This window comes from Poecilia reticulata, chromosome 16 (genome assembly GCF_904066995.2).
Source record: "Poecilia reticulata chromosome 16, P_reticulata-male-v2, whole genome shotgun sequence".
NCBI classification, from domain to species: Eukaryota; Metazoa; Chordata; class Actinopteri; order Cyprinodontiformes; family Poeciliidae; genus Poecilia; species Poecilia reticulata.
Window position 1 is genome coordinate 6,139,453 of NC_088845.1, and position 112,667 is coordinate 6,252,119.

At 37.8% G+C, this 112,667-nt stretch overlaps 2 protein-coding genes and 1 long non-coding RNA gene across 10 annotated transcripts; 1 reads left to right on the top strand and 2 right to left on the bottom strand.

Annotated features, from left to right (window-relative positions):
• Window positions 1–2,091: 2,091 nt before the first annotated feature.
• etv1 (ETS variant transcription factor 1) lies at window positions 2,092–34,302 on the bottom strand. Of its 4 annotated transcripts, none has more exons than XM_008430943.3 (13): window positions 33,927–34,302; window positions 33,669–33,743; window positions 32,873–32,963; window positions 32,561–32,608; window positions 28,929–28,982; window positions 16,420–16,549; window positions 15,672–15,848; window positions 14,448–14,695; window positions 7,508–7,576; window positions 7,339–7,407; window positions 7,093–7,262; window positions 4,397–4,498; window positions 2,092–3,691 (listed from the first exon to the last, which is right to left on the bottom strand). In XM_008430943.3, the coding sequence occupies exons 1-13, from the start codon at window positions 34,071–34,073 to the stop codon at window positions 3,470–3,472; spliced, it is 1,602 nt and encodes a 533-aa protein (XP_008429165.1). In that variant the 5' UTR covers window positions 34,074–34,302; the 3' UTR covers window positions 2,092–3,469. The 4 variants fall into 4 exon arrangements, with proteins under 4 accessions (XP_008429165.1, XP_008429164.1, XP_017165185.1 ...); XM_008430942.3 differs by having other exon boundaries at window positions 7,508–7,579; XM_017309696.2 differs by lacking the exon at window positions 28,929–28,982 and having other exon boundaries at window positions 7,508–7,579.
• LOC145555283 (uncharacterized) lies at window positions 34,080–34,611 on the top strand. Its single transcript, XR_014091395.1, has 2 exons — window positions 34,080–34,186; window positions 34,296–34,611. It is a non-coding gene; the product is annotated as an uncharacterized LOC145555283 (long non-coding RNA).
• A 2,395-nt stretch (window positions 34,612–37,006) lies between these two features.
• dgkb (diacylglycerol kinase, beta) lies at window positions 37,007–111,818 on the bottom strand. 5 transcript variants are annotated; one of them, XM_008430939.3, is made up of 25 exons: window positions 111,438–111,804; window positions 109,361–109,540; window positions 103,056–103,132; window positions 102,727–102,747; window positions 98,837–98,984; window positions 95,673–95,810; window positions 91,111–91,160; window positions 89,055–89,129; window positions 87,813–87,932; window positions 85,811–85,928; window positions 83,880–83,968; window positions 83,475–83,591; window positions 83,104–83,202; window positions 81,612–81,713; window positions 79,930–80,003; window positions 79,327–79,401; window positions 76,866–76,951; window positions 75,374–75,463; window positions 73,430–73,590; window positions 65,355–65,419; window positions 51,494–51,584; window positions 49,629–49,824; window positions 43,578–43,698; window positions 42,419–42,479; window positions 37,007–39,018 (listed from the first exon to the last, which is right to left on the bottom strand). In XM_008430939.3, the coding sequence occupies exons 2-25, from the start codon at window positions 109,428–109,430 to the stop codon at window positions 38,911–38,913; spliced, it is 2,352 nt and encodes a 783-aa protein (XP_008429161.1). In that variant the 5' UTR covers window positions 109,431–109,540; window positions 111,438–111,804; the 3' UTR covers window positions 37,007–38,910. The 5 variants fall into 5 exon arrangements, with proteins under 5 accessions (XP_008429161.1, XP_008429162.1, XP_008429163.1 ...); XM_008430940.3 differs by lacking the exon at window positions 111,438–111,804 and adding an exon at window positions 110,100–110,122; XM_008430941.3 differs by lacking the exon at window positions 102,727–102,747 and having other exon boundaries at window positions 111,438–111,805.
• Window positions 111,819–112,667: the final 849 nt, after the last annotated feature.

Sequence of the window (112,667 nt, forward strand, 5' to 3'; positions counted from 1 at the left end):
GTTAGATGGATGTTTAAATGCGTAATTTTATGTTGCAGTTTAGGTTTTAAAACATATTTTAGTTCAGAAGTCACTAAAATATTCTCCCTCTAAATATTTTACAATTCCTTATCGCAGCAAAAAGTCCAGAAAAAGAAATCCCATGTTTTGAAATATAGCACCTATGCAATGATTATTTTTTTACTCAATATAGTCTAATTTAAAATAAAAACTTATCAGTTGGAGGGTTTTTTATTGTATTTTAATCAATGAAAATATTCATTTTGTGGGTAGATTCACAGAGGTAATGTAAAACTAAAATAAATGTGTGATTTAATTTAATGCATCTTGAAAAATGTGCAAAAGAATTTACACTGCATTGTTAATTCTTAATGTCATCTGTCAAATAATCAGTTACTATAAAATTCTACTTTTTGTTTTTGTGTAACACATATATGCTGTTATTTTTCATATTACAGTTTTTTTCAAGCTATTGTTGTAATTTTTAAGGGGAAAAAATCACATTGATCATATTAAAAGCTGCTCAGTTGTTTTCTTGTGTATATGTCAGATTAGATGTTGTTAAATATCCTGAGGGAAGCAATCAGGTGTTTAAGTTAAGGCCAATTCCCAACACTACAGACAATCAATAAATAAGTCCAAGAGAAGAGACTGTAATGGGGTTGGCTTGTAACCTGCTCTGACAAATTAAGGCAAGTAGGTTTTTTTCATTACTTACACATCCGTTTTCATTTTTCCCATCAGTGGAAGCAATTAAACAATGCTCCCTTAAATTAGTCATTGATTTTTAGCAATAGTGACACTTTCAAGAAGGAAATAATAACTTTAAGGTAGTGTTTTTGTGTGTGTGAGAAACAAGACAGAAACAATTCACCTACATGAAAAAGTGGTGTCTTAAATTAGGCATTGATTTTCTTCAGGTGTCATTTTGGTTAAATGCTTTGTGCTTTTGTTCTCCCAGACTAAATTAGAAATTAGGAAAGAAGCCGTGATCTGCTAGTCGTCACATTTTAGTTTCCTTCAGAATGAAACTCAGAAACCCAAACTTTATTTTCTAAATCAGTTAATAATTGTGAGAGATAAAATGTCTTCACAAACCTTAACTTTATCTGGTATATATATATATATATATATATATATATATATATATATATATATATATATATATATATATAATCCTTGTTTTTAATCTCTGTGAAACATTTTGTGTTACTCCATGTTATCTAATATGATTTAATTAAATATTAAATACAAAACATTTAACATTCAAGTAAGAACAAGTTTGTGTTTTCAGCAATTCCCATGTGTAAAGCTTACATGTAAATAAAAAGTTAGTTGCTACTAACTTTAAAGCACGGGAGCTAATGCTAAAGCGCTAACTTCAATTCAAATTATGCCCTTGAAAGACTACATGAATTTATTTTAACATAACCTTTTCTACCGTGTTAATGTTTATATATTGCTCTATTGTGCATGTTTTATTTTGTTCTTGTATTTTTATTGTTTGAAATAAAGTTGTTAGGGAAAAAGAAACGGAGAGAACGTGAGGGGAGGAAACGGAACTCGTGTGTAAATCGCCACTTCAAAATAAGAGCATGAACATAGACGTCTAACTACATAACAACCGAAACTTCAACAGATGCCGAACTTTATTTGACTAAATGTTTACAAAACAGCCAAGTAAATTATTACTTTAAATACTTTTAGTTTTTCCAGAAAAACTTTGAAGTTATTTAAGGGAAAGTAACTGCACTAAGTTTTCAAGGTTAGCAAAAAAAACCGTTATCGCATTAGCTAATTAGCATTTGCTAATATTTGTTTTCAGAAGACCTTGTCCTCATCTAAAAGTGGATTTAAAGCAATAATTTATCCACTTTCCCCCCTCAACTGATTTTTGACGTAGGGAGGGTAGGCAGGTACATTTCCTTGATTTGGTCAGTAAAGTTTTGTAGGAAATTCAAACCACAGAAAAGTGTGATGGAAAAATGTAGTTAATTTTAAATCATACCCTTTAAAACTGTGACATATTTTAAAACCAGAAACCAAATGATCCCTTTGTCAAACAAAGCACAAAAATCTTTTGACAAAACCTTTCATGTGATTGTTTAATTATGTAAGCATTAACAAGTGGACATAATTTTGTTGTTTTTTTTTGTTACTATTTTATTACAGAACGTTCCTATTGCCAATCTCATCCCACACATGTAAACCTCCAAAAACAGACAGACCAGACGGTTTTTTTTCTGGATGCATGGATAAAAAATAAAAATAAAAAAAATAAAAAGCAACAAAATTAACAGAAATCCAGAGCAGCAGGCCAAAGTTGCTAAACGCTTTCAGTTTTTTGATTTCCTTTTATCTTGACTAGAAAATACACTTACAATTTGAAGCAGCAACAAAATGTGCAAATACCTGATTATACAACATTATAATATAACACGACTTCCTTTATTTCACCACATTATAAACTTCTAAATAGCTCTTTTTGTTTTACCAAAAAGCAAACTAATGATGGCAAAGCAACTTTTATTTTTTTATTTTTCCAGAAACAAAGACATTGTGTTCACCTGGAACTGAACTGAAAAAATGTGAAGAAAAATATTTAATGTTTTTTTCTTTTGCTGATTAAATCCACTTACTGAAATTTGGGGATGCAATAGGTATTCTGAGTTAATTTTAACTGTACATAGAAGTCACCTGTTTTTCACTGAAAAACTGAACATCTGAATGAAAAATGAATACAAATCAGTTTTTTTTTTTACACAGCGACTGAGTTATTTCTCTGATGATTATCCTAAAAGATTCCAGTGCATCCTCGTAGCTGTGACCCACAAGGTTTTTTTTTTTTAGTTGATGAGGAAATGATGTTGTTACAGCAAAAACATCTACATGATGAAGATCTACAGTTTGGTTGGAGTCATGGCAGAGAGCTGGGTCAGCCTGGAGGCGAGGAAGTTCCCACCTAACCGGCTAAAAATGTCCTTTTTGTCACCATCGCGTCAGTCTTTCAAAGAACAATCTCGTCACCGTGGAAGCATTGTTAGATTTCCAGTAGAAGATGTTTGCATTAGGACAAAACAACAAGAGTTTTTCCTTCTTCTATGTGCTTCACGTGTGCAGAGACGAGTTCCTTTTGCAGGAAACCAAAGTTCCAGCCTCATGCTCAAAATGATAATAAAAAATAAAGATAAACAGAATGCGTTCAGCTGTAATGTACAAACATAAACGGGTAAAACGCCAAACACACAGACTCTGGTGCTGTTCCTGTCCATAAAGTGCACTCTCTGGACGCCAGAAAGACAAGAGCAAAGATGAGTGAGTGTGTTGATGTTGGGCAGATTGAGGGAAGTGCCACTCTGTGTGTGTGTGTGTGTGTGTTCAGTCCTTTTCCCGGAGCGACTGTGAATCAGAGGACATGACGGTCTCAGGTGTACGGAGGACGCACGGCGGAGTGAAGGTGTGTGTGTCGCTAGTAAACGTAGCCTTCGCTGTAGGGGTGCGGCTGGCAGTAGGGCCCCTCCTGAACGTACGCCATGTTCTCGTCAAAGTGCGACAGCGGCACAGTGTCCTCCTCGTTGATCTGGCGCTCCATGTCTGTCTTCAGCACCGGCCGCTGGTTGTCGGGGAACGCCATCGAGAACAGGGCCTCCGGGTCGCACACGAACTTGTAGACGTATCTCTCCCCAGCAACCTGGTCGATAAAAAACACGAGTTTTTTTTTCCCTGTTTGATGTCGAGACAAATGCTAGTGTTACACGGCAAAAACACGAAATCCTACCAATTATTTTTGTCTCGTTCTTAGAGCTGATATTTTAGTGCCCTTGAAATAAGACAAAAACTAACTTAAATGTAACTTACTCAGCATGATATAGCAGCTTGTTTTAAATCAATAAATCCTCAACATTGATTTAAAAAGTCTCGGTTATTATTGGTGATTATTTCACTTATGGGACAAATATTTTGTTATAAGAGAAATAATGTGTTGCTGACAAGTTACTTGCAGGTAATATAAGTTTTATTATTACAAAATAATCAAAGATATGTCCATTTCTGCCACCATAACAAACGTAAACACGGGGAGTCGACTAAAATCTGCTTTGGTCAGCTTACGATTTTACAATAAATAATTGTAACTGAGACATTATTTTCATTTTCTTTAATACTCACTCTCCCAATTCTCTTCAAAATGGGAATAACTTGAGTACATGCCAACTTAGTGTTGATTTCAGGAAAAGGTTACAAAAAAATGTAAAAATAACAATAGTGGAATTTACACATAATCAGTTGGGTATCAATGAGTTTGATAGGTAAATTAAAGGTAAAACATTCTGCAGATTATCATTTAAAAAAATAAAAAATAAATATATATTCTTTGCATATGAAGACTTTCTTTTACCTTTTGCATGATTCCCTTTTCGTAGTAATAGCGAAGCGACCGGCTGAGTTTGTCATAATTCATCGCTGGCCGGTTCTTCTGGATCCCCCACCGACGCGCCACCTTCACCAGGCAAAAAGCAAAAACAAACAAAGTGAAAACAATCCCAGACATTCAGAGGTGGTTTCCCTCTCATGCAGCAGCAGCTGAAATGCTAAACAAACTTATTAATCCTAACAACGGTAATCATTCTGCGTCCAGCCTGAGCAGACCTGACCAGGGATGTGTTCATTAGCAGCCTGTCAACATGGCCAGCTGAGGCGGCAGCAGATGTTACAGCACCTGTCTAGCAGACCACCCACCATCCGGCGCCGCGTCCAAACTCACAACACCACTCGCGCCATCTTCTCTCACTCCAGCTTCATTGCTCCCTCTCAAAATATTACCAACTAGTTTTGGTCCAGTTTCTAGTGGAAATGTCTTAATACACGTAAAATAAAACAAAACTGACTGATAAGTAACTTCTCAGCAAGACGTAGCAGCCTGTTCAGAGCCAATAATTCCTTTATTATTGATGAAAAACTAATAGTTCCATTTACTTCATAAGCAACGCGCATTGCGCCGTTTACCTAGCAACCCCAGCCAAGCCCAACCCGTTACCTAGTAACCCCAGGCAAGCCCAACCCGTTACCTAGCAACCCAGTATTAGTTCCACTGGCAGATTATAACTTGGTAAAAAAAAAATTTACATTTATGAAATAAATATTAAGGAATTACTGAGTTTGAAGAAGCTCATAGTTCTCACTGGAGAGTTACTTAGGAATTTATTTTATTTTATTTAAACTGTACTAAGAATTCACACTAGAAACTAGACCAATAGTACTTGATAAGATTTTTTGTTTTGAACAAAAATCATAAAAATCTTACCAAGTATTATTGGTTCTTTCTACCAATAACACCATACCAAGTACCAAGTATTAAGTACCACAAGTATCTTGGTAATCTTGGTACTTGATAATCTTTATATCACAAAGATTTTATTTTACAAAGACATGGTTGCAGTTTTCGTCTGTAACTATGTGAAAGATAAAAGTTTACAGGGCGTGATTACTTTAGTAACGGTATAATGAAGTCTAGGCAAATTTTACTACACTGCAAAACATAAAATATTACAAGTATTACACTAGTTGTAGATATCACCTAATTAATAAATAACTTATAAGTGACTTTCCATAAATACATAGGCGCTTGACTAAAGTAAATAATTCCTTAATATTGATGAAAAAGTTCTAGTTTTATTTTACTTTTAACATGGGAAAAATGTCTTGTTAAGGAATTATTGACTTTTCTTGCTGAAAAGTTACTCGATTAGTCAGTTTTGTCTAACGAGACAAAACTATTTGATTTAGAAACTACACCAAAAATCCTTGGCAGGGTTTCTGCGGTGCTCCATGTATCTGTTTATATCCTACACCTGTAAAGCCAGGTGCCGTTAGCTGCGTCTGTCTGCTGCGTCACCTGATGGTATGAATGGACCCCCTGGTGGCTGCGGCTGGCCCGCACCTCCTCACTCCGCCGGGCTCCATGGACCGCTGCCACCTGCTCATCTGCCTCCTGCTTCCTACCCCCCCCCCCGCTGACCAGCCCCCCACAGCAGTAACTGAGGCCCACTGTGGGGGGAGTGGGCATGCACAGATCCAGACTTAACCGCTTTTAGGAAAACGTATTTTGACTGATTTATAATTTGTCTGATTTTGCTTTTAAATTCTCATTTTGACCTCATGATATTACAAAAACAACCCACCTTAGGGAGCTTTTATTCTATTCCTCTTCCTTTTGTTACACAAAAGAAGAGAAACCTATAGGTCTGTCACGATAACAAATTTTCCTAGATGATAAATTGTCCCAAAAGTTATTGTGATAAATGATAATGTTGCTGTTTTGAGACAATTTTCAGGTAAAAATAATGGCAATAACGGGATAATAATGTAAGAACAAAGATCAATAAGCTTTAAATTCTAATGAACATTTAACACTGGAATTGGAAGACATTTTAAATATCCAAAAACAAATAAACAAACCAACAGAAACAACAAATAAAATTAATTATGAAGTCTCTGTAAACAGAACTGGCCTAGTTGAGACCAAAATACTGAAGACTTTTAACCTCCAGTTTTTGGAAAAAAGAGAAAAACAATAAATCATGCAAATGGAAATTAGAGTAAAGAGGTTTACATAAACGTCGACAGACTTTATTGTCTATGTTTAGACATAGACATTTAAAAACCTGCATATCGAGTGAGATTTAACTTAAACTGCCATGAATTCCTGTCACTTTAAATCAAAATAAGCTGCTTCTGGTCAGGCCCCCAACTCAATGTTTACACTCGCATATGAAAATGGCTGCATTTTACATCACTGAAAAGCAGAAGTGGAGCCTCCTGCACAACCAACAAGAACACAGCAAGTGGTTTCTGAACGGTAAGTCTACAACAAAACACTTGTCTTTTCCAGCAGCCATTGTACAACACATACTGTAATCATTTCAGCCCTAAGCCAGAGCAAAGTGTGCTTCCTGCCACAAGGTGTAAATAAATATTAGTGGCAAAAATCTCAGTTTTCAACCTTAATGTTAAGTAAAAACTACTAAAAACTGTATAAAGAAACAATTTCCTGTCAAATATGACATAAACATTTGGTATTTCTGAGGTTTTTACCTCTTCTGGCTCGATGAGTTTGAACTCCATGCCACGGCCGGTCCAGGCGATGAAGTGTGAGTTGGACGGATCGTCCAGAAGAGCCACCAGGAACTGCCAGAGCTGCAGCGAGCCTCTGCGCTGATAGGACGGGCCCTCGCGGTACAGGGCCGCCTCCTGCTTGATGTCACCTACAGAAAACAGAATAAATTCATCATTTTACACTAAAAACAGATCACATGTGCTCAGAAATGTCCGCTGACTCACCTTCGACTTTTTCAGGAACGACGCAGGTGTCGTCGTAGAAGTGCCTCGCCACTTTGTCAAACATACAACCTTAAACAAAAACAGATGTTAGATCAATTTAATGTCACATTGAGAGAGGAAACGTCACATGAAGCAGCATTACGACATCAGCAGGCGTCTTCATTAGTACCTTCGGTCCTGTTAGTGTGAGCCAGATAGCCGTCTTGCCGTAAGTAGACAGAATGGCAGCTAGGCACTTCTGCTGAAAGCCAGGCAAGAACGAGAGTGGGTGTTAAAGGCCCAAAGGCGGCATTAAGAACACGATCTCAGCCACAGCCTGTTCAATCAATGCACCAGCGGCGCTGATTAAAGAAAATGCCCTCCAGCAGCAGCAGCATTGTAACGCCTTGTAGCCACAGGCGAGCGAACTGTATCTCACTGGCCCTGGGCCTCTCCACTGGTTCGTCACACAATACCCAAACACGTGTTGATGTGATGTAAGGTTTTCATAACGCAGTGGCGTACATAAAATGCAGCTGCAGTTTTATTTTATTTTGATTTGGAACAAACTTGCTGGTGCTAGCGTCGGTTTTTTACAAAAAGGAACATGTGCAACGGCGGAAATTAACCGAAGAAAATGGTTTAAGAAAAGCCACTTCATATCTTAAGCTGACATTGTTTCCACCTTTTACTTTATAACCACTTATCAGGACTGCAGGTGTTTCTTTCTTTAACAAAAATTGTACCATGTAAGCTAAAGCTAATATGATATTTGTTGGTCACATACCTTCTGAAAATCATTTCAAATTGATATAAATTGTTTTATATCAATGTAATTCCCTCTCACAAACACCTTCTACCCATAAAAAAAATAAAAGTAAGATGACCTGCTGGTGATAAGGTCGTACTTTACAAAACTTATCTGCTACCATGGTAGCAGATAAGCTAAAGTTTGAGCTAATGGCTAACTCACCAGACCAGGAGTGGCCATTTCAAAATATTTGAAAATTAGATATAATTAATATTTTTTTCTAATGTTGTTTCTAACCAGTTTAATCAAATTTGATTGGTAGAAGATAGTTTATTTATTTTACAGAAAATTATTTTAGCACTTTGCTAAAGCTAACAGAGTGACACTTTTTAGGCTAAATAAAAAATGAAATGTGTGAAATTACTAATTAATTTATTATTAATGCCATTCCACAGTTTTATTTGGACAAAATAAGCTATCAGACCACAGGGTATTATTTTATGTCATTTCCTGATGCAGCATGTTAGCTAAAGCTGAATGTAGCTAAATCTGCCATTACACAACCTGGATAATTACATTTTTATTTATCCAGTTTAACACATTTATTATTCTACAGTTCTATTGAGAAGATGTTCTAAAACTGGTCCAAGTTACGATTGCACTGTTGCAATCATTTTCTAGTTATTTCACATCAAACCCAGACATGATCTTGAAGCAGATTAGCTTTTAATTTTCTTGACTATTGTACCGAAAGTTTTAAAGAAGCATTTTTTTAATTAAAATCTTGAATTCTAAATGTAAAAGTTAAAGCCTTTTTTTTTTTTTTTATTAAACTAATCAGACCAGCAGAGGTTTGGCATGTATTTAAGGTTTTGATAGCACCCTAGCAGAAGCTAATGTTAAAGAATGTTTCCAGATAAATGACAGAAATTACTTATAATTATATATATATATATATATATATATATATATATATATATATATATATATATATATATATATATATATATAACCACAAAATTAAACCAGTATTTTCATTTAAACTGGCCAAATCTTAGATTATTGTTTCTTTTTCTTAACGGTAGTGATGTATTTGACATCTAAAGCAAATAAAACAATTAATTTATCTATTGTGATGTGTTGTATCTCTATTTAGTAGAGATCATAGTAAAGAAATCTTCTTTTATCCATCCACACAAGATAATGAAGTAGATTTGCTAACAAATGTGAACATTTTAACATTTACATTTGTTTAAGACTTCTGTTTTCATAACAAACTTTGTAAAATGTTTAAAAAATATCTATGACCCCTTTAGTTTCCAAACCAAACCCACGTTTTTAGTGTATTTTAGTGATTTGAAATAAATGCCAAAAGGCTAAATAGTGAATAATGTTAGCAGAAGCTGTAAACTATGGCTCCTCTGATCTGCATTAATAATAAAAATTAACCTAATCAATAACTTTAATACTCCTCCTGATTTGAACACCAGAAGGAAAATATAACAGAAATTACGCAAACATTCAGATGCAATTACTGGGTCATAACACAATACATCTTTCTATTTAATATTTAGTATGTTTAGTAGTATTTTGTCTAGTTTCTTGTATAAGACAAAACTAACTTATGAGTAACTTTTCAGAAATAAATCTGAGCTTATTTTTAAGTCAATAATTCCTTAATATTGATAAAAAATGCAGGAAAACGTTATAAATGAAATCATCTGTCAGTGGAAATAGTAAGTTTTCATCAGTATTACAAAACTATTTACTTTCTTTCTTCCTGAAAAGTTACTTGTAAATTAATTTTGCCTTATTTCAAGGAAAAGATGTTTGCAGCAGAAAATAGACCAAAAACATTTGGTAAAATTTTGTGTTTCTGCAGTGAAGCTGTTGTTTAAGTTTCAAACACACTTTTAATACGTAGTAAAATGAAAGCAGAGCATGAAAAAAAAATCTGAAATTTTATATTTGATATCAACAAAAAACACAAATATTCCAAACAACAACAATGTAATCACATAATTTTTCTACATCAAACACTTTGAACATGTTTTATCCATTTCCTGACAAAGTGTGAAGTTGCAGCCGAACGAACGCAACAGAGCGAATGTTCACTAAACACGCTGAGGCCCATAAACATTTCTCTGAGCTTCATCAAAGTAATGGGCCTGTAGAGGAAATTGCTGCTAATGAAATTAGGATTCCCCTCCCATCCTCTCCGACAGGCCTGCTCCTGTCGACATGCAGCTAATAAACACCCTCATCCTCCATCCTGCGTCTGCTCTGCAGCTGGACTCACTTTCAAACCAAAATGTGCTTTAAATGGTTTAGTTTTATTCATAATGTCATGTTTGATGCTGTTTGACTGGACTAGTACAAGCTTTTGATTGTTTTTACCATCTATAACGTAAAGGAAATGTAGAAAGTTGATGGAAAAAAATTACAATTTGTAGTCCTGGGACTTGATGCTCAAAAATCAAGTTTAAAATATGTTTAAGTTTGTTTTGCTGCTTCTATTTGCCATTATAATGCATATCGCGTCATGCGTCCAATCACCCAGGGTGTGTATTTTTAAACATTTAAAAAAAAATGTAATATAATTTATATGTTGGCTTTTTAGCCCAGGGTATTGAACAGGCACATTAATATTATAACAAGGTTTGAATTACAAAGTTTTGATAATTATTGAGTCAGTAAGTTATATATTTAATTAAACTGAGATAAGGAGTAGGATTAAATAAGTTTTCACTTCTTTCTGCTCCTTTTCAAACAGAAAAGTGGTGGTAAATAATTATGCATGCACATGTTTTCTCTGTTCTGATTGATTTTTGTCTTGTTTTTAAAAACTTGTTTGAATTTTTTAAAAATATTTTCTTAATTTAAGAAAAAGGCAGGCGGCTAAACTAACTTAATACTAATAAATTTATTTTATTTTATGCACAACCTGTTTTTCTTTAAATATAGTTTCTTTTCCTTTTTAAATCTAAACAGAATCTGTAAACTGCTAGAATGGAAAAATTGGTTTCTGATTGGAAAACATTTTCTGAATCAAGAATTGAATCGTGAGCCTAAAATCAGTTTTAGATAATGAAGGAGCCACTTTTTAAATTTCTGATACCGATACAGATGTCTGAGGTTTAGTATCGGCCAGAACTGATCCGATACAGGAAAACATTGATGAATTGATTTAAAATGTTTCCTTTTTTTAAAAACAGTCATAAATATTCTGAATTTGTTAACTCTGCAACAGTTCACCTCACTTAAACTCACCAATAGCTTCACAAACCTGGTGAAACCTGTAAAAACAACTTTAATTTGTTCAATAAAGAAGGTGAAACTCGCATAAACAATTGGTCAAACGTCTAAAAATAAACCTTCTTTCAAATCGTTCAGAGTCTAATTAGAAATCCTAAATATAATGTAAAATAAATAATAAAGAATGACGTTACTCAGAGCTGAAAGCGTAGAACTAGACTGTATAGATCAATATCAGGACCGATACAGATATCAATATCAGATCGGTTCATCTCTGATTATAATTAAATGTTTTTGTTTGTTTTTTAAGTTTTCATATGTGATCCAGACTTGTTTGATTATGTTGTTAAATTTTAGTAGAGCGTGTCTGAGACGTCTGAGCAGAGCAGCCATGTGTTTCTTCTGGCATTATCCAGTGGTGTTAATTGGTATTTAGAAGCCACACAGTTGTGAAACCTGGTGAGCGCATCTATGGTGAGCGAGAAAACACCAAAAATTCACAGTTGTCTGGTTTTTCAATAAGAAATAAACAGCTACTGCGGCTGGTTGGCTGGTTGAGTTTCTTTTCCTGAACTCATCGATGTTTTCTCTCCTGACTGGACGCAGCTCTGGCTCTGCTTGTGAATGAAGGCAACGGTCCGGCGGATGTTCATTCATGCTGCGGCGCCGCCTCGGGCCTCCTGATTAGCTCCCTTTACTGTCCAACCAGAGGGAGCTAACATGAGTGGGAGGACTGAAACCAGTTCTTCTTCTTCTCCTTTCCTTTTCTCCATTAAAGCTCCACAGGAAGTGGCGAACAACGCAGACGCCCGACCAGAACCCCGGCTCAATTCACAGGCAAACTCAATAAACGACGCCCCCTCTCATAATGTCTCCTCCCAGCAGGGTTAAGACAGCTTTTTCATTAAAGGTTGGTTTTATTTGTCTAATTCAGTCAGTTTTTAAATGTTAAATGTTTAGTTTCAGTTTAGTTTTTAGTAGTTACAGTAGTGGTTTTAGTTTTTAGTAGTTACAGTTAGTGGTTTTAGTTTTTAGTAGTTGGTTAGTGGTTTTAGTTTTTAGTAGTTACAGTAGTGGTTTTAATTTTTAGTAATTACAGTTAGTGGTTTTAGTTTTTAGTAGTTACAGTTAGTGGTTTTAGTTTGTAGTAGTTACAGTAGTGGTTTTAGTTTTTAGTAGTTACAGTTAGTGGTTTTAGTGTTTAGTAGTTACAGTTAGTGGTTTTAGTTTTTAGTAGTTGGTTAGTGGTTTTAGTTTTTAGTAGTTACAGTAGTGGTTTTAATTTTTAGTAATTACAGTTAGTGGTTTTAGTTTTTAGTAGTTACAGTTAGTGGTTTTAGTTTGTAGTAGTTACAGTAGTGGTTTTAGTTTTTAGTAGTTACAGTTAGTGGTTTTAGTTTTTAGTAGTTACAGTTAGTGGTTTTAGTTTTTAGTAGTTACAGTTAGTGGTTTTAGTTTGTAGTAGCTACAGTTAGTGGTTTTAGTTTTTAGTAGTTACAGTTAGTAATTTTAGTTTTTAGTAGTTACAGTTAGTGGTTTTAGTTTTTAGTAGTTACAGTAGTGGTTTTAGTTTTTAGTAGTTACAGTTAGTGGTTTTAGTTTGTAGTAGTTACAGTAGTTACAGTAGTGGTTTTAGTTTTTAGTAGTTACAGTTAGTGGTTTTAGTTTTTAGTAGTTACAGTTAGTGGTTTTAGTTTGTAGTAGCTACAGTTAGTGGTTTTAGTTTTTAGTAGTTACAGTTAGTAATTTTAGTTTTTAGTAGTTACAGTTAGTGGTTTTAGTTTTTAGTAGTTACAGTTAGTGGTTTTAGTTTTTAGTAGTTACAGTTAGTGGTTTTAGTTTTTAGTAGTTACAGTAGTGGTTTTAGTTTTTAGTAGTTACAGTTAGTGGTTTTAGTTTTTAGTAGTTACAGTTAGTGGTTTTAGTTTTTCATACTTCGGTTGATTTATAGGTGTTCAAAAAGGTCAAAGTATTGGATTTAGGTAATAAATCAATTAATCTCATGATAAATTGAAATGATCTCATTCAGTTATTTCTCTGGTGTTTTATCACAACGTTCGCTGTCACCGTTTTACAGATTAGCGTTAGCGCCATAATTTGCCATAAACTGCTTATGACGGGAAGAAAAAAAATATTTTTCACATCAGTTTGAAATTCTAATAAATAGATTCATAAACAAAAACAAAGGATAATATGTCAATAATTTCTACATGTCGGGAGGGTTGCTGGTGCCTCTCCAGCTAACGTTCCAGGCGAGAGGTGGGGTCACCCTGGACAGGTCGCCAGTCTGTCGCAGGGCAACACAGAGACACACAACCATGCACACACACACTCACACCTAGGGGCAATTTGGAGAGGCCAATTAACCTGACAGTCATGTGTTTGGACTGTGGGAGGAAACCGGAGTACCTGGAGAAAACCCACCATGCACAGGGAGAACATGCAAACTCCATGCAGAAAGACCAGGGCCGGGAATCGAACCCAGAACCTTCGTGCTGCAAGGCAACAGCTCTACCAACTGCGCCACTGTGCATGAGAGGGACAAGGGTGAAAGAAAATGGATGGATGGATGAATTTCTACATGTTAGTTAGATATAATTCCAGTTAGCTATAGTTTCCCCTCATTAATTATTTATTACTAATTCATTTATTTCAACGAAAATGTTTTCTCAATTTCAGCTTTTGTCTTTTCTTCAGTTTTAGTCAACAATAATAACCTTCACTCTCACTACGCCTGTCACGATAATACATTTTTCTGGACGATAAATTGTCCCAAAAGTTATGGCGATAAACGACAACATTGTTTGTTTTAAACCATTTTCAAGTATTATAAAGGTGATGACATAATAATGTCTAAATAAAATAGTTTAAACCTTTTTGAAATCTTTAAATCAAGCTAGGTGTGAAAAACTTAAACTACCACTATAACTGCTACAAACTAAACTTAAACTAAACATTTAAAAACTAGCAAACCCACTCTAAGAGCCAATTAAAGCTACCTGAATTAGACAAACAATGAGAAAAGCAAATTAACTGATTAATTGATTTATTGCTTATTACCTCTCGCCGATTTAATGAATCTTCTGCGGGTGAAAAAAGTGAAATCAAGCCGTCAGCCTCTCACCTGAGTCATAGGTGAAGTCCCTGGGCTCCTGCTTGATCATCATGCTGGCTGGGTAGGCGTGGGGCAGCGGTGCGCCCATCATGGCCGGGTGCTCGAACAGGGGGTCCGGGTACTCCTGCTTGAAGCCCTGAGGGGGGAAGGGGATGCTGGGCTCCGACAGCTGCCGGTGGTAGATGGGCCGGCTGTCCCGGGCCATCGTTGGCGGGGAGGGAAACGAGTGGCACGGCTCAGAGAGCTGACGTCGAAATCTGGGAAAACAGTCATCAGACACACAATAACAGAATAAAAAAAATAAGACAAATTAAAAAAAAGATAGAAAAATAACACTTTTTCTATAAGCAATTTAGGTGTTTTTCAACACTGTTAAGTTGAGGGGTAAGAAAGTCATTTGAGATGATAAAGTGCTCAAATTCAAAGATACTAAACTCAAATTAACTCAAATTCTCAGTTATAGTGATGGCTGTTGACAAGAGAGATCTCCTGTAGCTTCCTGTATTGCAGCGAATTTGAAGAAGCCTCTGACTGAAGACACTGTTGGAAGTTTGTTCAACAAAAAGCAAATTTTTCCCCTCAGAAAGGCAGGAATGGAAGTTTGTAAAAGAAAAAATCTCAAAGAAAGTACAGAGCAACTCCAAAATGCTGCTGGAAAAATACAAAAAAGGTAAATAATCTTATTTTTAAGGGCTTCTTTTTTTCATAGCTTTTAAAGTATATTTTTACACTTTTACACTTCAAAAACACAAAATCTTAAGTATTTTTGGTCTAGTTATAGTGCTAAAATAGTACATTTTAAATAAGATAAAATTAACTTACAAAACAAGACAATTTCGCCAAGTTGTAAGTGAAATAATCTGCCAATATACTCAATACTGGGTTGCTAGGTAACGGCCTGGGCTTGGCTGGGGTTGCTAGGTAACGGCGCAATAAACGGAGCTGGTATTTTTTCATAAAAACCAAGGAATTATTTCCGTAAAACAAGGTTCTATATTTTTCTGATAAGTTACTTTTACGTTAGTTTCGTCTTACTTCAGGTGTAAAAAGATATTTGCAGTAGAAGCTAGAAACAAATACTCAGATTGTGTGTTTTGCTGTTAACTAGTGCTAATAGTACAATAATGTTCTGCCAAAGTTGTTTTCCCCTCTGGCCAGTTAATAAACACTGTGGCACCATTACAGCCCGTTGTCAGGGCAACCAGCGGGTTAATGGTGACGTTGCGGGTTTACCTGTGGTCCAGGGAGTAGGCGCTGTCCGGGACAGGCTGCGAGGGCGGGATGTGGGCATAAGTCCGGTCCGGTTTGGGCGTGGGCGAGCCATGGTGCAGGGGGGACACCGGGGTGCTGCAGGGGGGCGTCACTGGGCTGGAGGGCTTCATTCCTGTGCGGTGCTTCTGCTCATAGGCACTGCGGCAACAAAACGACCCAGATGTCAGGGAACTGTGGCGTTCTGGTACCGAGTCCAGAACATTCTGGTACCGAGTCCAGAACGACACAGATTAGTTGAAATAAGTTACTGCAGCCAAGCTGGACATGTTACAACAATGCAAGTTTTGGTGACACTTTATTTGAAAAGATGTGCAAAAGACATAAAACCTGTTATAAACAGGTTTATAACAGGTTTATTTGGTACATTTACCAAATAAAGTGCATTTATTTGGTACATTTTCCAAATAAAGTGCATTTATTTGGTAAACCTACCAAATAAAGTGCATTTATTTGGTACATTTACCAAATAAAGTGCATTTATTTGGTAAACCTACCAAATAAAGTGCATTTATTTGGTACATTTACCAAATAAAGCTGTGTTATTTGGTTTGTTTACCAAATAACTCTTGATAAACATTCATAACAGCAGTCATAGACGTTCATGAACACTCCTTCATGTTAGTAACAGGTTTCATCTGAGCGTCTTGTGCACAGCCCTTCAGATGAAGCGTCAGCCATGTTTGAACTGGTGAAGTGCGCGGCGGGCCACCTGATGCTGTACGGACACTTCTCCCCATACTGGAGCTTGAAGGGCCGCTCCTGACTGCAGTTGGAGCTCAGCTCTGAGCACGGGCTGTGCAGCTCCCGCTTGATCTTCAGCTGCAGTCCGTGGAAAGCCACTGCAGCGCGAGACAAGGAGACAAACACACCTGAATCACCCCGGCGTCACATCAAGTTTAATATTAAAAGTACATTTCTAAAGGAGCTCAGGAGGAAAAATAAACTCATACACTGCAAAAACACAAGATCTTGCCAAGTAATTTTGGTCTAGCTTCTAGTGAAAATGTCTTACTACACTTAAAATAAGACAAATTAACTTAAAAATAACTTTTCAGCAAGATATAGAAGCTTGTTTTAACTCAATATTTTTTTAATATTGATGAGTTTGTTCTATTGGAACAAACTAGCTAAAGAACTTAAAACATGGAAAAAATGTCTTGTTGCCAATAAAACTAGAACTTTTTCATCAATATTAAGGAATTATTTACCTAAACAAGCTTCTACATCTTATAAAAAAGCTACTTGTATGTTAGTTTTCTCTTATTGGCACAAAAACTAGACTTAAATTACTTGGTAAGATTTTGTGTTTTTGCAGTGTAATTTACACCCCAAAACAACAAAAACAAACAATCATTATGGGGTTTTTTTCTAGTGCAAACATCTGATTAAGACAAAACTAACGTAAAAATAAGATGAGATCAGGAAGATGTAAGAGCTTGTTTTACGTAAATAATTCCTTTATGTTGGTGAAAAAGTTCTGGTTCCACTGGTTGATTATTTCACTTATAAAATATGGTAAATATCTGGTTATAAATACATTTATCTGCCAATGGAACCAGAACTTTTTGATCAGTATTAAATAATTATTGACCTAAAACAAGCTCCTTGGACAAGGACAACCAATTATTGATTAAAGTCTTAATTCTGATTTTAAATAAATGTTTTAGCTCTGCTTGGTTAAGAACATAAACTCCCAGTTTTATGGACTGGAGAGACAGAACTAAATAAAGTTTTACGTTTTGGAAAAAACAACTTAAATTTAACTCTAAATGGAAACCAGTAACTAGATCCATGTTGAAACACCTCTATATATATTTTAAATTTATTTTGTACTATTGTTATTTATGTTACTTTAGTTTTAATCTTTCTGCTGTTGTTATTCTCACTCTAATTATCGTGGATTTAAACGTTTATGGACATATTTGATTAATATTACACTGTAAAAAAAATCTGTAAAATTTACGGTAAAGTACTGACAGTCGTGACAGCTGCCAGTGTTTTACTGTAAATTTTACAGACTTTTTTTTATAGTGTAGCCTTTCTTAATGGGTTTACTTTTTTCTGAGAGGAATGTATTTCTGTTTTCTTTTTCCTTCATCGGAAAAGTAAACATCTACTCACCAATTTACGGTAATTTACTATTGCTAGCGTTTTTGTGTAGCACTTTGGCGCAGTTTAAACCTGTTTTTGAAATGATATGTAAATAAATGTGACATCGGTCGTCTCCAGATTTAAACAACATCTACACTTATCGTAGGGCTGTAGTGATACAATAATCTCACAATATGATACAATGCACGATATTCTGCTCACGATACGATATATATTGCGATATTCAGCAAACGATACAATTCAATACACTTTTGCGATTTTATGAAAGCTTTTAGAGGGACAGAGTGATTTTGGTGACATTTTGTGACTGTTATAGAGTTGGGTTGAATTAATTTAACTGAAAACTGATTAAAAACACCAACTACCTGGCTCTGGTTGGACACAGACTTAAAGTTGACAGCTGGACAAAATTAATCAAAGAAGTGGTGAGAAAACATGTTTCTTTTAATTGAAACAGTACAAACTGTAGCTTACATGCATTTGTAAAGTAAATAAAGTCCACCAAGTACCTGCTCTGGATAGTTTGATAACTTTTTAACCCTTAACATCTGAAGGAATCACTCTAAGCCTGATGACCTAATCACTCTCCTGGTGAAGCAAGCAGTGAGTGAGCAAGGTGACAGTTGGATGTTACGATACTTGCAGATGAATATCGTTTTTTTTCTAGGAAAGAAAATATCGATACATATATCGCAAAATCGATATTAACACACAGCCCTAGCTTATCGTAGTTTAAATAAAGGTTTTTGTGAATGAGATGTTAAACTGGGACAAAGTTGGACTTGTGTTTACAGTGTGTAAGACACTTACTGGAAAATACATAAAAATATACTCCTGAGTTAGTTTTGTCTTATTTGCTGTGTAGTAAGGTAAGATTTAGTGTTTCTGCAGTGAAACACAGACTCCACCTGTCCTCCGTTTTGAGGACGTCACCGACACAAACAGCTCACTTCAAATCTCGTTTGTTTCTCCTGGCGGTTCTCTGCTGGTGAAATATGACAATCGGGCTCCTATAAATACTTTATCTGCTTTCAGCAGGCTGTCAATACGTTCCAGACGACAACAACGGGCGCATTGATCCGCCGGGCCGCAGGGCCCCCGCCGTGAGCCGGGTCCATCTGAGAGGCTGTTAAGTGCCTGATCAGTCCTGATTAACATCCCATCATCTCGAGTCATGATCAACGCTAATCTAATCGACTGCGTCTCTGAAGGAAAGCCCAGTCAGTCGGTCAGAATGAAGCCGGGCTCGGGTTGCCTGGCCGCGTCTCGCTGACAGCGGATCGGTTCTGGGAGCAACGGCAACACGCTTCAAAAAATAACACAAATCATACCAAGCATTCTGGTATTTTGAGATTAAAGTCAGAATTATAAGGAAAAGGTCAGAATTCTGAGATTAAACTCAGAGTAAAAGAGTAAAGAGATCTAAGATTAAACATAATTCAAGAAAATAATCTGAGATTAAACCTCAGAATTCTCAGAAAATAGTCAAAATTCTGAGATTAAACTGAGAATTATGAGAAAGGGGGTCGGTTCTGACACTTGAGTTGAAGCGATCCCACACTTAATAAAAAGACACAAAATCATACCAAGTATTTTTAGATTAAAGTTGAAATTATGGGAAAAATGTCAGAATTCTAAGATTAAGATCAGAATTCTGAGAAACAAAATCGGAGATTAAAGTCAATATTCTCTGAAAGTAATCGTATTTCTGATATTAAAGTCAGAACTCAGAGAAAATAATCTGAGATTAAACCTCAGAGTTCTCTGAAAAAAGTCAAAATTCTGAGATTAAACTGAGAATTATGAGAAAAGGAATCGGTTCTGACTCGAGTTGGAAGCAAACACAACACGCATTAAACACACACTCTGTCATGCTAAGTATTTTTTAGTGTTTTGAGATTAAATTCAGAATCCTAACGTGTTTTGGTATTTCGGTCTTCATCAGTGGTCCAAACGTTTTGCATGGGGTCAAAAATGTCAAGTTGAAAGAACCACAAAATGTTAACAGCAAACTATTTTATTTTTTTATTCTTACCTGTTAAATAAACTAAACACACAACAAAGCAGTCAGATTTATGTAAATTGTATATTTAAAACATAAAACATAAAATGTCCTGCAGGTTTGCAGCAAACCATGCACTAAACTCTATTTTAATTAATCTTTATTATTATAAGAAATTAAATTCAAAGCAAAAACCTGGATGGATGTTTTGTGTTTTCAGTGAAAACTTCCCTGTTGTTTATAAATCAACAGTCTGATCCAGGGCAGCACAGAATTGTTCCGAGGGCCGCAAATGGCCCTCGAGCCACACTTTGGCCACCCCTGCTCTACTTTTTAGTATAAATATCTTTATATACCTGAAATAAAGCAAAACTAACTGAGAGAAAGTTTTAATATAGATTTTTTTTAAAAGTGCTAATTACATTAGCAGATTATTTTATTTATTACAAAATATTTTTCCAATTATTCCCAGTAATCCAGGTATTCCAGGTTACCTGCCTCAATCCGTTCAGGCTCCTCCCATCTGGATGAAGATATTTCATCCAAAAACGTAAAAATAACCAGAATTATAAGAGTCGCTCCAGTTGCCATAAGCTTCCAATTTAGCAAAGTATTTTATTTTATATATATTTTTAAAATGTCCTAGTAAGGATGCCGTATTTAAAGATCCAAGTGTTGGAAACCGGGTCATTTTGAATCACGGTTTATTTATATTTATTGTTTCGATCTAAAGTTTCCTGCCTGAAAACAAAGCTGACACTGCAACCAAATCTACGCAACATTATTAATACAGTTGATTGATTGATTCCTATGTAATAACAAGCACTTAATTATCAATATTAAGAAATTATTGGATTTATAATCTTGTATTTCTAGGAGAAAAGTTGCTTGTAAGTTTGTTTTGCCTTATTTCAAGTGCACTTGGATATTTTACAAACTAGACAGAAAATACTTTGTGTTGGTGCGTTTTGTGTTTTTTGTGTTTTTGCAGCATTAATTAATTAACATTTTGTTTGATTACTGAGAACATTCTGGAAGGTTCAGCTGGAAAAGAGAAAACTGGCTGAGATTTTGCGTTTTTGCAGTGTTATATTGGCACAAAGGCGGAGTTTATTAACTAATTAAGTGGCTTGAAAAGCAATTTGGTTTCAGTGGATTTTAAATTGGGATTATAGGAAAAAAAAACATTTAAACCAGACTAAAGTACTTGGTGATATTTTTGCAGTGCAGGATGCATGAGCAGAAAGAGAGATGGAAACTTGACAAAGTGTCAGTGAAGCTGCAGAACAAACACTGAGATCCAGCAGCTGTTTTGGGTTTTTCTCTCCTCTGCCTGACATCTGCTGCGTGTGCAGGGGTCTGTCCGCCGAGCGCCTGGGGGCCGGGCCGCACGGCCCCGCACGCCGGGCCCCAGGGGTCGTTCGCAGCCCTCGCTGGGGGCCTGACCTTTCCAGGTCATCGATCGGAGGTCAAAGAGACACTTCCTGAGGGGAGACCTTTCGACGGGGCTCGTTTAGACGGTACAGAGTCAGAACGACGTCTGAGCGTCACGATTAAAACCGTCATCATCGGTTTGATTGTCAACCGATACGGAACAAGATTACAACCACTTAAAAACACAGAGAGAGATCTAACTCTGATAAAGAGTCTGGTATAAAATCTGAGATTAAAGCCACAAATAGTATTTTTTTCAGTCGCCAAATGGTTTAAAAAAAACAAAAACATTTAATTTGGTCTTAATTCTCACACAATGACTGTATGGTTGTTTTTTGAAACCCAAAGTATTTCTCAGCTGCTGAATTTGTCTTTCTTAGAAAAAGTAACAGGCTCCTTCCAGCCAGCTGACCAGCAATGTGCAGCAACAGGTGGGGGAGGGGAGGGACGGGACACAATTTTAAACTACAAACATTCAGGTAAATGTGTTGCACATGTCTGTAATCTCATTAAAATGATTTTAATCTGTATATTTGCTGATTTGGTGGAAAATACATGTTGTGAGTTGAACTGGAGTAAATACTCTTAGTTTAATTTACATAAAGATAAAAAAACTAATGAATCTGTTTACAGGTCATGACAGAAAAGCTAAATGACATCAATGCTAGTTGCTACACAGAAGATAAACTTTAAAGCTCTAAAACTGATGAAGAACAAAATGTGTCAAACAAAATGTATAAGGTAATTTCTAATACTATAAAACAAACAACTGAGAAAATAAATACCTTGTAAGTATAATGTAGTTCAGACACAACAGCAAAAATATGAACACTGCAAACACACAAACTATTTCTTTTTTTTTAACCCAGTATTTCTAATATTCTAGTATTTTAGATCTAGCTTAGAGCAAATATCTTAGCTCACTTAAAATAAGATAAAATTAACTTACAAGTAGCTTTTCAGCAGGAGTTTGTTTTAAGTGAAAAATCCTTAATATTAATGAAAATGTACTATTGACAGATTATTTCACTTATAACAAAACATTTTCACCATGTTACAAATAACATGATATATCTAATACTGGGTTGCTAGGTAACGGGCTGGGCTTGGCTGAGGTTGCTAGGTAACGGGCTGGGCTTGGCTGGGGTTGCTAGGTAACAGGCTGGGCTTGGCTGGGGTTGCTAGGTAACGGGCTGGGCTTGGCTGGGGTTGCTAGGTAACGGGCTGGGCTTGGCTGGGGTTGCTAGGTAACGGCACAACGCCCGTTGATTATGAAATAAATGGAACAAGAACTTTTTCATCAATATTAAGAATTTATTGACTCTAAACAAGCTGCTATGTCTTACTGAAAAGTTAATAAGTCAGTTTTTTTTATTTTTTTATAAGTGAACTGAGATATTTCCACCAAAAATACTTGGTAAGATTTTGTGTTTTTGCAGTGTATGTACTGAAATTTAAAAAGTAACAGAAAACGACGTAAATTTAATAGGGTCTTATATTTCTTGAGATCTAAAATCTTTTGATATGATCGTTTACCTCGTGTGTCATCGTATTTGAAAAAGAAACGCAAACATTTGCCTATTTTATGCTTTCATTGTATCAAACTCCCCAGAAGTTGAAACCACGAGTGGATTTTCCCCAAAAATAGAAACAAACACAAAAACATAAACAACTTAGCAATTTCCAACCCAGCAGATGCCAAAACTCTAGTTTTAATTTCTTAATTTAATTAAAGTGAAGAGGTGAAAGTTCCTCGGTGAGAATCCGTCAGAAAGACTCGGCTGAGCGTCGCAACAGCGCAGCAGCACAGGGTCTTAAATTAGAAATGGAAATGTCACAATAGATTTCGTCAGCAGGGTGCCAAGGTACACAAATCAATAGCGAGGGCATCGCCTCTGACTGAAGCAGAGACTTCCTATCCAGTCCAGAATGTCATGCCCATCATGGCTTGATTGCTCTCATTATCTACATATTGATTAATCAAGATGGAGAGGAGAGCAGTAGTTAGAGCAATTATCAGGCCTATTTTTAATGCAAATGTTTTGTGCCGTTCTCTTAAACATTTATTAGTTTTCTCAGGCTGTGAGGAGAGTAAAAAATATTTATTGTCAAAAAGCTTTAAGCCTCTTCAATCCAGTATTTTGTACCGATTAGTAGATGTAATTTTATTATCATAAGAAGCATTCATTTGTGTTTTGCTTTTGAATATTTGGTAATAATAGTAAAGTATATTGGTAGTAACGTACACATTATTACCGAATAAACTTGACGTATGAGTTACAAAATCCCATTTTTACAGCTTTTATCACTTTTATTATTTTTCACAGCTTTCTACATTTCTAGATCTGGATTTTGCTTTTCTATAGAGAACGTTTAAATAAAAACACAAAACCAAATTTTACTGGACGATAAATTGTCCCAGAAATTTCTGCAATAAATTATAATATTGTTGTTTTGAGACCATTTTCAAGTAATACAATGACATAAATAATAAACTTTAAATTCTGACAAACGTTTGACAGAAAACATCCAAAATAAATAAACAAAACAACAGAAACAACAAAGAAAATGAGTGAAAAAGGGACCAAAACACCAAACTGGAGATCAGTTTTGGTTGAAAGAAAAACTCTAATTGATCCAAATAGAAATTATTGAGCTTGTTTTAATTGAACTGATTGATTTATCGTTTATTTGTCTTTTCTGTGGAGAATGTTCACATTAAAACACAAGTAACCCGCCACATAGAGGAAAAACGACAGACAGAAGCTACTGAGCTCGTTTTAGTCAACCACCTCTTGGTGACGGATCTGTTGGCCCAAACTGCTGTGAACTCTTAGGAGCAAATTGTGAATTTTGGCAGAACCGGAGCCGACGTTTGGCAGATATTTCTCCGGTCCATTCATAAAAAAGTTCAGGTCTTTTGGCAGCGGTGAAAAACCTCCCATTCCATTTTCACCTGCTGCAGGCGCTCGGCTCTGCTGCTAAATGATGGCGGCTCGGATGTGCCGGCAACGTGTGGCCTCATTTTACACCTCCGCTCCTCCTTCGTTCCCTGCTAAGTTATGCTAATGGTAAGCATCTGTGTTGGAGTTTGAGACAAAGAAATTTCTCCCGATTCTCCTTCAGCTTTGTGACACTTTTGCTTCGCATGCTGGTTGGACGGCGGAGAGCAGAAAGTTGACATTGAGGACGGCTGTCCTGCTTGCTCAACATGAAAAGGTCATGAAATTTAAAGTGGAAAAAACACAAAACGAGCCAAAAGTTTACTGGATCATTTAGTTCATTTTTACAGTTTACACCAATGCAAACTGGATTTCATTCTTTTACTCTCTGTTTTGATGGGAAATGAAATAAATTATGTTGCAATTCAGTCGATCACAGAGATAAATTAAATGAAGCTCAGTAATTATATTTATATTTTGACTTATAGTTTTTCCTCTTTTCTTTCTCTCTTTCTACCAAAGCTGATCTTCAATCTTTTGTTTTGGTCTCAACTATCCCTTTTTTTGAAGGACAGTTTTGTTTATAATTCTTTTTTTTGTTGTTTCTGTTGTTTTGTTTGTTTATTTTGGATATTTAGTGTTAAATGTTCATTAGAAAATAACGTTTATTGATATTTGAGAATGTATTCTTTCATTATTTACGCCATTACCTTTACATTACTTGAAAATGGTCTCAAGACAATATTATCGTTTATCGCAATATCTTCTGGAACAATTTATCGTCCAGCAAAATTTGTTTATATAACTGGTTTATTTGTATTTTTATTTATTTTTCCCTACAGAAAAGCGAAATTCAGAGAAAGAAATCTAGATAGTTGTGAAAAATAACAAAAGTTGTAAATTCTGTTTAAATGTGATTTTTTTTTTTACTCAGATTTTTGATCGTCTAACTGCAAAAGGCTGATGTGTAAAATATGATACAAACACAAACAACAGAAAGCCAGGTGATATTTGACATGCACAGGAATAAAAAAAAACAGTTTAATTTTGAAATAATATGATTTTTTTTTCTTTATCAGTTGAATCAAAAATCACAGATTGTCAAAATTATCATATGATGAAAAAGAGGCCAATAAACTGCAATAGACTGGAGTTTTACCATTGTGTAAAATTATATCGACTAGTCTATACAAAATACTTTTATAAACTCATCTGTTCTTTGCTAATCCTAACTGGTTTGTATGTGCAAATATGAAGCTAGCCATGTAGCATGCTAGCTTAATTCATCTTATATTTTCAGACAAACTAAACGCTAATTTATTTATTTTATGCATCGATCTATAATACACAGATTTTGCTAATGTTAATGTTTCATACTAGCAAAAAATGATTAGCATTAGCTTCTAGTTTGACACGTACCAAGCTAGCAAAAGAAATGTTTAGCAATCCCGTCACAATCTAAATTCAGACAAAATTAATGAGTAGATCATATTTTTATAACATAAAACAAATTTTCCCCTTAGAAATGCTAACAATTTTTAGCAATAAGCTAGAAAAGTAGCTAGCTAGCTAATTAAGTATTTATCCAAATCTGAATATTTTCAGAATAAATGTGTCGCTGTCATTTGGATTTATGGAATCTGATATATTTATTCGTACTTTAAACCAAAACCATGTTTTGAGTAGAAATGTTCTGTCATAAAGGACAGATTGTCAATACGGCAAATAAACTGTCGCTAATGGTCTTCAGATTCATGACACATGAAACTTTAGCTTCGTGTTTTTACTAAATGTGGCCAAATTTCAGCCAGGCCTGCACCATTAATTTTAAAAGACGAACGTTTAATATACATTCAGCCCATAAAAAGCTACTTTAAAACACTGGACGCCTTTCTTTATAAACTGACCCAAGTAAACAGTTACTATTGAGTTTTAACTGAGTCAAAACATTTAAAGGCTTTTTATGGACGACTAAACCACATCAACAGAGGGAAAAGTTATCTTTAATATGTATTTTAGAATATATTTTCTCACAGTTCTTTCATTGTGAATGTTGGATTATTGAAAAAATAAATAAAAATTTGATTTTACTGCAGAAACACAAAATCTTACCAAGTATTTTTGGTCCAGTTTCTAGTGCAAATTTCTTGTTACACTTAAAATAAGACAAATGAACTTAAACCTAACTTTTCAGCAAGATATAGGATATTGACAATAAAGAACTTGCTCAATTGGTAGATAAATTAACTTATAATATAGGAAAAATGTTATAAGTAAAATAATCTGCCAAAGGAACTGGAACCTTCTCGTCAATATTAAGGAGTTATTTACGTAAAACAAGCTCCTGTGTCTCGCAGAAAAGTTACTTTTAAGTTAATTTGACTTATTTCAAGTGAACTAAGACAAAAAACTAGACCAAAAATACTTGGTAAAAGTTTGTGTTTTTGCAGTGGAATAAAAAAATCTGCACTATTCAGTCCCACTGAGTGTTTCTGGACGCCCAACAAAAACATCTACTGGGTATTTTCATAAACAAAATGGCCGCTTTTCCTCCAGTTCATTCTGCTCAGTGTTTCCACCTCCACCTCGGCGGCCGCGCCTCCGTCTCTCGGCCCGGTGAAACCCATATGGGATCGCTGCCGGCTGGGATGCCTGCTCCAGCGCCCAGCCCCGCGCGGCGCAGCGCGGCGCCCTCACCCCCCCGCCATCTGTTAGCGCCCCTCCAGTCTGCGGCAGGTTTGCCAACAGGACAATTCAGATGGTCAGCAGCCTCCTGCCATCATGGCCGCCCACCCCGGCTACCTCTGAAGGACAACGGGACAGTCTTGGTGACCTCTGCTTCTGAACTCATCACTTCAATTTTTCACTTCCAATTTTTTTCAATGCAAAAGCACAAAATCAAAAAAAGATTCTAGTGGAAATATTTTAGTTCACTTAAAATACGACTAAAATAACTCAAAAGCAACTTTTCAGTGAGATAAGCAGCTTGTTTAGGCTCAATAATTCCTTGAATATTGATGAAAAACTTCTAGTTCCTTTTACTTCACAATCATCGGGTCTTGAGCCGTTACCTAGCAACCCCAGCCAAGCCCAGCCCGTTACCTAGCAACGCAGTATTGGATACATTGTGCAGATTATTTCACTTATAACATGGGAAAAACGTCTTATTGTAAGTGAAATAATCTGCCAGTAGAGGTAGTACATTTTTATTCATATTAAAGAATAAAAAATAAACAATAAATCAATTAATCACTTGATAAATTAGAACGAGCTCAATAATTTCTAGTTATTATTTTTCCAGTTTTATTGTTTATTTGTGCAGCACATTTCAGCCACAAGGCATTTCACATCATAGAAACACAAAAATACAAAGTCATAGAGCAACAATTGAAACATTAAATTTACCAAAAACTGGACGATGAAAATCTTTAGTCTCAACTGGAGAATTTGGTTTACAGACACTTTATAAATTATTTTATTTGTTGTTTCTCTTTATTTTGGAAATTTAAAATCCAGTGTTAGACGTTCATTAGAATTTGAAGTTTACTGATCTTTGACAGTTTCCTTTTAACAACATTATTGCGATATTACTTGAAAAGTGTCTCAAATCAACAATATTATCATTCATCGCGATAACTTCTGGCCCAATTTATCGTCCAGGATCATTTGTTATTGTGACAGGTCTAATTATTTAATTATTTACGTAAAAAAAAGCTCTTATTTCTCGCTGAAAAGTTACTTGAAAGTTTGTTTTGTGAAATTAGACATTTACACTAAAAACTAGTCTAAAATTACTTGGTAACATTTTGTGTTTTTGCAGTGCAGCTGCTCACACTAGTCGCAAATTAGGTGAGAGGAATGATTTTCTATGCAACTCATCATACAAAATAAGATATTTATGATCAAAAGTGATGATAAAATGTCCGACTCCACCATATTTAAAACCTTTAGACCTCCAGTCATTGTTCAGCTGTTGCTCTGGGGCCTAAAGGGTGATGGAAATTGTGGCGTGGGCGCACACTTTTGTGCTTTTTCTCACAGTTTCATGCGTATGTTGGCTCATCTGAAAGACATGTGCTCGATCCGAGTCCCACTGCGCTCCACTCTCTCAATTTCTGTCCCCACCTTGGCTTCACTTCCTCCAGAGACGGAGCGTGCCAAGCCTCCATGTGCCGCCAACGTTCACAACCAGGTGATGTTTGTGCGCTCTCCTTATCGCTGAGTGCACGAAATCAGACATCAGCAACACTTCTGCAAGTATTATTAGAAACTTAATTTTATATTCAATGGGATAAATTGTGTAAAAAAAAAAAAGGGAGTTACAGCTGTTTTTATTCTGCAAGACGAGCCGACCCTCCAGTAAAAAAGATAAATGTAGTCACTAATTTTACCGAGCCTTATTTAGAAAACGTAACCACACTGGATGGTTTATGCAAGAGCCCTTTGAGAAAAGGTTACCGTGGGAGATTTAAAAAAAGAAAACGTCACTTAAAAGGCGTTGGGAGATAAAAATATCAGCTTAAAAAAAGTCTGCCTCAAGATTTTGATGTTTTCCTTATGCAAATAAACCACCAAGAGATAAACTCTAGTTTCCGTACGTCTATCTGCTGCAGATAGAAAGCAAAGAAGAACGAACCGAGAGACACACACAATATTTAAAATAAATTTAAAAGAGGAGGAGGATTCTCACAGTAACTACGAGACGGAGCGGCGATGTTTCTTACTCACAGTTTTCTGTCTGGAAGTCTGGAACAAACTGCTCGTCATTGTCGGGAACTTGAGCTAAAGACACAAAGAGAAGAGAAAAAACGAAGCAGAGGATTTTTCTCTCACGCTCAGACCGATCTCTGCAGAACCGAGTCGCTTTGTCTTCTTCTTCCTCAAATTCATGAAGAAAATCTCAGAAATATGTTTTAATCCTCATCCGTAGGCATTTTTTAAAAAATGTAACAACCATTAAACCAATTTATGTGAAATCTGCATATAAAAATGTTAGCATATAATTGAACTGCAGTGTTTTTAGTCTTAAATTTACATTTTTCAACCTAAACTTGTTTTATGTTATTGATGCTGAAATGTGACATCGTCATGTGTCTGTTTTTTCTAAATCTCAATTGCAGTTTATTGGCAAAAAAAATTGTAAAATGGAGGCGATGATTTTAAACAACAAAAAAAAGAATTACTTTTTTATGTTTTTCGCATTTTTAATTTTTAAATGATAGTTTGGTTGCATTTATCATCAAACCTGAATTGTTTTTACAGAAATCTGCTTGATGATTATTGAATCAAATCTAAATTTATGCATACATGCAGCTCTGGATAAAATTAAAAGGCCACTTTAAACGACCAGATTCTCCGATTTTACTGTCTATAGGAATCATTTTGAGCAAAATGAACATAGTTCTTTTATTCTACTGACAACATGTCTCTGAAATTCAAAGCAAAAATTGAGTATTTATTTGCAGAGAAATGGTCAGAATAAGGAAAAAGATGCAGCGTTTTCAAACCTCAAATAAGGAAAAGAAAACAAGTTTATGTTCATTTAGAAACAACAGTGTTAATGTTTTAACTCAGAAGAGTTCAGAGTCAGTATTTGGTGAAACAACCAGGAGGTTTTCAGTGGAGTAACTCTTCATTTTTACCATAGTTGTGTATAAAATGATGTTTGATTAAAATTAAGATATAAATCGACCCTGGCTGACTTGCAGGGACTCGCTTGCTGCAGATTTTCCCTTTTTTTTCCGCCTGGCTCCCTTTCCGCCTCCCAGATCCACTTCCGGAGAACGCCCCGTCCATTGACTGCGCCGCATCCTCGGCTTTCCCCCGTTTGCCAGCAGCCAATCACCCATTGTTACCAGTATCTAATTGGCTTCCTCCCCACTGGTGGGTCCACCTGTACCTGCCGAGTCAGGTCTGTTCCGACCCAAACCCAGCGAACGCCTCACCTGCACCCGGCTAATGCTAAAATAATGAAGCCTGCTCCGCTCCAGCTCCAATTAGGCATGAACATATTTATCTCCAGAGTGTTTACACTCGCTGACAGCTTCCCCGCATCCCTCAAGTTTGACTCTCTGCAGCAAAAAGACATATTAAATGTGTCATTAGCACTTCTATTTATACCCACAAAGAGGTGAATCCTCATTATCACACGACCCGTAGCGTGTCTCGACGTGTGTGGAGGTCTTCAAAATGAAAAAAACCCAGAGGTTTTTCCACTTTTATCACTCTTGATGTGGTCAGGGGTCTGTTATTCCCTCTCATCAGGAGTGTGAACAGAGGAGAGTAAACAATTAACAGATAGAGAGGAGAAAACGCACATGCAAAAAAATCCTAAAAACCAAGTAAAACTAAGCAAAGCATTAAAAAGTTGGACTGCAGCATGAAAAAGGGCAGCAGCATGTGGTGGAGTGAGCGGGTTTGGGAGGAAGTAGAGGATGGGTGAGTCAGTCTGTGAATGGGCCAACAAACTCCCGGGGAGAACGGCAGAGCTGGAAACCATTCACAAAAACAGGCTGCAAAACTAAACCCACAAACCATTTAAAGGGATTTTAAAACGGGCGAGGATTTACTAAAGCTAAACACGAGTATGAAAGAGGAGGGAAAAGTTGAAAAAACTACAAAAATGTATACTTTTTTTAAAAATAAAGAGTTGAGTTAGAGAGGAAGTAGAGGGCAGGTGGCGGAGGGGGTCAGACGTTTACCCGTCATTTGACAAACCTTCAACTTCTCCGTCTTTGGAGTCGGAAATTTAACCCGTCCCTCATAATTCCTCGTCTTCTTCCAATTACCTGAACCGATAAATCTTAGAAATGGGAAGGTATTCCTTTTCATCTTAATGGACAGGAAGTCATTCATTAAGTCCACAATCCTGAACCGTACATCATCACATCGACCCACGACAGGCAGAACCGTGATCCTGAAACACCTTTTTTCTCCAGCCGCCGTTTCGTTCCATCACTTTGGTTATTAAATATTAAAAACACGTCTTTTACTGCTAATTCTGCCTCACAGTCGTTTAAACATCCCAGGATCCGTAACAAAGAATACTTTCCATTTTTTAAAAGATTCGGGTTGAAGAATAAATGGGAGTCTATAAATGATTGAGTCCATTTTGTCGGGAGAGTTTATTTTTCTACGACTCCATCGGATTTTAAGAAAGACTTGGAGTAAAGACTTGGAGCAGGTCGCAACTGGAGTGAAATCTACGCAACTTAGAAAATATTGGAGCAGAAATCTCAAACTTTTAGGTTTTTAACCAAAAATGTGATAAATATATAACCGTATTCTATTTTATACTCTTAATTAAAACACTTTAATAATTCATTTGAACCTTAAATACACTTTTAAACAATATTTAAATAAAATAAACAAGGCATTGCACAGTTCGCCGTAATCTTTCAAATATTTGTGCTTTTTTATGTTATTTTATGGCAGAAATGCCGTTTAGAAATGTGGCATTTTTACACTAAATTTATATATTTTTAAAAATACATTTAGTTTAGTTTTGGAGTAAATCTGAAACTACAGCAACTCTTATTTTGCAAAACATTTTCCATAATTCAACTTTTTCTCAAACTACGACAAAAACTGAGATAAAATTATCAGGTTTCATCTTAAAGTCCAACATGCAAAATAGAAATAAATCTTTTACCAAAAGTTCGGTGCTGCAGACACGACGGAAAGAGGACGCTCGCGCTTAAATCCTGAAGCATCCCGTCTCAGTTAGACCACCATGAGCAAGGCTTGCCATTAGAAAAAAAATAAAAATATGCAAAAAGACGATAAAAAACAAAACAAAAAAAACTTATGGCCTCTCTGAGAGACGGGTTTGTTTGGGAAGTTTGAGAGAAAAAAAAATTATAGATCCATTTTTTTCTTTTTCTATGCCACCAAGACGTGAAATTCAAGAAGACAAGGTGATAGTAAAGTACAGCTGTAGAAGATAAAGAGACGAGTGCTGAGAGGAAGCGACGGGGAGAGAAAAAGAGAGAGAGAGAGAGGAAGAGAGAGAGAGAGAGAGAGGGAGAGCTGGTGGGCTGCAGCGGCGGCGGCGGCTGGCGCGCAGCGTGTTGGCTGCTGCCAAAAGCAGGAGAGACAGTGAGCGTCTCCTTCTCCTGGTAATCTGTGATGACACTCTGGGTAGAGCCTCCTCGGTCTCCCTCCAGACCCCTCGCTCGCTCGCTCACAGTCTCTAATGTATGCATGACACACAAGGTGCCTCTTCCACACAGGCTTTTAATTGGACTGCGACGCAAGGCATGCAACTCCAGCCTGATTCCTTCCTTCCTTTCTCTTCACTGCATCACCACCACAACCTCTCAACCTCTCCTGCCTCCCTGCCTGAGGGCTGAAGCTCTCACCTTCTGCCAGCCATGCCTCCTGCAGCTGACGGAGGTCCTGGAAAAGCTCTGAGGGCACAAAAAGCAGAAAAAGACAAAAAGTGTCAGAAACAACCGAGTTCATTGTGGCTGGCTGCAGCTCAGAGTGTGCAGCTAATAACGAGTCAATTTGTGAGTCTGACCGCTGACAGAGGCTTGTGAGGATCATCACAGGCCGCTGTGCTGTAATTGAGATTCTGTAGTTAGCGGCGGCGCAGGTGGCCGCCAGCCAATTGAATTTTGCTAAATGTTTAGAAGCCGTGAAATTAACTTCTCCCTCCGTCCTGCACCCACCTTCAGTGTCCAGAGCCAGGTCGGACTTAATGAATTTTCTCTTTCTGTCGTCTGCTGGACTCTCATGGCAAGATGTCTTCTTCTGCAGCGTCTGGTGGGAAAAAGAGATTTTTATTTATTTTTTGAGTAAAAGCAGCTGAACTGGTCCTTCACTGAAGCCTCACTGCTGCTCAACAGGGAGAAATCTTTTGATTATTGATTTAAAAACAATTATATTACTGGAAATTCTCAACTCTCAAGTAATTTTCTGGACAACTTTTCCACCTAAAATTGTCTCAGCAATAAATAAATTGGTTAAACATCGCTTATGTACAAAATGTCTCTGAAATTTAAATGAAAATTCAACAAATAGCGTCACATCAAGCAGACTTAAACAAAGCTGCAGCGACCAACACAGTCTCTCTGTCGCAAAAGCTTTGAGTTTGTTTTGGAAAACACTCATTTGTAAGAGAATACCCAAACATTTGGAAATAAATTCAACAAAATTCCAGGTTTAGATTAACAGATTGCAGAAGTCGAACAAAGAAAGAGGCAAACAATAATGTGAATAATAGTTTTTTTTTATATACAGCTGAAATTAAAACAAAAATACACATTTAATTACTTGCACAACCGCAGTTAGATGCATAATTTATAATTTCTTAAGAGTGAAAAGTTTGAAAAGAAACAAAAATCATAAATCTAATTTGAAAGCTGCTGAAATCAAGATAAAGCTGCATTTCCTACCAGAGCAGTTTGGGCCAGCTGGAACAGAAGAGCTGGTTTTAAATGAACTTTTTGAGTTCTGGTTACTCACCGCAGAGTTACAGTGAGGCACTTGCTGGTCGTGATTTCCATCCATTCTCCACGATCTCCGGTCTGCAAAGCGTCGCTGGAAATAAAAGAGGCAGAAAGACAGAAGTGAATTGCATTCCTGCTTCAGTCTCTGTCTAAAACGCAGCTTCTCTAAAGAATAATCGAATATTCGGTGTTAATAGAAAGTAAAGTTATCGATCAGGGAGCAGGAAAAGGGAGCGCCAAAAAGCAGGAGGAGACGGAGGGGAGATCTGCTCACCTTTCCCCTTCGCGTCGTGTTCATCCGCGCACAGAAAGCCACGCAGCGGCCGGCAGGATCGGCTCCAGCCCCGGCTACTGTCTGCGCCTCTCCCCGCGCACTGGGCTTCTTCCTGGCGGCTTGGCATCGCCTCCCGGGGCCTCCCATGGAAACGAGCCGCGCTCCTCCGCCTCCTATTGGCTGTCAAAGCCTTTCAGTGGATCAGATCGCTGCTGGCAGGCAAACGGCGCGTACGCGGCTCCGGTATCAGCAGTAAGTAAGTAAGTAAGTTTGGCCTTTTTTCAGTTTATCTGGAATAACTTCGCTCCAGAGTTGGATAATATTTCAAAACCAAGACATCCTGCACCTCTCCTCTCGTCTCACTCACAGTTTCCATCCCTCCTGGGCTCCATTCACATACAGTGCGTACACGCAAACACGCCACTCACTGCTCTACCGGGTCCAGTTCGTGGCCATGGTAACGGTGTTTTGAAGAGCCTCCAGAGGGACTCGCCGTAGCGCCAGCGCTTCCCTCTCCTGTAAAGGGATACATTGTGGAGAGCGCCGCAGACTCAGGAGGCGCTGACCTGGAAGTGATGCTCAGGTCACCGGGAAAAGCTGCTCCAGGAACTCAGCGGGACCATTTTATTCCCATTTATTGTTTCAGTAATAATGTTGTGCAGGAATAAAAGTACGGTTTTTAACATTTAATCTGTTTTTAGTCTAATCCACGACGGCGTGGATTACAGTACCTCAGAAAGTCAGAAGTTTTCTAGAAAAAACAAACAAAAAAATGTGAAACGTCGAAAATTTCCAAGAAAAATGGCTGAATTTGCTAAGATTTTACCCATATCTCTCCTGTTAACTTTCTGGGGAAATACTAGAAAGTCTGAGGTTAATGTCAGAAATGTTCCTGAAAAAAGTCAAATTTCTGGCGCCCGGAACCAAGTTTGCGTTTTTGATCGTCGCCCTCGATGAGACAAACAAAATGCAAAAAATATCAGCGGATTTTCTATCTTCCTATTTATGCTAGCTGTGCTGGATTTTTAACATATTGGTACATCAACACATTTTATGTTTATATTTTATTTATATACATTTTCCTGTAAAAATGCTACAGTTAATTCAGTGTTTTAAAAACAAAAGGAAAAATTTACTGTAGTTTTTCCATAAGGGCTTTTTTTTTCTGTTGGTAAATATATTTAATTTCTATTTTTATGCTTATTTGAACTGACTTAAGAAATGTGTTGCTTGGTTTCCACTACGAACTAAAACAAATTATTAATATTTAATATATAACTGCCTTACCTCCCAACATTCAAAGATCAGACGTTGAAAACAATCTAACAGAAACATTTTATTTCAGTTCATTTTGCCTGTAAACTTCCAGTTGAACCACCAGAATAGTTTGAGGCTGAAATCCCTGAAAGTAAACTTTACCACTGAGGGAAACTCTTGACTGAAAGACGGACGTGTCGGCAGCGGACACGCCGCTGCCATCTTGGATCCATTACCAGGCAGGTGAAGCTGATGTGAAGTGAAGCGCGGTGCCACTCCTGCTGAACTCCACCGACCACGGAGAGACGCAGGTCAAGTGCTGCTGCCCACCCGGCTGGTCAGAAGCGGCTCATGTCTCTGAGAAAACGCGGCCGGGATGTTGCGGATTACAGCAAAAGTGACCAGAAACACAACAATAAAGTCTGTGACACCTGGGAATGACTGATGGGTTTTACAAACAAGACGCAATGATCAAAATCCAAGCTGCGTTTTATCGCCTGAAGGGAAATCCTGCAGCCCAGATCAAACCAGATTTCAAAGGTCAGCAGCTGTTACATTTTTTAGTTTTTAAATGTAAGTTTCATCACCAGTTTTCAGTATTTTTGATATTCTCCTCTTTAATTTAATGCCAACTAACCAGAAATAATAATGGTTAATATTAATAAAAATTAAACACTATGCTGTGCTGCTGCTTTTCTATCTTCCTGTTGATGCTAGCTGTGCTGCATTTTGACATATTTCGACACATTTTATTATATATTTAGTTGAATATGGCCTCCTATAAAAGTTAAAGGTGCAGTTTGTAACTTTTATCTTAAAAGTGATGTTGACAGTAAAATACGAGATAATTTGAAAACATTCATCTCCTCTGCCTCTTTTCACACCAATTATTGCCGTCAGAAGAAATACGCCACTCCCGACCGAAGACAACCAATCAGAGCCAGGAGGAGGGTCTTAGCGCTGTCAATCATCCTCATGTTCTCGCTGCTAAATGCACTAATGACAGAAAATCAACTTATGGTTAAAGGAAAACTATTTATGACCTCATGCTAACTAGCCTGAACAATGATAACAGGCTGTACAGAGTAGCAGAGGGGGAAGCACCACACAGAGGGTGATTGACAGCACCAAGACCCACCTCCTGGCTCTTATTGGTTGTTTCTACTTAGCACTGGGAGAAGGCAGGTTTTTTTCACATGATCAGTCTCGTACCATATTGTGATGACATAGTGCCAGTTTCAATAAATATGTAAATAAATTTATTCGTATCAAAGTTAAACGCTGCAGCTTTAAGAACTCTTTGTTTTATGGCGTATGGACAGCCACCAAGGAACATCTAAAATCTATAAGACTCCCTCGGAAAAAGCCTGTGACTGGCTAATCTAACAGTTCAAACACCAAATGTATCTTAATATGCATTAAAATGTCCAGTGGAAACCATTTGGCACCAGAACAGCCAATCAGTGCATTAAAATGAACGGTGCGCCTGGATTGGCTGCTGTGCAAACGCCAGTCAGTAGTGTGCTACGTAGCATTGCACTGACTAGATATTTCTTTAGAATATTTTAGGTATTTGCTAAAATATTCCATAAAATGTGCAAAAATTCAACTTTTCTATGAGTAATTTGTTAGATCCATTGAACTCTGAACCAGTTCCACTGCCTTCCTCCTGAATGAAACAATTTTTATCTCAAGAGCTCCAAAAGGTTTTACAAAATAAAAATGTAAACTATCAACAATCGAATTGCCATATTGTTTTGCAGAACATAAAGGAGTAGAAATTGTACTTTTACTGCAAAATACAAGACAAACAGAAGACTGTATCAAACAGCTAAAGCCTTTAATTGTTTCTATCGCTTTTCTCGGTCAGTGCTAGCAGACGTAAGTTGTTTGTGGGCAACAACAACAGAGCGAGAAAGCCAGAGTGAAGCAGGAAGCGGAAAAATAAATCATACTGTGTACAAAAATACAACCTCACTGTACAAATGCTGCACTTTACAGAGCACAAGAAAGTAGCGAGACTCCGGATCTCGGTCTCCACATCACGGATGGCACTTTTAGAGGAACAGCCAGTCCAACGGTCATTCTCAGAAAAACATGCATTTTTAGAAAACACTGCTCTTACAGGAAATCAGCAAAACATCCACAACAGTTTATGCTTCAGGTGCGAGTGAAGGCAATACGCAGAAATGAACAACTACCAGTGCCAACAAGAGTGCTTTTAAGGGTTAAACGGCCCAAACACGGCAGAAACACAAAATCATGCCAAGTATTTTTGGTTTAGTTTCCAGTGCAAATATTTTTACTAAACTTAAAATAAGACAAAACTAACTTATAAGTAACTTTTCAGAAAGATATAGCAGATTGTTTAGAGTAAATAATTTCTTTAACATTGATGAAAAAGGTCTACTACCGTTTACCTCATAATCAACGGGCATTGCACCGTTACCTAGCAACCCCAGCCAAGCCCAGGCAGCTACCTAGCAACCCCAGCCAAGCCCAGGCCGCTACCTAGCAACCCCAGCCCGTTACCTAGCAACCCCAGCCAAGCCCAGGCCGTTACCTAGCAACCCAGTTTTACATACACTGGCAGAATATTTCACTTATAACTTGGTGAAAATGTCATATTGTAAGTGAAATAATCTGCCAGTGGAATATTTATAAAAGAAATATTAAGGAATCACTGACTTAAAAGAATTATGAGTTAATTTGGTCGTATTTAAACTGTACTAAGTATTCGTATTAGAAACTAGAGCAATAATACTTGGTAGGATTTTGTGTTTTTGCATGAAAGACAATAAAAAGCCTGTGGAGAACTGTAAATGTTGTATGTACGAACGTATCGCACTATAAACACAGTAAATGATCTTATTTTGAGACCTTGGTGTTTAATTCATGCTTCCAAGAAAACCAAACATGTTGTTGCGATTTTACACACTTGGCTTCTGTGTTTGCTCTATAATTTATGGCACTTTTCTACCAAAATTCATCCATTTCAGTGATAAAACTAAAGATGAGTGCTTCAAAGCCTAGATTTAAAAATGTCCACTATATTTTCAACCCTGTAGCTTTTTCTCATGCAACAGCGAATGTACACAGAATTGGTGAAACTTCTCAGAAATCTCCCAGCATATAGCAAAAAGGAGCATGCATGTTTTATGAATAACCAATAAGTGCTTCAAAGAGCAGCATAAAAACTGGACAAGTCATAAGGAAAATAATGCAAATTAATCTGAAGCATTCATGAGTGAAGTACAGATTTTACATCTTACAATCATCTGAAACAGCAGCAACCTTTTCTACTTTCCATCGTGCATCAGGTGAATCCAGAAATACATACAAAATAAGCATAAATAACAAAAAATATTAAATTAGTAAATGCATAATTTATTCTTTTGGTTGTTCAAATTGGCACAGAGGACAACAGCAAAAAAATAAAATCAATTTTTACAGAAAATAGAGCAAGAACAGAGGTGGACTTCCAGAAATAACTGGGGTATTTTTGGAGCTCACTGAAGATCAAACTCTGTTCCGATCACAGCTTATTTTGGATTCAATCTCAGAGACATCTTCATGCTGCAGGCAACACAAACCGAAGCTACAGCGCGCCACCGGCCGCTGGGCTATCAAACAGGCGTCCCTTCCTCAGCTGGACCACTGGGTCTTCATGAAACTTTCCCACAGCTGCTTCTGGAGGAGCTCGAAACGACTCGGATCCGACGACGGTTTAGTCTTTGCTTTCGGAGCGCGTTCGTCTGAGGATTGAAGAGAGGAAGCTGCGGCCTTGCGGCGCTCCCATCAGCATGTGAGCCTGGTTCTTATGGACGATCTGAATCTGGAAGAAGAGGAAAACGGAGAGGAAGATTGTTTGGGGAGCCTCTAAAACACAGAAATTAATTTTAAATCTACGTTCACGCAGCAGGTCTGGATGCTCAATCTGATTTTTTTTCAGATTTCAGTGTCAGCGATTTACGACACCAAAGCGACTGCAGAAGAAGAACGCAGACGTCACATAGCAGCGCAAAAACTGTGCAGTCTGGCTTAAACTGGAGAGAATGTGTGCTGGGATTTAAATAAAACGGTTTTTACAGGACTTGAGCAAAGTTTCCCTCCACACCACCTTCTTCAAATTAAACGAAACTGGTGTCAACGTTTGTGCAGAAACAATTTTTTGCTGGTGCTGCAAACATTTCAAAGATATTACTAAATATTCCAGCAGGTCAAAGGTCAACCAGCAAGTCCAAGTTTACAAAATCAAACTAAATGAGGTGTCAATCAAATGTGCTGTTTGTGCAGCACATTCTTTTGTTTGTGCTGCAATCATTTCAGACATTAAAAAATGTTTCACAGTCCACATTTACAAAATGAAACTAAATATAGTGTCACACTGTGCTACATTTGTGCAGCAAAAGTTACACTTTGTGCCGCTATCATTTTAAGATTGAAAAAATAAATACATAAATAAAAAACCGAATTCAACCTGCCGCCTGCTCCACATTAACAAAACAAATTGTCAACAAAGCATCCATCCATCCATCCATCCATCCATCCATCCATCCATCCATCCATCCATCCATCCATCCATCGGGTCGCGGGGGCAGCAGCTTCAGAAGGGAGGCCCAGACTTCCCTCTCCCCAGCCACTTCTTCCAGCTCCTCCAGGAATCCCAAGGCGTTCCCAGGCCAGCCGAGAGACATAATCCCTACAGTGTGTCCTGGGTCTTCCCCGAGGCCTCCTCCCGGTGGGACGTGCCCGGAACACCTCACCAGGGAGGCGTCCAGGAGGCATCCTGACCAGATGCCCGAGCCTCAACTGGCTCCTGGTGGAGGAGCAGCGGCTCTACTCTGAGTCCCTCCCGGATGACCGAGCTTCTCACCCTATCTCTAAGGGAGAGCCAAGCCACCCTGCGGAGGAAACCCATTTTGGCTGCTTGGACCCGTGATCTCGTTCTTTCGGTCATGACCCAAAGCTCATGACCATAGATGAGGGTGGGAACGTAGATCGACCGGTAAATCGAGAGCTTCGCTTTTTGGCTCAGCTCTCTCTTCACCACGACGGACCGGTACAGCGCCCGCTTCACGGCAGACGCTGCCCCAATCCGCCTGTCGATCTCCCGCTCCCTTCTTCCCTCATTCGTGAACAAGATCCCCAGACACTTAAACTCCTCCACTTGAGGCAGGACGACCCCCCTGACCCGGAGAAGGCGCTCTACCCTTTTCTGGCTCAAGACCATGGCCTCGGATTTGGAGGCACTGAGCCTCATCTCGGCCGCTTCACATCATCCGCAAAAAGCAGAGATGCAATCCTAAGGCCACCAAAACGGATCCCCTCAACACCTCGGCTGCAGAATGACCAAATTTGTTTTGTTTTCTAAATGTGTGGAGATCTGGTTGACCTTTGATGACCTCTGAAGGCACCTTTAAAATGATGGCAGCACAAACAATTATTTCTACTGCACAAATGTTTGACACCAGTTTTGTTTAATTTGGATTATTAAACAAAACTGGGGGTTGTAAGTTGTAAGTATAATTTTGGTTGGCAGTGTAAGCAGAGATTTGTTGCAGCAGAAAAACACAAACCTCCTGATATATACCGGATTTTACCCAAATATAGTTCAGCAGACAAACTTTCACTCTTCTGCACAGGAAAAGAATCTGCAGCCTAAAATGCCACATTCCCATTTTTCCCCACAGTCTGACTCAGAAGTTTAAAACCTTTACTGGCAACAAAAGTCTCAAATATTTTAATATCAATATTCACACCAGTTTGCAGAAGATCTTCCAATGTTTTCGAAGCAGAGAAATAATACTTCAGAGTGAATTTCTACTTTTCTTTTAAACGTATCACTTATCTTGATATATAACAACCTATGCTTCATTTCATACACTGTCATCTACATGCAGATTTGAATTCAGCAATGCATCACCGACAGAAGCAATCTCCCATATGGGTTCTTGTCAAATGGTTTATAAATGCACATCTATGAGCTTTAATACGACAGTTTGAGAATCGCTCGGATGCATGACTCTGACATCAAATGGTAACATATGTGCATCATGATTTATAATAAAATTTTGGCTTCACAGACCAACAAAGTCTAAATTAGCAATGATGCTACATGATCTTGGCTGCACAGTGGCGCAGTTGGTAGAGCTGTTGCCTTGCAGCAAGAAGGTTCTGGGTTTGATTCCCGGCCCCGGTCTTTCTGCATGGAGTTTGCATGTTCTCCCTGTGCATGGGTGGGTTTTCTCCAGGTACTCCGGTTTCCTCCCACAGTCCAAAAACATGACTGTCAGGTTAATTGGCCTCTCCAAATTGTCCTAGGTGTGAGTGTGTGTGTGCATGGTTGTGTTTCTCTGTGTTGCCCTGCGACAGACTGGCGACCTGTCCAGGGTGAACCCGCCTCTCGCCCGAAACGTTAGCTGGAGAGGCACCAGCAACCCTCCCGACCCCACTGAGGGACAAGGGTGTAAGAAAATGGATGGATGGGATGGATGCTACATGATCTTATGAAATTTGTGATGGAGCAACTCGCGTCAACCATCCAGGGTTGTGGGCATCATTAGAGTCTCAATGCGAAGCTTCCATCTGCATTTAAAGGGGCGCGTCACCTTCAAAGGGAAGCTGCCATTTATTAGAGTTGAACTCTGACTTTGTGGCCGTTGCCGGCTTTTATAGACTCACTTTCATCGTTAAACAAGAACTCAGCGCTTCTGATTTTCCTTACGATGCACAAGGTAACCTTTTGATGCAAGACACTGGCCACAAAAGGAAGGGAGGATCAGAAGGAAGAGCTCAAATAAAGTCATTTTGAATTAAAGATGCAACGTTGAAGTTTTAAAAATATCACAGCATTGATAGAAATGACTGGAATCAAAACTCCCACCAGAAACAAACACCGGAAATAAAGCAGCAATTTACATTTATGACGGTTATTTCAGAGCTAGTTGTCAGTGATACATGTTGTATGTGGCGTCAAAATGCAAATGAACCGATGGTGTAAATATATCATGCAGAGGAACTGAGGTGTGTTTGCATACATGCTGTTGTTGTTAATAATTAGTGAGATTCCATCTAAACTGAGATGTTTTTAAAAGTATTTCACAGGTGGAAGGGTTGAAGTCGCCTCCGACAGGATGGAAAAGCTGCTGTTTATTTGGGAAGCACCACTAATTTAGGTGGAACGCAGAGAAACCCTTGTGCTTTAGAAACAGTGAATGCATGTCATGACTTACAGTGCAGGGAGTCTGCATCCACGGTTCACCATCAATCTGCATCGGTAGGGACTTGGTGGTTCTGCAGGTTACAAACACAACACTGTAAAAAAGTCCCGTTGCACCAGAGAGGCTCTTAAATCAACACATAATTTATGTAGTAAATCTGACAGAGGTGGGTAGAGTATCCAAAAGCTCCAGAGTATCACTACTTCAACATCCAGGAAAATACTCAAGTAACAGTGAAAAACAACAATAACAAGTCTACTTTTTACACCACAAAGTAAAATAATATGAAAAGTAATTACATTATAACCACCTTAGTGTTTCTTTCACAGTTTTAAATAAGGAAGAGGATTAGGGGCACTGAAAAAGAAGAAGCTGAATTTCAGTTTAGAATTCAGAGTTCAAAGTAAAAAAAAAGAGGTTAATCTCAAAATTTTGAATTTTTCTCAGAATTCTGGCTTTAAATTTTAGAATTTTGAGTATTTTCTCAGAATTACGCATTTAAAGTAAAAATTAAAAAAAATCTGAATTTAATCTCAAAATACTGACTTCAGAATTTTGAATCAAAAAATATTTGGCTTTTTCTCAGAATTCTGAGATCTTCTGAATTCTGAGAATTTTCCCAAAATTCTGAGAAAAACAATTCTGAAACTAGTGTAGAAAAACAAACAACAAAAAACATTTTGTTTTCTTAAATTATTAGCTTGAACCAAAATTCAAAAGCAATTTCAGATTTTTATTGTTCAATTTTAAGTAAATTTTTATTATTACTATTGACAGTTTTAAGTTATTTCAGTGGCCATTGTGGGTTTTTGGTCAACATGAGGCGTGCCAACAATTTTCCATGTGTCAACAGATATATTCCACTCGAAAGTAAACCAGAAAGTCAGCAACTGCTTTACTTTCTCTACTGTAACTGGGAATATAAACACATCGCTCACAGGACTCTGAATGTTATTCTCCAATTCCTGTCAAAGTGGTTCTTTCATGTAGTCTTGCTCGGAGTTACTGCTGACAAAAACAAAACATTTTTCTGGAGCCCAGAGTTTCCACTGGTGAACTGGCTTTGGTTTGATTGAAAAACTGCGATTGGATCACTTTAATAACAAATAAAAGTTGTTCATTTTAGGCTTTTTACAAGGTTTCTAGCAAGTGGAGTGTGTGAAATACTGACCTGATGGTTACAGAGGAGCACTGGGCCAGCCGTCTACCGGCGCTCTTCAGGCCCGTGTAGATCTGACCCATTTCCATGGCTCCTTCAAGCCCCACCACCTCCAGAAGCTGGTCAGACAGGTCTGACACAGAAAAAGGAAGAGCTCAAAAAGGTCATAGGAATATCCTGCAAACTGTTTTCTACAAATAAACACAGAGCAGAGAATGTAGCAATGAAGACGAGAGAGGAAGCAGGTGAATAAAAGAGACGTCGTTGTTCCTCACTTCAGGTTTGTGCTTCCGAAACGCGCAACATTCACAGTTTCCCATGAAAAAAGAAGAAAAAAGGAAAACGAGGCAACAAGCTACAAACAAAACAGCAATTAATTAGATTGCACCGGCAATGCAGAGCAATCTTGTGATAATATAATTATTAATTTCTGTGCTGTTTTTCAGTTATGAGCATTGATTTTGACCCTGCTGGAAGCTCAGCGTCACGCAGGGCCCATCTGTTCCAGGGGCCCGCTCCGTCGACTCGTCCCTCCACAGATTAGGAAGCCGCTGCAACGCTGCTGGGAGGATCCAGATACTAATTGAAACAAAGAGCCGTTTGCAGTTTGCGCGTGAGAGCGTCAGCTCGCTGTCACGCCGCGGAGCTCGGCGGCTGTCGCGTTCGTGGGAGTCGGGTTGGTTTCCTGGAGGAGTGTCGCAGCCGATGTTGCTGCTCGGGGTGAGATGTTGATGCCGCTGCCGAGCTCCGGTGTCCAGCTGTCACCATGGTGATGGACAGGCGTCTGCCCTGATCCGAGTGTGCAGCGGTGAATCCGGAGCTTTCTAGGGTCAGAGTGGAAGAGTTTGTGTACACACAGTCCACGGCAGGTTGACCTCCTGGCTCTGGGCTTTACGGCCGATCCTCAAACTCAAAGCGGAGGATGGAAAGCATCACCATACGTTCACAAAACACGCACATTTGACCCAAATCTGCTTTTCCTTCCTCCCAAATGTTATCTGCTTTTTCGTGGCAGTCTGAACGGCCCAGTTCTGATCTTTTCCCCAATAAGCTCCCAAAGTCTCAGACTGATAGATGTCAAACATCGCAAAGACTTTTCTTTTCATCTGTTCTTAAATTTCTGTTAGATCAGTGCATGACTTGTGTTTTTAAATGTTTTAGCTTCTTTTACTTCATGTTGTCAGACAGGTTTGCACCTCTCCACTCAGCTCCTTCAGACTAGCCAGCAGCAATTAGCAAACACCTGGTGGAGCTGTGCATCTGCTGAGCTCATTATAGGAGCCACTTCTCAGTGGAACGCTGGTGAAAACACTGTTAGAGGGTTAATATAGGAGGCATGTTACGATAACTTCATGCCTGAATGTGGACCTTCAGAAAGTTTTTAAAGAGACACAGACCTAACTTCAAGGTGTTAAATTACAAAGTAAATTTTCTTTTAAGCCACATTTGTGACATAAAGCACTTTATAACATCTGAAGGTAACATAGCTACTTGATTGTGCTATAAAATGGCATTATGTGCCTGGGAAACACAGAGTACTGCCCCTTTAAGATGTCTCTCGACTCCACAGGTCAGGCAGTAATCAGGCCAAATTAAATAGATCCAAAACAACGTGGACTACGACATGATAAAAACTCCAATTACTTTTTCACGTAGAACCTTGTTAGATTCACTGCCAAAATACAACATCTTACCAAGTATGTTTGGTCTGGTTTCTAGTGCAAATATCTTTTTATTTACGCTTAAAATAAGACAAAAATAACTTAAAAGTAAATTTTTAGCAAGATATTTATGAAAAAGTACTTGTTTCATTGGCAGAAAAAAAATAGCTTATAACATGGGAAATGCTTTGCTATACGAGAAATAATCTGCCAGTGGAACTAGAACTGGGTTGCTAGGCAACGGACTGGGCTTGGCTGGCGTTGCTAGGTAACGATTGTGAAATAAGGAAAATAATCTGCCAGTACTTTTTAACCAATATTAAGGAATTACTAACTTGAAACAAGTACCTACATCTTGCTTAGAAGTTATTTGTAGTTATTTGTCTTATTTTAAGTGAACTAAGATATTTGTACCAGATTATTTTGTGCTTTTGCAGTGTTGTTTTGCCTTTTTCCCTTTTAATAAATAAGAAATGTTTTTTTGTTGTTCTTCTTTTTTGTTTTTTTAACATTTGCTGAATACAAATGTGATCAGATCTTACATTATATGCTTCATTCAATTCCTGAATGTCTTCATGGGCAAAAGTAAAACAGAGTTGGTGAGAGTAGAGACGGCGTTCTTGTCGGTGGCGGGCGGCTCCGACACATGCGGAGCGACGGGCTGGGGGCAGCGGCGGAGCGGCGCTGGACCAGATCAGCTGAACGTAAAACTAAAGAGGAGTGGCGGGATGGGGAGGGAGGGGGGCGATCCTCCGACGAAAGCTTCGTGAGGGTTGTCAGGGGGGATCAGTCCTCGACGTCAACCCCCTTCCACCCACACATGAGCCCTCCCTCCCTTTTCGCGAAACCTCAGTCCCATTCTAAATAATTCACTCTGCAGCCATTCCCTTCCACCTGAGGGGCTTGTCTCCTGGCGTCACCAGCGGGACGATTTAACAGCACACGAAAGGTCACGTTTTATTTATTTATTTATTTATTTTTAGCCACCCACCAGTCGCCAATCCACACACACACACTCGCGCGCACACACACACACACACACACGGTTTCACCAGATAAAATCCCTCCCTACAGTTTGATCTGTGGATGGCGCTCGGCGGGGCCCCCGTGGGCCGAGCCGCTCCTTTGTTTACCTATAAATATGGCGTTCTCTTGATCTGACAAGTTAGGCCGCTCTCCTTGAGGGCACCTTCCACAAGGGCATCCATTCTCACATATGAAGCACAAGTGTATAAACACACACATCAATAGACTCAGACAGGGCGAAGCAAACGCAGCTTTGAACAAATACACACACTCCTCGCTCACGCTAAGAGCCTTCCCAGGTTCGGACTCCTCCAACGCTGCAACGATTGATTTTTATTCAAGATTTAATGGAGTGTTCATTGTTGCAGGTTTGGCCTTGAACTGATCAAACTTACAGAAAAAAAAACAAACAAACATATTAAATAAAGAAGAAGCAGCCTAACACTTTGTCTGCTAATGCATGGAAGCTAATGCTAACGCGCTAACTCCAGGTCAAATTATATCTGCGTTTTAGAGTCTACAAACATTGAGCACAAATTTAATTTATACATTAATAACCTACATGTTTGATGAATCCTTGATGCACAAATTATACATGAAACGATGACAATGTGAGATTTAAGTGTCATAAAATGTGGAAATAATTACAGTTTATCTGGAGATTTAAATGTTTGTGGGTTGATGAATCTGAGAAGGGCAGAAAAAAAATCATAAGATCGTGTTTCTTCTTCTCGAACACGATGTAAAATGACATGTCAACTGGGTATTTTTTCATGTTTTTAATTTTTATCTGTTCGAATTTAACTGAAAGTTTACAAAACAGCCGAGTTAATACGTGCTTTTGAATTTTTGTGATGAAGCCAAGTGTGCCAAGTGTTTCCAAAGTTAGCATTAGCGCTAGATGAAAAATTAGCCCTACTACTCACGAATTACAGGTAGAGTGCCTTGAAAAACTGATCAAACGCCTAAATGTTTGTCATATTTTGTCTTTAATGTATTTTAATTGGGATTTAGAGGTTAAACAATTGAAAGAATATTTAATTTTCAGACTTTTAGCCGTTTGCCACAAAACATGAGAGAAAACATCTGGAAGAAGGTCAGATTAGACTAAAACAGAAGCTTTACATCACAGGCGTCAAACTCCAGTCCTCACGCGCCGCTGTCCTGCAACTAGATGTGCCTCTGCTGCACCACACCTGAATAATTAGGTCGTTAGCAAGGCGCTGGAGAACTTATCTACGCAAGAAGGAGGTGATTAAGCCATTTCATTCCAGTGTTTTGTACCTGTGGCACATCTAAAATCTGCAGGACAGCGGCCCTGGAGGACAGGAGTTTGACACCCCTGCTTTAAATTGTTACATTTACCTGAAAAAACAGATGATCTACATGTGCAAAACTGTGTAGAAACCTAGCCAAAAACTAGCAGCTATAATTGTAGCTAAAGTTGATTTAAAGAGAAGTTTTGATCCTGGTGTATTCCAAACACAAGCCACACTTTTCAGATTTTTACTTGTAAAGGATTTAGAGCTGAAACGGCTCCAAATTCCCAACTTGTGTTGATATATCATTTAAAATCTCATTAAAATACATTTTTTGGCACAAAAAGTGGAAAAACTCCAAGGTTATAAATAGCCCTCTACATTGTTTCCTGCTTCATCAGTTTCTGCGATGATTTAGAGCATTTTATATTTTTCTGTAAGCTGCTTGTTGCCATTTGCTGAAATGCACACATTTTATCGAGCTCTGAAGGCACAATATCACCAGAGAAATAAAAGACAATAATCCAAAAACTCAACAGAAAACAAACCAAAGCATGAGAGTAAAGGTTCGTAGGCGTCTTCACAGAGATCAGTTTCTCTACCAATCATGTTCGGACCGGTGAAGTCTCACTGGGGATCACCTGCAGCCATGTTTGCAGAGCCACGGCGGCTCGTCAGCGCTGATTTTAACATCCACAACCAGACACACCCAGCACAGCAGGGAGCCTTCGCAACACACTGCACATCACTTTCACACAGCAGTCAGACATGAACACAAGACAAACAACCTGTTTGTTAAACTGTGTTAAACTGGTAAATTAAAAAGAAAAACCTCCAGAAATGATGAGTGGTGGAAAAATGAATCAAATGTATGAACTCTGGGATTATATGCAGGATTTGTTCCACTGATAAAGCACTAGAATAAACAGTTCATCCCTATCTTTTTAGTATTAAGCACTTTTTAATCTCCTCCTCTCTGCTTGACCATAAATTTAAATTTTATGATCAGTATGTTCAGTAACTGCCCATCAAATATGATTTACACAGTAATAAAACTCACATTTAAACCAAAGAGTAAAAGAAGGAAAATGTTAAAATGGTTGTAATAAGAGATAAGAAGTAAGAGATCAATTTGTTACCTGTTCCAGAAGCCAGGACATAATTTAAGTCAAAATCCTGCTGAGAAATCAGTCAAACTTCATTTTTTTTAATTTTGAAACTAGAGTTGGATATCATCATTCTCTCCTTGTATTGGACAGGATGGGAAAATGTCCACACATAATCCAAAGGTGGAAAAGTTAAAATTCTGGGTTAGGCACCCAGAATACGGATGAGGACAGACGTAGGAATGAGCTTTTAGAAGGAAATATGTTGAAGTTTAAAGTTTATAATGAGCTTTAAAGTCACCATGCGCAAATGTTTGACTTCACTTTTGAATTTAAATGAACTGAATTCAAATCTTGCTTGAATTGAGGCATTTTCCATGAGATCACAGCTCTAGAAACCAGACCACAAATACTTGGTAAGATTTTGTGTTTTTGCAATAAAATACATAAATTCCTACTCATCTCTTCCCCAATAACTCCCTTTGGCGACTGCAGCCATTTCTCCGTCGACCACGGAGTGGCTGACTCATTCTGTTTTGTTCATTCATATGTTATGGTTGATGGGTTTCCTTTTGACGTAAATGGATTCAAGGGTTTGCCCAACACCTTACTCAGTCCGCTCCCATTAGCTGCGCCTGTCCACTGCCGCCTACACAGGCCATTAATACCCAAGTGACAGTTCCACACAGTGACATGATTGTACCTTTTCTTTGCAAACAAAACCTGCTGGCTGTGATTCAACTTGTCATGGGTGAAATATTAATGCACAATGGAAAAGTTTAGCTAAAAGTTTAGTCTTTGATCTATTGGAAAGGAGCAAGGACACAAACTGACCGAGTCTGAAGGAGGATTCTGGGAAAAGACGAGCAGCTCCTCTACCACAAAAATAAGTGGCAGAGACTTTTATTTTTCCAGATTAGCGTGTGATTTTGTGCCACAGTGAGCTTTTTATTTGCAGAATTTAACTTAGAAACCTCTGAGACAAATAAATGTATGATGTTGAAAAGCTACCTTGGACAGCAAACATGAGCTCTTTGGGGTCGACCACTGGTGTCCGTTTTTCTTGACTCTTCTTCCCGGCCTTGCGCTGACCTCGCCTCTTCTTGCTCTCGCCCCAAAGATTGGAGCCGCCATGCATGCTGGGAATGTTGAGGACAGCAATGCCTTCTAAGGAGATACTGCTGAGGTCCAGGGTGACGCCATCACACTGTTACAGACGAGAAGGAAAACGGAGGGGAAGATGAGGGGAACTTCTTATCAATAGAGCAATAAGGAAAATGTTTCTTACTGGTGTAAATGTTTTTTCCACTTGTGAAAAGTGGCAGATATAGATAAAGTTTGATCTAACATGACATATTGTAAATTAGATACAGTATATTTATTTTACAGTTGGGAGAAACAGAGAATCACAAAGTTCGTCCAGTGTTTAGGAATGCTAATGCTAATGCCAACATGCTAACACCCAGAAGAGTGAGATAACTAGTGCTAACTTTAGGAAGCTAATGAGTAACTATTGGTGCTTTTCCGCCAGCAAGTCGCGCTCTAACCGGTTAATGTGCGGTTCGGTTCTATAGAAATCCATTGCTGGCCCAAACACAATGATAAAGGTTCAAGTCAGCTGATTATTTCACTATAATTACATTCCAGCCCTTTATTTTTTAAACAATGTAAACCAATAGCCATGCATAAACATCATTATTATTTTTTTATCCAAATGAAAAAAATTAAATTCACATCACAAGTTAATACTAAGTAGTTCCGGTGTTTCACACAGTCGATGCAAACAGCAGCTCCGTCAGAAAACTGACCACAGCGGGACGGTTTCTCTCTTCTTTATTACTGTCTACATGTCAGAGCGGTTAGCTGCTAGCAGCGCTGCTAATTCACGGTCATTCTGCTGAAAAAGTTAGCGCATGTGTTCCTGCGCTGCTCCTGATTATTCTCATAATAGAACTAAATGTTGTTTTTTTTGTAGTTTTCAGTGGCGTAAATCACGAGCCAATCAATGAACGTGATCAGCTGTCGATCAAATCGTTTCAGTGGCTGCCAAGTACGACTCTTTATAATTCCTGTTATGTGACACTGACGTCCACAGTTTGTTATCATGGCGCTTCAAAACTTTAGCAATGCTGACAAACCTCACTAGCATTCACCAAGCTAACAACTGTGTTAACCACTTAACTTGCTAATGTAAGTATTAGCTTACTACGGTTAGCATTCACAGGTTTTTCTGGTTATGCTAACCTACTCTTAGAGGTAGCTATACATTAGGTACCGGATAACTAATGTGGCTGTACGGTAAAGTGCTTTGAGTGGTCAGGATAGCTAGAAAAGTGTTACATAAATTAAGCTAAGAAAAGACCATTGTAAGTGTCCTCTGCTAAGTCTAAAAAGCAGAGTGGATTTTAACACATCTGATCAGCTCATCTACTTACTTGCAGCTCAATAGTATTGCAGTTACTTATAGAGCGCTAATTGATGAAGACCTCTACACTGTGTGGATAGCTCTGTGAAGATGGAAGATGAATTGTATAGACACCGGCTTCATTATCACTCAATATCGCACACAGCAGGGTCACGTTGGGCTAATTACCCGAGTGTTGAACTGGGGATCTATGAAAAGCAGGCGGGGAGTTGCAGAGATAGCCCTCACACGTCAACACATTTTCTGAAGCTGAAACTAGCATATTTATGGAAAAGAGGATGACCAGAATATTCTTTAGCTGTGCAATCATTCTTACCTTAAGGCCAGTTTAATATTCCCATTAATGCAGAGAAAAGATTAGTTTTTCAATTCAGAGAGTTCATAAAAAAGGAAGATAAAAGCAGGCACTTTTATGATGTTTTTCTTTGCTTTTGTTCCTAGTTTGATTTACCTCCACCTCCAAGAAGTCATGGAGCTTCTTACACGTGGCCGAAAACGTCTCCGAAGTGCCGAACTCAAAGTACCACAGCTTATTCTTTGTTCTGAAAAAAAGAAAAGAAGCAGGAACTGTAAAGGGACCAAGAATAAAGGGTAAGCGGAAACATGGGGGTGTTTTCTTCACATCAAAATCTCAACCTTATGCACTTTACTGTCTCCAGTCAACTATATATGAAGACAAATACATACCGGCCCATCAACGTTCGACTCCAACTTTAAACATATCTGGATTTGCACCTTTAAACCACCGACTCATCGTTCTATAGGATGCATAATGTGTTTCAGTAATTAATCATAATGATAATCTGTGGTTAAGGGGGCCTTTGACGGGACACATTATGCAAACCTAGAGATGCAGGCCCAACAATGAGGCACAGGGTGGAGCATGAGAGTTTAATCTACCTGCTCCAGCAATTAACAGAGGACTGGGGTGCTGCACCCCGGGCTTCCTGCAGCACACACTCCCAGCTGCTAATGCTGATGATCAATGACCTTGCAGGGGTGAGCCACCATCTGTCTGCATGATGCTTTCTCATGCACCGATCAAATGTCAGATATTTATTTTCTTATACACAACTTACTCCACTCCATAAAACATTTTTAATGCTACCTTTGTTATCTTTTGACATACGTTTGATGTACATTATCTCCAAAAAATCCACAACAGTCCAGACATGCAGGACTCAACAGTAAAAAATGGCTTTCTCTTAGTTGGATTTAAAGCACTACAAGCAAAACGTATTAGTATACGCAGAGTAACAATCATTGAACTATTGATTTCCTCATTAGGACTTTTGTCAGAACCATTTAGCCACTTTATAAATGAGCTTTCATTAGGGTACTTGCAAGGTAGCCCCACTCTGGGTTGATTTATAACGTGCAACATGGTCAATATGAGTGGAGGTGGGGGGACACAAACTGAAGAGGCTAAAAGCCAGAGAGTGACGATGGACGTCATTGTACCATCCGTATAATCTCAACAATCAAAAGAAAGCCAGGAGAGGCAGGAGCAGCTCGGGCTGGAGCAGGTTTGCAAACAGGCAAATGAAGGTGACTACTCTGAAAAGCATATTCAAAGCTTGTGGTTAGCAGCAAGAAGAAAGGCGGACACATTACAAGCACTTTTTGGCTTCGGTTGAATCCGACCCGATGCTTTTAAGGGCTGATGAAGATATGATGATTGTGGTACATTCAGTAGTTTTTAATTTCTTGGTGGAGTTCAGAACAAGTGGTGATTATCTGTTCTTCAAACAGAAACACTCTTCATATGACCCATCAGCGCATTATAATTTTTGGGTTTGATTACAGGCTGCGCTCTATTATTTTTCACAAAAACAAGCTTCAGAACACAAGTCGATGAAAATCTTAGTCATAATTCATTTCAATTACACAAGATCTAAACTTTTTCACTTCTCAAAACATTTCAATGTGAAAAAAACTGAGGTATTATGGTTAAGTAGCCTATGGGGGTCCAAAATTGTTTATTCATGGAAACAAAATTACCTTGGGTTGAAATGACAATGATAATAAAATTGATAAATAATACTTTTATTAAGTATTTAAAAATACGTATTTTATCTACTTTTTTTTTTGTAATATTTTTTCTCTTTTCATCAACTTACTCTTTTGTGCTGTCGTTTGTGATCAGCACTTTGGTGCAGTTTTAAACCTGCTTCTAAAAGTGCTATAAACATAAATTTGACATTTGACATTTCTGCATATTCCGTCACGTTATCCTTTACAACTGTGGTCCCCAAACTACGGCCCGCGGGCCAGATCCGGCTCGCCTCCACACTTGGTCCGGCCCCCTGAACAATACCAGAGAGCATTTAGATTTTTTTTTCATATATTGTATTTTCCGGACTATAAGCCGCTACTTTTTTTCTAAGCTTTGAAACATGTGGCTTATTCTTATTCTGGTTCATTTTTCTTCAACCACCAGGGGGCTCTTTAGCTGGAAGTGAATCATTAGAAGTCAAAATTGGAAATAAAAGAAGAAAGTGCCCATTAAAACGGAATTAGGTTTTAATAGGGAATTGAAATTTGAGAGTGTTGTTGATCAGATAAATAGCATTGAGGGGAAAAAGAAGATTTTTCGGTTTTTAAATAATACTGGGATCATTATGAGAATTTGAGGTATAGATATTAGGATAAAGTAGATGGCAGTAGTGCAACAATAATGAATGCAAACTGCCATTGAAATCTAAAGAAGAAGAAGAAAGCGCCCATTTTTATTTAGCACATGCTGTAGCAACACGAAGAATCAGCACTTTTACTGTTACAGTTACCGTTCGGAAACTACCGTAATCAGTTCCGTTAAATCTAAACTTGGCAACTTTTTCTTTTACAACCGTAATAAATGTGATATTCAATTGACCTGTTATGACAAATGTTGGCTGTCCGCCCCCCTCTGCTGCTGCTGCTGCATCATTGTGGAAAACCTGGAGCGGCAGAGATATCTGGGGCTTATGTGTGTATGTTTACTGTTTTTTTGTAAAAAACTTTGGGGTTGCGGCTTATAGTCCGGAAAATACAGAATTTATTTAATAAATAGTGTTATTTCTTGGATTGTTTCTGCAAAGAACCCAGAGAGGGTTATTTGATTGTGCTTTCTGGAAAACAATACATTTTTACATTTAGGCTCTCCTGCAATCGTCACACTTTTTCTGTTACAATCTGACTCCGGCCCCCAGCAGAGAAGGGAAAAGTTATGTGGCCCTCACAGGGAAAGGTTTGGGGACCCCTGCTTTACAATATCAAGTGAAGGCTGATGTATTGGGTTAAGCATAAAAACATTTCTTTGTTCCTGTGCACAACCTGCTGCTGGCAGGGAGTTTACAAGTGTAAACTAGAAGATTTAAGCGGCACCTTAATACTTTCTAACCGTTCTAACACTTTTCTCCAACCATTATAAGTTAGCAAAAACAAAAACAAAAAAACAAAGCAGTTGTTATAATTTCTACTTAATTTGAGTTGTATGATTTCCAACTTTGTCTCCTGACATATTTTAACAGAATCAGAGTTGGCGCACCAATCTCATGGTTTTTTAAAAGTTTTAAAAATGTAAAATGTATTCTTAATCAGCTGCCTTTTAGTCATAATTGTAATGAAACTACAGGGAGAAAAAAGTCAATCAGATCAGTTTCATTGAGAGTTAGGCTAAGTTGAAATACCGTTCTTGAGAGCAAACAGGAGAGAAATAAACTGATGTAGATACAGTTAGCAAAGGCTGCCACATGTTCTCTGATGTGCTTCGTTTTCAGAGCTAAAATAAAACTAACTTCATGTCGACCAGTAAAGGTCTGACTGCTGCATCTTTATTTATAAGCTGTTTTTACTTATATGAAATAAACCTGTATGAGAAGAAACTGGGTTGGGAAGAGAGATTGCTGCGTCTCCTGAGCTACACATATTTTGACCAATTAATTTAATAAACTAGATGAGACTATGTTGTATTATAACTTGGAATGTTTCGATCTGTTCCTATAATTGGATTGCACAGATTAATTTAATTTAATGCTTCTGGTATGAATTGGGTCTGTTTGTCTGGTAAATTGTCCTAAGACGACATTTGTTGCAAATTAGTCCCAAATAAACAAATTGAGTTTGAAATTGTTAAATAGGACAAAATAGCCATAAAGTGCATGACCACACTGTAAATTTAACACAGGGGACATAAAAAATGTTTATTTGCAGCCAAACTATTTAATTTGAGCAAAGTCAGAATAATATAAAGGTCGTCTCATGACTCTCAAATGTTGGTACAAATTTGAGCCAAATCTCGGTGTAAGAAGAAATGCAGTGAAAGACAACAACTGACCATGCTATCGACTCTCACCACTTAACCTAACAAGGACACCATGGCAACAAATCACTCCATGAGCATGTTCATTAGGTAATTAGGAGCATCTCATTGGCTGGATCAGATTGTCGTTTGTTTTCTGCCGACTGATGCCAAACACCGGACTCATCTGATTTGAGAGAGGAGAGTCTTCGACAGTGGCCGGCTTGTCTTTGTGGGACAGATTAATAGGGAGCCCATTAGAGTCAGATGATACTTTTAAGGTGGATTAGGAGGCCACTATTTTATGGTAGGTGTAATGAAGGTGAACATAAAGTGTCCATTTACTTAAACCGCTGGCAGACATTAGAGTCCTGCATCTTCCCAGGACATTTCAGAAGTTTTGTTATTTTGCTTTCTGAGAACAACTGAGCGAAGGCATGAGAAGCGTAGCGTGTATTTCCAGTGGCCTCTGCGTCTTTGTTGTGATTGTATCTCCAGAGTATCGATGCAAAGCATGCTGCAGTAATAACTTTAGCGGTCTCCATGCGAGATCAGATGGAGTCGGCCCCAAACACAACAGTGACTCGGGTTTCCAGCGACGGTGAGGTGTTATTTATTTGCACAAACAAATTTGTAAAACAAAACCGAAAAAGAGAGGGATAAATTCAAACTTTGTGGCTCGGATAAAACAACAGCAGAGCTCTTAAGAGCACATCAAGCTCTAGGGGAAACGGCAGCATACAAGAAACAGAAGAGCTGTTTAACAGAAGGAAGAACAAACGGTGTAACTCACTATTGTTCAAGCTTACGCTGCTTGGTCACCGTATTAAAGGATGTCAGAGACGATAAACTCCAGTGTAGCTTCGCTGTCCTGCGGCCACAGCACCTTCAGATGCACTTTCCACTGGCCACTCCAACCGAGCAGGACATACCCATTGATTTATTTCCCCCTCTGACACTTAATCTAACCCACAGTGATCTACGACCTTATTTTCACACTAATTTCTTCTTGATCAGAGGTGATAAATATCGCATTGACATTACCAAGTCTTTGTGCATTGCATCAATGCACTGTTTTGTTTAACATGACACCGCCTAGAGCTCTCTGACTCGAATGGCAGTTTGAGAAATGACTTGAGCTGCGTTGTCTTGCCTTAAGAGATTCAGCAAACATCTTGAAAAATGTAGTTCTCGCTGTTGCACTGCCATGATTACAACACGCTGTTTTCTTAAACAAACAATACATAAATTGCTAAGAAGGCTTAGGGAACTTCTTTGTCTTTGAAAAATCAGCCAAGGAAGAATTTTCTTGGGCGATAAACAGTTTAAGTCAGAACAACAGCAAAGCATCTTTTGAAGATGCTGGTTGAGGGTGATGCTGATTACTGTGAACATAACTGTCTGGTGGTTTGGTGAAACAAAAACTGAAGTATTTGGACGTAATGACAGTTTCAACACTGGCTGAAAAAAGGGAGAAACTTTAGCACCATGGAATAGATAGATTCATGAGAAAACAACCAAGTTAAGTGTTGGAAACAAACTGAACTTCCTAATTAACGATGACGATAATCATTACAACCAAATTGGCCAGGTCAGAGAAGGTCAGCGTTTGGGATCCATCATAAAGCTCTGATCCAAGTCCAACAAAAAAAAAGGGTTGAAACCTGACCCAGTTTCACCAGTTCGGTCAGGAGGAATGGGCCAGAAACCCAGCAAACTGTTGTGAGAAAAAGTCAAACATATGTTCAAAGGCAATGCGACCAAATACTGAGGAAATGTATGTAAACTTCTAATTTTGAAGAAGTAAACAATTCTCCTTCTCATAATCGCAACATTAATAAAACTGACAGGGCGTCTTGTCACTTAAAATCCAAATAAGTTGCTGTTGCTCACGGCCCCGACTTATTGTTTTCAACCTCACGTAAAAATGGCTTCAAACAGATGCACAATTATACAAGTGTTCATTTTTGAAAAGCATTAGTAGAGCCTCCTGCACAACCAACAAGAATGCAGCAAGTGGTTTCTGGATGGTACATCAACATCAAAACACACATCTTTTCCAGCAGCCATTGTACAGCGCATACAGCATTAAAACCAGCTGAGCAAACATGCTGGAGCTCAGGTGACGGGGGGAGCTCTATAAAAATGTGCAAAAGAAGAATTCTAAATGTAATTTAATGTCAATAGAAATAGAAGAAAGTTATTTTTCTGTACAGTGTATATAAACTTTTGGCTTCAGCTATATATACTAGTAAACACACTTCAGATTCAATGTGTCAATCACTGTTTTCAATGATCGTCAGATGCTCCGGTCACTGCCTGATCACTCGCTTTCCATGTGATATGACCACTAGTGCCCTCTGGTGGTCGTTCCAGACAGGCCCTCTTCATGCATAACAAATACTCAACACATCTATCACTGGTCTGCATGTAAACAAAAAAAACAAACAAAAAAGTCACGTACAGGTGTAAAACTTAGCTTTTGTTACTGATTGTATTCTGTTTTTCTTTTTATCCTTGAATTTTGCATAAATACTGTAAAACATTTGAGCCACATGTAGTTGTGTCTACTATATTCTACTCTTTAAGTCAAATAAATTCAGACAGTTTTAGATTTTGAACCTAAATGTGAGTTTGTGGAAGATACGTTTACAGCAGTAAGTTGTGTTAGCTTTTTATTAATTTTGTCAAACCTCTAAGAGTTGAATCAACTAGAGTTTTTAGGTTAGCACTTAAAAACCTGAAAGAAAAAAGAGACAGGAGTGGGAACTATTTCCCAGAATGCTTAGCGGCATGTTTTTGTATCCTGAGATGGAGTGCGTTACACTGAACTGACTCTGTGTGTTTTACTAATGCAAATGTTTCTTTCTAATCTTGAGGATAATGTCCTGTTCACACTGGATGTTTTTGAGCAGAATTTAAATTATTCTAAAGTAGTTTTTTTAACTTGTTCATGTGAGTAAATAGAGAAATGTGGCTCCTTAACAAGGTGAGGGCAGTTTTTTTTCTTGCGCATTGTGAAATAATTATTTGGTTTAAGTCACAGCATTAAGTTAAAACTCACAATTCAAGAATAATGGACTTTAAAAAAATATTTAGACGACTTTTCTCTTGTTGTTAAATCAACTTCATAAAGTTTAATTTCTGAGTTAAAACCAAAACGATTTTCTTGTTGACTTAAGTTGCATTTTCAAGGCAGCAGGTTTCATTTTCAACTTAAACCACCTTCAAATGTTTTACAGTGTAGTCTTGCCTGTACCAGCTCTCTCTTGGGCTCATTTATGTTTGCGTGCATGTGTGTGTGCATGTGTGTGTGTGCGTGCTCCCACTGAGCTGGGGACAGGGCCACAGGTGAGATCCCTCTAAATTACACACAAGTGGTCATTAATTATAAATGACACTTTGGTCACATAAACGATTTCATCCTCAAATGAGGTCTGAGGGCGGCGGCTGCAGAGGTCCACCATGCAAACCTCTCCCTGTGTGAGGGTGTGTGTGTGTGTTGGTGTGTGTGTGCATGTGTAATATAAAGTGCTATCACCTGTGGCCCTGTTCTCAGCTCAGCACGAAACACACACACATTTGCATGGGCGTGTTTGTGTGTGTTGGTGGATCGGGTGGCCCCAACCAGCACATGGCGGGGCTTTGATGAACATACTCATTATGCTAAAGAGAGCTTCATGCCTGGGCTTCCCTGTGCCTCCAGGAAAGGTTAACGCAGGATGGTTACACAGCACAGCGAGAGCCTGTGGGCGCACGGGGGCGGAGAGGCTCCAGAGGAGAGCGCTGACGGTGTTAGAAGTCTCAGGACCAAAAATAGACCTGGGTATGCATAGCAAATATCAGGGGAACATCAAGGCGCGGCGATGGATGCCACAGAATAAACAAACGCTTCAGGTGAAGCCACACCTCAGCTGAATCACAAATCAAATGTTTGTTTGTTTTTACCCCCTCACAGATCTGATATTAGTGTGAAATATGCAGCCAGGTTTGTTTTCAAACAAAACCAGAAATGATTCAGATCCCAGGAGGGCAAAAATGAAGCATTCTGAGAGAAATCTGGTTAATTATTACCTACTTATAGTTGTCATTCTGGTCTTTGAGCTCATCTACAGGTGGGCTGAGTTATGCAGTACGAACAAATTAATCGCTTCACATCAGTCCTGCCCAGCCAAATTACAGTCATTCGGGACGCTTTGAAACCTCCTTCATCTCGTCAGAAAGCACCTTATTCTGGAGGAAGATGAATGTAATTGCGACAATTACGTTTTTCCAACATGTTATTACCAGTACCATCGCGGAAAAGTATTTCACAGATGATGAATTAAAAATTACACAAGTAGCTGAGAAGTAAACATATATAAAATAAGAGTGTAACACTGGAGCCACTGACGGATAAATTCACATACTTTAAGGGTTGTGGTTGAAATAACATGATTATTGATCAAACACTGAAAGCAGAAAGCGAAATATTGTGTGTGGAAAAACTAAGTACACCTCTTGATTCAACAGCCTAAAGAATCGTAAGCAGCAGTCATTTTCCTTAAAGACTTTCTGATTGGAGAGTTTGGCCTGCTTTTCTTTCAAACACTGGTTCAACTCTATGAGGTTGAGACAACAAAAATTTGGTTGAAGTCTGGCCTTTGACTAGGCCAATAAAACTGTGAGATTCTTTTATTTTTCAGCCATTCTGTTTCAGGTTTGGATAATTGTCCTGTTGGGTTGAGAATCTGGCATCTCTGTTTCAGGGAGTGTTGTCACTTTAAATCCAAATAAGCTGCTGCTGGCCACGCCCCCCAACTCAATGCTTATATTCACACATGAAAATTGTTGTAAACACATGTGGAATTAAACAACCCTACTCTCTGAAAAGCAGTAGTAGAGCCTCCTGCACAGCCAACTAGCATCCAGTAAGTGGTTTCTGAATAGTAAGTCAATAACAAAACACTTGTCTTTTCCAGCAGCCATTGTACAGCACATACTGAGGTAAAACCAGTTGACCAAATGTGCTGGAGTTCTGAAAGGGTTGCTAGGTGACGGGCTGAGCTTGGCTGCAGTTGCCAGGTAACAGCCCCATTGATTGTGACTTAAAAACGGGAGGTTTTCAAAACAGCTCATATTCCAAACACCAAAAAACATGATTAACATTATTTTAAAAGGCATGGTTGTTTTTTATTAAGCTCTTGGGTTGTTATTATAAACAGCTGAGACCCAAATGGAAGTACAAAAATGTGATGGGTCCCATTTAAGAACCCAAAACAGCCGAAACACAGAGTGCCTTTAAATCTAGACTAAAAACCCACCTGTTCAGAGTTGCTTTTGAAACATTATGAATTAAACATCAACAATGCGAAGTGTAATGACGGCAAAATGAAATGCTATGATTGTTGACTGTGCGTTTTATGACTTTTGTGTTTCTATGATGTAAAGCACTTTGAACTGCCTTGTTGCTGAAATGTGCTATACAAATAAACTTGAATTAAATGACAATGCAACTGTAAAAATATAAAATGGAAATGCAATGGTTCATTTTGAAGCTTCGAGTTTAAATCAGAGTTAAATAAAGATCATAACTTAACTCACTTTTATCCGTACTACCTGGACTTTAACCTGTAATATTAAGTGAATTCCAATAAACAGCCAGGTAGAGAAAAACAACATCAAAGTGCGTCTTAATTTTCTCTAACAACTCTTTCTCTTGCTTTTCTCTTTCCCTGTTTATCTCACTATTTCCCTCTGAGTCAGAGATTAGCATGTAATTACATGGGAGATGATAAAAAAGAGTGGGGTGGATGGGTGGGAACGGAGCATTTCAACAAGCCGGTCGAGGAGGAGGAGGAGCGGCGTGCAGGGAGGGAAGGGGGCGCAGCCTTCGTCACGGCCCGACTGATTGTCTACTTTTAATCCTCGACCTCATTATCACCTCCAGGTCCGGCAGTGGCAGTAAATGAATCTATCTGCCGAGTGTCAAATCTTCACACCTTCGCCCTGGTAATCACCCCAAGGTGCAAATACAGAAGATGGATAGAATAGGAGAAATGAAGTGAGGCCGAGAGAGAAAACGCACGCGGCCCTTTCGTTTCAACAACAATACTCCACCTTCACGTTGAGGGTTGTTGCTTATTTTTGCTACTCTGTAATTTAAGATGATCAAATATTTAGCTCAGAGGAAACAGAGGCTAATTTCAAGGAGTCAGATGTTATGCAAAGTCAAATTTGTTTCAAGCTATTTTTGATGTAAACAGCATTCTCATAAGGTAACATAGTTAATTCATTGGCTGGAAAACACATAAGACCTGCCTTTAGGTACAGTAGAGAATCCATGATGATGTGGGCCTGTTTCTAAACTGTATAATAACATGAACCTTTTTAAAACTCTGGTGGCGTGTGCTGATAATATGGAGTCACAACCTGGTCTTTTAGCAGCATAACGATCCAAATTAAATGGAAAAATTCAACACAGAATTGGTCAGACACACATCTATCACCGTCTCAGTTCTTAGAGCTAAATCCTATTGAGAACTTGTATGCAGAGCGAAAAAGGAGAGACCCAGGAATGATGACGGGATTGTGTAGAAGAATGCTGAAATATTATTCTCTCAGAGAGAAATACCAAAGGAAAAGACTGAAGTTATTGTCACACCTGATAATCTGGTGGACTTGGTTCGATTTGTTACATTTTCAGCTGGAGAGATTTGCCTTCACACTGCACTGTGTCAAACTAACTAAACTGTTTGAAAAATCTGGTCCCCTCCTCGCCTGTGGAGGCGCTGCATCGACAACTACAGAAGGAATCAACACAAAGACCTCAGAAGAAGACATGAGTACAATTTCCTTCTTCACAAAATGTAAATAAAAATGGAGTAACATCTGATTTTAGAGGCTGAAGGATTCTTCTTTTGTCTCCCGTAAGAAACAACGAGGCATTTCTCCCTCTAGCACGTTTGTTTTGGTCGTGTTTACCCAGAATGCCTTGCGCTATTGTTCACTTCCTGCTTTTGGAGCGGGTTCCGGTCCACTTGGCATAACATCAATTAGTTTTGCTTGCATTGCTGCATATTTTAAATTCAGCATACAGGAACTCCAGAAAAGTTTCCTATGTTTATTATGTCAAACAGATATCTATAGGGATTTATTTAATTTTGCAGTCTACCTGCACTAATTTCTAGCTAACACACCTGCCAACGCCATTCTGAAATTGTCAAAGAGTTTTCTGAGGCAGAGCTTCCAGCTGCAGGAAAATGACTCTGATAAGTTTGATTAAACTTGCAATGGACATGAAGCCCTTTGGACAAATCTAACAAAATCTCTGCTACCTTGAAAAACTATAATCATGCATTATTGAATTGGAAAGGATAGTGTGTAATAGAGAGATCCTAAACTCATTCCCCCTGCGTGAATTATTAATTGAATTCAAATAACAGACAGAATAATTTTCTTAAAATATCTCAATCATTTTTCACATTGGTCCAACCGGGATGCAGAGCACCTGGATCCAGACACCAAGAACTGTATTTACCAACATCTGTACTGTAAACTCCATACAGTTGCAACGCCTTGTTTTAGAACATTTTAGCTGATTTTTCATTTCCTGCTTGCTGTCTTTTTTTAATCCAACCATTGGTAACCATTAAAGCAGAGGTGACCAAGCTGTGGCCCCAGAGCCGTTTGCAGCCCCCTTGTGGCCCTTTGTCTTGATCACAGGACAAGAATAACCTAAAAATGTGTTTGTTGGTTCAGGCATTTGATGCAGATCCACATTTAAAATCAATGTTGGTGAAATTTTCACTGATACCGTGATGTTCAAAAAAAACAACAAAAAAAAAACAGTAAGAGTGAGCCATAAGCTGTTTAGTCGCTGAAAAAGACAAAAAATAAATAAATAAAATAAAAAGTGAAGAAAAAGATTAAAAATTTAGGATATGATTTCTCTTCCACAAAAACCAATTAATTACAATATTGTGTTTAGTGTATTTATTTAGCAAGTAAAAATACAACAATTAAATAGTTTTTGCATCTATATTTAAAAATACTACAAATTTTGTGACCCCCAGAGTAGTTGCAATTTTATATTTTTGGCCCCCGTGCCAAAAAGTTTGGACACCTCTGCATTAAAGGACAATCCAGTGTTTATTCCAAGCAGCTTTCTCTTCCATTGAAACCATTTCTCAGGCTCATCATCATGTTCAAAATGGAGAGGAAAAGCTGGTTATATGAATGTTGTACTAAGACCAGAGTAAAATATGATAATGAGTACAAATGGGATTATTAGGAGCCTGTGTGTCATCAGTCTGACTGATCCACGACGTCAAACTAGCCAAGCAAATTCAATTAGGCCTGCAATTACTCCCTGGCGTAAGTGGAGACGTATTGGATGATGTTAAATATTGATGGAAACACAGACGCCACATTTGTTCATCTCCAAAAGGTGAACACATCTCCTCGAGATAATCACAAATGCTAAATACGTTGCCTGAAGAGCAAATATGAAGCATGTTGTCACGAACACGTCCTGCAAATGAACTGCAGGTATATTTAGTTGGTTGCTGAGACATTTTATTTTTAGTTTGATTTAAATGAAAACTTTCAGTTTGAAATTGTCAATCTTGCATGTATGTCATTGAAAAAGCTTCATTTCAATTTAAAAATAATCTGCAGCTGAAGAAAATGAGTGCAGTCCTTGTTTACTGGGACTGCAGGTAGATAAGCAAATGTCAACTTTGAATGACTTTATAATTCTTCAATCTATTGACCCTTTGCAACTACGTCACTATATAATTTGAGGCGCCATAATGGATGTCGGAAGTGAGGGATGGGAGTAATGAACAAAGCGACTGAAATTATTTTCCAACGTGGTTTTGCCAGTTTATTCATGGCTTCTACTTGTTGGAGTCGAGTTAATTTGTCTGTGAACGTAACACACCTGGTTGGGGCTAGACGACGGTATAAAGAAATGCCTGAAACAGCTAGCTTAGAAACCGACCTACACCTCCTCCCTCATGACGTGTTGATCAAATTACCGACTTTACCTAAATTAACAGCGCATGATTTATGTCACTATGTTATAAACAGCGTGTCTCCTTAAACCGGAGCAGCATTAAAATCGTACAAAAGACGAGATGCAAACCAGTTTTTTTCGTACATGCTAGGCTACATGATGGCGCAGCGTTGTCTCCATGGTTACCAACGGACACCATGGAATATTTTATATCTTTCTAATCATACTTACTTATAAAGTATACGAACGTTAATCTTCTTACCTTGTAAAAAGTGTTTACTGCAAACCGGCCATTACACCAAGGGGTGACAGTCTTGTCTATGTCTATGTAGGCTACAGACGCCTTTCTTCTTCTTTTTTTGCGTGGCGGTTGGCAAGCAACGTTTACGGTTGGTTGCCGTAAACAGATCACATTCCATTCCATCTAGTGGAATGGAATGTGAGACGGGATGTTAACTATATATACTGCTCAAAAAAATAAAGGGAACACTTAAACAACACAATATAACTCCAAGTGAATCAAACTTCTGTGAAATGAAACTGTTCACTTAGGAAGCAACACTGATTGACCCGACGAGGGTCCCCGTGGTCAATCAGTGTTGCTTCCTAAGTGGACAGTTTCATTTCACAGAAGTTTGATTCACTTGGAGTTATATTGTGTTGTTTAAGTGTTCCCTTTATTTTTTTGAGCAGTGTATAATTACACAAATAAAAAAAAAGAAAGGTTACAGATGTCTGTTTTTAGACTAGCTTTAAAGGAGCCCATTGATTGTTTTGACGTCCTTCATGGCGGAGTGGGCGGAGCTCTGGAGAGCGTGACGTCACGTGCAAATGGTCAGTATGACAAGTAACATGCCGACATCCAAGTTTACTCTCAATAAACTAGAAAAATTGGTTTTTACAACTTTTAAAGAGCCAAGGTTACTCTAAGAAGCTTAATTCCAACCTTTTGTCATTATGCTTCTTGTCTCGTGTCTTCACTATTGTGATTTAGTTGAAAAGTGTTTACAAGGTCAAAGGGCATCAACATACCTGCTGTTAAATTTCTCAGGGTGCTTTTCTCTCATCACATGGAAACGATGTGCAATAGATGCATCCTGAAAGAGACACATAAGAATTTGGTGATAATACTTTAAACAAACCTGGACTTATATGAAAAAATAACCTAGTAAAATTATTAATTAGCTGTAAATTACCACATATTTTGGTTTAGCTTTATTACAGCAGATCTAATTAACTGAAATAGACATGAGTTTCTAATGGAGCCAATCTGACAACTTCATGTTGACTAAAAACAAAACAGAAAAATAAACCTATTTCTCTTTGACAATAAACATTTGTGTGGGTATCTAAAACATTTAAACAGAATTAACAAGAAAACATTAATATCGCTGTATGTGGAGATATTGCTTCTTTTATTCAGGACTAATTCAGAAAGTATCAAATGTCCCTCGGTGACAACAAAAAGTCTTTCTGACGGGTTGAGTAGCATCCTAACTAACCAGGTTTTCACTGTTTGTGCTTCTATAGGATGAAGAGTTGCGTCTGAGGACCCATTATAGACAGCACATTGTCTCCATATGGGTTAATTAATTTAACACATGTTGTGAGTAATCACAGCTCCCAACTAAGCTTACAGGATGCTGTTATCGCCGTGGCGACCAAATTGTTTACCATCCTTCTTCCTGTAAGCCACTCTCCACCTCCCCCATCCTCCGCTTCTCGTTCTCTGTAACCCGAGGCAATAAATGCAATCAGAGACATTTCAAATGTTGGAGGTTCATATATTTTCTGCTATATTTCCTTTGGGGTGAAAAGACGCCCCACCATAAGTATTGTAAAGGTTGTTGTATTCAAGTTTTGATTTGCCTGACGTTTCTCTTCAACAGAAAGGTAAAGAGGATCAGAATCAATCCACCCAATCTGACTGAGCTTCTGGCATTTTGGAAAGAAGAACCAGAAATTTCACTTTCTAGAAATGCACTCTAAAACATCTGCAGCTAGGTAGGTATTGATGCAAACAGATTTTATCCATAAAAATGAAAGTCAAGTTTCATTTTCCATCTTCTTTAAGGCTACGCACTACTCTCATGTGGTCTCTGACATCTAATCCCAAACAAATACATTGACGTTTGTGGTACTAATGTGAAAGCAAAAAAAATGAAATATTCAGGAAGGATAAATGCTTTAGCATGGCACTGTAAAATAATTAAATAAACAATGTATAAATATGTAAAATATCTACAATGACACTTTGTTGATCAAACTTCTTGATCCTTGTGTAGTTTTTCCTAACGCACATTTTCCTTCCACTTAACTTTCAATTAACATGTTTTCAAACAGTTTTCTGAGTTTTGATAGTTGATGGCGGAGCAAAAAGCAGATAAAGAACAAAATTGATTGTAAAATAAATGGCATACTTCTTACCAAAAGAAAAAATTCATTATATAATATAAACATGAACTACTGATATTACTCAGGACCACATGAGAGAAGAAAGCTAGCTTAGAAACACGTCATTGGAATAAATGATGGTATTTATTCCAACTTTTATAAACACCACCGTCTATGAGACCCAACCAGGTGTGTTACGTTCAGAGATGAATTAGCTTGACTCGAACAAGTAGGAGCCACGAATAAACTGACAAAACATCTCTGGAAAACAACTTCAGCAGCTGTTCAGTATTCCTGTGTCTCACTTCTGACGTCCATCATGGCGCCTCAAACGGTTAAGTAACGTAGTTGCAAAGGGTCAATACCTAAACTCTGAGGAGCTAATAACTGGCTTAATTCATGTAGAAACGAGTCTTAGGTGTGAGGCTGGACCTGAAAACAGATCCACTAAAGCAGATTTTAAGACTGTAAACACACAAACACTTCTTATGAGCCTTAAAAAGTTTGTACAAACAGCTTCTGTGTGTGGAAACAAGGAGTCAGTCACATAAGATGGAAAAACTCCAGTTTATTTAATTCATAAGAAGCCCTCGACGGTGTGAAACCAAATATAATGAGCTTCAAGGAGGTAATACCAGAAATTTCCTTTAATTCACACTTCCAAGTCCGTGTCAGCAGAAAAACGCTGGCACAGCCTTTTGTGGAAAAACGAATGGAGCAAACTTGTTCAAGGCAAAGCGAATAAAAAAGTTCCTGTAAACTTTTTGGTCTTTTTTTTCTTATTTCCCTCTCCCCCCTCTGCTAAAGCAATCTGTTTTGACCCGCTCCGTTTTGAGTGGCACTATTGAAACTGCACCTACAGGGAGGACCCCCTGCTAGCTCTCTGTACAGAAATTCAGGAGAAGCCAAAAGAGAAAAATCAATGGCATCTCTTGATGTCTTTTCAAGACGCTGTTAGCAGAAGACCAAAAGATTTCTTCAAGATCCCTGCAGACTCGCCTCACGCTTCCAACGCGAGCCAGAAGGGTGAAGTGATGGATGTATCTGAGAGATTGTAACTCGATTTTCTTACAAACAGGACAATAGCTGCAAACAAGAGAGCAAAAGCTTGGAGAGGATGTCTCCCCTTTGGTTTAAGGTCTATTATCTGAGATGTGTACAAGCAGAGCTGTGGCTCTGCAGCAGCGCTCACTCATTTTGACCACTGGTTTTGTCACCTCACTGCGCTTTTGAGGTAAATTAATAAACATTTAAATGTCACATAAACAACACAGAAAAAACAGCTAAAGAATACCTGTAATTTACAGCAGCATTTAGAAATTTGTGTTTATGCAATAAACTGCAAAAGTGGGTGATAACTTTTCTGCATTTTCTGATAATTTGGTTTTAAATTCAGAAACAAATACGATATTTTACAATAGATATTTTACAATCTAATACAGTTTATGAAGAGCTACTAATGTAGTAACTTATATTAATTGATTAATATGAGATCTGTTTATCATACTATGACAAATAAAGATGTAATTAAAAAATATTAAATATATATATATATATATATATATATAATTGTGGATAACTAGATAACTTAATAACTAACTAAATATATTTTAGACTGACTTGAACTTAAGATCTTCATTAAGGAGAATGCAGAATTTAATCAAATTAAGATTGGGGAATGTCCAATCAATAAATGAATAAATAAAAAAATACAACTGAAAATACAATTCATAAAATTTCTAAAACATTCATAAAAGACAAAACTAAGTTGAGTTTAATGCATTAACTTACACATAGTGATGGGACAATTAATATGTATGTCAATAAATACAGAAACATGAAATTATATATATATGTACTGAAAATATATAATTTTTATATAATTATAAATTATATAAATATTTTTCTGTTCAGCTCAAATGAATAAATTTAAACTCAGAAAATGATCCAAAATTTAAATACTTCATTATAATAAACACAGTCCAGTGAGTCAATTTTAAAATAATTTATAAGATTGTAACATGTTATATTTATTAATTTGCCTTACTAAATAATGGGACAATTAATATGTAGGTAAATAAATAGATAAACTTGGAAATATTTCAGTATATATATTTAGTTGTACTCAAAAAAAAATTTTTTCTGTTCAAGTGCAAATTATTAAATTTAAACTTAGAAAATGATCATAAATAAATCAAGAATTTAAATACAGAAAACATACAAATTGATCAAAACCTTCGTAAACCAGTGAGTCAATTTTAAAATAGATTATAAACTATTTTAGTTATATTTATCCACTCTGGACTCCGCGTCAGCTCCAGCTGGGTCGTAGTGAGACGTCAAAATCTCACTCATTCACTCAAATAATTACCAATGTAAAGATCTGGCACCCAAATTAATACAGGACATGTGTAATGTCCTCTCATAGCTCAAAGTTTAGTCCAATTATGAGTGGGCCCCAGCGGTTTGATGTGCCTTTCACCACAGAGGAGAGTAATGGCTTTGACAGGAGAGCCGCGGTCATTAGGGGCCTGACTGCATTATGGTAGCGGAGCGCGCTCAGTGATTAGCTCTGTCTCTCACCCCTGGCCCTGATTGAGATCATTACACTTCACGTCACTTCCACATCCTCCCAAAGGGATGGCGCCATTAATTCCCCGTCCCACTGGGCTGTGGCAGGTTGGGGTGGAGGAATTTACATAAAGGAGACAAAAAAAAGGACGGTTCTCCGTACGAAAGAAAGGTGGTGCACTGTAAAACATTTGAGCCGCATTTAGCTGTGTCTACTACCTTCTACTCAAAGTCAAATAAATTTAGCGAGTTTTAGATTCTGAACTTGAATGTGTGAGTTTGAGAGAGAGAAACTCACAGCAGTAAGTTGCGTTAACTTTTTATTAGAGTTGAATCAACTAGAGTTTTTAGGTTAGCACTTAAAAAACTGAAAGAATAAAAAGAGAGGAGTGGGAACCATTTCCCAGAATGCTTAGCGGCATGTTTTTGCATCCTGAGATGGAAGTGCGTTACATTGACCTGACTCTGGTGTTTTATTAAGGCAAATGTTTATTTTAGAATTATTTGTGATGTTTATTAAAATTCATTATGAGATCAGAAATTGTGAAACAAGAATTTTAATTATTCTAAAGTAAAATAAGTAGTTATTTTAGCTTGATATTGTGAGTAAAATAATAGAGAAATGTGGCTCTTTAACGAGGTGAGGACAGTTTTTTTTCTTTCATGTTGTGAAATTTAACTTTTTGGTTTAAATTGTAGCATTAAGACATTAAGTTAAAAACAATGTTTAAACAACTTGTCTCTTGTTGTTAAATCAACTTAATGAACTTTAATTTCTGAGTTAAAACCAAAACGATTTTCTAATTGCATTTTTAAGGTAAATCACCTTAAAATGTTTTACAGTGAAATCAGTTCACCAAACTGGAAACCTTCGGCGGCCATGTTGGCAGGTTCTGCTGATGTGTTGAAACCCAGCAGAAGCAATTCCCTCTTCATCTGCATAATCTCTAAAGTAATTATTAGCTTCACTTGCCTCATAATCTTTATTGTAGTCTTTTTCACATTCAATAAAAAGGAGAAAATTTGATGCATAGAAAATATTATATCACACCCAAATCCATAGAGAGCTCAAAGTCTCCTTAATCCCCCGCAAACAACTTCATTTGTCATCATTACGCCTGCTGGGTCCTGATCCCACAAACACAAAGTCTCATTTCTGATCTAGTTTTAGTGCAAATATCTCAGTACACATGAAATAAGACAAAACTAACTTACAAGCAACTTTTCAGTAATATATAGGAGCTTGTTTTAAGTAAATATTGATAAAATAGTACAGATTATTTCACTTCTAACAAGACATTCCTCCCAGGTTATAAATTAAATAATCTGCCAGTAGAATTTTTTTCATCAATATTAAGAAATTACTGATTTAAAACAATTTCCTATATTGCTGGAAAGCAACTTCCAAGTTAGTTTTCTCTAATTCCAAGTGTACTAAGACATTTACACTAGAAACTAGAACAAAATTATTTGGTAATATTTTGTGTTTTTGCAAAGCAGAGCTAAAGTAACAGAGTTTAGAAAGCCTATATGAATCAGAGAGACCAACTTAATTTGACCTTTAACCTACATGAGCTCTTTTGTAACCATCCTAATATGTTGTGTTATTGAGGGGCAATGTCAGATGGTATGTGAGTTTTTGTTAAATGGGTTAAGTGGACCTCAGCCTGAAAAAGTTTGAGAAATATTGTTTTAAAAGAACTTACAGTGTTTTGTATGATCCGTTACGGCAGTGGTTCCCTAACTTTTTCTCCTGGGCTCCCCAATAGTTTCCAAATATTTTCTGTTTCCATTCATCCATACCACTTCCTGGGCCCGCCTTGCAAAGGCACGGCACCCCCCCAGGGGGCGCGCCCCACAGTTTGGGAACCTCTGTATTATGGCATGTATTTTCTAATGTTAAAAATGTTTAAATCTAATATTTTCCATCTGTAGTTTGGCTTGATGCCCTTTCTCTTCTCCAGCTGAACCACCTTTTTCATTCATGTCAACCATTCACTGTAAAGTGCAGTCAGAAATGAGTAACTTTTGGCATTTACAGGAGGAAATTATTGCAATAAAACCTCAGAAAATGCTGTAAACACTTCCCCCCTGCAGACACCACCATATGTTTTCTTCCTAAGACAGATTGGAGCCGTTGGTCTCCTCTATCACAATGTTAACTAGACCTGTCCTTTATTATCCTCAAACACGGTCATTAGTGGGCCTGGGATGGAGGTGTTATTCAACTAACATTTGTGAGGCCATGCATCACTTATGTCCCTGCCACAGTCCGTACAAATCTCACAACCCCCAGTGGATCCATTCAGACACCTGCAAATGTCAATTACCATATTTCCCCCTGACATTTATGGGTAATGGCTAACATGAGCTACGTGAAATCAGAGTCATTATCCCAGAGATGGACAGAGGAGGTGCCGACGGCTCCGTAACCCCACGCAGATGCAAAACAAGGCTTATTTATCGATCAGAGGTGGTTACAGCTTGAGCACATCTCAATAAAGGCCTAACCACGATGTGCTCAAAACAAATAAATTAAATGATTATGCTGTTGCTGTGTGTGCGCTGCGATGTATTACTTTTTAAATTCTACCTTTAATAGCAGATGCAAATATTGATGGAGGCAGTTTTATTTTTTACTTTACTAATGTCTGCTTCGGTTACACTTCTGCGGAGCAAGCGCACACACACACACACACGCACACGCACACACACGCACACACGCACGCACACACACAAACACACACACATGCACGCACACACACGCACACACATACCTTGACCTTTCACCTATAAGATGTCTATAAAGGCCTTGTTGGACTTTATATTTAGCAAAAACTAATTCTCAATGTTTTACTGTTTTACAAACTAATGTGTTTTTATTACCTTGATTGTTGTTGAAATGATTGCATTTTTCTAAACATCCCTAATTATAAGTGATACTGACATTTTTTAGTCTCTCTCAGATATAAAAAATGTCACATCATCCTAAAGATGTGCAATAAAATTATAGGAATCAGTCTTGAAAAGCTGATATTTGCTAATTTTAGCTAAACCAGGAAGTTAGAGCACATCACCCCAGTTCTAAAGTTCTTACACTGGCTCCCTGTAGCTCAGAGAACAGACTTTAAAATACTGTTTTTAGTTTAGAAATCACCAAACAGCTTAGCACCACAAATATTAGGCGTGCACCGATCGCAGTTTTTTGGTATGTCGCCAATAACCGATCTTTAAAAAGCCTGACCTGCTGATTTCGATTTTGGCTGATACCAATTTTTGAATTTCTTACATGTTTCTAATTATAGCAAAAAAGTTGCTGAATTGGTAAGAGTGGGGTGACTGCAAATGTGCAGTCATGACCTCGTCTGTCAGTAAAACTTCTCTCACAGCAGCGCAGAAGAGGACAGCGGTTGATTTTCAGGCTTTTGCAGAGGGAGATAAGATCAGCTTCAAGTATCAGCTGATCACCGATCTCTCAAAATTAAGGAAATCGGCACCGGTAAATTGGTGCTTCCCTTTTAAAGATCCACTGTTATTGTATCAACCTTCTAGACCTTTCATGTCTTTTGGTTCTGCTCTGCATCCAGATCCAGAACCAAACATGGAGAAGCAGCATTCAGCTTCTATGCACCAAAAATCTGGAACAAACTTCAAGAAACTGAAAAACAGCTGAAACACTATAACACCTGATTATAGTGGCTTTTGAACCATAATAAATGAAAACACTGACCAACATTTCGATGTATAATGATGACACTTGGAAAATGTAACGTTTCAATTGTTGATTTTTGTGTTTTTGTGATGTAAAGCACTTTGACCTTCCTTGTTACTGAGATGTGCTGCACAAATAAAATTCAATTTGATTTGATACACATAAAGCTGTGGTCCCAAACTCCTATGAAAAACACAGGTTTTAGTGTAAATATGAACAACTTCCAAGTCTAAAACATTTCTTCAGGTCTGACACAAATTTTTAGGAGCTCAATTATTTCTTTTTCATCCAGCATCACTTTTCATTCTCACCTGTCAAAAACTAAATTAATCTCAATCAAAAACTGCTGATCATATGATTTTCATCTTAATCTTTTTTTGTAGAAGTTGTTAAAATAAAACGTATGTACCGTCTGAGTGTCAAGACTCACCACTCCTATGGAGAAGTAGTTGTTCATAATGCTGTAAGGCACCGGGTCCCCTCGCTCCTCCTTGTCAGCAGATGTCACATCGATCTTCCAGCGATCCAGCATCACCTCTGTGCTGTTCTCAATGTCCCGAAGGATCTTCAGGAGGTTTTCGCCCTCATAGCCTCAGAGAAGCACAAGACAGGTGAGAGATTAAAACAGGTAAAGGAACATTTTCACATGTAATGGATGCCTTTTATCAGGATCTTATGTGAAAGAAAGAGCATCTTATAGTAGTGCATAAATGTGAAATGGAAGAACAAAAGACAACTTTTAACAAAAATAACTCGGACAGATTTTCTGCCCATTTGTATTTAACCTCCTTTTATCAGATGCAGCTAAACAAAATCAAGTGCAGTAAACTGTCTTCAGAAATAAAAACACTCTGTAATTTAGTCCAGCTGTTCTGTGTTGGCTTTAGAGGTTTGTTAGAAAAAATTAGAGAACAAACACTAAGGAACACAGCAGATAGGAAAGGTACAAATATGCAGACCACGTTAAAGAAGGTTACTGTCCTAAATATACAGTCAGCAATGCAACTGAATGGCATCAGAATGGCCCAGTCAAAGTCCAAGACTTAAAAACTGATGTTTATAGACATTACTCATCGAATCTAAAGTTGAAACGACTTTGCAATAAATAAATAAATAAATAAATAAATAAATAAATAAAGTCTCTATAAGCACAAGGCTGTATGAGACTCATCACTGTGGTTACAGTAAAAAAAAGTATTGGCACAGACGGCAGAATACAAATAGTTGCCACACTTTTTACATTTTTATTTGTACAAATTATGGAATAAAAAAAAAAATCCGTTTAATTCCAGTTCAGATTTTTGCACTACTTTGTGTTTCTCTATTAAATAAAAACTAGATAAAATACATTAAAATGTGACTTTAATGTGAGAAAATGTGAAAACTTCCAAAGTACATGACTAAAACAAAGTGCTTCATGTATGAGCAGTGGTCCCCAAACTTTTCCCTGTGAGGGCCACATAACTTTTCCCTTCTCTGGTGGGGGGCCGGAGTCAGTTTGAAACAGAAAACGTGTTACACGTTTATCACCTGCACTGCCGGAAATTGTTGACACGGGGGGCGTTTCTCGATTGAATTTTACCCAGAAAGCACATGGGCAAAAACCGTTAGTGAAATGGTCACTGGGACTGACTAGTATAAATTCCATTGTGGGAAAGTAACTTTAACATATGAATTCCTCATATGTTAACATAAAGGCTCTTTTTGAAGTATAAGCTGCTACTTACAGGCATCGCTTCGAAGAATTCGACCTGGAATGCGGCGTTCATAACAAACACGTGTGTTCATCTGCTCTACCGCTAACAACCGTACTGATTAAATAACATAACATAAAATGCGTCATGCAAAACAAAACACCCACAGTTTACAGGACACACTTCCTGCTAAAGAGCCCCCTGGTGGTTGAAGAAAAATCCACATATAAACCGGAAAATACAATATATGAAAAAAAATCTGAATGCTCTCTGGTATTGTTCAGGGGGCCGGACCAAATGTGGAGGCGGGCCGTAGTTTGGGGACCACTGTGTATGAGGGACTAACAAGCATCTCCCTCATAAACACTCACATTTTTAATTAACAAACTGCAGAACTGATTTAAAATATTCATACAAGATAATTGTTGAAGTGATAATTAAATTTTTAAGTGACATTTCTGCTTAAATCAACAAAACACATCTATAATTATCAGGTTATGACTGATCAGTGCATGACAGAAAGTTTTAACTCCATTAGGTTTTTTTTGTATTTCCCAATCTCTGAACCTGTTTTTCCTAGCATCCTTATATGATAAAACAAGAATACAAATCTCTCCTCTATTTAAAAAAGTGCATTAGGTGAAACCAAAGTGAATTATTCCCTGATATGTATCCAGTACCTCCTCCCCATCGCAGACATCTCGCCAAGTCATTGCCCGTGCCAAGAGGAAGTATACATACAGGGGGGTTCCTGTCCAGGTTGGCCTTATCTGGAGCAGTGGGACAAAAATCACAACAGTGTGTCAAACAAGGGGTCAAACCCAGAGGGCAAATTCACAACACAAACTTGCAACGAACAAATCAAATCCATTTTGCACCTTTGCTTGTAAAAACAAGTCAATATGGGCTTTCAGTTGTGCAGCCAATTTCAAAAACCACATTTTGCCTGACGGTTATTACCTACCATTGTTTTGATTGATAAAAAAAAATTGAGGCAATTTTTAGAGAGAATGAAGAAGTAACACACCTTCAAGTCCAAACAGAGGAGAGATTTTTTTTTCTAAATGATGACTAATATGTTGTTTTCCCTCTCTCACGTAATCATCCTATTTGGCCACCACTGACAGCACAGAGCTCGTTCAAGGTGTTTATATACGACCAATAAATGATGCTTTACCATTGAAGGCTGAGCAACAGGAATGATGGAGACTCCAAAAACCAATAAAAACAAATGAAATGTGTCTAATAAAGGAAATTGACAGTTGTTGTGCTATTATTTCATAGGTTACTAACATTCTTATTAAGGCAAATTCAAGTATAAAGTGCCTTATTTTCATTGCGAATAATTGCCGTCAAGTGTTTTCTTAATCAATCAAGTTTATTTGCTTAAAGTTTAAGTAGTAAAAACACAAAATTACAAAGTTAGAAAGAAAACCCATACAGTGTGTGTGCTGTACTTGAACATTTACATGTTACTAAAATTTTTCTGAAAAAATTCTGGTAAGAATTCTATATTCATGCTCTTATTTTGAAGGAGGCGAAGAATGTTCACGCAGCAGTTCCGCTTCCGCTCTTTACGTGCACTTTTTTCACCAATAACTTTATTTCAAATAAGAACCATGCAGGGACAAAATAAAACATTGCCTGTACAGAACAAGATGTAAAGATAAATACAACATCTAAGCGAATTACATGACATATAAATTACGTCGAAACTAAATTGGTGCTTGACGGTAGTAGTCTTTCGGGGACAAATCAAATCTGAATAGAAGCTAGCACTTTAGCCTAGCGCTAGAATTTAGCAGTTAGCATTCTTCGGCTAAATATCATAATGTTTATTGAAAAGTGCTTTACGGTCAGAGCAACTAACTTTTCTAGTTACCGGTGTCCACAGCAGTTAAATATACACTTACACTGTGAAAAATAGGGTCCAAAGCTCAAAATTGTTTTAAAATGTACAACTACATTTGGAGCACTACACAAGCACAACGTGAAACGGAAAAATGAGTATCACGTCAACTTTTGAACTACAAGATATTTAAAGATCAAGCATTCCTTTTCCCCTATGACAATTTACCAATATTTCTTGTGTTCCTCCAAATCACAGAAAATGCTTGGAAGAAAATGTTCTGTGGATTTTCAACAAAATATTTGAAAAGAAGCAATTTGTACCAATAAAGTCCAGGATCCAGCCCACAGTGCCGTCTCCCCCGCAGGTCAAGACTTTAAAATCAGGAACATCTCGGAAGAAGTTCAAACTGCAATGATAAAAGTTAATGTTTTGAAACAGAAATTTATATTGCCCTCTAAAAAAAAAAAAGTTGTCCTCTATTTTTTTAGAGGACTCTAAAAAATTGTCCTCTAATTTTTAGAAGACAAAGTGGTAAACTGAACCTAATCTTTATTTTGGTGATTAGTGGGAAAGCAATTTTTTTTTACATTAAAGAATGATTCAAAATTCCTAAGATTTCTCCTCTTAATATCTTAGTTTTTCTTACAGTTTCTTGTATTTGAGAGGTTAAACAACATATTTTTTTTAAAAATAGCATGTTACTTTACTGTAAACTGAATGTAATCTCACAAAAAAAAGGGGAAAAAAAGAAAACACATGTCGCATTGATATTATTCATTCAGTGAGGTACACTGTCTGTTCAGGGACTAATTGGATCATGACAGGCAATGTTCAGTCCAACTTCCTCCGTTCCTTCACAATAACAAAGCCCTAACTGAATGAGCCAGCCTCGCTGCCTCGTATGGCGGGTAAATGACTCGCTCAATTACTCTCCAACTGGGGCCGCAAACCACATTAGACACAAAAACAGACGGCCGTGAACATGAAAGGCAACTTTGGGGATATTTAAATACCAAGAAACAAACACTTAATTTGCTGTAATTTGATTAGAGAGGCAGCTAATTGACAGCAGTGTACGCGGCTGCCTGGGCCTGCAGTGTCCGATGGTGACTGCTCACCCTGCTAATGTGAGCTGCGGTGAGTTCACTTGGCAAAATATTAACTAGGTTATAACTGGGGAAGGTCATCGCGTATGCTGTCAGGATCCCTGCATCCAGAACCAGATGATGTTTTTGGTTCTCATCAGAGGAAAATGAACAAAATGAAACTGCTGGTTCTGAAAGCTCGGCTGTCTTCTCATACATGCAGTTCAAACCTCTTGGATCCTTTTTTTTTAAGCAGCGGTGTGCTGCTGTTTATTTATTTTTTATAAGTCTAAAAGATGCTGTTTTTCAGGTCTAATCAAAGCCAAACAACGTGGCAGCACGGCGGCGAGAAATTCCTGCGTGTCCCGAACGCTGCTGGACGCAGGCGGCAAACTGAAGGAGCCTCTTGCATGTAAATGATCCATTCATTTTCTTAATCACAACCATGAACTGTAGGGGACCCGGCGCCGTCCACACCGCCGGGCTGCGGCGAGCTGCTTGTCTGCATGCGTGATCACATGTTGTGTGGCAAGAGCTTCACCCACTCTGCATCCGTCAGTCATTTGTGTCATGAGCTCTCATATAGCCTTATGCATACAGAGCCGCTACTTGTCTGCGGATCCGGCTCGGTGCGGCCGTCTCCAGGATGTGAACTCACCTCATTTGGGTGTGTGATGTGTGAGGGAGGAGAAAGTGGAGGCTGTAATGCTAAAGGCCTCTCTTGCATGTGATGGGATCATTATGTGTGAGCAACAACAGAGAGTAAACAGAATGACAAATGGATTGTCTTAGCTTTTTTTTTTTTATTTAATTGCAATCCATTTCTGTTAAGATTACAAATATATTTTTTAAAAATGTGTCATTTCTCAAAATATAATTAGTTAGGCCTGTCAGGATAACAGGCTGGACGATAAATTATCCCAGAAGTTATTGCAATAAATGATAATATTGTTGTTTTGAGACCATTTTAAAGTAATTCATAATATTAAAATGGTATTTGCATCTACATTTAAGGACAATACTGCAAAAACACAAAATGTTACCAAGTTTGTAGTGCAGACATCTTAGTATGCTGGAAATAAGACAGGATACTAGCAAGATATGAAAACTTGTTCTAAGTCAGTAATTCATTAATATTGATGAAAAATACTGGCAGATTATTTAACTTATAACATGAGGAGAATGTCTTGTTAAATCAAACAATATGCCAATGGAACCAATTCTTTTTCATCAATATTACTGTTGACTTAAGTCCAGCTCCAACATCTTGCTTAAAGTTACTTACAAGCTAGTTTGTCGTATTTCAAGTGTACCAAGACATTTTGACAAGAATCTAGACCTAAAATACTTCAGATTTTGTGCTCTTGCAGTGTAAAATCCACCTATATCTGCCTACTTTGTTAGTTGTAACATCAAATATACCTTAATATCCGTTAATACACACAGAGAAAATCATCTTAGCAGTACATCATAAGCTAACATCCACCATCTTCTTATCTCTCTGTTGGGGTTGTAGCCAATCAGTGTCAAAACAGTAATGGCGCTACTGGATTGGTTGCTTTACAAACACCAACCAATAGCAATTAAAATCTGCAGTAGCATTAACTTCAGAGTTAGTCCCACAATGGCTTCTTTTTCCAAAATGGAAATGAATATCAACGCTAACTGATTTAGCATAAGGTTTTTTCCAACGTACCCCGGCATTGGTCCATTCTTGGCCAGGTTGTACACTTGTCTCGGGTTCAGGAGATACTGGAACTTTCTATAAATCCTAATAGAAAAAGAAAAAAAGTCAGGAAACAAAGCAGTGAGTGAAAGTATAATAGCTGACTCTGTCACATGCTGACTTGGTGAATGGGGGGAAACACAGAGCCGTCTCCGATCAGACCGACACGCCAGCGGACTGGACAGCAAGGCGGAAAAATGTCTGAAGTCTCCTTGAGGAGAAACCATTAGAAAGACTAATTCATTTTAATTTCAATTTCATTATATCAACTGGCTGAAGTCATATTTTGATCTCATAATTTAAACAGATGAGGGCCGGCATAATAAGAAGTGAATGAATATGTTTCAGTAATAACCCAATTAGCCTTGGGTTACAGAAAGGGACTGAAGCCGGCAGTGAGAGGAGTTTCTCTCCAAGGCGGCCAGCGCTTTAGGTAAATCAGATTGTGTTTTTATTTGACTAAGTCAAAAAGCAGCCGTCAGCCCAGCGGCCATGCTGCTTCCTCCCCTCTGTAGCTGCGGAGCGGGGCTTCAGAGGCCCCTTGTAGCATGTTGAGACAGGTTGTGTACTTACCTCTCCCCCTGCTTGCCCCCGCTCTTCGGATTGACAAACACCAGCAGAGGATGAGTGCCCTCTATTGTTGTGATCTGTGTGGAAGATGTCAAAACAAAGCCTCGGTGTTTGGAGACTGCAGGATGCATCACAGGAATTCACTTTCAAGCCGTATCCCTCAGACATTTTATCAAGTATATATGGCACTTCCAAGCCCTGCACTGCCTGCCTGCCATCTGCACAGATTTCCTGTGAACCGGTCCAGGCCGGGAACAGGAGCGCTCTATAGTCTTCTAAGTGGAAACCTAAACTTTTCCCTTGAAATTTTATTTATACGGCCCATTTAAAAGAGAAGGATGTTTTAAAAAGTTGTCAATGGGTTTTAGGTTAAGCTTAAAAGAATGAACTTGAATATAAACATTTTGAAAATGGAGAAACTATGACCCTAAATTAGAGCCACAAACATTACCGTATTTTATTGCTACAGTATTAAAAGGACATAAAAACCTATAAGAGTTCCTGTCAGCCTCTTGCAGATTTTTCACACCATTTCATCCTGGAAATGGTGGATTCTGGGTAACAGGCAGAAGTTGTGAATCTCTGCAGCTCCTCCAGAGTTACCATGGACCTCCTGGTTGTCCAGTCTGTCAGTTCAGGTGGATGCATATGACTTGGTAGGTTTCTACTTGTGCAATACTCTATTTTTGTATGATGGCTGAAATTCTTTCATTTATTCAGAGTTTGGGAAATAATTTTAGAATCGATCTGCTCTCTGCTGTGTTTCTAAGTCTCGGTGCTGTTGTTCAAAAGTTTGTGAACAGGTTTTATCAATACATTCTGGCACAACCGGCCCTTTAACAACATTCATGATCTTGATTTGGGCCACAACGAAAATGACACCCCTGATCTATAGACCCGATCAAGTACAACAGGTCATAGGTGAGAGGTTGTGGGTATAATGTGACGATACCTTGTGTCAAATATATGATCAGACATAATCTCCCAGTTTGCCTGAGGTTCTGGACCCGGTTTGAGCCTCAGGCCCGCGCCCCGTTTGAACTGTCCTGCAACAACTCGCCCAGCGCTCTGCCTGACACAGATGAAGCACTTAACTCCCCCTGTCTGCTATCCCAGCAGGCCGAGGGTGAATTAATGAGCTCCCTGTCCCGTCCAGAGTGATCCATTACTTCCTGTAATTATAAATAATAATCTTGATTATTACGCTGGTTAGCCAGCGAGAGGCAGAGATGGATGTGGCCGGGATTTGATTCATCGTATTTCTCTCTCCTAAAGCCGTGTGCAGGCGAGCGCTCGCCGCAGACGGCGGCAGGTTTTCCATCGGCGGCGTGCTGGCAGAGGATCAGGATGTTGATTATGGATGATGCTGATTACCAGCAGGACTGGCGGTGTTCACCAACTGCAGAGGCTCACATCAAATCTTAAGATTCAACAGGAAACTGGCCTGATATGCTGATAATGAGAGGCGAGATCGTTGTCTTTACACCACCTGTAGCTTCTCAAACTAACTGATTTAAAACTTTGCCTGGATCAGAAGTTCAGATGAGTTTGGGTGACATATGGTTGGTTATAAAGACGTCATCTGTTTTACACTCTTTACTTTTATCAGATACCTGAGTAAAGATGCATACTTATGTATTGAAATGTCAGTAAAAGCCAAGACATTTGTCCGGTGTGAAGCTAACCTGCAGTCCTTGGCCGTCCACTGTGACCGAGTTCGCTCTCTGCATCTTTCCTCGACTCGACTGACTGGACCGCGAGTCCTTCCTCAGAGTGGACTGCCGTTCCTGAAGTGACATAACAAAATGGTTCGAGGTTCGACTCCAAACAGCAGCACAAAACAAGATCCAGATATCAGAAAAATGCAAGATGCAAGAGTCAGATTGTAGTTATACGTTTACGTTTATGTCACGGTTTTAATTCCTGGGCTTTCAATTACACTTTTTCTGGCCAGTTGTGACGTCCATCTTTCTTTGAACTCTGACCTGCTGTTTTAAATTTTCTTTCCAAGGAGTTTAACACAATGATGTGGAAGAGGATTAAGACCACTAAAAAACAAAAAACATTTTCAAAATCTGGATTTTTGTCTCAGAATACTAACGTTTCATCTTGCAAGATTAAAGTGAGAATTCTGAGAAGAAAAGTCAGAATATTTCTGAAAAATTCTGACACATTGCTCGAAAACCATAGTAATTTATGTAAGATCACACAAAAAAATACCCACAGAAAAAATACCCCCTGCTGAAAGCTGGTGGTAATATTGGTGCAGATCAATGGATAAAAACAGACCTGAATTCAATAAAAAAAATAAAATAAAAAATAGCCACAGAGGTCAAAGAAGTTGGGCTTAATACTTTCCTCAATAAGGAGTCACAGATATATTGGCAGATAATTGCCAATCAAATACATTTTCTTAATGTTAGTCACATCTGTGCTTGTGGCAATAAAGGCAACTGCAGCCTGATATCAAAAATATTATATTTGTATTTACCAATATTCAACACTTTGGATGGAGTAGCTGTCAGCATACAAGCAATTTTCCCTTGGAGGTCAATAAAGTATATTTTATTCTATTCAAATTATTGTCAAATTACTTCTTGCTGCTGTAGTTGAATCTGTATGAATTTAGAACAATTGGCTTTGTGAATCTAGTACAGATTAATTAAATTTATTTATTTATTAATTTTTATTTAACTTTTATTTATCTATTTATTATTTATATTCCATCATACTGAATTACTTACATCACTCTTGGGTATATCTGTATATTTTACAAACTTTATCTCTTATGGTTATATTTGTATTATTAATATTTAACACCGTAAGGAGTAGCTTGTCAACGAATAAGCAATTTCCCCTTGGGGATCAATAAAGTCTATTCTATTCTATTCTATTCTATTCTATTCTATTCTAAACCAATTTAAAGTTGAAAGAATAACTATTTTTTCCCCAAAATAAAATAAAAATCTGCAGCTGATTAGAAAGAAAGTTGCGTTATGGCGGCTCACTTTTATCCCCTTCAAACACACTTGTGCAATTTTCAGAATAAAGTTCTAAAAAATAAATTGCTGCCACTTCGAAGCACAGTAGGAGAACTCGGGCCTGATGATTGGATCATCAGGTCTCGAAGGCTCTCTGCGCCTCGAGGCCCGCTGACCAGAACAAGCGAAGTCTTACCAGGACGACGGGGCAGATTGAGTTTGGGGGCAGGATGTGATCCTTCAGGGGTCCGCAGTCACACTCAGGTTTGACGTGGGAAGCACACTTGTTATGGAGCTGGAGGAGGTGGAAGCTATTATTAACAACCTCAAACTAGTGGCAACAGAAATAAATATTTCAGCTGCGTTTTCAGGGTTTATTTGCAAATGCACACGTCGCCATCTCCGTCTTATTTTCTATTATCTTAGAGCTGCAAACAAGTGTTTTCTGAGTGTAAATTGGTGAAATGACTTGTGAGGTATCAGAGGTGCCAAAATGAAAGCCTAAACAACAAGAAGCAGTGGGAATATAATGAGGAGGTGGCTGCCTCTCAGCGAGGGGTGGCTTACCGTGATTTGACACCACACACAGTGGAGCCCAGTCAGGCCCTGGTAACACTTAATGGTTTTGTGACACTTGTCACACTTGGTGGGGCAGTTCCCCTCCACCCAGAAATGATGCATTACCTGCAGAGAGGAGGAGAGACGGCATACTGGGTGGAAAAGCAGCGAGAAAAAGAAACGCGGTGCAGAAAAACAAGATGTATACAAAGGTAGAAGTGACACGGCAATTAAAGAAAGCAGAAAGGAAAGAAAACAATCAGGAGGAAACGAGACATAAAGGAGAGAAAAGGAAGACAAGAGGCCAAACGAGTGATGATGTGTGTGTTTTAGAGTCCAAATATTATCCTGGTAATAAGTAATGCTTAATAACAGTAATATTTGTTGTAGCAGAAGATCGTTGTCAAGACTCACCTCAGTGTTTTTCTTGGACTTCACGTATGTTTTGATGCAAGAAAGCGGAGCGCGAGCCACACAGCGCTCATGGACCGTATACTTGCAAACTGATAAAAGAATAAAATAAACGATCCATAAAAATATATACACCTATGGAAAAAATGAAGAGCCCGCTGCACTCTGGTGGTGGAAAACCTCCTGGTTATTCCAACAAACATTGATTTCTGGACTCTTCCTGAGTTAAAACATTAGTATTGTTGTTTCTAAGCAAATATTAACTTGTTTTCTTTGCATAATTTGAGGTCTGGAAGCTCTGCAACCTTTCCTTATTTTTCTGCAAATAAATACTAAATTTTAACAATCCAAACAGCTAAATCAGCACATAAATGGCTAACAGAGCATCAAAATCAACCGCCTTAGACTGCATTCACCTGCAGCCTGAAGTGACCCAAATCCAATTTTTTATCTAATCTGATTTTTTTGGCGTTGTTGTTCACACTTCCAATTACACTGCTCAAAAAAAATAAAGGGAACACTTAAACAACACAATATAACTTCAAGTAAATCAAACTTCTGTGAAATCAAACTGTCCACTTAAGAAGCAACACTGATTGACAACGGGGGCCCTCGTCGGGTCAATCAGTGTTGCTTCCTAAGTGGACAGTTTGATTTCACAGAAGTTTGATTTACTTGAAGTTATATTGTGTTGTTTAAGTGTTCCCTTTATTTTTTTGAGCAGTGTATATGAGGCTTGTTTGTGATCTCCAGCGAACAAACGACCTGAAAATGACCCGCATGCGCAGTAGAGGGCGCAATAAGGTCACACATGCAGAACATGCGGGCTGCACAGTGGTGCAGTTGGTAGAGCTGTTGCCTTGCAGCAAGAAGGTTCTGGGTTCGATTCCCGGCCCCGGTCTTTCTGCATGGAGTTTGCATGTTCTCCCTGTGTATGCGTAGGTTTTCTCTGGGTACTCTGGTTTCCTCCCACAGTCCAAAAAAACATGACTGTCAGGTTAATTGGTCTCTCCAAATTGTCCCTAGGTGTGAGTGTGTGTGCATGGTTGTTTGTCCTGTGTGTCTCTGTGTTGCCCTGCGACAGACTGGCGACCTGTCCAGGGTGACCCTGCCTCTCGCCCGGAACGTTAGCTGGAGATGCACCAGCACCTCCTGACCCCACTAAGGGACAAGGGTGTAAGAAAATGGATGGATGGATGGATGGATGCAGAGCATGCTCAGTGTTTTGCCAAACGACATAAAAAAGAGGAAGTAGTGCTCAGAGTTTGTGGAAGTAAACATGGAGGCTAACGGTGGAGCTTAGCTTACACGTTTGAAGTTGTCCGACCGGAGCAGCATATTAACAACTTAATCCTCATTATAGTCCGTCATGATTGTTGATTTTCTTCCTGCTTGTGCATATCAGGACGCAGAACAGTGACATTTGTAGAGCATCAATGACATTCAGCTCGGACATTCAAGTGGCCTGGGTTGCATTTGAAAAAAATCTGGCCTGTGTTGTTCAGACTGTCATGAAAAGATCAAATACGTGTCGCATTACGGCAAAACAAAAATTGGAATTGGGTCACTTCAGGCTGCAGTGTGAACGCAGCCTTAGTTCCTGTACATAAATGATTAGGAAACCTCAACAGATGAGAGAATCCGTAAGAATCCTGAACTCTGCAAACAGATTATAATATCCAGAAATCCTTCTCTCTATTTGATCCAACCTTGAGAAATGTTGACAAAATGAAAGCATGATTTCATGTAATAAAAATAAAAATCCAAACATAAACTTTCTCCTCTGAATAAACATCAGCGTGAGAATAAGCTACTACATTAAAACATTCTGTTTTCAGATGTTTCATTAGAAACCAAATAAAAATGTCGATAGCACACAAACAGTGGATGATTGTTTGTGTATTTAGAGATGAAATGCAGAGTGTCAGACTCACATGAGCAGCAGAGTCCCTGCTTCCCCAGCCCAATTAGCATGTTGAGACACAGGTTACAGTAGGCGGGTTTGTTGAAGTGCTTCAGCCTCCACACGTGCTGCCCATCGTCTTTCACATTCTAAACAGAAACATCCATTACTTATACTTTATCTTCAACAACCGTAGGAGCTTCATACGTTTCCATGTGTTTCTTATAGTGGAAGACAGTGAAGAATTATTATTATGTTATTATTTTTGTTACAGGAACAATGAGAAGGATTCTGTAGGAAACTCTGAATTCAGTTTCAGTTCATTTATTAGAAATGTTTCATTCATTAATTCATTCATAAACAGAAAACCAGCGCTGGTTGGGACTTTATATGAGGACGGAGAAATGCAGCCATCTAGTGGACGATGTAAGAATTACACTCTCAGAGTTCGTATGAGAAAGTTGTTCTCTAGAGCAATTTTTCTTATTTTTAGATTCAATAAAAAGCTTTTCTGGTTAGCTAATAAAGCAATGGCAAGCAGACAATCACTCAAACGAGAAAAAAGGTGTGCAGCCATCATCTGTTTAGCATGAAAATGACCTCACATGCAGCAAGTTGTTACCTCGAATACTGCAGATTCTCAAATGATCCTAAATGTTTCAGCTCCAGTAAAGAAGATTCAGTAAAAAACACCAGCTAGAACTGGACCTGTCTTTTACTGTGGAGAATGGTGAAGAATAGCCACGTGAAATAACTATTTGGTTTAAATTAATTAAGTTAAAACTCAGAATTCAAGATTAATGAACTTTAAAAGCAAGGTTTAGATGACTTGTCTCTTGTTAAATCGACTTCATGACTTTTAAGTTCTGAATTAAAAATAAAACAATTTTTTTCTTGGTGACTTAAGTTGTGTTTTCAGGGCAGCAGGTGGATTTTCATTTTCAAGTTAAACCACCTTCAAATGTTTTTCAGGGTGCAAATTTTGCACTACTGTGATGAATCTTCCGTCTTAATGTTAGGAACAAGTGGAAGAAAAACAAAGTTAACTCAAAGAGTTTAGAGTTGAGACAGCAGTGAAACCTCCTGATGTAGTTTAAAGGCTTGTTTCTTATTTAAGAGTCAATTTATTTGCAATTCTTCACCAAAAAGATTGAAGACTAAAGAAAGAAACAAATTCAAACTTCATCAGGCATCCTGGAACGGTTCAGCAATAATTATTTAATATTTTACAGCATGATGGAGCAGAACTGAAGGTTCAGAAAGTAGGCAGACACAGAAAATCAAATTTGATCTGGAGAGAAACTAGAAAAGAAGAGTGTAAACTATAAATATACACTCCATTATGTTGCTGGGGAAAAAAATTAAGAGTAATAAAGATGTGGAAAAATCCACTAAAACACCACAAACACGAAGCTACTACAACAGAACCATATGCCTAAGACTGATTTTCTTTATTCTCCTTCTTACTACTATTTACATGATGTAATTAGAGAAAGGATGTGTCAAATTTAGAGTAATTAACATAATCACCTTGCAGGACGGATCTGAAATGAGGTTAAACAAAGAGGAGAGGTGAGGATAATAAAGCTAATTTACACTTGTAAGGTGTAAGACATTATATATACACAAGCTCTTAAGAAAAGTGTTAAATAATTGTCTTATGAATGTGTTTTTAAAACAGTGTCAAACGTTTCACTGTTTATTTTATTTTTTTTACATTTTGCAACAAACAGAATATCTGATGTAACTGTGGCGATAAATTAAAAGCAACAATTAAACACTGATTGACAATTAAAAGGTTTGATGACACAACGAGGAGCTAATTTTCTCTTCAGCGCCTTTTTGATGTCAAATGAAAACAAAAAATGATAGAAAATTTAAAAAATTAAGCAAAACTTCAGTATGTTTGAATATCAGCTTCCACCTGGTAACCAAGAAGTGTTTTGTTTTTTTACCTGCTTTTGCAGATTTCTTTCAGGTTTGTTTCATTATGTTCTCAGTGGCAGATGCAGGCGGTTTCTGTGTGACCTCACCGTCTCCAGGCCCAACAGGACCAGCAGCGGGATGGTGGTCAGGCCTCCTTGGATCCACTCCCCCAGGGACACCGTGCCGTCCTGATCGTAGTCGATCTCCTGCATCATTTCCTGGAGGATCTGCGACATAAAACAGTTTGGATGTTCAGTTACAGCATCACACTTGTAATTTACACATTTGCTCCACACCTTATGGCACAGCCACTAGAACTATGTTTAATAGTTCATATTCATCCAACGACACAGACAGGCATGCATTAATTTACTAACGTGGTGCAGACTAAGGTTTAACAAGCGGATACACTTTAAAAAGATAATACAGTATACCTTACTGAAATCCATTTGTTACACTAATTTAATTGAAAACACCATAATTGTGGTGCATTCACTGCAAAACACAAAACCATACCAAGTATTTTTGATCCAGTTCCAAGTAAACTTGAAATAAGACAAAACTAACTTAGAAGTAACTTTTTTAGTAAGAAATAGGAGCTTATTTTAAGTGAAAACTTCCTTGATATTGATGAAAATGTCCTGGTTCCTTTGCCAGATTATTTCACTTACAACATGGAAAAAATGTCTTGCTATAAGTGAAATAATCTGCCAATGGAACTAAGACTTTTCCATCAATATGAAGGAATTATTTACTTAAAAGAAGCTCATGTTTCTTGCTGAAAAGTTACTTTAAAGTTAGTTTTGTCCTCTTTCAAGGGTACTAGAAACGAGATAAAAATACTTGGTATGATTTTGTGTTTATATAATTCTGTAGGATACAATATAGTAATATTTTGAGTCACATTATTTGATTTAGAGTAGCTACAAACCTTACATGTCACACTCATAATTTACATTTTTGCTCCACACCTCCAGTAAAAATGTTCTTAATATATATTTCGCCTTTATCATATTTATCCATCGATATAGAAAAAGGTGCTAATTTAAGGTTCTGAGTAACTGATCAACTTAAAAAAATTAAAGTATAAATTATTAAGTTCCTTTGATTACACTAATTTAATTGAAAACAGCAGTAATTGTGGTTCCTGTTTTGTAGAATACAATATATTCTTATTCTGGATTTTTTTTCTTCCAGTGAGTGTATGCAAGAAATGCTATATTCTTGCAAATATAACAGAAATGCTAAATTTTGCATGCATTTTCCAGAAGTGCCTCAGTTTTTATCAGAATACCTCTAAAGTGAAACATGTTTTCTAATGTATTTTCCTGGCACAACGTCGTTCTTACTGGTTTGAGCTCCGTCACGTCCCATTCCAGGTACTCTGCTACGTGCATCATCTGGGAGATAATGTGCTCCAGCTCCTGCATCACAGACGGTCATTACAGACACAGAAATACAGTATTTACCTTCCCGTATGGAGACTGATAAACAGCTGGTAATAGCAGGTTGGGAACACGTGCAGAAGAGCTGCACAGCGGGAAACAAAGGCGGCGTGGGAAGAGCTCCTCGCCTGATGGTTTAATTACACAGAGCCTGACATTTGTGTCTGGTGCCACACTGGATTATCAAGATGCTAAGGACAGTTTTGAAGAGGAGAGAGGAGAATCACAGGTTCATGTTTTGGTAGAGAAGAATCATGTTTTGGTGTTAATATGGATCGTACTGGAAAAACTCTCATATTTTTCCCACTTCCAGCAATGAGTGTTTTTAAAGACTTCCTCCTACTAACTTTACCTACAAATTTGCTTTTGTTTCCATGTTAAATTACTTTAAGAGCAGCAACAAAGGTTGAAAAACAAACTTATTCAGGTATCAAAATAGAGAATGTTTCTAAAAAGCAGATAGTTTCCAGAAATGACTTGATGAGCAGATTTTCAATATTATAATTTACTATGTTAGCCTATAAGATAGCTAACAGGAGGAAACTTCAACTTATGAAACTATTCTGTTGAAGAACTAACACGACTAAATACAGTTAGATCGATAGATAGAAAAATGCTTGTCAGTATATTGGATTCATTAAAATGCATTCACAATAAAATATCTGAACCTTTCAATATATTTATTACCACAATGACCAGTCGGGAGAAAACAGACTGCTAAATTATCAGCTGCATGAAAATGATTGTTGTAAAAATGTTTTTGAAAAAAGATGTTTGTCTTAAGATTACGTTAGTAGTGTATTTAGCATATTGTCAGCTCCATTAAAGTGGTCTGTATTTTTTTGTTTTTTGTGCCAACGTCACATTTTGCAAAAAAAAAAAAAAAAACGAAAAAAAGATTTAAGCCATTATTTTTAGGAAGGTGACAATATGATATTTTAGCAGTATAACTACAATATATTTAACACATCTAATATACAAACACAGACTTAAATGTTTTTGGGTGACAAAAAAATAAAAAATTGAGAAGTACTCCAAAAAATACTGAAAGTTTCTTTTTTTGAATAAGAAAAGTGTTTGAAAATGTGTGACAAGATATACAGTAAAGATATAAAAAAATAACAGATTTGACCATACAGACATATAAGTAAATTTAACATGATAAACTGTTAAATTACAGTAAAAATCCCTGGGCATTTTCAATTTTTTCTGTTTTTTTTTCTTACACTTTAGATAGAAATATACTTTGCAGAATATGGACACAATTTTTAGGCCATAATTGTAAATAACTAAATTTGAGATTTTATTACCAAGAATTTTATATCTATATGTGTAATGATTCCATATAATAAAAGCTTAATATAAGTATAATATATTTTTTATTTATTCATCAAATAATTGGACCATTTTGGAAAAGCAGCGCAAAATGTCATCTGTTTTTGCATGAGGGGAAAAAGAAAACAGAAACAAGTTTCTCCTTAAATGAACCAGATTTGATTTGTTTGTTGCAGCTCAGTGAAGCATCCCTTCACAGATACATTTAGACCGCATTGCGCCACCTGGAGGACAGGATCAGGTGTGTTGGTGTGGGTGTTTGCACACCTGATGCCCCTGAGCACAGGTGTGTATGCAGCAGTAACAGGCAGTAAGGACTAAACTGAGGGGGTTGCACAATAATTGACTACAAGCCAATTCTTCTTAGCAAGTGTTTTCACTGCATTTTTGCAGCTTCATAATGGCATCTTAGTGATTTTGTTTGCTCTGAACACCAACAACCTGTGTTCCTGGTAGGATTCCAGATGTTGGGTCACACTTAAAACACTTAATGAGATTTTTACAGGCCTTTCTTTCCCTGTGCACAAATGTTTGATGATCCAAACCAGCTCTTTGTTGACTGGGGAATAAAAACACACAGATTTATGTGCTCGACTTGAAAGAGAAAAGAGGTAAAAATATTCACCGAGCTATCCAGCGATCCGTTTCCATCTGTGTCGTAGAGACGAAACATAACTGTGGAAATGAAAAACACAACCAAATATTAGTCCTAGATCATTTTCAAACTTTTTCAGGCTGAGGTCCACTTTGCACATTCAACAAACACTGGCGGACAACCTAACTTGAAATTCCACCGCAATAACATCTTAATATACAAACTATGAAATTAAACTATTAGTCTCTGAACACAATTCCACTCAGGGCATTTTGAGTTATTTACATATTGTAAAAAGTGTGGTTTCTAAGCTTCTAATTTAGAAGCACAATTAAAAATTTTATTTGGCAAAAACAAAAATCATCTTCTGTACCATTTAATGTAAAAAATATATGCACCCATTTATTTATCTATTGTATTTAATTAATTTAATTTAGTAATCTTCAATTAAATAAAAACAATAGCTGTTGAGGTGTGAGCAGAGCATCATAAGCAAGCAAAATCGAATTAAAAAAAACTAACAGTTCTCACTGAGTCCTACAGTAAACGGCTTAGAGCCGTTCAAAAGAATCGAATCGCTCGTAAACGACACATCAAAACTCTCAGGAGGTATAACTTAACTTCCTCAGATCGTACAAGTTGTCCTAGAGTTGTTTTCTATTCAGTTTTTCTTTTGAGTGACCCGGTTTTGAGCCACTTATCCATTATTATTTTAAACATGATGCTTTGGTAAGCTAGCTGAAGCGTCGCACTTTGATCTGACGTCACGACAAAATAAACGGTCGTTTACATGCAGTACGTATGGGTGCGTTCACACTGCAGCCTGAAGTGACTCAATTCCGATTTTTTTGCCAGGGCCGTTCACACTGCCAGTAAATGCGACCTTTATGTATTCTGCAGTGTAAACGGGCAAACGACCTGAAAGTGTCCCGCATGCACACTAGAGGGCGCAATAGCGTCAGCGTTCTCAGTGTTCTGCCAACCGCCATAAAAAGAAGAAGAGCTCAGTGTTTGCGGAAGTAAACATGGAGGCTAACGGTGGAGCTTAGCTTACATATTTGAAGTTGTTGTCCAACCGGAGCAGCATATTAACAACTTAATCCTCATATAGTCCGTCATGGTTGTTGTTTTTCTTCCCACTTGCGCGTATCAGGACACAGAATAGTGAGATTTGTTGAGAATCAGTGACGTTCAGTTCGGATGAATGCGGCCAGGACGTTATGGTCGCATTTGAATCGGATACGTATGGGATATGGGTCACAATCAAAATCGAATCCGACCTTTGCTGTTCACACTGCCATGAAAAGATCAGATACAGGTGGCATTACGTCAAAAAAATCGGAATTGGGTCACTTCAGGCTGCAGTGTAATCGCACCCTATATGACCACCAGGGGGCGCCCGCGGACCACGAGCGATACGGGAACCACAGTTTCAGAAAGACTGTTCTAGATCAGTGCTCAACCTCCTCAATCTTTAAAGTGAATATTTACAGACAAACTGTGGAATAAAACATAATTTCACTCTTTGATGTTTTCTAGTGGCTTCAAATAAAAAGAAAATGAACTTTGTAAGCTGTTTGCATTTAAATTAAACATCTTAACGACAGTAAAGTTATATTCAACGTATGATTGCACTCTCCTGTGTCTCTTAAAAAGGGAGTAAGAAAATCTCACATATTTATTATTTTCTTATTTTTGCAAGAAGAAGTAGCGTCTATTCTTTAAATGCAGTGACCTAGGTCTGTTTCTGTTACACAATCAACAAGTCGCTGTTGCCATGGTAACAAAACAGCGTGCATAGGCAGATCTGTCAGAGACGTTTATTTTAGAGAAGGTGTTGCTGTTACTCAGGTGCAGGTCCTGTCAGATTGATAAAGACGTGTTTATCTGATGTGTGATGGCTGCAGAAAGACCCAAGGCTGCACATCATGTGAGCCTAAAACCGACAAGCAAGAAAGGTGTGTGTGTGTTAACACACTGCCAAGGAACAAAATCAACAGGGATGTTAGAAATGCAATAGTGAGAAACAATTATTCACGTGTAGAAAAACATTAAAGTCATGTGCCAAATTTTTTCTCTAAGATCAAAATCTTCAAAGAAGCTACCAAAAAAACCCCAAAGCTCCATTTCAGTCTGCATACGATAGCTATTAGGTAAAATGTTAGGGTTACTGACAGCAAAGTTATAAACACACTGAACACCAGTGGGCTGTTTTGGAAAGGTATCCATGTAAAATCTACATGTTTCTGCTTTGCATTTGCATCAAATATTTATTGCACCAGCAGGAGGCTGCGTAACTGGATTGCATGCTCAAGAGACAGCTGCATAACTCAATCAGAAGACTTCCTTTGGACAGATGAAAGTAAACTAGAAAATATTTTTGAATTTTCCAACGGTGCCTTATTTGGCACTAATTTTTTGCTTATTGCTTTCCCCAAAAAATCTCAGAGTAAGATTACCATGTAGTGAAAGACTGTGTTCTGTTTTACATAATAATTATCTTAAGACTGAAAGGACATTTCACACTACAACAGAACAAGCGGATACATAAAAACATATGTAACATAAACCATGTAAATCAGCTTCGCAGTCATCAGCAAGCCAGCAGAGGGAGCCCTCCTCCAATGAAGTAACTATAACCTCAGGTTCAATGAGATTTCACTTGGAGTTAGTGTTCAGAAATAGTCATGAAGGAAGAGTGAATTAAATTATTTAGTAATCTCTATGCTTAACGATCGTCATTCCTCTCAATTATTCAACATGCGACTGAGAATTACAGTGAAACGTCACTGAATAAAGACTCACTTTATCCCAATTAAGAAGTGTAACAGAATTCTGTTATAAATAACCTGCAGTATAAATTTATCTCAGGTAGATTTTATTAAATGGATGTAGAACCTTGTTTTTTCCTGTCTTTTATCAGATGTTTATAGTTCTGAGTCTGAAACATTTGTCTGGTTTTGGCTCACAAGGTTTGTTCAGATCAGGAAAGCTGTGTTGACCTGGAAAGAGTTTCAGTTTCTGAAACGCTTCAGAAACAGGACCGGTTTTGTGGACACAAGGATAGATTATTGACAGATTTTTTTCAGTTTTGGTTGTCATTGCCAGAGTTGTTTTAATGCAGATGATCTAATCTTACTGCAAAGCATTGTTTTTATTTATTCACGATACGATACATATTGCGATATTCAGCAAACGATACAATTCAATACACTTTTGCGATTTTCTGAAAGATTTTAGAGGAACAGAGTGATTTTGGTGACATTTTGTGACTGTTATAGAGTTGGATTTAATTAATTTAACTGAAAACTGATTAAAAGCACCAACTACACAATACCTGGCTCTGGTTGGACACAGACTTAAAGTCGACAGCTGGACAAAATGAATCAAAGTGGTGAAAAAACATGTTTCTTTTAATTGAAACAGTACAAACTGTAGCTTACATTCATTTATAAAGTAAATAAAGTGCACCAAGTACCTGCTCTGGATAGTTTGATACCTTTTTAACCCTTAACATCTGAAGGAATCACTCTAAGCCTGATGACCTAATCACTCTCCTGGTGAAGCAAACAGTGAGTGAGCAAGGTGACAGTTGGATGTTACGATACTTGCGGATGAATATCGATTTTTTTTCTAGGAAAGAAAATATCGATATATATCGCAAAATCGATATTATTACACAGCCCTAGTACTAAGTGGCAAAAATGTGTTTGCTTGAAATCGTTTACAGAAGGAAAAGTTGAAGTGGTCTGTTTGGGTGGTCATGTGTTGAAATAGAAAAACCGCATTCCAAAGTAAGTGCTTTTCTGATGAAAACATGACTTTAGGAGGACTGCCATTTTGTAAAACAAATCTTTATAGTTATAGTTCTTTATAGTCAATGCTACAAGATCAGAACCTACTAACAAATCAACAAAACCAGAATAAAACACTTTAATCGGTGTGTTTTTAGCAGCAGTTCAATAACACAATTAGCTAATGAGATTAGATTTGAACTTTTTTTTTGTTTATCACAACCATGTTGTGTCTGAAAAGAATCTATTTCTTTAAATCACAAACTATTTTAGATCATCTGTAATCATTGCAGCATAATTCAGTCCAGCTTGAACTTAAATCAGGATCTGATTTAAAGTGGGAATCATTCAGTTCAGTTTTAATAAATTTATACAGATAACATTTAAAATAGAATCACCCATTTTTTTACCAAAATGTTACAACAGGTTTAAAGTGGTCAGGGCTTCTTTACTGCTAATTTAGCCAAACCAAGTCATGCTAACATGAGTAGCACTTGTAGTTAGCATGCTTTGTTAACTACAAACCCCCCTAACTAATACCTCCTAGTATTAGATGATACCTACAGAGTATTAAGTAGCCTAAAATTCCCCCACAAATTAACTTGACAAAAACAGGGAGCATCTTTTAGCAACCACAGCTACAGGAGCAGCCCGAAAATAGACTTTAAATCAGTCAAAATGCTTCCCTGTGGTCCACTACAGCATGAACATGTAACCTTATTTGTCACTGGTTCATGCAATGCACCTTTGCCTCTGACTTCATGATGATAACAGAATCAGACATAGGATGATACTAACACTCTAGTTTGTCCTCAGGGCGCCCGGCTTCCAGCAGCGAGAGGTAAAACACAATATCCTTCAGCTGCACCGTATCCAGAGGACCGGGCGGGGCAGGGGTCTTCAGAGGAGTCGAGTTGCTTTTGATGAGCTTAAGGCCTGCAGGGGGACACAAACGAAAGGTCAAAACATCCTCCACAATGCCCCCGTTACCCCAAATACCTTCTGGTTAGGGTGCCTATCGTCACAGAACTGATCCATGGACAGAAACAGACTAATGTTATTCCTACCTTATTGTTTTTAATGAGATAGGAGTAAAAACTTAAGAAATGTAGTAAAATAAATAAATAAAAATCTTCAGAACCTGGAAGTTACATTGTGCACTGCACAAACACAAAATCTTACCAAGTAATTTTGGTCTACATTCTAGTGCAAATATCTTATTACACTTGAAAAAAGACAAACTAACTTAAAAGTAACTTTTCGACAAGGTATAGGTGCTTGTTTAACTAAATAATTCTTTAATATTGATGAAAAAGTACTTGTTCTATTGGCAGATAAATGAACTTTTAAAATGGGAGAAATGTTTTTTAAGTGAAATAATCTGCCAATGGAACAAGAAGTTTTTATCAATATTAAGGAATTATTTACTTAAAACAAGCATATATATGTTGCTAAAAAAGTTACTTGTAAGTTTTGTTTTGTCTTATTTCAAGTTTACTAAGATATTTCCACTAGAAACTAGACCAAAAGTTTTTTGTAAGATTTTATGTTTTTGCAGAGTATAACCATCTTGGCATGAGGACTGGACAATATGTCTGAAAAACACATCACAATATAAGTGTCTCATATCAGTTGATATCAATAATTATTGATTAGGTTTTTTAACTAAATATCTGAAATACTGGCAAACTGGTGACGTGACCTTTTCCTCTATTATCAACAGTTTCCGTATTTTTTATTTTTAAGCAGTGGAGTCACAGTGGTGAGATTTTAAACTGCTTCTGCGCAAGTTACTCAACGGGTCGTTGCTAGGTAACCAAAGAGTGAGTGAGTTGCTAGGTAACCAAAGAGTGAGTGAGTCAGTTGATTCCACCAACCAAAATTTTCATAATGTTAGTTTTAGAAACAAAGTTTTAGAAACCTACATTTTAAGTTCCAGGAATGTTTCAGCAAAGTCAATTTCTGTAAAGTATCAGGAAAGAACCTTCTACGTTCGTTGAAGGTTCAAGAACAGTTCTGAGAACGTTTTTGAGAGTTTTCTCCAAATATCTGCAAAGCGCTCCCTGTAGTTTGAGAAAGTACAAGCTGCATTATGTAGTTTTACAAAAACGTTTCTCATTTATGGAAAAAATTACCACAAAAGAACAAATAAACCTAAATCGCAGAACAAAATTATTTTCTGATATGGATTTGACAAAGAATTGGGGTCATTACTAGAGAAAGCTGTTTAATGCAAAAGCTAAAGGGATTTTAGATCATAACAGATGTTTGCATTTCACAGAGTCCAAGGTGAGAGAAGTTGCACAGTTAAATAATAGCAGTTGTTGATGATTTTGTAGAAATCCAAATGAAAGTACCAAAATGTTCAAAATGTAAATTTTGCATAAAGGCAAAAGAAATCCTCAAAAGTGCAAACAAACAATTTTTTGTTTCTTTTTTTTAAAAGTCAAAGTTAAGTTCATTCACTAGCACACTCCAGCAACAAGGCAGTTCAAAGTGAAACAAGCAATAAACATCAGATTATGGCAAATATCAATCTAATGTACATCAAATATGCCGATCAATGTTCCACTTCCCACTAATCAAAGGAAAACGTTTTACTGTTGCTTTTTAATAGGCAAGGCAGCTACTGGATTTAACAATGTTGCTAAATATCTCAAGGGCACAACTGCTTGGTAACACTTCAGCACTGCACCAAAGATGTCACCCAAAAAATCTAACAGTCGATATGTTAATAAATAAAATGCACAATAAATTAAACTTAAAGCAATGTAGGTAATAAACTAATGAAGAAAATGCCAATAAAAATCTCTGACTTTGGAAATACTAAAAAGTCAGAGTGTGAAAAGAATGTGTAGAAGACGATGAATACCAGTAATAAAAAACCCAACATGATTTGCTTCCTCCTAAGATTTCTTGGGTTTTTGCTTTTTTCCCCCCACAATTAAATGTTTTTAGATCATCAAACAAATGTTCAGACACATATAGCTTGAGTTAATGCAAAGAGCAGATTTCAAACAAATATTTCATACATTAAGGGATAAAGCTATCCAAACAAATATGGCTCTATGTAAAGAAGAATATTGCCATCTTGTTATCATCCAGATCAACCTGCCACCACCCTGTTTGATTACTGGTATGATAATTAACCGTTTTATAAAATTCTCTCTTAGTTTTATGCCAGTCTGTGACGGTCCCTCCATCGCACCATGCTGACACACAAATCATTATTCGTTCTTTCTCCAAATAGAAGGAACAATTTGCGCTTGGACAGTTTCCCCTCAAATAGTTGGACAAATAAAATCATGGATTCTAATATTAATGTGTCAGTTGGACTTTGTGCTGACCGCTGCCTTTTAGTGGGGAAATCTGTGACTGAATACATTGCGCACATTTATCTTGAAAGTTAACTGCAGTATTTGTGTTTATTTTATGGGTTCTTCTATGTATGTTTTGTTTTTGTGGTGTTCACTTTATTTGTTTTTCTAGATATATGGTACTGAAAGCAGTGATTCTTTGCATTGTTTTTTATTAATTACTGACATTAGACCCAGTAGTTTTTAACATCTAGTCTTTAGTTCTCTAATTACTGCTACAATTACAATTGAGATTTCACTTCTATTTTACTCACCATAAAAATCTGCAGCCAATTCAGCCTCTACAACCAGTGTGAGCCGGTTATGACACTACAAAACAACCAGTACCTGATCTAATGAGTATGTAATCTTTTTGGCATTATTACACAACAATGATTTAGCATAAATGCTAAAAACAAACAGAGCCCCTGCCAAGGGAATTGGCAGACTCTATGATTTACATTTCATGCCACCTGGCTGGTTGCTGCAGCAGAATTATAACATCTGATTACAAATATACGAGTATCTACGTAACACCAACATCTGCTGGGTTTACAACTGACTGTTTGCCTTGGGAGGGAGACGGAGGTTTCTTTCCACACTTACCAGAGACTCTGGGCTTGTCAGCAGATGAGGGACTGGGTTTGGGTCCCTTGTTGCTAAACGACATGAAGAGATGTTGACAGAACTCCTCAGGGAGTTCACTCTCCAGGAACGTCTGCATGAAGACCTTGAAGCCTTCGAAGTCAATCTCCTAAAGCCGAGACAGAAACAGGTGAATGGTCAGGATCCTCCCACAATCAAGTCTCAATCAATCAGTCAAGTTTATCTGTTCAGCACATTTCAGCAACAAGGAAGTTCAAGGTGCTTTTCGTCATGAAAATACAAAAATTAACAACTGAAGCATTATATTTTTGTAAGTGCTGTCATTCCAATCAAAACGTTGATTAATGTTTCATTTATTATGGCTCAAAAGCAACTCTAAACAGCTGGGTCTTTAGTCTAGATTAAAAGGAACTCAGTGTTTCTGCTGTTTTGCAGTTTTCTGGAAGTTTGTTCCAGATTTATAGTGCATAGAAGCTGATTGCTTCTGGTTCCACAGAGTGATGAACCTCCTTAGTATTCTCCATTGTAGAGCCAGTGGGCCAGTGACTTGGTGCTGATTGTTCGCATTCCTCAAATGATTCAGATCTGAATATCTGATATTTGTTTGTTTATTTGGATCGCCAACCCATTTCAGTAGCAATGTCTACTTTTCCTGGTGTCCGCGTCATAAAAAAAGCATTTATTACATAAACAATTACACACATTTAACATAATATTAAAAACATAGCACATCAATTCATTAATGTACAATTATAATTAATAATTCCAACTAAGCTAAAATGAGAAAAGTTTGGTTTGATTTGACTTCAGACAGTGAGAAAAAAACGTGTTTGTGCAAAATTCTGGTTTCAACTCTATATATAAATTGAGTAAAATATAAAACTGTTACCTGACTGAGGACTTCCTGCTTCTTTAACCGGAAGCATGAGGAAAAGATAAGTCAAGTTTAAATTATATTTGTGTAATACATTTGTATACAGCAACCATTCACATAAACATACAGAAAGACACTTTCATTGTTTTAACTGGAGTCAAGCCTGAGACACATCAGAGTTTCGACTTCATACCATCTTCGGTTTAGTTGCTGTCGCTTCAGTGTTTGTTTAACTCTTACCCCTAAGGGGTATAAATAAATCGCTGACAAAAACACAAAAAAATCATTTAGCTCACATTAATTAATAAGAAACTTTGGTATGTATAGAATGGTTCTGTGTCACACATTGTAGCTTGACCCTGCTGAAATATTAGGACAAATACAAATATTTGCATTTTTTACCTCGCCAATTTCTTTGAAATAACATTGAAACACTACCAAAATAGTATTTGTAACACAAAAAGTAGTACAGACTTTTAAATCTAAATGTTGTGTAAAAGTATACCAAATTTGGACTCAATCAGATGAATCATATTATTTTAGAATGGTATTAGTGAGAAATTTCTTAGGCGGAGAGGCCATTTTGGCACATTTATCCAAAATGTCACCAAACTGTGCCAAATGTGTTTTTTACATCAATACTGGGGTTTGTTAAAATTAAATAGCTTATTACCATCTAATGACACTTTCTACATATAATATAACCATTGGTCATGACATTTACCCCATTTATATGCAAAATGTACCATTGTGCACAGTGTAATATGTATAATAATGATGACCTGAAAGCTCTTTCTTTGACTCCAAATAGAAAACTTTTATTGAAACAAGATAAAACAGTCAAAAATACTTTTTGAATAATTTAAAAGAGCAAATAAACAATTTTGAAAATCCACCACCACCATCACCACCAAAAAAATGGACATCTTACCTCAAAGAAGATGAAGAATCATGAGAGGTGGGGGGAGGTTCAGCGTCACCCGAGCTTGATGGTTCGGCTTCCACTCGACTATAAATAAAAATAAAGTATTTGAAGAATTAGAGGTTTATTACAAAGTAATGAACCAAAGTAAACATGAAATCCTTACTAGTAAAATAAAACATATTTTAGTAAAACATAAGTAAACAAATAACCACATGGTTTTACTTCCTGCCGTTATTACAAGCATATAATCACTGAAATAAATAAATAAATAAATAGAACCAAAACATCAAATATTTTGTGTGAAATTGCGGGGGGAAACTTACACATCACCGAGATCAAGTCTGTCAGCTGTGTCCTGCTCTTCCTCTTCCTCCTCGTCCGAATCCCACCAGCTATCAGAAGAATCTTCCAGCTCAAAATCGCTCCGAAATAGTTCTTCCAGCGCCTCCACATCGGACATTTTCCTCCGCGCCATTGAGAGAATTTTTCCAAGATTTAGCTCCACTCCTAGCAAATCGAAAAACCATTGTTGTTCAAAAGCCTTCAAAAGCCTCTAAATCGTCAAGTTTCTGCTGCTATGATCGATTTATCATAAATAAATCAAAACTGAACTCACGGAACCGAGATAACTCCACGTGCTCAGACTCCCGTATACCACATCTGCTTACGCACGGAGAACGCTTGGAGAGCGCAAGAATTACGCATTCATTTAGATGGGGTTCCGGAAAATACGTTATGATTTTGCGTAGCCGACATCTTGTGCCATACTCTGAGAGTCTTTCCACTATCACGTGAAGCCATAAAATGGCCGTGATGATCAGCTGATCGGGTGTTTTCCAGGCAGTTGCGTCATCGCCCGAGGACCTTTAAATCTCATCAGCTGTTTTTAAATAGCTCTAAAATCTTAACATTTTGGGCAAAACCTTTATGCGGAATAGTTTTTGAAAGATTAAAGCCTCTTTTAGCGGATAATAATAAAAAAAAAAATTTAAAGGCACGCGGAGCCTTTGTTTACAGAGCGATCAGTCACATGGAACCTCGAGGTCCTCGGCTTAACAGGTTTCTATGATTTACATTTCATGCCACCTGGCTGGTTGCTGCAGCAGAATTATAACATCTGATTACAAATATACGAGTATCTACGTAACACCAACATCTGCTGGTTTACAACTGACTGTTTGCCTTGGGAGGGAGACGGAGGTTTCTTTCCACACTTACCAGAGACTCTGGGCTTGTCAGCAGATGAGGGACTGGGTTTGGGTCCCTTGTTGCTAAACGACATGAAGAGATGTTGACAGAACTCCTCAGGGAGTTCACTCTCCAGGAACGTCTGCATGAAGACCTTGAAGCCTTCGAAGTCATCTCCTAAAGCCGAGACAGAAACAGTTGAATGGTCAGGATCCTCCCACAATCAAGTCTCAATCAATCAGTCAAGTTTATCTGTTCAGCACTTTCAGCAAACAAGAAGTTCAAGGTGCTTTTCGTCATGAAATACAAAAATTAACAACTGAAGCATTATATTTTGTAAGTGCTGTCATTCCAATCAAAACGTTGATTAATGTTTCATTTATTATGGCTCAAAAGCAACTCTAAACAGCTGGGTCTTTAGTCTAGATTAAAAGGACTCAGTGTTTCTGCTGTTTGCAGTTTTCTGGAAGTTTGTTCCAGATTTATAGTGCATAGAAGCTGATTGCTTCTGGTTCCACAGAGTGATGAACCTCCTTAGTATCTCCATTGTAAGCCATGGGCCAGTGACTTGGTGCTGATTGTTCGCATTCCTCAAATGATTCAGATCTGAATATCTGATATTTGTTTGTTTTATTGGATCGCCAACCCATTTCAGTAGCAATGTCTACTTTCCTGGTGTCCGCGTCATAAAAAAGCATTTATTACATAAACAATTACACACATTAACATAATATAAAAACATAGCACATCAATTCATTAATGTACAATTATATTAATATTCCAACTAAGCTAAAATGAGAAAAGTTTGGTTTGATTTGACTTCAGACAGTGAGAAAAAACGTGTTTGTGCAAAATTCTGGTTTCAACTCTATATATAAATTGAGTAAAATATAAAACTGTTACCTGACTGAGGACTTCCTGCTTCTTTAACCGGAAGCATGAGGAAAAGATAAGTCAAGTTTAAATTATATTTGTGTAATACATTTGTATACAGCAACCATTCACATAAACATACAGAAAGACACTTTCATTGTTTTAACTGGAGTCAAGCCTGAGACACATCAGAGTTTCGACTTCATACCATCTTCGGTTTAGTTGCTGTCGCTTCAGTGTTTGTTTAAAATCACTCACTTAAATAACTTACCCATGTTAGGATTTTTTTTTCGGCACGTGGAGAAGAAACTACACTATAAAGGATGGGTTATGTAATGCAGTGTGAAGTCAACACACACCTCCTCTGGGTTGTATTTAGCCAACACTCCGTCTCCATGGAACTCCTGCAACACATCCTTCAGCTTCTTGGTGGAGTCTGAGGGAGAAATGTTTACAACATGTCATTCATTTATAGCCAAACTTACATCTGTTTTCATACTCCACATTAAAGGCTTTTACGCAGCTTTGTGTTGAGGACTTTTAGCAGATTATTTGAATTGCTACAGAAAATCTGCATTTTATGCGGCCATTGCTGCAGATGTTATGATCACTACTGAGAACTTGTGAGGAATAAAGAGAGGTTATAGGCTATATAATGGCATAAAGAGGTCATATATATGGAGTAGACGGGAAGGATGAGTGGGATAAACAGGGCTCCATGTTGTAACATAAATTTTTATTAATCTGATGCTACAATAGAAAAAATGCCTCTTAAATATTCATGTTGTTATAATTACAGTAGCTGATAAGATTTCTAACTCTGCTGCCTCTTCTTTTGTCTCCTGCACTAATAGCTCTGAATCTTTTCTTTAATCCAAATCCATTTCACCAACAGTGAAAAGAAATGAATGCCTCACGGTGGACTGTGTGTTATTATTACTGACCATCTTTATTAATGCACCATCGACGAAAAAACCATTCAGGAGCAGAGTGATAATAAATAAATAATAAATAAATTACCGGTCTGCTACATTCTCCAGGCACAACTAAATAGTAATTTACAATTAAGTCATGGTCAGGATTTAGGTTCATAAACACAAGCTATTTTCTTCAACTATAAAAGCAACCTAAATCCGTCTCTATTGAATAGCATATTGCGAATGTTCACATAAGCAATTATATTGCTGAAAGGGTAATTCTAATTGTTGTCAGACCTGGTGAGGCACACAGCTATTAAAATGTTATGAAAGTGTGCAAAGCTCGATTTAATGAGGGGAAAGGGAGATGCAGAGGAGAGGAGATGGAGGATGAAATGCCTATTGTTACCAAACAGGAGGTTTTATAACCAGGAGCTGCAGAGTGCATGCAGAGCAGCCAGGAGCTTCTGGAAACATGATTATCTGAAATCTGTCAGCTGTGCATCTTTGCTCCACATGCACATCCACACAGACTAGTTCTCCTCCAACTATGGTTCTATTTTAACTTGTACTTCTTCTTTACAATTACATACAGTATATTTGCACTTAAAGCTGCAGTATGCAACTTTTATCACAATATTTGTTGAAATTGTTATGTCAACATGTTATAAGGCAGATTATCTGGAAAAAAGAGAAAAAAATTGAGCTCCTCTCTTCTCACAGTGCTAATTATAAACAACCAATCAGAGCCAGGAGGAGGGTCTGAGCGCTGTCAATCACCCTCTGAGTGGTGCTGCTCATCATCTCTTCCCCCTGCCCTCATTGCTCTCTGATAGCAGCTAATACACTGCAAAAACGCAAAATCTTACCACGTAATTTTGGTCTAGTTTCTAATGCAAATACCTCAGTACACTTGAAATACGACAAACTAACTTAAAAGTATCTTTGATGAAAAAGAACTTGTTTCATTGGCAGATAAATTAACCTATAAAATGGGAAAAATGTCTTGTTATAAGTTAAATAATCTGCGAATTATTTACTTAAAACAAGCCTATATATCTTGCTAAAAAGTTAGTGTTAAGTTGGTTTTGTCTTATTTTAAGTTTGCTAAGATATTTGCACTAAAAACTAGACCAAAATTAATTAGTAAGATATTATGTTTTTGGCGTAGCCTGTTATGGATGCTAGAGCTAGTTAGCAAGGTCACAGATGATGGCAGACAAACAGATATTCTGTATCAGTAATATTTTGTCTGCCATTAGCACATTGAGCAGTGAGTACATCAGATTGATTGACAGCACTAAGACACTCCTCCTGGCTCTGATTGCTTGTTTCCGGTCAAGAGTTCATGGAGAAAGTGGAGGAAATTGATCTTTTCACAGATTATCTGTCTTATAACATGGTTACAATTTAACAAATATGTAAAAAAAAATGTTTTTTTTTTTATAAAAGTTACATACTGCACTTTCAATTCAAGTGATAGACCAATTTTTACAAACATGAATAAAAACAACTTGAAACTGGAAATAATTTTTTTAGTATATAGTCTGGACTGAGTTCCCTCGTCTGTTTACTGGTCCAGATTTGTATTCAATTCGAGAACAAAGTTGTTATTTTCAACTCAAATAACTGCAAGGCATTTATGGTGACAAACATTCATTATTCAGATTCACTGTGTGTGCTCTGAATAGTAACTAAAGATAATGGTTCAAACATCTGTGAGTTGTATTATGTACCATTGAAAGTGCATTGTAATCATTTTAAATGCAACCCTGAGGCAGCAACAAAAGATTTGTAGTCCAGTGCTGGACATTTACCCAACCTTCTTTCTGTTCAAAGAACATTGTTTTGTCTTTCTACAGAAATGTTTCAGTCAGCTCTACAATTTAAATATTTTAACAGATATTACCCTTAATGTTAAGGCTGCCACCTAAAATAAATCGCTGCACGCTCACGCAATAAAGGATACAGAGCAGATTTTGGACTGAAGCACCAAACTGGATGGCCAATCCAGAACCCCAGTGTGTGCAGTGACCGTTTGTCGAAATCTTTTATGGTCTGTTATGAAAACAACGAGCTATGCCAACACCTCAAAGCATAATATAAACATCCAGAGAAGGAAAACAACATTATGTGCAGCAAATTAATCTGTAAATTAACCTGTCCTTTTGGAGCAAGCCGTGTCAAAATCCTTACCAAACACTATGTTTTGGTGTTACCACAGTGATGTTACGGTCAGCTTACAGATAACACTTTTGTTATAGTTACGTCTGTGCTTTGATGCAGTCTGAGAAGCTTTGTTTAAGCTTGTGGTGCAGCGACCTCTGTAAATGTTTTGTTTTACTACGGAGGATTAGCGGAGCAGAAATCCTGCCAACTTTCCACTAATAAAACACTGATTGAGTTAAGCACCCATCAAACACCTTGCTTCCCTACCGAGTGTAACAGTTATGGGCTACGCAGCTAACTGCGGCTACAAAAGCAGCATCAGAAGATGGTTCTTGAAGGAGCCTGAGGTGTGAATGAAGACAATCACTGTTTTAGTTTTGGTGTTTTTTGTATTGATGATAGGGGGGGAAAAAAAACAACAACAAACAATTACAAATACACAATGAGGGTCAAATTAATACAAAATAAAATAATTCAAAAGATCAAAGTTCTTGTCCTTAGCTCGCCATCCTTTGCTCAGAAGAGGATCTGAGAATCTGATCTATCAAAAAAAACCCGACCTAAAAGGCCAAAAAAAAAACATTAGGCGGTTTATCAACAATAAGTATGTGCAAACACACAAATACAATAAATATCAAATTCAATAATTAAACTAAACATTTCAGTCAGGTTAAGTTAACCATAATTTAAATAAACAAAAAGAATAATCATATTTCAAACTAATCCATTTAAGGTTAAAGTTGAAATCAAAGTTCACTTTCAAAATCAATCAAGAGAAAATAAATAACTCAAAATACCAAGCAGTGTGAGAAAAAGAAAATATACTGCGCAATATCAATTAAATGTAGCTACATCCATTTTCAATCAATTTCATTACAAAGTAATGAAATCTTCACAAAACTATCAATTACCTTTCAGCTGAGAGTGCTAGACTGGATCAGCTGTGAATCCCGTGACAGCCCAGGTAACAACTGCCACAGTTCTAATAAAAAAAATGCTCCAATGAGCAATCGAGCAAAACTTCATGCTGAACAATACTATCAACCAAGCAAACTCACCAATAGTTCAAATCACTTTCAGAGATTTGGGTGAATTTTCCAAGGAGAGATGATCAGCAAGACGCCAACAGCCAGTCACAATCACAGTGGAACAGGTGGTGTTTTAAACTGCGCTGAGGCGGGGCTTTAAATAAGTTGAAGAGTTTGGGGCAAAACAGGAAGTGGGCCCGTAAAAATAAAAGTCTGACTAATTGACTAATTACGGGTTACACGAGACTTATTTTTCAACTTTAAGCAGTTCCATTTTTGTTCATTTATGACGTTATAAGTCAGCTAGGGAGGTTGCTTTAAAGAAGCTATTCTTAATCTTCTCTAATCTTAACTACTGATCATGTTTCGTGATCAAGAACCTGTTATGTCAGACAGTTATGGAAAACATACAAGTACAACCTTGGTGTTTCAACATGATTTTATAACTAATGCAAATCAGCAGGTGTGACCACAGCTGGAGAGCAGTGATGTGTTTTAACCCAATGCTAAAACGTAAATGCATCACCAATAACACAATGTTGCATTTCCACTTATCGGTATGGATAAGGTGGAGCTGCTGTCATCAAAGTAGCTCCACCCTCCATTGATTAGGAGACAGAAAAACATATTTATGACAATTTAAAGGATAAAAAAATTATTACTTAATGGTTAAAAGCGTTATATCAGACACTATGCCTGAAAGACCATGGGCTAAGACTGGCACAGATTTGTTTCACTTCAGTGGTGCAGAGTACCTACTGCGTGTGGATTATTTTTCAAAGTTTCCGGAGATCGTCAAATTGAATGCAACACAAAGCAAACATGTCATCACCGGACTAAAGTCTGTATTCGCACGACATGGTGTGCCGGATGAATTGGTCTCTGATAATGGCAGACAGCTGGTGAGCCAAGAGATGGTGGACTTAGTGAAGAATGGGGTTTTAAACATACAACCTGAAGTATTTTTATCCTCAGTCGAATGGACAAGTTGAGAGAGCAGTTCAGACAATACAAAACGTACTGAAAAAAGCACAGGACAGCGGAGGTGACCCGCATCTAACACTGCCTAAATACAGGAGCACAGCAGTGTGTGGAGCTGGATTATCATTTGCTCAGATGCTCAAGTCAAAAATACCAGTGGCAAACATATTACTGCAACCAGCTGTCCATGAAAATGAAGCAACTTTGTACATAGTCAGCAGACAGAAACAATATTTTAACCAAAGAACCAGGACCCTGCCTGATCTTCAAGATGGCGATAAAGTGAGAACTAGACAAGGCTATAAGTGGGAACCAGCCATTGTGGTACAAAAACACAGTTAGCCAAGGTCGTATATTGTTAAAACTACAACTGGAGAACTGTACAGAAGGAACCTCAAACACCTGGTTCAAACAAGAGAGACAGAATTTCCGAGAGTACCTGATGTAACACACCATAGTACTCTTATCAGGAAGAGATACAAGACACACTGCCAAGAATGAAGTCACCTCAAGATGCAAGAAACATGCAAGATTCACTGTCATGTGTTCAACCTCCTAGTTCTACACCAGACTGTTCCACGCAGTCCAATAAATGTGAGTGATACTGCCGTTTCTTCTAGCAGCCCTGGGGGAACAACGCGCTGTGGAAGGAAGACCTGTCAGAAGGCAAAGACTTTACATGGACTGAACTTCATTTTATAAATGTTGTTATAGCTATTTAACTTTTGAACTGATAGAAACTAAATGTAACTTTATATTAAAAAAAACGAAGAAAAAAATGTAGAAAGCGAGATGTGACGTATATTGAAAAAGCCATGTAATTATTTGGTGCTGCCAGTAGGTGGCACTGTGATATTTTGATATACGAGAGGAGAAAGTGGCAAATAAAGAAGAGAAATGTTTGCTCACAGGCGTCCCGACTCACTAAATGTTAGTCATAAAAAGCGTTTCTCTTTACACCGGAGCAGCATTAAAACCCGTACAAAACACCAGATGCTAACCAATTTTTTCAATACCTGCTAGCCAGGCTACATGACGGTGCGGCCTTGTCTCCATGGTTACTAATGGTTAGTAACCATGGAGGTTACTAACCTCCATGTAAGTATGACGTTTATGAGTCATACTTACTCATAAACGTTAATCTTCTTAACTTGTGAAAACTGCAAATCCGCAGTTACGCTGAGGGCTACCAGTCATTATGAGTAATGGCCGCTATCTATTGCCGCCATATCGTTCCTCATTAAAAGTTATAAAATAAAATGACAAGTTAGGTTTTCATCTGCGGTTTGTAGACCCGACCGCGCAGCAAACTATGACCATTTTAAAAGTCAAATCAGCTATATAACAGCGATGATAGGTTAGGCTACAAGATAACCGTTTTTTGACAGGTTTTATTTGAGCCCATAGGTTGTTTGACGTCCGTAATGGCGGAGCGGGCTGAGTTCTGGACGTATTCATGTCTGTGGTTCTGGGGACCGTGACGTCACGTGCCATAGTTACATGTCAGAATTATATCTGTAAGACTGTCCTGAACACAGACAAATTAAGATGAGAACGTAATTTACTCACAGTGGGTGTATTCCTGCAGCAGGGCAAACTCTGCCGGGGTCAGTGTGACCCATTTGTCCTGACCGTTCATCGTGCTCGGTCCTTGTCGGTACGTTCTTCAAGCCTTCCCAGGACGTCACGCGTCAGACGACCAGCTCCATCACCGGCTGCAGTCACCTTCTTACCCTTCTGCTTTGCTTCCTTTGAAGAAAAGGTCAGAGAAAATGGCAGAGCAGGTCAGATGCAGCATCTCTTTGGCTTTGTTCAGCCCGCAGAGAATCTCATTGTCTCTGTTTGGAGGCAGCAACAGTTGGAGGCTCCTCACTCATTTTAAAGGAGCTACTTTCTACATGTTTCCTGCCGTTCATTTCCTTCTGCATCAATTTCTGACAGATTTTACTAATATTCATCAACCTTTTCTGCCAAGAAAAAACAAAGAAGAAACAACTTTTAATTATAGGTTAAATTTCTTTGCCAAATTAATTAAAATGAATGAGACGGCATTAGTGTGACAATAAATTAGATGACCTGATGTAACATCCGACCCTGCAAGTGTTTCCTGGTAGTTTCACCAGGCCCAAACTGTATTTATCACAATAAAAGCGTTACATATCAGTCAATAATTGTTGATAATTATTATTAAAAAGTCTTTTCTTTTGGAGGGTTGCTGTAAATAACTGAGACGATGCCAAACTGGCACCTTTCTGTTTTTATCCACAGTTTTAACATTTTTAAGAAGCTATGAGACACTGGCAAAAACCTTAAACTGCTGCTGCGCCAGTTACTCCAAAGGCTGTTGCTAGGTAACCGTAGCTGGGGAGGGGGAACTTGAAACTGCTTCTAACGCAGCAAGTTGTTGCTAGGTAACCAAAGAGTGAGTGAATGTGTTGATTTCACTAACCTAGCTTCCTTTGTCTACATTTCCCAGAAGGCTGTGTGGTTCTGGATTGGAGTTCGGTGAATTTTATATATATTGAATATTAAATATTTTATCAGATGTATCAGCTATTGATTTTGATTATGTGTCTATCATGATATATATTGTTACTGATTTATTGTGCAGCCTTAAGTGTATTAATATTTAGTAGGTGGTTTGAATTAAATTGTAGATATTATAGGTCATATTAAAGGATCATTATAGATAATATAGGGAATATAAGCCCCTCCATGTGGGTGGTGTCAGCTCAGGGTGTTTATAAGCCTATTGATTCCTAAAGAGGTTTATGAAAACACATTTATCTCCAAGTTCATCTAAAAAATGTGAATATCCTGGAAAAGTTAAATGTTTTTGCTATGTATTAAATGTAGAAACAAACCACTTTTGTCTGATGTTTCTCTCTATAAATATTTGTCTCTCAAGCATTACTACATTTTCTACATCTGGACAAACTTAAATAACTTACCATCAAGAGTCAGCCATTACAGTTTAGCTCCTTTTGCTGATAGAACCTCTCTGTTTTGTGTTTTCATTGAACATTTATTGTATGGATCATATCTATATTGGTCCTGAAGCTTTGACCCATTTACTCGTAACTGAAATCCTGGATCAACAAGTGGATGTTCAGTCATGTGAAGGCTAATTTCAAACGACTGAAATCTGTTTGCGTCGCTGCGAATACAAACACCGTACGTTGGTGTGTTTTTTATTATTATTTTATCGGGTCGTTAAAAGATTTTGATTTGTTTTTGACCCATCTGTGGGTGTGTTTGTTCTCTGACGTGTGTGTGTGTGTGCAGAAATTCCCTGAACAATTAACAGAACGTCATCCAAATTACAGAGTTGATGACAGAGAGTTACAGAATGCATCAGAGCTGGACGTGTGGGAACCAAAAACTTCAATCTTCAAAAACTGAGCCATAGAAGAAGACGTCGAGTGAGACATGTTACATAAAACTGCTTCTCTGAGTGTATTCCTGCTGTGCACTGCGATCATCCGCTCCCTCTTTCTGCAGTGCAACCAGCTCTGCAAATGTCACAGCAGTGCTGCTGCTCCAGTGGTGCAGTAAAAAAAAAAACACAGCATCACTATCATCTAGCAGGAGACTCAGTAGGTGTTGAATGAGAATCAATACAGTGACACATTTAGATGCTGCTCACCTGCTGCAGGGCTGAGGAGGAAAACAGATGTCTGGAAATGAAGCTCCTGAGTCAGATTTCTGGCTTTAGTCCTGACTGGATCCCCTCTGAGGTTGTAATGTTGCTCTGTGTATGCAGCAGCAGCAGCCGCCCTCTGTGCTGCATGTCACTGTCAGCGCGTATAAATGGTGGACTGATTGTTTTTTTCCCCTCTGGTCAGAAGAAGATCAAGAATGTGGACTAGTGACACGCTGAGTGAAGGAAAAGAGGAGGATGAGACAGAAAGAGAGAGAGAGAGAGAGAGAGGGATTATCCAGTGTTCGGTTTTCCATACTCCCGCTCGCTCACGTCACATCCCTCCTTCCCTCCCCTTCCTCACGCTGTCGCTCGTCTTTAACCCCCTCCTCCTAAAAACCCTCAGGTCCTCTCATCCACCGCTTCCACACTGCCTCCCTCGTTTTCTCACACCTCTTTTCTCTCTTCATCCCACCTCCAACCTGTTTTCACGTCGGCCAGCTGAGAGTAACAACCTGTGGGATTTCAGGAAGAGAAATAATTCATGTTTTTATGCTACAAACATTTACTTCAAAGCACTTTACTGGGATTTTATGTGAAAAATAAACAGAAAGTAGCAAATAAAAAAAACAGTAATGTTTACAAATAAATGCACTGTAAAACATTTGAGCTGCATTCAGTTGTGTCTACCATCTTCTGCTTTTTAAGTCAGATAAATTCATCCAGTTTTAGATTTTGAACCTAAATGTGAGTTTGTGAAAAATAAGCAGACAGTTGTAAGTTGTGTTAGCTTTTTATTAACTTTGTCAAACCTCCAAGAGTTGAATCAAATAGAGTTTTTAGATTAGCACTTAAAAAACTGAAAGAAGCAAAAGACAGGAGTGGGAACTATTTCCCAGAATGCTTAGCAGTGTGTTTTTGTATCCTGAGATAGAAGTGCATTACGTTGATCTGACTGGTGTTTTATTAAGCGAAATGTTTATTTTTATTTCCTGTTCACACTAAATGTTTTTGAGCTGAATTTATTATGATCTTTAATAAAATTCATTATCAGATCAGACATTTTGTTCATGCAATTTGAAGCAAGAATTAAAATTATTCTAAAGCAAAATAAGCTATTTTAACTTGATATTGTGAGTGAAATGTAAGAAATGTGGCTCTTTTACTAGGTGAGTTTTTTTTCCTTACATATTGTGAAATAATTATTATGTTTAAATTGCAGCATTAAGTTAAAAC

What these genes read in the sequence shown, in the direction of transcription:
- etv1 (XM_008430942.3), bottom strand. Translation starts at nt 34,073, where the DNA reads ATGGGAGGCCCCGGGAGGCGATGCCAAGCCGCCAGGAAGAAGCCCAGT. An exon ending in AAGTGTCCGTACAGCATCAG is followed by an intron (nt 15,849 to 16,419) that starts GTGGCCCGCCGC and finishes TTGTTGCCGCAG; the next exon opens with TGCCTATGAGCAGAAGCACC. An exon ending in AACTCATCGAGCCAGAAGAG is followed by an intron (nt 4,499 to 7,092) that starts GTAAAAACCTCA and finishes TGCCTGGTGAAG; the next exon opens with GTGGCGCGTCGGTGGGGGAT.
- dgkb (XM_008430939.3), bottom strand. Translation starts at nt 109,430, where the DNA reads ATGAACGGTCAGGACAAATGGGTCACACTGACCCCGGCAGAGTTTGCC. An exon ending in ACGTGACGGAGCTCAAACCA is followed by an intron (nt 87,933 to 89,054) that starts GTAAGAACGACG and finishes TTTATGTCGCAG; the next exon opens with ATCCTCCAGGAAATGATGCA. An exon ending in GGATGCAGACTCCCTGCACT is followed by an intron (nt 39,019 to 42,418) that starts GTAAGTCATGAC and finishes CTCTTCTTCCAG; the next exon opens with ATTCAGATCGTCCATAAGAA.